Source organism: Equus asinus, chromosome 12 (assembly GCF_041296235.1).
Source record: "Equus asinus isolate D_3611 breed Donkey chromosome 12, EquAss-T2T_v2, whole genome shotgun sequence".
NCBI classification, from domain to species: Eukaryota; Metazoa; Chordata; class Mammalia; order Perissodactyla; family Equidae; genus Equus; species Equus asinus.
The window spans coordinates 76,641,452-76,749,217 of NC_091801.1; the positions used below are offsets into that span (position 1 = coordinate 76,641,452).

At 48.9% G+C, this 107,766-nt stretch overlaps 3 long non-coding RNA genes across 12 annotated transcripts; 1 reads left to right on the forward strand and 2 right to left on the reverse strand.

Moving 5' to 3' along the window:
- Nucleotides 1-5,450: 5,450 nt before the first annotated feature.
- Nucleotides 5,451-17,620, reverse strand: LOC139039941 (uncharacterized). Its single transcript, XR_011493384.1, has 3 exons — nucleotides 17,072-17,620; nucleotides 7,959-8,333; nucleotides 5,451-7,603 (listed from the first exon to the last, which is right to left on the reverse strand). It is a non-coding gene; the product is annotated as an uncharacterized lncRNA (long non-coding RNA).
- A 2,909-nt stretch (nucleotides 17,621-20,529) lies between these two features.
- LOC139039942 (uncharacterized) lies at nucleotides 20,530-31,384 on the reverse strand. The gene is made up of 3 exons (XR_011493394.1): nucleotides 31,250-31,384; nucleotides 30,280-30,345; nucleotides 20,530-21,980 (listed from the first exon to the last, which is right to left on the reverse strand). It is a non-coding gene; the product is annotated as an uncharacterized lncRNA (long non-coding RNA).
- On the forward strand, nucleotides 30,366-94,731 carry LOC106824837 (uncharacterized). 10 transcript variants are annotated; one of them, XR_011493388.1, is made up of 8 exons: nucleotides 30,366-31,497; nucleotides 32,197-34,269; nucleotides 35,849-36,229; nucleotides 36,362-36,572; nucleotides 40,180-40,293; nucleotides 40,468-40,513; nucleotides 69,425-69,506; nucleotides 83,683-94,731. It is a non-coding gene; the product is annotated as an uncharacterized lncRNA (long non-coding RNA). The 10 variants fall into 10 exon arrangements; XR_011493392.1 differs by lacking the exon at nucleotides 40,468-40,513; XR_011493386.1 differs by lacking the exon at nucleotides 83,683-94,731 and having other exon boundaries at nucleotides 48,319-76,631.
- Nucleotides 94,732-107,766: the final 13,035 nt, after the last annotated feature.

Sequence of the window (107,766 nt, forward strand, 5' to 3'; positions counted from 1 at the left end):
ATGGCCCGGAGGCCCGTGGGGTCAGCCCCGGGAGGAGGCGACCGGCGCCCACCGAGAGGACGTGGCGGTGCCCAGAACAGCCCGAGTCGGGTGCACCGCAGCGAGAAGGGGCCGATCCCCCTGCTGGCGACTGGGCCGAGCCACCGACTTCCTCTAAGGGCGCGGGACCCGAGGTGGGATTGGGGAGGGGAGGGGAGGAGCGCGGTGCGCTGGGGCGCTGCTGAGGCCCGAACCGGGCCCGGTTCCGAGGCGCAGAGCGGCCCCCGCGGCCCGGCCCCCGCCCGCCGCCGAGTGCCTCCCGGATGCGGAGGCTGCAGCGCGGTCCAGAGCAGGGCGAGCGCTTGGCGCCGGGACCCAGGCAGGGGCCGCCCCCCAGGCGGCCTGAGACTGGGGCTTCGGACCGCGGGACCCCCTTTGGGGGCCAGGTTTGCGGCATTTTTGCCCTTCCTCCTTTATAAGAAAATCGGGGCGGGGGAGACATCTTGCTCGGTGGCAGAATGCCGGTCTTAGAGGCTAAATGCTGGACACAAGGCTTAAGAGGCATTAAAAACAATCTGATTTTACAGCTCTTATCCCCTTATTGGGACTTTTTTGCAACTTTTCTGAGGAATCCTAAAGGGAAGAGGCACAGCTTGGCCTAGGGGTCAGTTAATTCTTCCAGCTTGGAGAAGGCAGCCTTTTGCAATGCAAAGGGAGAGAGCTCCTTGGCCCATCATTCACCAGAAGGATGATGCAGCCTATGCTTCAGGCCAGGGCCACTGGACCAGACTTCCTGGTTCAGATCCTGCACTGCCACTCACTGGATGTGTGAGCTTAGGCTGGTTACTGAATCCCCAAGCTTCCTAGCTCCCGGCCTCAGTTTCCTCACCTGTGAAAATGGGTCTCATTACTGTCCCTTCCCCAAGGTTGTTATGATTAAGTGAATTCCTACATGTCCAACCCTTAAAACTGTACTTGGTAGATAGTAAGTGCCCCATAAAAGTGAGCTAGCTGTGTGGGTGGTGGACCTCTCCAGTGCCGGGACCCTGCCCACAGCACAGGGGAGGATGGGATGGAGGCACTGGGGAGGACTTCTGGGACTTGGGGGAGCAAAGGAGAAATATTCAGAGAAGTAGAAGGGGAGCTAATTAAAAAGGAGGGGGAGGGGAACGAATGAGAAAATTCGCTAAGAGAAGGGGACGGAAAATAGCAGAGAGATGCAAAGAGCAGGAGTCAGGGGAAAAAGCCAAAACAAAACAATAAAACAAAGGGCACATGGATCTGCAAGAATTCTTAAAGGAGCCGTGCCCAGGACAGTGGGGGCCTGCCACCTGGCTAAGAGTCCTGCCCTCCTTGAGTTCGAAAGAAGTTTTGGGTGTTTCATGACCCCCCCTGAGACCTCTTGCCTGACCCTATTGGGTTTTGTTTTGGTTCTAGATGAGGGGTGAGCCCTTCGGCTGCCTGGAAGCATCTCTTGGGCTTTGCTCTGTGATGTGAGTCAGGATGCTCCCTGCACCTTGCAATCCCCAAAATTCTTTAGCAGTGGGAGGAGGGGAGCAGAGAGGTTTCCTGGGAGCATCAAGTTCTCTCCTGCAACAGCATCTTCCAGCCAGGGGAACCTTCCTTCATGGACCCCTCAGACTCAGCCCCTGAAGGGGTCCCTTGGAGCATCATCTGTGCCCAAGTCCTTGTCCTAAATACAAGAGAGGTCATCCTGCTGTCCTCATGGGGACAGCTGCCTGCAGCGTCCTGTTGATCTCCATGACTGTATAGCTGGTGGCTTTTGCCTTCTGGTTTGACAGCTTGCTGTGGACCGGGAATGCATTGCGTTTTGCTCCCTGCTGACTGCAGCGCTCATGTCTCGCCAGGTACACCTTAGATGCTCAATAAAGAGTTCCTGAGTGAATTAATAAAGAAGTGTTGTTTATTGCAAGAATCAAATAGAATAATGTACAGGAAAGCACTTTGGAAAATAGAAAATGCTGTCATAATTAAGACTATACTATGATGTCCTAGTGGAGTCTGGAGAGAGAATCCGATTGGGCAGGTAAAGTGGCCCCAGATCATCCAGCTGTTCTGCTTTGCAGCCAAGAACCGAAGTCAGCTCTCGGTTTCAGCCCTGGCTTCTTGGCAGTTCCCCTACATGACTCCACAGTGAGATGGAAATTTCTTAGGAAGTGACTACGGTGGAACAAGCGTGAATCATCCCTTATCTGTATAAGAAGTTGTACATCGATGCATCATTTCCCAGTCTGATGGGTTAAGATAGCAAGGCTTTCTCTAGCCCCACTTCCTTTCTGTACAATGTATTTCTTACCAGGTAGCAGAGAGGGCCTCTCCCCTCTCCCTATTTTTCTGGAATTGGGGCATTCCATGAAAGCAGCACTTCAGACACCCCTGCACCTTTCTGGGAGCCCAGATCCCAGCTCTGTGTCAGGGACCTGTGTGCGAGCATTCATCGTTGTCACCCTGAGTGTGCGTGCCTGCTGGAGAATGACGGGGAATCATCATTACTGGGCGTGTCTGCACCCTCCAACCCTTGCCCTGACATTGATTTAATGCTTAGCCCCTCCCTGCACATTTTTCGGGCAGAGGCAAAGTTCTCAGTAATAAAGGTTAAGGAAATTGATTCATCCTTTCCCCACCCCCTTTCTTGGTACATCGAAGTGGAAAGATAATAGGTTCTGATGCCATCTGGGTGATTGTGCAAAAAAGAAAGGGGCTGCCTTGCTTGTCAAAGGTGAGTTCAGAGCTGCTGGGCACGTGGTGTTTTGTGTTTGGACAGTGTTGGACTTAGGGCTCTTAGGATTATGAGGGACTGGCCCAACTTTCCTTAGATAAACAGGGGTGATGTGGACATGCAGGTAAGCTGGCAGGAGAAACAGCCTGTCTGTCTGGCTCTGGCTGGCTCTCTCCTACTCTTTCGCCTCCCCTCTCTCGGCTCTGTTCTCTCCCTGCCCATAGGCTTTCTCTGTTAAGCCGTGGGGTCTGCCCCAAAAGCGTTCTGCATGTTTGTGGTCCCAGCCCCTGCACATTGTGGCAAGTGGCAAAACAGTCCTTTCGGCTTCACGTCCCACTGTCCATCCACTCCGGGTGTCAGTTTGTCTGGGAGCAGACTCTGATTGGTAGGCCTCATCAGGTAATGGGTCAACCATCCAGCCGTGAATGGGCCACCCAGGCAGCATGTGCGCACCTCAAGGGTAAACGTGTGGAAGGAGAGCCATGCGGGAGATTTTTCCTCACAGGGAATGTAGGACTCATGACCCTTATGCCCCCTTCCAACCCCGAGAATCTTGGGGGCATGTGAATCAGCAGAACTATTATGTGGAACCATGCACTCTGCAATACATAGATTAGACCATCCATGCTAAGTCAGTGGGTTAGTCTTGGCCAACCATGACCACTCTCATCTCTTTGCCAGAAATTGGCTTTGGAATAAGTAAATTTAGTCCCTATTTGGACCAACAAGATAAAAAGAGAGAGGCCAGCCTGGTGGCATATTGGTTAAGTTTGCGTGCTCCTCTTTGGCAGCCAGGGGTTCACAGTTCAGATCCCAGATGTGGACCTAAACACTGCTCATCAGGCCATGCTGTGGTGGCATCCCACATATAAAATCAAGGAAGAGTGGCACATGTTAGCTCAGGGACAATCTTTCTCAAGCTAAAAGAGGAAGATAGCAATGGATGTTAGCTCAGGGTCAATCTTCTACACCAAAAAAAAAAAAAAATAGAGAGAGAAATAAACTTCGGTCTTCTAGGAAAGAAGTTCTTAAGAGTAAGCCCTAAGAAGCTTCTCTTTGTCTCCAACTGGACATGAGCAAGGAAGTATTTTAAACTCAGCTTCCCTGGAAGACGTCTCGTACCCATGAAGGAAGCCAAGTCAAAACTAACTAGATCTAGAGCCCTGATCACACCATACCTGAAGACTGCATTCTGACTCTCTGTTGTATGAGGCAATACAATTCTTTGGTTTAAGCCACTTTGGGTCATGGTTTTCTCATTTGCAGCCAGACACTTGATAACTGATGCACAACTACAGCCAGATTCATTTTCCTGAATGCCCCTTCCCTTCCTCCTAGTCACTCCCAAGCTCAAAACCCTTAAAACTCAATGGCTCCCATCCCAACTTCTGAGCCTAGTAGTTAGATCCTCCTTGATGTGGTCCCCATGTATGTTTCTTACTTGTTTTCTTCCGGTATTCCTCCTTAGGAAGCCTATATAGCAGACATGACTCACCCCAGAAGCCCTGGTTAAATTACATGTTGTTATGTTCTTAAAATCAACGTGTAAAATCATAGATCTCCATCTTGCTGGACTGGTGATGACTAAAAGACATCATGGGGGCTCCCCAGCCCCTGAGGTTGGGGTCCCGAGGTCTAGGGTGGGGCCTGGTGTGAGGGAACTCTGCTCCTTAGCAGTCCTCACTGGTCTAGGCTGCAGGACCCATCAAGGACCATGGGTCCTAAGCATCCTTGTCACAGAGTCCAGCCTTCCTTAATGTGTCAGTCTCCTAGGGCTGCCAAAACCAACGACCGCAATGCATGTGTGTGTCTGTGTATGTGTCTGTGTGTGTGTCTATGTATGCGTGTCTGTGTGTGTGTGTCTGTATGTGGGTTTCTGTGTGTATGTGTGTCTGTGTGTGTGTGTTCTCCTCCTCTTGTAAGGACACCAGTCATTGGATTTAAGGCCCGCCCTAATCCAGTAGGACCTCGTCTTAATTTATTTAACTAATTACATGTGCAAAGAGCCTAGTTCCAAGTAAGATCACATTCTGAGGTTCCAAGGGGACGTGGGTTTTGGGGGACACGATTGCACCCACTATACAAGGGACGCTCGACGTCCGTGCCCACCCTCCCTGTGTGCCACCCTGCGTGGTGGCTTCTACCCTACATTGCTCCAGCTGACCTCCAACCTCAGACATCCTTTTCATCACTTTCCCTGCTCGGTTCTCAAAGTAGACTCCTCTCTCCTTTGCCTATGTGAAGAGATTTAAGCTTGATTTCAAAGAAGGCTGACTTCTCATTGTCCCTTAGGCAAAAGTCTTTGAAGCAAGAAAACATCCAGGGCCTGATTTTAGCCTTGCAATGGGGACCATGGCCACAGACAGAGGACAAAAACCACAAACCGGTATTATACAGAGTGTCCCACTACACCTGTCGTACCTGTTTTCTGCACACATCTGCGCTGCTTCTAGAAGACCCACCCCCGGCTCTGCATGTGGACTGGCAGTCCCCTGGAAGGCTCTCTGCCAGCCTGCCCGCCTCTCGGGTCGAGCAGAAGGGCTGTCCCCACCTGAAGCCTTTACTGTTAATTCCCTATGAAACCTTCGTGTCCATCCCTTATGAAATCCCACTGTATCTTTCTTAGAATCTGTTATTCCTTTGTACATGTGTAGCTTATTTGCATATTAAGCTACATTTCCAATTAGATGGAAAGGTCCGGAAGAAAAGGTGCAAACATTCATTCATTCAACAAAAATTTATTTAGCACTTACTATGTCCCAGATGCTGTGCTAAGGGCTGGGGACGTGGAGGTCGATGACACAGTGCCCACCCTCTGGGAACCATGGTTGGGCAGGGGACCGAAGGTTGCTGGGCATTATACCACATTTGGGCAGTCCCGTGACGGGCTAACAGGTGGGTGTAGTGAGGTCACTAGGAGGCAGCTTCTGGGGTCAGGCCTCCTGGGATCTCAGGGGAACTGGGTGGGAGAGCAGAGCACGTGGTATGCAGGACGCAGGGGCTTGTCAGGTCACACAGAGCCTGTGAGCCAGGGGTGGGGGGAGTCTGGGCTTCACTCTGGGAGTGCTTGGAAGCGCTTGGAGATTTTGTGTGGTGGGTGGTGGCAATGGGGACAAGTCGACATTTGCATGCTGGCCAGACCACTCAGGGCAGCCTTGTGGAGGCGGGGAGGGGGCGTCCAGACTGGAGGCAATGAGACCTATCGTTCCAGTAATCCCAGAGATGTCAGGGGTCTGAGATGAGGAAGGAGCAGAGGCTGGGCAGAGGCAGGTGAGTTTCAGAGGAGGGTAAATAGAGAGGACACCTCCCTGATTGGTTGGGGCCCTGGGAAGAAGGGAGCACTTCTATTTCTGGGTTGACAACGAATCTGGCAGTGAAGTTGTTAGGTACACTCTCTCCCAATAACCATCTCCTACTTCTTTCTTGCAACAGAATAACACATTAAACACACACACACACACAATGTCTGGAGAGGCAGCAACCATCTTTGATGTCAAGCCCAGCATGAGAATGCAGGGATTAAAAAATAGATCTTTGATCCTCGAAGCATCGTCGAGCAGTGGAGTCAATGCCAGCAGCATCTCACCTCGAGTTTCTTGTTTTGTGAAAGAAAATATGTGACCTTCCCCAGCCTCACTTCTTTCCGGTGGCTTAGTGGGCTTTTGTTATTTGCATCCCTAACCGACACGGGGTGGATGGGGACCATCTCCGCAATATGGCACCTGTCAGGAAGGAGAAAGGCGATGAATGCCATTTCAGATGTCACAGTTCAGGTTTTTGTGGGATGTTCAGTTGCTGCTTGTTCTGGTTACTAATCCCGCATAACAAACCACCCCCAAATTAGAGGCATAAAACAACAAGTATTTCATTAGGATCACAGCTGCAGTGGGTCAGGAATTTTGATGGAACCCAGCAGTGGGGAGCTTGTCCCTACCCCACCATGTGTGAGAAGACCTGGAGCTGAGGGTAACTTGAAAGGCTGAGGGCTGGAGTCATCCAGAAGCTTCTCTACTCATATGTCTGGATCAGGGGTGCACTGACTTGGAGGCTGGACTCAAAGCTCATCTATGTGGCTTGGGCTTCTGGAAGCATGGTGGCTAGATTCTGGGAGGGAGCATCCCGGAGAGCCAGGTAGAAGCCGCATAGCTTTTATGACCAACCTTCTGAAATAACAGAGCATCACTTCCTGGTGCTCTGTTCTTTGAGCTGTCACAAGCCTGTCCAGACACTAGGGAGGGGGTCTAGACCCCGCCTCTTGATGGGAGGAGTGACAAAGAGTTTGCTGCCATGTTTGGGTTGCTGGACAAGATGCTCAGGCAACTGGTGGTGACAGAGACCACGTGTGGTTGAGATCACCTGGGGATGCTGTGGAAAGTGAAAAGAAGGCCGTGGATGGAGCCCTGAGGACATGAGGATTGTCAGTAGATGATTATGGAATGAATCATTCATTCAAGAACGCGACTCTGTAGGTAGCCCCCCAGGTCAGCATTTCTTCAATCTGGCCCCAAGCAGGACAATGATCACAGTTGACTGAGTCTCCATTTACCTCCTGGAGCCAGACAAGGCACCCGTATAGTCGACTTCTCAAACTGCAGTGTGCACAAGGACGACTCCAGGCGGCTCATTCTAAACAGAGACTCCCGGGCCCCACTCCCAGAGATTTCCACCACTGGGATCCAGAAATCTGCCTTTTTAAACAACTTCTTTCTGAACTATGGCTACGGGGCCTGCGTGGACAGCGCAGCACTGAGCTGCTCAGCCGTCCATCCCAATGGGGCTGAGGCCAGAGTCTTTGGTGCTAAGATGTCCGGGCTTCAAGTCCAGCTCTGCTGCTTTGTAGCCTTGTGACTTCTGGAAGTTTTCTTCTGACATCAGTTTTCCTGTCTGTACAATTAAGGGGTTGAGTTAGAGCAACGCTTTCAAACCGTGTTCTACAGGACCTGTGGGCGTTCTGCATTAATCCGTTTAGCAAATATTCATTGAAAGTTTGCTATACGCTGGCCCTGGGCTGGATACTGGGGATATTACAGAATTAATGATCATTATCAAAGGTACTCCCAAAGAGAAGCACACGGCACCGTTGAGAAAGAATAGGAGAGGGAGCCAACAGGAATGCTTTAAATTGTGTGCGTGTCCACTCGGCTTACCATTCGGACAAACTGCTCCCAGGATCGAAACTACTGGCTTAGGTCCTCGCAACAGAAACCTTTTGTTCTAAGATGTTTTTCAATGATCTTACCTCTGAGTAAAGTCAAAACAGGCAGAATGCAATTACTGGATTTGAAATTTGTCCAAGACTCCAAGGTTAACACCTTCATCTTTGGAAAGAAATTGCAGATCTCTTCAGGGATCGAAAACGTTCTGTATCATGGTTTCATGACCTTGAAAAGCCAGCACCTTAACCTGGGAAATGGAGTGAAGGAACAGACAGACAGAAGGAGGACTGAAAGGCAGCTTCTCTCGGGGCTGGAGGACGCCGCAGAGCACAGAGGCGTAGGGCGGGGCCTCTGGACGCGACGTGCCTGGTGGACCAGCTCATCTGATGGATGACTTACATTCCGAGTCTTCCAGCTGTCATCTGCAGAATGGGCATGTGATACTGGCTTCTCAGAGTCTTTTTAAGAAGAAAGACCATATATAAAACATCATTAGCTCTGTGCCAGATAGTAAGCATTCGGTAAATGATGGTCATTATTAATTTAAGTGGCTTTCTTATGCGTATTATATTTGTCAACATTCCTGCAATTGTTTTATAAATGAGAATGGAAAATTACGCAGTTTTGGGAGTTGCCAACTGTCGGGGCTCTGCCAGGCCAACAGCATCTCTCTGGGGAAGAAAGCTCTGTAATTCTCTCTTTTTTGAACTACACGCCCACGGTGGTGGCCTTAAATTTTGAGTTTGCCTGTCCGGCCTCCTCCCGCCACAATCCCAAAGAAGAGCAAGTTATTTTTTTCCAGTTAAAATCCAGCCCACGTATTCAAATTTGGGATATAAGGCCTCCATGTTTCAAAAGAATGAAGATGACATCCGTCTATGTTGTTGAGAAATAAAAAATAGGCTCTTAAATAATTTCTCTGTATTTTTTGCAGTTTCATAGGTTAGCTTTCCTTGAGGCTAAACCTGCGAACATCTTTTTTTCCCCTCTTTTGATAGTTAAAACAATAGAGAGAATGCACAAGTGTGAGCGCCTTGTCACTTAGTGGTCTGTGGGGTGCGGCTGCATGTCTGAACTTGGGCAAAACATTTACCTCCAGCTCCCTTATGTCTAAAACGAGGATAATGATAGGATCGAGCCTCTAGAACTGTGGGGAAAGTCCAATAAGGCGATTATGAAATGGGCCGGGCGCATGGTAAGTGCACAGGAAGTTACTCATCGCTGTTTTTACCCGTATGGACTTACTCAAGATTTTGGTGTTGACATATGTTTGAGAACTGCAAACTCACAAAATAGAAATTGCTGTTGACTTCTCGGATTTAATGATTCTGGAGGCAGCTGAATCTACCTGGAGGTTGTTTTGGGAGCATGGCCTCAGTTTTAAGAGATGTGACATCTGCTACTAATTTGGAGCGTCCATTCGGTAAATTCACGCGAGTCATTAGGGTGCCTCAGGACTGCGTCTATAGCCAGGCATGGGAGACGGTGGAATTCCGTCAGGCAGTACAATAGTTGACTGGAGAAGAATGCTATTGGGGGAGGGGGAATTCAGAATTTTATCTATGCAAATCAGATGATAGTATCTGTAAGGTTAGGATTAGGTTTGGCTATAGAAAACCCCAAATAGCAGTGGCTTAATCAGGTAGATGTTAATTTCTCCCTTTAACAAATCTTAGACAAAGCTGGTGTGGTATTCTACAGTGTCAGGGACCCAGGCTTCATCCTTTTTATTGTTCCATGATAGCGCACGCCATCCATCCTGAAGTTTACTTCCTAGTCCAAGTTGGCTGCTCCAGCTCCAGCCATCAAATCTTTACTCCAAGCATTCAGAAGGAGCTAAGAGGATGCCCTTTACCTTTAAGGACATCTCTTATAGATTGCCCACCCCTCTTCTGCTTACATCTCATTCCCCAGGCCACTCCAAGCTGTGTAGTTGCAAGGGACACTGGTAAATGTAGTCTTTATCCTGGGAACACGTGCTGAGGGAAATGGGCATTTGGGGACAATCAGCAGCCTGTGCTGCTGGGTTAAAAGAGGTTAGATTACCCAACCGAGATCAGGGACGAGAGCGCAGACACTGATCACATGTGCAAAGTGTGGACTTGGTCCTGCTTGTTGCCATAGTAACCAGAAAAAAGACAGACAGTGACACCTGTCATGAAGAAAAGAAATTCTCCTTGCCTTCTCAGACCCTGCGTTCTGGCCAGAAATCTCTGGTTGATAAGCTCATGAGTTTAGGATGGTACTTGCTTGTGGTGTTAAAACAAATTGCTAAGTCTCCTAGCACTAAAGACTTTTTCAGCCTGGAGAAGTTGAGAGTTATGCAGGGCGATGGGAAAGCACATCACGGAGATGACACCTGTGGGGAAATCAGCATGTGCTTGGTACTTGAAATAGGTGGTATAATCACAAAGAGTTTGTGACATATCAGAATACCAATTTAAAATGCAACCGAGTAGTGTTTATTTTAGATTTTAGATTTAGATGATTTTATTTTAGATTGTCAAGTTTCATTGGAAAATTTCAAGACACGATTAGAAATTTACCAGGTCCGATTGTTTAGAAGAATCTGAGCGTTTAAAGACTCTCAGATATAGTTATGCATTTAATAGTTATACGTTTAATTATTTCTTCAGTAGAGGTTTTGAATACTTAGGACGTCTTTTGTCATCATCTCACTGTAAATGTGGGAAGGGAGTCAATGACTGACTTGTTAGCAGGACCCATTGTTAGAAGTTATTTAGGTTTCTTTAAACACGGAATAAGAGGCCCCTTGAAAGTCATTCTTAAAACACAGTCTGTGTTTAAAGAGATCTATAAGTCGCATTCAAAGACTTAAGGAAAAATGGATTTTTAAATGATTTTCATACTAATACATTTAAAATATCAAACTTTAAATATCTGTCTATGTGCAAAAGCTGCCTAATAATAATAATGATAATAATAATAACAAACAGCTCACACTGACAACTTCAACTTTTTGCTATTTTTACTCATTCATATACAAAAAAAGAGGCTCTGGGGTAACTTCTTTTTCTTGCAGGAGTGGAATCTTCTTTGTCTGCTTGTTGCTCCCCATTAAATCTCATGCGGAAGCCGATGTTGGCGTCTGTTTTGAGAAATGACTCTCCTCCGTTCCGAGGAGTCTGGGGAGCTGTCAGTCAAGGGACCTCCCCCTCCTGGGTTACAAGGTGGCAGGTGTCCCAGGCTAGGCCGTCACACACGCCACTTCCCTGAAGAGATGATTCTTTATTTCCCTCTACCTAGAGCGCTGGACTTGACCTTCCCACTTCCTGTTTTTTAGCGCAGTAGTAAAAAGCATGGAGTCAGTCACCAGATTTTGTGTGTTCAAATCGCAGCTCTGATGCCGTCTAGCTGTGTGACCTCGGGTTCATTACTTAACCTCTCTGAGTCTCAGTTTCCTCATCTATAAAATCAGCATCATAATAGCACCCTCTTTAGAATTTAGTATTGATGTAAAGATTAAATAAGTTAATACAGGTAAAGCTCCTGAATAGTGACCGACATATTGTAGGTGCTCAATGTATATTAACTATTATTATTATTACCTAATTGCTGAGTGTTCCTTTCAACAATGAGAAGGAACCCACATCTCTCCATTGAATTCCTTTTGTCCTCTACTTTTTTTTTTTTTGAAGATTGGTACCTGAGTTAACAACTGTTGCCAATTTTTTTTTTTCTTTTCTGCCTTTTCTCCCCAAATCCCTCCAGTACATAGTTGTATGTCTTAGTTGTGGGTCCTCCTGGTTGTGGCATGTGGGGATGCCGCCTCAGTGTGGTCTGATGAGCGGTGCCATGTCCTCACCCAGGAACCGAACCAGTGAAACCCTGGGCCGCCAAAGCGGAGTGCGCAAACTTAACCACTCGGCCACGGGGCCAGCCCCCTGTCCTCCACTTTTTAACTACAGACTATTTCTGCTCCTTGCAACCAATGTTTCCTGGCTGAAACAACCCCCACGTAAAACCCCTTGGATCCCCTTTACCAACTCCAGCAGCTTAAGATCACCGCCTTGGATGGGCCAGCGAGCGACACAGCTTGAAGCCCACAGGATCCAGTCACTCTGGGGGCTGCTCCTTGTTTTTTCTTTCTACGATTTCCTTCTCCACTTACACCTGTGGTCCTGACCATAGGGATCATGTAGTGAACAGCGACCTCAGCTCTGGACAATCATCCAAGGAGGGTCTGTGATGCTCGTAAGAGTCTCTTCTTGTTAAGACAGAGGAATAAACTCATAGTTTTACAATATATTCAACAAGGGTCAACCGAAGAAGGAAAAGGAGGAGGAAGAAGTGGAGGAGGAAGAGGAGGGGGAGGAAGAAAAGGAGAAAGAGGAGGAGAAGGATGAGGAGAAGGAAAAGGAAGAGAAGGAGGAGAAGGCAGAGGAGGAGAATACACTCGCCAGCATCTCAGGACTGTTCACTGAACCATTCAACCCCTTCCTCTACGGGATAAGAGTGACAACTCCTCGCAAGGCTGGCAGACCTTCCTGGACTGCCCCGGCTGTCTCTCCATCCCCAATCCTGCTCCTTCTCTCCTCTTCCCATCACATTTTATGTCCCATAAGTACCAGATTCCCGCTATACCTATTTATTCCATGCTCTCTCATGCCTCCATATTTTTATGTATTTCCGTTCCTCCTTGCCGTCTTGCCCAGCTGGCATGGACCGCTCATCTTCAAGCCTCAGATCACACACTGTCTTCCCTGGAACAGGCCCTGACTTGCCCAGGCGTGTTGCTGAATCACTTGCCCCACTGCCCGTTGCTCCTTATACATAACCCCCTTTTTGCGCTCATCAGACGTGACCTCCTTGTGGGCAGCGTCTGTGTCTCTCCATCATTTTGTGCCCACTGCCAGCCTAGTCCCTGACCCAGAGTTGGTGGTCCTGCATATTTACTGAGCATGGTTTCCCCAGCACCCGCTCTGCCTCTCTGATGGGCTCTCCCTGCCTGTCCCTGGCTGTTAGGACATTATTCCAGTTGGAAACAGGTTGCTGAAGGAAACCAATTTTAGCATCTCCTCTTGAATGATGTTCTATGAGGGCAGAGACTGTCTTCCTTTTTCTTTGCTGGGTTTCCAGTGCCTAACACGAAAGGCTTAAGAAGGTACTCAAATAACTATGTATTAAACGGAATAATAAACCCATACACTTCTCTGTCTGCATATCTGTCAGGCCAAGGCCACCATGCCCTTAAATAAAGTGATCTCTGCCAGACAGACGGTCATGTTCTGTTGGCCCCAGCACGAGGGGCTGTCAAAGCTTCGCAGAGAAGCTGAAGCTCGTTACTTGGACTCTGTAGATGCCAGGGTTTAGTGTAAAGATAAAATGACTCTGATACCCGTGAGCAATGAATCTGGTCCTGTGATACCAAGGTGAAGAGAAAGCCTGTCAATGCCACTCTCTGGGGACAGTGTGACAATGTCAAAATAAACTCACAACAAATGCCATTAGCTTGGACTGAAGGGAAATGTTAAGACTCCTGCAGAAATGAGATCCAAGATGGGGAGACGATATCGTGGGTGCAAGCCTTCCTTCCTCAGCTCCCCCTGTGCTCCCCCTTCATGAGCTTTCAGCCTTGTCCCCCTTGAAACCTACAGAGGAAGTCAAAGACTCTGAATTTCTCTCCTTGCCATTCTTCTGTGAAGATAACAAAAGAAACCATATCCTGTGTATTTTATGCAATAGTTTCCTTAATAAAATATGAAGTGCTTTACGGTAACACACAGACAACATCTTGCAAAAAAACCCCCCAAAACCCAAACCAAACACTCATCTATCCAAAATTGCTGGGAAAGCTGAAGTGGCCACATGGAAACCTGTGCTGGGCATCTGCCGTGTGCCAGATTCAACATATGCTCTGGCAGACAGAGGAACAAACAACAACAAATGAATTCTAATCCAGTTGATATTTTCCCGCTAGAAGGGAAAATTCTGGATCTGCTTCATTCCTTATGCAGACCCTCACATCACAGCACACATATCAATCCATCCCCTCTCACAGGGCTGCCCGGGACCATTGGGCAGTTGTCACCCTTTTTATTATGACCTGTCAAGGACGCAGAAGGACACTCATTCAATAATCTACAAATTGCCAAGAATGCAGCCAGCCCATTATTCACATCTTCTGCACCAAAGCTTGGGTCTCTACAATTAGACATTGTCAGTAGACCCCAGAACAGGACTGTGTCACATGATGGGGCTTTTGAGTCAACCAGATCCAAGTGTGTATTCTCACCCTACAGCTCACTGTGTAACTACGCTCAAGCTATATAACCTCTCTGAGCCTTCCCTTTCTCCTCTGCAAAATACAGGGAACTCACCAGAACCTCATAGAGCTCTTGGGAGGATTAATTATGGCATAATTATATAAACATTAAGTCCATTTATGTAAGATCTTAAGACTATCCCCAACCCACAAAGGTGCTGGATTTCTGTCATGCTCAGGATCTCCTTAGAACACCAAGCGTCAGAACTGGTCGAATACTTGATTATTAATCCAAAGTTTTCATTTAATTGCTAAGAAACTGTGGCCCAGAGAAACTCACTAACTTCCTCGGAGTCCTGCCTAAAAATTCAAGGAGAGTCATTTGTGGATTTGTATGTTCAATAAACACATAGATAACGCTTATAATGCATCAGACTCTGTTCTAGGTATTTTGCAAATATCAGCACATTCACTATTTGCAGAACCCTGTGAGGTAGAAGTCATTATCATCCAACTTACAGATGACGAAACTGAAGGTTAAGTTGCCTGGTGACAGACTTGTGATTAATGGAAGAGGGATGCAAACCCAGGCAGTTGCTCCGAAGTCTATGCACTGAGCTGCTATACTGGTCTCCACTCCTGTATTACTCATCATGCTTCTTGAGTATCCAGCTACAGCCAAGGCCACCTCCTCTCTCTCTCTCTCCCGCTTTCCCTCCCCTGACCCCGTTCCTCCCTTCCACCTGCCTTTTAGCTATCCTAATTAATAATAATAAGGATAGAAATTACTTTTTCTCAGAATCCACTGAGCAGAGGCTGAGGAAAAGTGTGTCATTACTTTACTAGGGAGAACAAACCCAGAGAAGCCGGAGAGACAGTAAAGGGGATCAGGCAAGGAAGGAAGGGACACATGGAGGGTGTCTTACCGAGCTGGCAGCAACTTGGTATCAGATGCGGCTGATTGTTTTTATCACAAGGGACTGTCTTCGAAGAAGTGCGTGAACTCCTGCAGTTGGGCACACGCTTTTGGGGCAGCACTTCCCGAGCCACCGATGGGGGCATGGGTGGGCTCCAGGTATCTCATAGCTCAGCAGCAGCAGAGAGGCCTCTGGAGAGGGTTGTCATAGTGGGACGAGCTGGAGCCCTGCAGAGTTGGGGTGGACCGGAGGCCCAGGGTGCAGAAAGGGAGACTGTGAGGAGCTGGGCCGGGTCCTGGTGGCAGAGAGTGTCTGATCCACCTGCCCGGTGGAGCTGTTGAATCCTCTTGAGCTCCAGATTGAGCCAGGCGGACCCAGTCTACTGTACTCTCTTCATTGCTATTCTATCCTCAGGCTAATCGTCTCTGTAATTTGGGGCAGGCCTCTCAATTCCTATCACTTTTCTGTCTACTAAATGGGATCCTATGAAGATCAGAGAAGCCGATGAACAGAAAAAGGACACATCAGGATTACATAAGGAGTTGGTGGTAGAGTCAAAGGAAATAAGTAGCTTTTCCAGCGACACTCGGATGCTTTTTCTTTTTCTTTTTGGTGAGGAAGATTGGCAACAGGTGTTAGCTCAGGGCCAATCTCTTTTTGCTTATCACTGAGCTAACATCTGTGCCCATCTTCTGCTCTTTTGTATGTGAGACACTGCCACAGCATGGCTTGATGAGCAGTGTGTAGGTCTGCACCCAGGATCCAAACCCATGAACCCCAGGCCACTGAAGTGGAGCATGTGAACTTAACCACTATGCCACCAGGCTGGCTCATGGCATACTTTTTAAGCAGCACTTTAGCAAAAGAAACTTTTAACCATCTCCGCCAACTGTGGAATGGAACCCCCTTTACAGACTTCATGGGGGCAGGCCGTACATGGCTGTGCAGGCCCTCGCATTGCGGCCACACAGCTCGAAACGGAAACTCATGGCCAGTCAAGAAAAAGAGTCCCCTTGTCCCCAAACTTCTGAGTTGTCAAGAAAGGTTTTATTCTCAATTTATAAACGATCCCCCTGCCTCAAGATGGCATCAGGAGCCGATAAATATTTCTTTCTTGATCTTCTTGTGAAATAGATCAATTAAGGATTTAAGATATTTTATAATTTTGATAAACACAACGTAAGAGTAATGAGCCTTTCTGAAGCACCTCTTAGATATCAGAGCCTGTGCTTGGTGCTGTGTATCCGTGAGAATTGTTAACGCACATATGTGCTTCCGATGTTCCCAGCTCTGCTCAATGCAGGGTAACGCAAACAGCTCGTTCAGTCCTCCCACCAGCCCTGGGAGAAGGGAACTGGTGTGAAGATCTCCATTTTATGGATGAGGAAAACGAGGCTCAGAGAAGTTGAGTGACTGATCCCACGTTGCACAGCTAGTGCAAGGTGGAAATAAGATTACTGATCAGGCATTTGGCCTTAGAGTTCATGCTCTCCACTTCTACTCACTACTATTTAAGACTCTCCACGACCCGAATTTGGCCCCTGGACTGCCAGGCTGTGACCTTGCCTGTAGGATAAAGAGCAAACTCTTTGCAGGAAGTGCTACCCAGCTGGCCTCCCCAATCCCGACCTCTTTCCACGTTAGGCCCCCGGGCTGGTGGCAGGAAAATGACATTTTAATCTCATATCTGCTGCATTCTAGCTCTATGGCCTTGAGCAAATCTTCTTCCCCTCTCTGAGCCCCTGTGTCTTTAGCTGCAAAATGAGGGGGAAAAAAATCTTCCTTTACAAGGGTTTTATGAAAAACAACAAAACATTGTGTGGGAAAACGTGCCATGCCAGGGACACAGAGGAATTTAGTGCACGTCCGTCTTCTTTGCTTTCCTCTTCTGAACCGCTCAATTTCAAGACTAGTTTGTAACTTATCTGCCTGCCTCTGAATCGCCCTCCCGCACTTTGCACTGGCCTCAGGAGTGAGCACACCCTGTTATATTTATCACGGAATGTGCCCATCCTCTTCCTGAGTCATTTGAGGGTGAAATTTCTGCACGTACCTCTTTGTAACTGCCCCAGAGCCTCGCACGGTTTCTGACAAATGTAGGAACTTCATAGAGAAATCCTCTTGAATAAACGAGCCAACAATGGAATACAGTATTTTCTGATCCTTCATAGGAGCTCGACGACGGCTTGGTGACTTGGTTGGCGCGGTTTTAGATCTGCGCGTGCCTGGGTTGATCTCCGGGGGAATACAGTGGAGTGGCATTATTTTTTAGCTTTTCCGTGCTCCGTTCCATTCACCAACATTTCATTAACATCCACAGCGAGCTCACAAAGAATGCACGGGCTGCCCTAATTCCTAGGCTCCTCATGCCAGTTCTTCCAAACCCCTGCACAGATTCGCCACTCGAGGAGCATTTGTCATGAATACGCGTATGTCCACATCCTCTGCCCAGACTGACAGCTCAGCAGAAAAAGGAAGTGGACAGGCTCCGAGGTGAAAGAAATTCGAGGTGTTTGCCTTCCACGTTCTCTTTCTCTCCCTCTCTCTCTGTCCCACATGCACACACGCGTACACATACAGGTACACACACGCTGCATTTTCCAGGTTTAGGAGGAAGTGGTCTCATTTCAAGTATCCTAGAAACCGTGGGCCTGGCCCCTGCTTGCAGCTGGGGTTTTTAAATAGCGTTATGACTACTTATTGGAAGTTTGAGATGGAACATGTCACACAACCGGGGGGGACGTGCCCTGTGCACCTGCAATGTGCTCCAGTTGCTTTCGGGTGAGCAGGCTGAGGCCACCGCACAGGGAGAAGTAGGATAACGGTGAGCGCTGTCTGGATGGAGTCCTCCTAATGGTCCAGCAGCCCGCCTGTCGTTCAGCTCCTCGGCTCATGGTGGCATCCACCTCAGTTAGCGTGATGCATGGGAGAAGCAGGGCTGCGCAGGCGGACAGGATGCTGCCATGCCCACTCTGTGGTACCCAGCAGTTTACAGAGATCCCGTCTCATCTAACTGAACATAAGCCACTTTCAGGGAAAGAAGGGGCATTTCCAGGGGACAATCTGAGCTCGTATAGACAAGTGGCAGAGCTGAGCTCCCTCTTCTGTAAACCCGTTAATCATCCCACTCAGAAGTACGGTGAGGATGCCATCAGACAAGGCATGGAAATGGCCTATGGTGGAAAGACGCACTGGAGGGATGCTGCCACTTTTATATGGGGCGACTTATAAAAGGTACACAGATCTTCAGTGTAAGGCTCGATGAATTTTTACATATCTGTGTACAGAAATGCCACCTCCATCAGCCTCTAAGATGTCCCCAGCACCCTGGCACACTCCATTCTAGAGTGCTTCATGTAAATCTCTCTCTCTTTATTGCCCTTCATCCAATGTACATTACCTCTAGCTCCTGACTTAGAGGCATCAAAAACATCTTTGAAATGTGGTGCTGTATTGGAAAACAGAAGGTGACTAGAAAATTATCCCAATTTATAGCTGCTCTTGCTGCTATTTATAAAAAAGTCACTGGGCATGTGTTGAAGACAGTCCTCGGTAGTAGGATGGCCATTTATGACAAATTTGAGAAAGTCCCTATCGCAGGGAACTGGGTTTCCAATAAGTCGTCAAGATGGGGAACCATCCTGCAACCTCATCGCATTCTGTGAAGCGGAGGAAGGAGCCCAGGCCCCAGTTCTCTTTGTCCTCATTCCTGCATTTCAAGAGACATCCTGGGAGGCTGCAGGCTTAGAGGGGAGGCTGCCAAATGTGAGGGTCAGTTCTGCTTCCACCTGAGCCACTAACAAGTTGCATGGACCTGGGCAAGTTGGTCTGCCTCCTGGAGCCTGGGACTCCCCGTCTGGAAAACCCAGGAGCGATATTTGCTTTGTCTTTCTCTGTCTTCAAAGGTGAAAACGCCTCCATCTCCAAGACTGCTCCTGCCTGGCTCCCTCCAAATCCTCAGACAGAGTTGGGGCATTGCCAGCTTAAATGGAATCTATGCAGTTAGGAAAATGTGTACCTGCTGGGCGGGTGCAGCCCCACGACTTGGGGAGTGGGTGGCCCTTTTGTGAGAAGACAAGTCCCACTTGCTTTGGACAGGTGTAGTCCTGCACCAGAGCACACGATTTGCCCAGAAGAGGGTGGGCTGGATTTCAGCCCTTACTCGTCCCCTTTGTGCAGTGCACAACCTGCAGAACTGCGTGCAGTGGTCCTGCACGGGATCTGCTGTTGCCTCAGGACGGCTGCAGGTTTTTGAGCCCTCACTCTGGCTGTGTTATTTAAGATGCACATCAGATGGAACCTTGTTGGTAAAGTCTTTTTGGTTATGCCTGAGAAACTCTGTCAGAGACCTCCCCACGCGCAGGTTCCTCCAGCTTGCCCAGTGCCCGCGCGCACACCTCTCCCAGGCTGCTCTGGAGTCCTGCTGGGTGCCTTCTCATCGTGATTTCACGAGCTCACGAGAAGAGGGAATGGGTCTGGTGCTCCTTCATGTTCTCCTCTGCACCCAACACAGTCCTAGCTCTTGGTCATGCTTAGAAAATATTAGTGAAAGGGACGAAAGGAGGAAGGGAGGAAGGAAGGAAGGGAGACGCCAATGAGCATGTCTGTGGGTCCCTGGCTTCAGGGTGCGCTCAGCAGGCTTCACCTGTGCTCCCTCAATGGCACTTGAACTGTAGCTCGTTGCACACAGACCTGATCTCTGTGGTCTGTCCTCAGCCACCAGTGTGACTTACAGGGTGGGGAGTAGCTCTCCCTGACCTTTCGTTCTTCAGGCACCTGGCACCCTACCGAGCTCAGGAGTGGGGCTCCACCACTGATAATTGAGTGGAGAAGAATTGATTTGAGGAAATGCTCTGCAAAGCACACGCCACATGGCCCAGTTGTCTTCCCCTCACATCCCAGCATATCTACATGGCCTCGGTGTGAGGGCTGCCTCCTGGGTCTCCGCAGCTCTGTGCTCCTGTGCTGACTTGGTCCTGTTTCACTCCTACCTTGGCTGACTTTAGCCTCGGGCGTGCATCCCCGCGCTAGCTGTGCCCACGCCCCCAGGCTGTTGAGAGGACCCCCACCCCCACCCCCCCGACCCCGGCACTTGTGCATTTTCCTTCCTTGGTTTTGACTCTTTGCTTGTTCAATTCAGAAGGTCCGCATGAAAGGAACCTGTTTAGGGCAGTGGTGCTCTGCCAGTTGTGAGCTTTGTGACTCTGGTCAGTTATTTATGCTTTCTAAGCCTCAGTTTCCTTATCTGTAAAATGGGACAGCGATGGGTATCATACTGGTTTATTGGGAAGACTAGACAAGGCCATCCAGCCACACAACTTGACACCATGTGTGCTTGATATGGAGGGGCTGTTCTTAGGATTCTTTTCTAATCTGGGGTCAGCAAACTCTTTCCTAAATTTTTCTTTAAAAATATAAAATTTACCCTTAGTCTGTAAGCCATAAAAAAATATGTGGGTTGTCATTGTGCTAAGTGTCTGAAGAAGTCATACACCTTATAATTTTTTCAGTTATTCTTTATTGAATTTTATGCAGGAAAACATGTTAGCATGTGTGTGTATTTTAAGAATTGGAAGTTTCATGACATTTGTGGGCTGTCTCCCTCAATGACTTACTCTACAATCAAAAAACAAGCTCCCTCTTATTGAGTGTCTGTATATGACAAGCCTAGCATCCAGAATTTTACTAATGTTAGCCAACTTAGTCCCAGAGGTCGGCATCATCCTCTCCCTGTTATAGATGAGACCAAAGAAGCTCAGAGTAGGTGAGTAATCTACCCAATGTCACCCAGCAAATAAGAAGCAGAGCTGGATCAAGTCTCAGTTCTGTTGGACCCTAGAACCCTGGGTTTTCAGCACTGTTCTCTCTGGACCTCTTCCTTCCCCAGCCGACCCCTCGGGTCCCATCCTTGGTCCTGATCTGCCTGCTGGCCCCCTCATTCCCCATCACGGAGAGAGGAGGAAGATTCTGCTTGGTATTATCTACACACGTTCTGAGCCAGGTGCCTCTGCTCTCTGAGCAGTCTGGAAGCCCAGCACAGTTGGGAAAGAAGATCTGAAAGACTCTTAGTCAAGCCCAGAAAATCCTCGAAGAATGGGAGGCAGTAAGCACACAGCCAGGGCTGGATCCTAAAGTCGCCTAGAGAATCAGAGGTGGGACACAGCTATCTTGTCTGCGGCATGAGGACAGGAGCTGAGGCCACCATGGGGACACAGGGGACTTCTGAGGAGAAACGTTCAGATTGTTGCATAAGCTGCACTGTGCTCTAGGGTCAAGGTAAGTCAGATGTTCAAATAAGCCAGTGATGGCAGAAGAAAGAGGGGTGGTGTTACATAATACATGTCAGCAATGAAAACTAGATAAATACACCACCAGAAATGCGATACTGATCTCATTGGGAGGGCAGAACATTTTGTCTTGCCAAAGGTTCTGAGGTCAGCTGTTGGCTGATAAGCAAAGCAGTTTATAAGCTTTTCTGCTCAGATGATATTTTGAAAAGTTTGGACCGGTCTGTGGTTGGATCAGGATGCTGAGTTTAACGATGCTGACTGTTGTTGTTATCTTCATTTCTAATGGTAAAAATTCTTGAAAGTCTGAAATGATACCCCATAGGCAAATGTTTCCCAAACTGTTGTGTGCATACAGATCACCCAGGGGCCTCATTAAAATGCAGATTCTGATTCCTTGGGTCCAGCCTGGGGCCTGAGATTCTGCACAGCTACCAGGCCCTGGGGGAATACAGATGCTGCTGGTCCACAGACCACACTTTGAGTGGCGAGGCAGACACTGCTACCTTTAAATGACCTCTAAGATTCATGGAGGGTCACTTTGTGGATTTGTCTGTGGTTCTGGCAGAAAGAGCCTGAGGCGGGGATCAGGACATGAGAGTCCAAGTCTCGGTCTGTCCTTTGTTGGTAATGCGGCCTTTGGAAAATAGGCTCCTGGAGTCTTCGTTTCCTTACCTGTAAGGTAGAGAAAATAAATACGTATCCCATAGAGCTACTGGGAGGATTAAATGGGATAACACGTGCGAAGACACGCAGCACATTTGTACACGTATTGGAGTCTGAAATTATTCTCAAGGCGAGCCCTCACCTCAAGTGCCCTCAGGGCACCGCTGGAGGCCACAGGCTAGAGCCCAAGGATGCCTGAGTTTTCTTATTTCTCCTAGGTGGGGCGTTGACTCAACGTTTGAGAATTTGGAAAAGCAGTTTCTTTTCCAGCAGTGGTTCTTGTCCCTACCCCAGCCCCGACCCCGTTGTTCTTATCTCTCCTTCCTCTCTCTGTGCCCCCTCCCTCCTCTCCTGTGCTGTCACCGGCTCCCCACATGGTTGCCCCTAGTTTCCTGCCCCCGAGGTTGTGTTTGGAGCTCTGCCTGACTGTCGGGGAGGGGCTTTTCCAAGCCTCTCCTGCTGCACGGCCCCCTCCAGCATCTAGAACTGGGACCCCCCCCCCCAATCCAGCCCAGCAGAGAGGCAGACGCTGCTGCCCCGACTCTCACCTCAGACTGTCTGTGCACACAGCTGCTCTCACTGGCAGCCGGCTGCCTCTAGACCTGGCTCATTTACATAAAGTACAAGCTCCGCCCCTCGGAAGGCTGTGTGTTGTCCAGGAGGCTGCATGGTTTGCTGATAGAGGATCAGGCTTTCAGTGTCAGCCCTGATGACACCAAAAGCATGAGCAACAAAAGAAAACAGAGAAATTGGACTTCCTCAAGATGGAAAACTTTCATGCATCAAAGGACATTATTAAGAAAGAAAAGACAGCCCACAGAACGGGGAGACGATTTGCAAAGCATGCATCTGAAAAGGTTCTAGTACCCAAAATACAGAAAGAGCTTTCACAATGTAACCCAAAGAAAAGACAACCAACGCAATTAGAAGATGCGCCAGGGATCTGAATGGGTAATTCTCCGAAGCAGGTAGCCAAAGGGCGGACAAGCACAAGAAGAGATGCTCAATGGCGTCAGGGATCAGGGGAACGCCAGTCAAAACCACAATGAGATACCACTTCACACTCACTAGGATGAACGTAAGGACTTTAAAAAAGGAAAACAGCAAGTGCTGGCGTGGATGTGGAGAAAGTGGAACCCTTGTGCACTGCAGGTGGGAATGTAAAATGCTCCAGCAACTGTGGAAAAAGTTTGGGGATCCTCAAAATGTTACACCTAGCATTAGCATATGACCCAGCAATGCTACTCCTGGGTGTATACTCCAAATAATTGAAGCAAGCATTCAAACAAATTCTTGTACATGAATGTTCTTGGATGCACTGTTCTCAGCAGCCAAAAAGGAGAAACAACCCAACGTTCATCAATGGATAGATGGATAAACAAATTGTGGTATATCCATACAATGGGATATTAGCCATAAAAAGGAGCGAAATTCTGTCACGTGCTACAGAATGGATAAAGCTCGAAGACACTATGCTAAGTGAAACAAGCCAGTCATAAAGGGCAGACATGACTCTATTTACGTGAAATATCTAGGCGAGGCAACCCCATGGTGAGAGAACACAGATTGACGGTTCCCAGGAATGAGGGGAGCAGGGAATCGAGAATAAATGCTTTCTGGGTAGGAGGTTTTACTTTGAGGTGATGAAGATTTTTGGAACTAGAAAGAGATGGTACTTGCACAACACTGTGAATGTAGTAAATACCGCTGAATTGTACACTTTAAATAAAGCAGTCAACTTTGTATTATGTGACTTTCACCTCAATGGAAAAAAAAAAAGTGTGAGAAGGACGGAAAGATACTAATAAAAGTTCTTTTTTCATTTAAAAAAAAAACGCGGAGAGTGTCTAACTGTGTGACTTTGGACAAGTGCCCTGGTTTCTTGGAGCCCATGTTCTTTATTCCGTAAAATGAGAATGCTCTTTCTTGTCCTCACTGAACTGCTTTGACCGTTGGATGCAAATGCATCTAATATCAGACAATAACAAGAAATATTTTTTTTTCCCCTTTTTCTCCCCAAAGCCCCCCGGTACGTAGTTGTACATTCTCTGCTGTGGGTCCTTCCAGTTGTGGCATGTGGGACGCCGCCTCAGCGTGGTCTGACGAGCAGTGCCATGTCCGCTCCCAGGATTCGAACCAACGAAACACTGGGCCGCCTGCAGCGGAGCGCGCAATCTCAACCACTCGGCCACGGGGCCAGCCCCAACAAGAAATATTTTTAATAAGAAGATAAAAATATGTCAAATGTACGTTTTATGTCAGTCTGAAGTCAGCCCTATACATTTCCTCTTTCTTTCTTTCATAAAATCTGTTTTACTCACTGCCTCATATATAGTCACTTAATGACACCCTCCTTGACATTTGTCCTTTAAGTAACCATCCCCAACTCTAAATCTTAGCTCTTTATCATCAGTCCCATGCAGGGAGAGATCATACCCATGTCCACCCCTCCAAGCTTCTCAGCGCCTGGCCCAGCACCATCCATGTAACACTGATGGCAGCTGCCATTTTGAGGTGCTTCTGGTGAGCTGGCTCCTAGGCTGAGCACGCTGTCCACACAGTGTATGAGTAAATTCTTGCACCAGCTCTGTGAGGTGGGCATTACCATGCCGAGTTTACAGATAAGAAGGCAGATGCACAAGGTGAGTGGCTTCTCTAAGGGCACCCAGCTGGGCAGTGATAGAGCTGGAATCTGTGCAAAGATCTGGTCCAATCCAGAGCCAGAGAGCTCAGTCCCCAGACCACAGCACAAGGACTTTTAGAAGACTTGCTGGGTTGAGTATGGTCTGTTTCCACGATCGGGTGTTAGCTTGGAGAGGATCTCGGCAAGAGGAACCTGTGGGCTGATGTGAGAAGGCACGCATCTGACGGTCGAAAGACCTGCGTCCTTGTCCAAGCTTCGCCATCTTTCTCCCTGGGCCTCAATTTCCCTCTCCGCTCAATGGGAGGCTGGATTGGTCCCTCTATTGCTGTGATGCTGTGGGTGCCTGTAAGAGACTCATTGTACGACAACATGAACTTCAAGCTGGCCTCGTTTTTCTTGGAGCTCATCATTTTTTTTTCAAGAGGAAACCATAGAGAATCATTTCGCTATTTGAGAAATGACCCCACTCTCATGTGGTCACTTAACTGATTGTCAGATAAGACATACGACAAGATCCTCCTGACTCGCAGAGGCAAGGTCTTCACAGTGTGTCCTCCTCTGCGCTCCACCCGGCACCCCTGAGGTGGGCGTGGGGGACTGAGTCATCAGCTGCCCAGGACCCCTCGGGGGGAGACTCGTCGCTTGGCTCTCAGCTGAATCCCTCCCCAGGAATTGCCCTTGGTTGAAGGGATATGCCTCCCCTAAGGTCACACGGCCATCTCCAGGCTGCCTGCATCCAACTACTGGCCTATGTGGGGGCGCAAAGCCAAGCCCCCAGGCCAACTCAGCTCACCCCCGCAGGGCCATCCAGCCCGGTTCCCAAGGGGTCAGCCGAGACCTTCAGGGTGACTGTCTTGCAGTCCAGAACCTCCCTCTGCCCTGTCCTGTTTCTTCCTCCCCCTGGGTGGATGGGGCCACCCCTCAGTGCTCCTTCCGCACCCAAATCTCTTCCTCAGAGTTTGTCTCCTGGGGAGCCCGAGCTAGGACAGTGATGTTATGGTTGTTTCTGTTTTCAGGTGAGAAACAAAGGCCAAGAAGTGATGTGACTTGTACCAAGTCACAGCTAGTAAGTACTCTGTCCCCGAAGGCAGGGCTGCCTCCTAGTTTAGGGGGCGGTGGGTGTTGTGGTCTACCCCTTATCTACCTACCCTCCCCAAACAGTGCAGGCTCCCTCCTCATGGTGCACAGCTCCACCTGTAGCGCTCTTCATGCCTTCTTCTTCAGAATATACACTGGCACTACCCGTTTATGGGACTGTCCCCCAACTGGGAGCTCGTTCTACACAGAAACTAACCCGTGTCCCGGCACATCTGGGTCAACATCCCAGCACCTTCCTGTGATGCAGGGCCACCACGACCTGAGTCTGGAGCCTCTGCAGCATCATCTCTGCCTTAGTCCCTGCACTCCTCATTTCCCCACACTGCGTGACTCCCACTGATGCATCCCACAGCACGTACTTACTGAGCCCCAGTCACAGGTCCACGTGCAGAGGACGCACATGCGTATTGAGTAGAACTGGGTCTCATTGTGGAGCGGCTGGAGGCGGAGGAATAGGCAGACCCATGAAAAGACAATTGCCCCCAACATGGTGACTTCCATGGTCAGAGCAGGCACGGGGTGCTGGGGAAACATAAAGGGGACCCCTCACTCCATATTGTGGGCCATTCCTGCCCTCATAGAACTTATATTCCAGTGGTGGAGCCCACTTATAAACAAGTAGGTCAAAAAAAAAATCACAGAATACACCAAAGGGTACAATCTGAGAATACGCCAGAAGGGAGGTAGGGCAGGAACATGGCGCTGAGCTATGACCCTTGGGCTGAGTGGGCAGCACTCTCTCCAGCCTCCGTGCTTTTGCATCCGCTGTTCCTTCCAGCTGTAACACTCTTCTCCCTCTGACTGGTGAGCTCCTACTTACTTCTCAGGATCCAGTCAAAGTCATCTCCTGCATTGGTCCTTCTCTGACTGCGTCTAGCTCTCTTCTCTGGGCTGTCCTTCATCTCGTTCGAAGGAACCTCTGCGTTAGAGGCCTGGTCACAGGGCTCTGCATCTGCCTGTTTCGTTCTCTCTGATCATCTCCATTTTCCCAGCACTTGATGGTGACCTGTGGCCCAAATCTGGCTTTCCGCCTGTTTTTGCAAATAAACTCTTACTGGAAGAAGTCACACCCATTTGTTTCCTTATTGTTTTGTCTGCTATAAAGGCAGGGTTCATAGCTGTGTCAGTGACCCCACGGCCCGCAAAGCCTAAAATATTTACTCTCTGGCCCTCTATAGAAATAGTTTGCCAACCCCTGCCCCAGCACACTGCAAATGTTCAATTGTTTTAACTAGCTCTCCATGTGATTCTGATGCTGACCACAGTTGGGGAACTATTAGGTTAGCTCTTTGACCTGGATCGTGGGAGATGAGCCTTTGGAGCTTCAGTTTCCTTATTTGTAGGATGGGGTTGATAATCCAGACTTCAGAGGATGAAATGAGGATGTGTGTCTAAAGGGCTTAGAGTATTACAGGGAAAGTCGTCATAACAGCGGCAACATTTAGCGTGTTTCTCTACCAGCACCTCGCCTCAGGCTTCATCTAGATAATCTCACTGAATGCTCCCGCCAATCCTGCATCAGGCACTAAGGACCTCATTTTACAGATGAAGAAATGGAGGTGCAGGGGCCCGGGGGCATGGCCTAGGTCCATCCCACTCTAGGATCCCACTCCCATCTCCCACGGGAGGCGCACACCTGGGTCCACAGGAGAAGGTGAGACTGAGCAATAAGTACAATCCACGGAAGAGTCAGGGTACCGAGTTCCTGGACCGCTGTTTCTCCTTCCTGGTAAGACTGAAAAGCAGAGAACAGGATCCTCTGTTTCTGCCGTTTTGGAGAAAATTCTCCTATGATTTCTAGCCAATAAGGGACATCTTTATAGGGAAGACCAAACAGAGTCTTGCAGCAAGACCCAATGACAGAAGAAAACACAAGTACTAAATAAATAATGAAGTATCCTAAACATACAGAAAATGCACTTGGCGTGAATGTGCGTACAGCCGAAGGAACTTTCACACCCCCACGGAATCAGAAAACAGATCAAGAAACAAATCAGGACCAGCACCCCCAGAAGCTTCCCTGTGACGTCACTTCCACTGACTACTTCGCGACATTATCCAACACCCACTTCCCAGACCATCACCATAGATGGGTTTGTCCTGTTTGTGGACTTTAGGTAACTGGAAGCACGCAGCAGGTGCTCTTGTGTCTGACTTCCTTCGCTCCATGTTACGTCTGTGAGCTTCGTCCCTGCTGATATGTGTAGCAGCGGTGGCTGTGTCCTCAGTGCTGTGTCATATTCCACAGTGGGAAGATTCCACAGTTAATGTACCCATTCAGTCTGCAGTGGATGGGTTTAGGGGATTTCCAGCAAGGAACAGGATTTCTACAGGGATTCTAGCACAGGTCTGGGGTGAACAATATCTAGGAGCAGAATCTCGGGTCAAAGGGCGTGCATGTGGTCAGCTTTTGTAGATGTTGCCAAATGGTTCCAGAGAGCGGTTGCAATTCCACCTGCAGGGACCAAGAGGTCGAGCCACTCCACTCTCTGACCCTTGGTGGCTTTGTCTTTCACGTTTTAGCTGTGCTGGAGGGGGTAGCAGAATTTTTTGACATCAGCATTGACACCGTTATGGGACTGGACATCACGGTTCACAGGTCATTGAAGACCAGAAAACAGAGGGGAGAGGCGGTCGGCAAAGGCAGGCAGGGAGGCACCGAACAGTTAGCGATCCTGAGGTCAGCTGGAGCATCATTATTTCCATTCACAGATGAAGAGAGCAAGGCCCAGAGAGCGGAAGTGCCTTGCCTAAGGCCACATGGCTAGTAGGAGAGAGGAACTGGCTTTGAGCAGATTTGCCTGACTTCTAAGTCCCAGCTGTCCCAGGCCAGACACTCAGCTCCTTTCTTCTATTTCTGGGCACCCTGATGCCTACTGCCCCTGAGTTCCCCTGCGTGCCTTTAAAATCTGGGCTCCGGGCCTCAGTTTTCTGCACAAAAATATCAGTAAAAGCAAGTGGATGGAATGTGGTTTTCTGTTTTGTTCCTATTCTGATCTGCAGATGAGGAGATTGAGGCTCAGAGAGGTGAAGCGACTCCCCCAGGGTCATGCAGCTAACAGGTGACTGCGCGGACTCCTGGCCCCATTAACTGTTCATGGCCCACCTCGCTGCTTCTGCAGCTTCCAGGGCAGTGCTGGCAAAAGGGGAAGATGGATTTCTGTTTTCCTCCCTTGCCACGAAATGGTGCTGTCTTATGCCATAAGGTGAGAACTCTTTCCAAATGGGGCGTGTGTGTGCACACACGTACACACACACTCACACAGGCACACAGAAAGGGCTTTATTAATGACCTTTCTTGAGAATGACTAGTGTAAGCTTTGAAGAATAAAAATACTCATTGCCCAGGGTGCCGTCTGAGATTCCTGGATTGTGAAGAAATGTGTTTAGTCCCAGGTCCTGCATATGGACCAAGAAATAAGGTCCGGCAAAGGGACCAGGCTTGTGATGGGCACATTCATCCATCAAACATTCACAGAACACCTAATATTCCCCAGGTGTTGAGCTGGGTGCTGGGCATGAAGATGAGCCAGACATAGTCCAGGTCTTCACGGAGATTTCGCGAGACTAATGTCAACACAGGTGCTGACCATTCTGTGTGAGAAGTACTCTGACTGTGTCTACTCAAAGAGGATGCTCCACGAAGACAGGGGCCCTGGCTCTCCTGTCCACCACCGGTCCCCTCATACCTGGTATAGTCCCAGGCACATAGTAAGTCCTCGTAAACATGCTACCTGGTGAGCATGAGGGCGGGACTGACTTTACTTAGGGAATCAGGGAGATAGAAGTTAGCTAATGTAAGAAGCTGGGTACCCACGCATTTCCTCATTCATTCGTTCATTCTTCAGTCCCTCAGGTGTTAACTGAGCCATTTGCTCTTGTGATGCTCACAGTATGGCAGGAAGGGAGGATGCGACACAACTTGAACGTGTGCACAAGGGTCAGAGTGGTGTGGGGCCCAGGGGAGGAAGGGCCCAGCAGTGCAAAGGAGGATGTGAGGCTTTCCAGAGCTGGCCTTTAAGGGAAAATGGAAGTTTCCAGAGTCTCGAAGGGAATGGTGTGAGGATGTCAGCGAGAATGTGGGGCCATTAAAAGGGAGCTTCCCAAACGCTGAAGACCCCGATCTTGGTAAAACTGGCAACATATCACAATACGACCGTGTGTATGAACACGCCTTACAAACTGTCAAGCACCCTGTGAGTGACGGATGAGAAGGCTAAGCGTAGTAATAGTCACTTGAATGTCTGCACATGACGCTCTACAAATCCCTGGGAGGGCTGGCTTTGGGTGGACACATCGCCACTCTTGACAGCGCAGTGTTGTGTAGAGCTTGCTGTTGGTCAACAAAGCTCCCAGCTATTGTGCTTGAGAGATGGGGCCCTAGAGACTCTGTGGTCATCGGATTTTGTCTTCACTCACTCTTTTATTCATATATATGTAGCAGTGGGTCTCTTTCTTCATAAGAACTCTTACATGTAACCTCCATATATAAACCAACCAAAGTGCAGTTACTTCGGTGGAAAGAAGAAGGGGGAATCTGTCCAGGACCCCTTCCCCATCACCTACCTGGAGACCCAGTGCAGCCTCCACGGTGCTTCAGGACTTCCAAGGAACATAGATGGAACACTTCACCTGGAATGTGGAAAGTAAGATGCCAAGAGGGCCAGTGACTTGTCCATTAGCTGAACAGAAATCCCAGCTTCCAGTCACCTACAACAAGGATCTTTCCAGGACAGCACCCAGGAAATCCAGCCTCAAACAGGCACGGAGAGCTGAGCTACGAGCCTTCAACCCTGCTCCGGTTCTGTAATAATCACATAAGCCTGGGAAACGTGTTTGCCTCTCTGAGTCTCAGTTTCCTCATCTGTAAAAAAGGAGCATACCGAGAGGACTCAAGGAAACAATGTGTCAAGCATGGAAGCCGTGGCTGGCGCAGAGTGGGTGTTTGATAAACGCTTGTTTCCTTATTCCTCATTGTGCCAAATGTCTTATTAGAGATATTTTCCACTTGACCCTGAAGTTTCAGACTTGTCAAAAAATAATTAGTCACAAGCGTCTCTGTGGCCACAGAGCACATTCTCCTTTCTCAAATCATCAACTCTTTAAAAAGAGTCACCCTTTTAAATGGACCAGAATGGCTCTGTGGCTGCTGTCCTTCCATCTCAGCCTCCTGACTCTATGAAGGGTGGGTTTCTGGATGCTCGGAGCAACCTAGGACAACAAGAATAACCAGAAGGCCCAGGGACAAACTTCAGAAATTTTCCCAGCACACCCCTTGCCCCTTTGGTTGGGACTGCATCCTGGAAGGAAAACACTGCGCCTGGACAACAATACGTTGCCTTTTTCCTGGCAAAGAACTGGTGTGGGAGTGGAAAATTTTAGGGACTCTGATTTAGCAGTTTGGTTTCGTTGTATTCACGACCCACCATGGAGCACTACAAACCCCGGTCTGAACTCAGGGAGTCAGAGCGAGATTAGAGCAATGGTTTCCGGAGAAAACAGAGATCACCTGCTAAGGATGCAGATTCGGACTCACCCCAGAGGCCCAGTGGCAGGGCCTGAGGACCAGGAGGAAGGCCATGCTGAATTCAGAGTCAGGCTGCTGGGTGAGATGGGGAAGGGCAGAGGTGTCACCAGGGAGCGGGTGCCTTGTCTGCAGCCATCAAGAGGCCTGACCAGTCCTCAGAGGAGGCACCTCCCAACCCGCGGCCCAGGGGACGCTCCCTGTGGGGTGATGCCAAGCTGAGTCTTGAAGGGCGAGGAGGAGCTGGCAGGTGAAGAAGGGCGAGCATGTGACGAGGGTGGGCAGAATGTTCTGGGAAGAGGAGGAGAAAGGTGGAGGCGGGAAGCCCCGAGGCCCGGCACTGCTCCGTGTGTGTGTGTGTGTGTGTGTGTGTGTGTGTGGTGGGTGTGTGTGTGTGTGTGTGTGTGTGTGTGTGGTGGGTGTGGTGAGATGGGGCTGGAGATGGAGGGGGTGGTTGGATGATGGGGAGTCTTGGAAGCTCTGCTGGGAGCTGATCCTTGACTCTGTGGGTTTGGGGAGCCATTGGACGGCTGTAATAGGAACGTGATAATATTTCAGAATGGATAACCTTGAGAGAGTGGAGAAGGTGCGTACAGGGGCAAACCAGGGCCAGGGCAGTGGCTGAGGGTGTGTCAGCAAGTCTGTGAGAGTGGAGTGGGGAGCTCTGTCCTCCCAGGGGCAGTGGAAATGGGGCCATGGGGCTGGGCAAGAGTGGGGATTCATTTGATGCGAGTGGAACGAGGTAGGCATGGGGCAGACCCTCAGATCTCTGATGGGGGAGCTGGGGCTGCTCCCCTCTGACAGAGAGAGAAGGTGAGAGCGAGCGCGGGGCGGTGTGTCCCGCCTGGCCTCCTGAGCCCCTGGTGACTTGGATGCAAATGCTGAAATTAAATTCCCGAAAGCTTGCTTTGATGCTTTTCGTCTCTGGAAGGCGGAATAAATTGCATTCCGTGTTGCAGGGTCCGTGATTCAAGTTTTGTGGAGAAACATCAGAGTTGACCCTCAGAGACCATCCTAGTGGAAGAACCGAGGAGTGGGTGTTCATCTGTTGGGATGTTGAATCCTGTCTGACTAGCACCCAAGTCGTCCCTGCCATTTCATTTGCTGTGACGTGGGCTCGCTACTTAATCTCCCCTCCTGTTTCTTCATCTGTAAGATGGAGAGGCTCCCTGAAATCTGCAGGATGGTCACAAAGATTAGATAGGATGGTAAACGCAACAGGTCGAAGACCATAGTAGGCTCCTCTGAGCTCAGAGATATTTCTTCTTCTGATTAGTCATTGCGGAGGGTATTCGATTTCTAGCCCATCCCCTCTCCCCTTTCGGGGAACCCAGAGGGAGAAGAGAGTGACTTTTCAAGGCCAAACAGCCACTTGACAGAAGAGAGAGGCTTCCGTCTCAGGTCGTCCTGCTCCGGGTCCTGAGGGCCCCCCACTCAACTTGGGGCCCCTTGAGTCCCCTTCTCAGTGGCAGTTTCCTTCTTCCGGATCTCAAGGGTCTGAAGGGCTCCAGAGCAGCCCATTGAGAAGTGGAAAATCCCCAAGTGGCTTCCGCAATCTGGTTCCTTTGTGGCATTTCAGAGAAAGTGGATGCAAGCCAACAACATACGCAAGTGGCCCGACCAACGGGCTGATAAGACGAGTGCAAAGTTTGGTTTTCGGAGGCCCTGCTGCAAATGTGGCCGGTCAACAAAATTGAAAAATAGTTTTGACTGCTTGTTGTCTCTACACATTAACAGCCACTTCAACGCATGCTCCCTCGTTAGCTAACAAGCCTCAGGGGTCACATTTGGATTCAGCCAGTATACATAACCAGTGTTTCTTGAGCACCTACTCTGAGCAGATGGTGCGCTCGGTACTTTCCCATCCTTGTCCTCACGGAGGCCTCCCCAACTCCACCTGGGTGGGCTGATGGCCATTTTGCAGGTGAGGAAGAAGAGTTTCAGAATAGTCTCAGAGTTGAAAGAGTGGCATGACCACTTGCTCCCCATAGTGGAAAGCCAGCGGTGTCGGCTCCGTGTCAGGTGTCCTTTCCACCACAGTAAACCCCCCGTCACGAGAGAACTGATTGGCTGTTCAAGCTGTGTTGATTTTCCCCAGCTCGGCAATCCCTTCCATCAACACAGCTCCTCTGTGGTCATTTCCTTGGTAGACGCTGTACCCATTTAGTTGACTTGTGGTCAGTCTGGTTGTGCCTGTGTGGGTGTAGAAATCCTTCCAGCTTCTGGGAGACCTGATGGAAGTCGAGCGTTGCAACGTGAGTCTGGGGCCAAAACTTCCCATGACCCCCGCCTGAACTTTCAGGGATGTGCCAGTTGGGTTCTCTTGAAGGGGAAGAGAGGAAGAAAGAGTCAAGATGAACCAGGATGTATGGTGATGAGTCTTTAGCAGATGCCAAGTCCTGTGGGGGCATGAATGTTCAGCAGATTGAGTGGGACCAAGCTGGGTTAGGATCCCACGTCTGGCACCTTCTAAGTGAGTGAGCTCTGATGTCAGTGTTGGCTTAGTGTCTCCAAGTTTCCATTTCCTCGTCTAAGAATGGAGCTGCTAACAGAAGCTTTCAGGGACTGTGGTGAGAGTTAAAAATAACAGCTCTATTGGAAATTGTATTCACACCGAGCTCTCGACCCTTAGACACTAGGCTCAGGGCTGCATGGTTAAAAGTGTGGCTTCCAGAGCCAGGTGCCTGGGGTCAAGTCCAGGCAGTGACCTTGAAGCAGTTCACTGAATTTAAGTCTCAGGGTCCTAATCTGAAGATACAGCAGCAACAGCACCCACTTCATAGGTCATTAGGAGAACTATATCTACGCAAAACTCAGCTCTTAGCCCCAGAGTGGAAGCTGAGAAAGTTGGTTGAAGGAGGTACAATATGGAGTGGCCCAGAATTTTAAGACAAAGACCAAGTCCTGGTCACCAAAACATCAAAGTCAGGCAGATCTGGGTCCATTTCTGTGCACCGTGTTCTTGTGAGAGCAAGAAGGATCAGTACAGGAGAAAGTGCTTCATAAATTGCCAATTGTCTTCAAATACAAAGGTAAGGGCGGAGCCCACGATTGTGGTCATTGTCACGCTTGTTCTGTCCTGGAGGGCTGGGTCCATGTCTTCTGGCTTCTAAGACCATCCTGGCATATAAGAGAAACCACGTCACCCCCAGGGCCTGGCCCAGTAGGTGGTACGTGGATGGGGTTCCCTGAGTGTTTGCTGAGTTGCTTGCGTGTCTGCCTTGGGGAACCGACTCCCTAAGACTCTGGGCCCCCACCCACCCACTTGCCGCGGAGTGCAACTCCATCACATTTTAGCTACCGCTGCTGGGCCGATGATGTGGGCATGTGGACGGTACTGTGCCAATTCTAGTGCCTCACTGATGTTTGCTAAACTGATCATCTGCCGAGGGAATCCCAAAGGGCATCTACCCTTTCCTAGAAAGGAAAAGAAATGGTTATCTGTTTGTAATATTCTTCACCTAGCATTTTTAATACGCAGCTTTCCACGTTTAGAAAAAGAAATGGAAATTAAACCATCACCGGGAAATTTTCTTTTCCTCCTCTCTAAATTTCCGCATTTGCACAATGTCCTTCAATTAAACTTGAAATCAAATCACGTTCCCCTTGAGTGGTCATTTTAATATCTGCAAGTTTCCTGGGAGGGAAGATTAGAAGGAGCGATTGACTGCCAGGCTTCTCCTGCCTCCACAGAGATGCTCTTGAAGGGCATATACCTTCCGGTTATGGGGCCTGGAGCACTGCATGGGCCACACTCGATCCCTCTCCTGTGCCCTCCTCCCGGGAGCTCTAACCCTGACACAGTCTCTTTCTCTAAATATTTTAGCTGACACAGCTGCTGGTTCCTAGAGGGTATCGGGGGGCCTTTGGTATCTATTCTTGTTCCACGCCATCCCCTCTGCCAGGAACAGTCTCTCCCACACGTCCACCCATGCTCTGTCGCGACTTTGAGCCAGGTGCTTCTTGTCTTCTCTCCCCAGGATCCATCCTCCGTTCTCTGATCAGAGCATCTCGATTTTCCAACAGGGTACCACCTCGCCAGTATGCTCAGCCCCTGCAGCTCCCGCTGCCCTCAGCATAAAAGCTGAAGTCCTTTGATGGTTTCTCCGGTGCTGCATGCTCTCCGCGCCCCACCCTCCCCTGACGTGCCCTTCTCCCCATCGCTCAGTGGGGTCAAGCTAGGGGATATCTGGTGCCCCTCAAAGCTGTCAGGCCTTTTCTTGCCTCACGGCCCCAGAGATGGCTCTTCTCACGGCTGTTTTCCTTTGTACCCCAGTGACTCTCTTGGCTGGGTCCTCAGCATCTTCAGCTTCTGCACAATGTTGTCGCCTCTCCCGGGGACCATCCTCAACAACCCTTTTTAATGTAGCACCCTGCCCCCATTCCTCGGGTTATTTTGCTCCCTATCATTTGTACATACTGCATCTACCCACCTGTGTTGTCCTCATTTGCAAGCTCACCCAGGGCAGGGAGTTCTGTCCTTTCTGTCCTGTGCCGCTTCCTCTCTCAGAGCAGGGCTCGACTCCCAGTGTGGTCCTTAATGAATGTTCTGGAATGAATGCAGTTTGGAAAAGGCTGATGTGTTCCCCTTCCCTGTTCCTCTGATTCCAGAGATGGGCAGACATCCCAAGCCTGCCCAGGCAGCGTCTTCTACCCCTCTGAAGCAGGGACTGGCCCAGGGAGGCACAAGACCCAGGCCACACCAGCGAGAGTCAGCCCAAGAACAACTGGGAAAGAGGTTCTTTTCTTCCCTGGAGTTGCTGAACTGGTAAAGTGTGGGCCGCCAGCTGCAGGAGACCATTTTACCAATACTTAGAGAAATGCACCCAAGGAGGAAGCTTGGTGAGAGCAAAGCAAAGCCAAGAGATGGAAAGAAACTTGCCTCAGGGCCTTTGAATAGACTCTTCTGTCTGCTCACTCATCTGTACCTGAATCTCCACCTCTGATGCATGTTTACTTGGGCCAATGAAATCCTCTTTTGTTTAAGCCAAGGTGAGTGGGGCTTAAGCCCCGTGCAAAAGAAAGAGCTGTGACTAGCGTCATTTAAAATGCTCCCGCTCCAGGGGAGCACTCCTGTGCCTCCGGGAAGACCAGGTGTTCGTTCTCATGTCTCTTGGCCTGCAGGTTACGTATATCTCCTTGACAGCATTCAGCACTGCGTCTTCACGTATCACCGGCCTATCTGGGCTCCCAGCGGCTCAGGCGTTCCTTGAGCCCAGGATCACCTATGAATCATCTTTAGACATTCCGCACTGAAAACAAAGTCAGACGCAGAAATAAATATTCGTGGAGTCAGGAGCTGAATGAATGAAATCAGCTCATCCCGTTCTCCTGGGTAAGTTTCCTGCAGGTGTTCGTGTATGTTCAGACATTTCTGACCCAAACCCCTTTCTTGGCAGCCCTTCCTTGGGGCTCAGCTGACGTCTCCCACACTGAGGTCTTTCCGAGTGTGTGTGACTTGAAGAGCCGACGCAGACCGAGCTGAGCTGGCGGCTTTGTTCTCTGCCACGTGCCAATTCACGTCATTTAGGCAAGTGGCGTTTCCAACAGGTGGAGTTCAGCAAGCTCAGTGCTGCAGTGAATTAGAAATTCCTTTTGATTAAAAAATACCTTTTATTTCCAACTCATAGAGTCAAAGAGTGAGTTTATGTTTTTAATAAGCTGTTCCATATTCTGAATTGGATTTCATTTCTCAAAGTGGAGTGAAAGGAAAACTGGAGGGGGGGAGAATAATTTATTAATATTTGTCCACATGGCCAAAGCGTTCATTGGTGAACTGTGTTCGGAGCGGGGAGGTGGGAGCGAGCGTGGGTGTTGTTTGATGGTTCAGGGGGTGCTTCCAGCCCCTAAATCATAGATCAGTGAGCTAACAGGGCGATGGGAGAGGCTGTCTCGTTTCGAACAACAGAACGCTGGGCAGCTCCTGGCTTGGAAGCCACCTGTTTCTGTCCATCTTCCCATGGCTCCGTGTGCAAATGGCCCCAGTCACTGGCATCTCAGTTCCCAGCGGGCCTAGCAGGGGCCTAAGAATAGCAACAGCCTCCGGTGGAGCTTGAATTAATTCATGCCATTAGCAGATCTCAGAGGGAAAACATCCTCCGCTCCACGTTGGATTATTCCTCTACGGAAAAGGAGCAATAAACACCATCACCTACCCGTTCCCCCATGGGGAGGGAGTGGCCCCCGCCCTCCGCACTCACCTGCCCTGTGCCTAGCAGGTCCAAAGCACTGTTTCTAAGACTTCCAGCACAGACGGCAGGACAGGGGATGGTGCAAGAGCTCCAGGACCCCTGCACTGGGGATCTGGGGACCGGCTCCCAGTTTCCGCTCTACCGCCCAGTTTGCGTGTTCTTGGGAAAGCCATGAGACCTCTTGACTCTGGTCAGGGGGAACGGCCCTGGTGGGGGACCTCTAAGACCCCTCCTGATGTCAGCATCCCCCGTGGGATTTCTTGGCATCATAATTGACCCATATAAAAATAAGGGTCTATGTTTATCCGCAACAGAGAGAGATAATAGATCCTGAATGAGATAAACTTGCAGTGAGAGGAGCTGGCCCGGCCAGCCTGCCTCGGAGAGCACCTGTGACCTGTTCAACTATCAAGGCAGTGAGCCCTGGCCTGGGTATGTCCTCAGTCCCAGGGATTGTGGCCTGACTTGTCCCCATCAACTCCCGGACCTGCTAACCTAATTAGGTCCCTAGCAGCCATCAGTCTCCGGCTGCAAACCCTTCTTGGGCGCTGTGGTTGAAGGCTGGGGTTCCAGCTTTTAGACTTGGTTTACCAGTGCCTTCCCTGGATGGCTGCAGCCTGCCTCCAACCTTGCTTCCTTTCTAGCCACATCTCCCACGTCCCTCTCCTGCACGTGGCATGCCTACTCAGGCTTTTGTACTTAAACACACTGGTCTCTTGGCTTGGGTCACCATTTCTCCTCTTTGTTGGTCAACAAACTCTTACTCATCCTGCAAAAGCCAGTTCAAATATTCCCTTCTCTAGGATGTCCTTTCTGACCTCTCCAGGCACACTGAGTATACTCAGCATATATTTTCACAGTACCTTGTACCAATTGCCACCTGCCTTTCCTCGCTTGCCTCCTCTCTGCACCTCTTCCCATCTCCAAATAGCCCCTAATCTCCCCGATGAATATTTATTGAAAAGAGCTTGGCACTGAGATGGAGAGAGATTCTGCAACAATTGGTCCCCACTCCGAGACCAACAAGCAAAGAGACAGTGACAGCACAGTGTGGCCAGATGAAAGGTGGAGGAAAGCACCAGAATCGGTGGGAACACAGTGCGCCCGATGTGTCCATCTGTGGATGTGTGTTTAATCGTCATCAGGCTTCCTACTAGACTGTGAGCTCCTTGTGGGTCCAGCTAATCCTCTCAGCCCGCAGCTCTCCTTAGCTGGGGGAGAAGGCTGAAAGGCTTGTCCCTTCAGGATGAAGGTGCTCAAGAGCCCACAGAGCAGCGCAGGCAGTCGGAGAGGATGGTTTCTCTCAATAAGTATAGACCTCCTTCTAATTCAGTTACGAGAGATCCTGTTTTTTTTTTTTTAATAGATCTTATTTTCTTTTCAGAGCAGTTTTAGGTTCACAATAAAATTGAGAGGGAGGTACAGAGATTTCCCGTATACCCCCTGCCCCAACCCATGCATAGCTTCCCCCGTTATCAGCATCACTCACCAGAGTGGTACAATTTTTACCAAGGATGAACCTATGTTGACCCATCGTAGTCACCCAAAGTCCATAGTTCCTCTTAGAGTTCACTCTTGGTGTTGCACATTCTATAGGTGCGGACAAATGCATAATGACATATACCCATCACTATAATGTTTTCGCTGCCCTAAAAATTCTCTGTGCTCTGTCCACCTTAGAGTCTTAGCTTTTGGGATTTCCTCCACCCGAATATTCTCTCACTTAGTTGACTAACACCTGTTCATCTTTTGGATTTCATCTCAGACTTCCGTCTTGCAGAGAAACTTTCTCTGTCTTTCTGGACCCTGACACAGTTTTTTGCACAGCATCTGTAGAATTATTCCAGTTGGTCATAGACACTTATTTGTACAATTGGTTGATTAGTGTCATGCTCCCTCCCTATGGGACAGGGGTCGTGTCTGTTTCATTGTTGTTGTTTCTCCACTGTGTCTATCCCAGCGCTTATCGCAGAACCTGGCACATAGTAGGTCTTCCCAAGTATTTACTGTGCCATGAATGAATGGGAGGGTGAGCTTTGGGTTTGGGCCATGGGCTGCCTGCTCTTGTCTTCTGCGTGGGCAGTGGCAGTTTCCCACAGTTCCTCTCTGCTGAGGCACAGAGGTCTGGCATGAGCTGCTGATGGTGAGCCAAATTCCTTCAACTTCCTGACCAATACTTGCACAGCAGACAATGCAGGTGAGAGCGGGGTAGGGTTGAGGTACGGACAGGATGGGAGTTTCACGCTAATTTCCACCTTTCTTAAGGAGATGCGTCCCTGAAACCCCATGCACACAGCTTAGAGTCAAACCATTTGTATCCACACAGTCTAAATATATACAGAGAAATAATGCATATATGCATGTTTGTGTAATTTATTTCTGCTAACTAGACGTGGAGAGTATTTGCATCTACTGAAAATATATAAATTATTTGTTTCCTTAAATTATAGATGGCATAAATATAACCAGCACACATAAATTGTGAGTGCATGTCATTCATATATAATCCCGTCTGCTGGCGTTTGTCAGCCATATGCTGTGTGCCAAGCTCTGTGCTAAGCACTCTACCTTCATTATTTCATTTAATCTTCATCGCTATCCCACAGAGCAGATACGATGCAGTCGTTTCCAACTTGCTTTTTTTTAAACAGAATCTTTTTTTAGAAAGTACAATATTTTATGGAAACTCCAATATTTAGAACAGATGAAAGTTTGGCTATGTGGTTGTAGCCGACCTGGTGACCTTTTCAGCTTTCCTACCTCCCTCGGCAAACCACCGCCTCCCCGCCATGTGAAAGGAGCAGATGCAAGAGGACAAGATTCTCAGGCTGAGAAGGTCGTCATTTGCCAGCTGCGTGATTTGGGGTAAGTCGCTTAAATTTCTGAGTCCCAGTTTTCTCACCTCTAACATCTCCAAAAAGTTAATTATGAAATTAAATGAGATAATGAATTCTTTTTAAAAAACCCCAAAACTTCCTAACAGTGCCTGGCACAGAGTAGATGCTAAATCCTTATGATCTGAATTTGATTCTGTCTTAGGCTGGGTTTGTCGGAAGCTGACCCCGGAGTGATTCAAGTGAACGTGGTATGTTAGGAAAGTGCTTGCGGCAAACATTGGCGTGGTTGTGGGGAAGTGGGTCCGGGGAGGGGAGGAGGCCAAGCAAGACTGTGATGTCAGGCAAAGGCCCACAGAGGGCCACTTAAGCTCAACCCTGCAGGGGGGTGCTGGGGACAGTGCAGGTCATAGTGATGAGCTGTCCTGCCCAGGGGCCAGGGGAGCCTGGGGATTGATTCCCGCACCCATCCACTTAAGGCTGCTCCCAGGGACTTTGATCTCTGCACAGACCAGCAAATTGGGCTCCAGTTGCCTCAGGGCAGCCCTCCAGGGAAACGATGGAGGGACCCAGGTGCTGTTGGGGGTGACGACACGCTGGGCGCCAGGTGCCTTGAAATGGTAAAGTTTCCCTGCGGGATGTGGGCGGAGCCCCACCAGTGTCTGCTACAAAATCCTAATATGTGATGATCTGCGAGAGACCCTGGCACAGTTCAGAAGCGAGCTTTATTCGTCCTTCGTGCCTTTGCTGGACTACATCAAAGGGCAAGGTACAACCAGCCCCTGTCCCACAGGCTCTCCTCTGGGCGTCTGACGCTTCCTTCTCAGAGAGGCCCTCCTGGCAACGAGATAGAAGACCTTGTTTTCCCACAGCCCAGAGTCCCAGCCCTCGGGCACTGGGGATATACCTGCTGTAGCTTAGAACCAAGAGGGAGCACATTTTGAAAGCAGGTGTTTCCAGAGGACAGTGACAGAGCCGCACTTGGGAGCTATGCACATGGAGACCAGACTTTCCCGAGGGCCCCCTCCATGAGCGCGGGAGAACGAGGCTTGGTCCTTTGAGCCTCAGGCCAGCTCTACGAGGCATCTTGCTCTTCTCATTCCCGTTTTCCACATGGAGACCCTGAGGCTCAGAGAGGTTGTATAACTTCCCTGAGGTCTCAGAGCTGGTCCAAGCTAGAATAGGAATTCCAGGACTAATCTTTTGGACTTCAGGTCACCACCTTGCCCTTCAATTAACCTAAGAGATATGGGAGCTGGGAGGGAAAACTCTGACATTGCTGACAGGAAGGAGACCATGTGGATATGACCCAATCTGGAGAATGTGCTGAGATCTGAGCTCTCTAGGAGCCGCCCCTGGACCTTGGCCAGCTGTCCAAAATGGAAGCAAACGAGACTTCAAGGAGGGGTCGTCTCTCTTGTCCACTGAATTAACCTATATCAACTTATTTCCCACATGATTTCAAGCTGCGGCATAGAAGCTCTAATTAACACTTAGAAGCAAGGTTGTGTCCAAGGGGAATGTTCCAAGAACATGTACACATAAGCTTGTCCTCCAAACCCATACCTAATACTAATTAGCCCCACAAATTCTGCAAGGGGCCTGCCTGCTAATTGAGAACCTGGTGACGAGCTCTGTCTGTCTCTGGCCTCGGAGATCAAGGACACGCATGTCTTCATCTCCACTGTTAGCGTCAGGCCAGTGGCCTAAGGGGACCACACAATCGTCTGTGGTGCCCCCTCGCCCGGCGGATCAAGTCCAAGCTCTTCACAAAGCATCCGTGTCCCCTCTGTTCCCCCACATTCAACTCTGACATGATGGGGTTAGTTCTGGGGCCACTGAGACACCACATATGGGCGACACTAGGAAGTGCCCTTGACCTCATGCCCTACTACACTGACCTCAGATGGAAATATATATTCAGGATCCTTGTGCCAAGAGATGAGAGGACTTCACAAGAGTGTGGGGTTGGCAGTTGGGAAACCAAAAATCTCCCAGCAGCATCCCAGTTTTTCGCTGTGGAGTTTGTAGTTACTTCTCCGGACTTCAGTTTCCTTCACTGTGAAATGGGAGCTTAATCCTTACAACAACCTCATCTCATGGGTGGTCGTAAGAACTGAGTCAAAGCGTATAACACACTTGGAAGAGTGCCCGGCACATAGGAAGCATGAGAAGAAAGTAACATTAGCCCTTGGTGTTGGGAGCTCCCCACCTCTGCCTGTGATTTCATCTCCACTGATCTTCCTGTGGGGAGCGTACCTACGTCTACAAGCAGGGCAGGCTCAGAGGCAAAGCTCCCAGACCACAGCAGCGCCCTCCTCAGTAGTCTCCTGTGTCATCTCTCACCTCTCCTATAATCCATTCTCAGCCTGCAGACATTGCAATGCCTTTGAAACATGAATCTAAGAATGTCACTCCTAGTACTTGGGTTTTATCTCAGGTTCTTGTCTATAAGACCTACCTAGACTAACCGTTCTCTTCCATCTCATTTCTACCTACTCTGTCCTTGGTTCGGGCTTCTGCAGTGACCTGTGCTCCTTGCTGATGCTGGAACACATGAGCATGCTGCTGCCTCAGGGCCTTTGCACCTGCCTCCCACACCCCCCTAGAACCTTCTTCACTCAGTTCTTTCAGTCCTCTGTGAAAGCTTACTTCATGAGAGAGGTCAACTGACATGTGTTCATAAGAGAGGACAGAGTGACAAGGAGATTCAAAACCATGGCTTAAAATAACAGCTGAAGAGCAAGGGCAGTTTAACTCAGGGAACTGAGAGCTAAGGGTGGGGGGACAGGATCGAAATTAGAAATGTCACGCTTCTTAGGGGCTGTTATGTGGAAAAAGGAGCAATTTGCTCTGTGAGGCTACTGGGAAAACCAGGATGAAGGACGAGAAACCACAGGGAGACACAGCTTTCGGCTGAGGCTTGGGAGCACCCTCCCCAGTGGGGACCGTCCAGAGCTGGCTGGCAGCCACGGGAGACGTACATGTGGTGGCTAAAGGACCGCTAGGCGCGAGAGTTCAGCCATTTCAAAGGGGAAGTCGTGGTGGTGTCGAATTTGGAAAACTTCCGAACTGAAGCTCCAGGGTTTCCTGCCTTAGTCCCCGGTGCTGTGTCGCTAGAAGTCTCTGGTGGACAGATCGACGACCCTGGGAGGGGGCAAGCTCGTGGGCCCAGGGCGAGACATTTCGTCTTCTCAGGCTGCTGAGACTTGGTGAGTGTGTGACTGCAGGCACTTTTCTTCTCTAAGACACACAGCCCGTCTACACTCGCCAAACTGGAGTAGAAATACTCGATGCAGGGTTTGTCAGAACGTCTCATGAGACAGAACATCTTGGATGTGGGGCCCTGGGTTGACCCTAGCCCCTCTCTGCCACAGGCTCCGGTGACACTTTGTGCGTAGGTCTATCCTGGCAACTGGCACAAGGTATTGAATGATGTCCTGACTCCTCCAAAACATAAGCGTCTTATGTGTAGAGCGCAGGTCTTACTTATTTCTGCATCCCCAGCCGGGTTACGTGTGTGTGTGTCTGCATCTTGAATAAGCAGGAGGTGTGAATGATGATCAAGACGCAGCTTTCAAATGTCAGACCATTGAGGTTACTGTCCCCTGACCTTGTGGGCGACTCTGGTGGGTTCGTCAGCTTTCTGCTCGCAGAGAATAGCAGACGTTCCTGCGTCACTGTAAATCTTGGTTTAGAAATCCCTTGTAATCCTAGTCCCATCTAATTATTACAACTCTCAACCGCCTTCACGTCAGATCTTCTCCCTTCCTATACCCGGGGTCAGCTTCGGGATGAAGCCTGTGGTGGCCAAGGGGAGTGTGGCTGCCTTCTTCTCCATTTCTCTGCCTGGCCCGGCCTCTCCTTTCTGCTTCCACAGCCAGTTTCGGTTGCATGAGAGAAAACAGAAGTAGACAGAAAAGTCCCTAGAATTGTCCTTGTCACAGACGGGCTTTGTCCCTTTAGGGCCTGGCTGTTGCTTAACGCTGTTTCTGTAAGTTGTCCAGAAGGCTCTCCTTGGCCCTCTCGGGCACCCCTCTGACCCAGGCCACGTGTCTCTGTCCTAAGGTGGCCTCTGCATCCCCTCCCCCAGCCGCCTGCTGTTCATCTGCAGCTTCTTGGGCCCGCACCTTCCCACCCCTCCATGAGAAGGATTTAAGACTGTTCTAAGATGTCCACTCCAGCTCATGTTTTGCAGAGTCGCTGTCTGGTCAAAGGGCACATTCGTGCCTGCTTTGCTCCTACGTGATCAGACCTATTCCAGTAGAGCAGTGCACCCGTGGCCCTCCGCCAGAGCCCTCCGTCACCTTCTCTAATTGTGTAGACAGAAGTCAGACCTAGTTTATCTTGCCCCGGCTACCGATAGCACAGAGCAGCTCCTCTCCAGTCGCCTCGAAGCCCCCCTCTTTGGCGTCGGGGGTGGAAGGTGGCATCCAGCCCAGGTCAGAAGGACATGACCTCTTGCGGACTCAGGTCACTCCTGCCAAAGAGGTTTCCTCCCCAATCTCTTCTTATCTTCTTTCTTCCCTTGATCCTTCCAACTGAGGAATTCGAGGGGCAGTAGGACAGGCTTGTCTTCATTCCTCTTGCAAATTGTGTGTTTGCATGTCTTCCTGTGGGCCTTTCCCATGCTTGCTTCCGTGTCCTGAATCCCATTGTAATATCCTCCTGAGGGTATAACCTGCTGTGTGCTAGGTGCTGGGTAACGAACAGGGCTGCAAAGGGGAAGGAGGCAAAGCTTATGCTTTAGAGTTGCACCTAGTCTGGGGGGAAAGAGAGAGGGAGAGAGAGAGAAAGAGCGAGAGAGAGAGGGAGAGAGGCAGCATTCTTTCAGCCAATGTCTCTGAGTGTCCACAAGATGTCAAGCATGATGCTAGGTTCCCTAAAGGAAGAGAGAATAGACATGGTCCCTGACATTAGGGATGACATCTGTGGGTCCAGAGAGAGTGCAGGGGAAAGTAGTAAAGCTGAGGTCCTAGAGGTAGGGGGTAGGGAGCAGATCACTTATGCCCCTACAAGTGATCGTAAGGACTTTGGCTTTCGCTCTGGCAGGCAGCTGTTGGAGGGTTTGAACATGTAATGTCATCTGATTTATATTTCAAAAGGGTCACTCTGGCTGCTGTGCTGTAGGGGCACAGGGCAGAAGCAGAGGGACCAGTTGGTGGCTATCGAAATGATGCAGAGGGACGGTGTGTGTGATGGAGACGGTGAGAAGTGGCTAGGTTCAGGATAGATCTGAAGGTAGAGCCAATATTTGCTGGTAAATTTGATGTGAAGGGTGACTTCTGGGCTTTGGGGTGAGGTCCAAAAAGAATAAAATTACCATTAAGTGATGGGGGGGACAACTGTGGGAGGAGAAAGTTGGGAGAGGGGCTGGAAATCAGGAATCTGGGGACAAGTAAAGTTTGAGATGTCGATTAGGCATCCCAGTGGAGATGTCTGAGTTCAGGATAGAGGTCAGATCTCTTTACAGTAAAACTTGAGGAGTCATCAAGGAATGGATGGCGTTTAAGCCGTAAGTCTGGAGCTACCGACCTAGCTGAGGCATGTAGAAAGAGACGAGCTCCGAGGAGTAAGCCGCGGGCCACTCCCATGTTTGTTGGTGGTCGTCATGGGGAAGGATTGCAAAGGAGAAGCAGAGGTCAGTGGGGGAGCAGGACAGACAAGGGTGGTGCTGTGGTCTGAATGTTTGTGCCCCGCCCCCCACCAAATTCATATGTTGAAATCCTAACTCCCAAAGTTAATGGTTGAAGGAGATGGGGCCTTTGGAGGTACTCGGGTCACAAGCGTGAAGCCCTCATGAATGGGGTCAGTGCCCTTGTGAAAGAGGCCCCAGAAATCCCTAGTGCCTTCTACCACGTGAGGACACAGTGAGAAGGTGCTGGCAGCTGTGAGCCAGGAAGAGGGCCCTGACCCAACACGACCGTGCTGGCATCTTGATCTTGGACTTTACAGCTTCCAGAACTGTGAGAAATAAATTTCCGTTGTTTATAAGCTAGCCAGTCTGTCGTATTTTGTCACAGCAGCCCAAACGGACTAAGACAAGTGGTGTCCTAGAAGCCAACTGGAGAAAGGGTTTCACCAAGCGGGCAGCGGCTCACTTATCAAATGCAGTTGATACACTAAAATACAACATGACCAAGGAATGGCCGTTAGGTATAGCAATGTGCAGGCCATTGGTGTCCTTGATAACGATTCTTTCAGTGGACTGGTAAGGATGACATTCTGACAGATTTGAGTTAAACAGAGAATGGGCAAAAGATGAATATAGACAATTCTTTCTAAGAGGGAGAACGGAACATGTGGTGAAAGGAGAATATATGACAGATCGAATACAATAGATATACTTACCTGCTGCTTAAAATGATCTCACAGAAAGAGAAAAGTTGATGATACAAGAGAGAAAGATGAGAATGCGGGAAAGGGATGGGATGGAGAAGGAGGAAAGCCTTAGAAAGGAATACAGACAATGAATCAGCAGTAATAGGGAGAAGAGCAGGTGCAAAGGGGAGGTGGGAGTGCGTGAAATTTCTCTTCTAATTGCTTCATTTTTCTCAGCAAGGTAGCAAACTGATGGTAAGAATGGAGAGGACTTTTGGAAGTGTGAGGAGAGAGGGGTAGACGTCATCTAGGAAAGTGGGAGGCTGGATTGAGGCAGGAAGGGTAGCCGGGTTCCTGGGCGGCCATGAAGGCTCACCTGAGGCTGATGGTCATTAACAGAGAATCAGCTTTGCTTTGGGTTTCCCTCCAGTGAAAGATAGTTGCTTGGGTTCAGGAGGAGAGTGGCAGCGATGAGGCTTTAACCAGGATCGGGTTTTTTCCAGGTAAGTACAACGACAGGAAAAAAGGAGTTGAGGAGATAAAGGTGCATGAAAGAGATGATTGGAAGTCTACGCTAGGCTGGAGGGTAGTGGGGCATGAGCGGGGTCTGGGCCAATAAACACATGATAGGATCAATGGCTTATAGGTTGTGTTGAGGCCAAAGAATTGTTGGAATTAGTGTATTAAAGCGAGTGGACTGGGAGTAAACGAAGTGGTGGTCCAAGCAGGGTGTGTGAGGGTGGGATTCTGATGGGCTGCAGTCAGAGGTCATGGCAGCATCTAGGAGTCTGCAGCTGAGGTGGGAGAGGAAGTCACGTTTGGAGGCCATGGCCATTGCCCAGGGAGGGTTGATGGTGGCTTGGACTGGAATGGTGAAGTAGGGGGAGGAACATGCCTATGTCACCTGCGTTCCACTCCTGGTCCCAATATTTACCAGCTATGCAATCTTGGGCAAAGTATCTCCAAATGCGCTATGAGTTCGTAATAGCACCCGCCTCATGCCCTTGTGATAAGGATTAAATGAATTTCTACAGGTAAAGCATACGGCGGAGAGCAGAACGTCAATAACTGTTAGTATTGTGTAACGCCTTGGACCCCCCAGAGAGTTCACATCCTAAGAACCACTGGGAGCCACTGAAGGGTTTTAAGCAAGAAAATGGCACGATAGATGTAGGTTTTTAAAAAATTATTCCACTCACTGTAGGGAGAACGGTTTTTCTGGAATTTCAAATAACATTAAATAAACGCTTGACATTTGGTATTTACGAAGTGGAGCAAGCATTGTAAAATGCATAGAAACCAAGTCCTCCAGGAGGGTGAAGGTGCTCCTGGCCATGGAACTCAGGGCCTTTCAAGATTGGCCCCTTTTCCTGGGAGCTGAACCTCTGGCCACTGCCCCTGCTCAGCTTCGTGTGCAAAATTCCCCGAGCTAGACTCCCTACCTTGGCTCACAGGGTCCCTTTCTTTAGGGCTGTGTTCCCCAGCCCCCCATCTCAATCCTTTCATTGGCCATATTCCTTGTTATCCTTCTAAAGTCAGTCACAGCCCATCTGCGAAGATTTCTGTAGTGTCCTTTGTGATTCCCAGTGGCCCGCTTCATTAGCACCTCGGAATGGGTTAAGGGATTCTTGTATTTATAGAGGAATGTGTCATAAGATCTAAATTAAGATTGGTTTTTTTCTTTTTTTGGTGATAAAGCTGAACTTTAAAACTCACTAGCCACTTTGCTTTCTAGACGTGGAGGAGTCGGGTGGCCATCTCGTGTAGGGAAGGACCCATTGGTCGGCTCTTTTTGGTGCCCATGCTCAACAGCCTTTCGGAGACAATGGGGGGAAGGAGCACAAGGACCTTCTGCGAGGCCAGCCTTCAAGACTCTGGCTTCTTTCTGTCTCTAGGACATTGAGGACAGTCAGTGGGACAATGATGGAGCCCCTCTGTCTGGAAGCCACTCTCATTTTCCCCACAGAGCCCCGAGGCCCTGATTCTCAGGTTTAATGATTTTTTCCCTCTGATGAGTAAAGTTGGAAATAATGAATTGTGATTGTTGCCCATTGTTCTCACTATGAATACTTTTTCTCCAGAAGGAAAAAAAATCACATTTTTTCAACAAAGGAAACATACAGAGCTGATGAAGATTCCGGGAGGTTTTCAGTGAAATCTTGTGCCAACTTACTATTTATGTCTCCGAGGGAGGAAGCGGGAGCTAGCCGTGCTCCCTCCCCTCCGTGAAGCAGACTGGGTGGGACGGGGCTTCTCTGGGTCCCTGCCCCTCAAGCCACTTGGAAACAGATGCCCAAAAGTCGGCAAGATCCTCAGGGACTTTCCTTCCTTACAGCAGAGGCCCTCGTGGGTGTAGGTTCCTGGGGCTTTAGAAACCAAAGAACTCCCCTAAACAGAGGCCTGGAATCTGTGGGTGACAACTGGGTGCTATTTGGAGAGTGAATAAAAGGGCCACAGGACTACCTTCTGGTGATTCCCCAAGGCTTTTTCTTCTTCACTCTTTTTTCACCCCCATTAAAAAAAATTTTAATTGTGTTAAAATACACATAACATCAAGTTTACCATCTTAACCATTTTCCAGTGTCCGATCCAGTGGTGTTACGTATACTCACATTGTTACGCAGCTTCACCATCATCCTCCTCTAGAACTCTTCCCATCTTCCCAAACTGAAACTCCGTCCCCATCAGACAGCGACTCCCCATCCCGTCCCCCAGCCCCTGGCACCCACCATTCTACGTTCTGTCTCTATGAATTTAACCAGTCTCTGCGCCTCATGTCAGTGGAATTATACACTTTGTCCTTTGGGACTGGTGTATTTCACTTAGCACAATGTCCTCAAGGTTCATCCACGTTGTAGCAGGTGTCAGAATTTCCTTCTTTTCAGTGCTGAGTAATACTCCACTGTGTGTGCATCCTGCATTTTGTCTACGCAGTCACCAGTTGATGAACACTTGGGTTGCTTCTGCCTTGTGACTATTGTGAGTAATGCTGCTGTGGACATGGGTGTCCTTCATTCTTTATTTTAAAAAAAACAACGAATAAGCCTTGTTCCTAGTGGGGGACACTCTGACTTTGGCGGGTATCTGAAACTGACCCCGAGGACTCCCCAGGCAGGGTTGGGGGTGGTTCTGAGTTGGCATATGGCTCATCCTGGGGCCTTCCTCACTCAGTGGGCCTTGTGTGTTTGGGTTGGCAGATAGTTCTAGAGAGCTGGACCCCTGGGGGTACTGTGAGAGGTCCATGACAGAGCACAGCAGCTGGGAGAGAGGAATCTTCTCCCTCTGTGTCCAGAGGAATGGCTCCCACCTCAGGACACCCGTGGGCTGAGAATTCCAGAGGCCTCTTGGAGGCTCTGTGCTCTGAGCAGAGAAGGGTGCCTGTGGTGGCCTGAGCAGGTGTCTGACTGAAGATGGTGGGGAGCCAGACAGCCTGCATTGATGTCTACCACATGCCACCTCCAGGACAGCTGCTCTTTATCTAAGCATCAGTTTTCTTATTGGTAAAACAGTGATGACGATCCAAGTAGCCAACTCAAGGGGTGGTTGTTAGGATGAAACATGGCAACAAAGGTAACGTAATCACCATGGTGCCGTGTGGTCCAGAGGACCATCTCAATAAAGACTCACCATGGTTGTCATTGTTGTTTCCTGCTCCTCTGAGACCAGAGAAGCCAGAGTTGACTGAGTCCTTTGGACAGGTTAATCACCCTGGGTTGTTAGATATATCCTAGGAGGTTGGGGAGGAGAAAGTGTGTGTGTTTGTGTGTTTTTTCACTAACAGTTTGGAATTATTGAATGGCTAAGTGGACCTCCTACTGCGAGGCAGTGAAGAGAACCCATCTTTGTCTCTCCTCCTTGACAGTGGCCCTTGAGGGCAGGAGTTGGCTCTCGTTCACCTTGCATCCTGACTGCCTGGATGGAGCTGGCCACAGAAGGGACGCCAGCTGAGCACACGTGAAGGGCTCTGGGCCTGGTGCCTCCCGCTTCCTGCTGGTCCTGCTCTCACCTTGACTTTGAACTTGCTGGAAGGACAGGCAGGCCCCAGTCATAATCAGCGGGGCTTTTTCCTGAGAGAAACACCTCGGCTTCAGGCCGCTCTCGGGGCTAAGGAAGATGGTTCAATGGGTTGGAAAGTTGGGGCCAGAGGGATGATTTTGTAAAGTTGCTGAAATTTTCTGCGGATCGAGTCATCTGATGATGATTCTTGGTGACAGGAACACCTGGAGTGGGGCCTGGATCCTGACATCCCATGAGGGAGGAGCCGCTCACACACCTGTCCTGTGTCTGAGCCCAGGGATTTCCATGTCTCCGAGTTGAGAAGCAGGGCCAGCCTTGGCTGCTCCCCAGCGAGGCCACTCCTGACAACTGCTGTGTTTCTTGAGCAGTGGGGATTGACAATTTTTATTCTTTGGCAAGCATAGATGGGTACCTCGGGAAGGTCAGGCGGTCCTGCCGCCCAGCTCACTCCCCAGTGCTGTTTCCCAGCCCTGCCCACCAAGCCAGGCTCGGTAGGGAGCACACCTGCCTTAGAGGGGAACCAAGCTGGGATTCAGCCCCAGCTTTACTTTCATTACAAGTCCATTAGCCTCTCTAGGCCTTACTCCTCATCTGAAAAACAGAGGCTGCCAAGGGCCTCACGGGGCTGCTGTGAGGACCAGATGGGAAAAGATGTTGGAAGCATAGGTCCCCAGGTCTAGATGGAGCAAGGACTCGGACAATGGCTGTTCCTGTCTCTTTTCTCCCAGGACTGAGAAATGTGCCCCAATTCACCAGCTGCTCTTGTGTTTCTCTTCCTTGACTCAGGCTGCCCTGGGGCCCGCATGCTTTTCCATCTCCCCTAGGAGGAACCTCCCCAAGTAGCTCCCATCCCCTCTGTGAGGTCTTCCTACCTGCCCAGCTCGGGCAGAAATAAGCTCCCTTCTTTGTGGTCCTAGGTGCATTTATAAATCCAAGGGAGGAGCATTTCTCTGGAATGCCCAGGACCTGGCATTTTCTCTCTTACTAGTATTTCTAGAGTTTAGGCATTTTTAACAGCAGTGAAATCCAATAGTAATGAAACATTCTTTAGCACATTAAATAGATATTTGCACACTCATGTGTGTGTACAAATGCAATTCAACATTTTAAGCCATTATTACCAACACACATCTTATAAATGGCAAACCTTCACCACTCCTACTTACAAGAGATCACTAGAAACATCGCTGCTATGGAGTTCTCCCGTCCCCATCCTCTGTAGGAATCACAGGCCTGGGCCTCTGTGACATCATGGACCATTGTTTGTAGCTTAGCAGAACACACTATCATGTGCCACTTATCAAAGCAAATTTCCTGTCTACTTTTTCCCTGATATCACTGAAATGTGATTTTTAGTAACAAAAGAAGTTTTCTCCTGTTGCCTCAGAATTTGGATGAAACCCCCGAGTTGAGGACAAAGGATGATCAGGACCCCCACCTTCAAAGCAGAAGCACAAGCCTCATTCATGGAAGGCAGATGGACCTGCTCAGTGACCTAGGGATTTATGCGGAGGGTGAGTGGGTGAGAGGTTTTGAGAACTCTCTGCAAGAGAACGGTCTGCAGAGATGGCAGTGGGGAGCATGTAAGAAGAGGAGAGAGGCAGCCCCCCATCTAGACAGATGCTTGTGAAGCTGCATAATGGTAGCTGTTAGAGCATGGAGTGCTAGAGAACCTGACACACTTCCCAGGTTGTTGGGGCAAACTTGAGACAAAGGTAGATGCAGCCTGTCACCTGGAGAAGCTGGAAGGCGGAAGACAGACCGAAGCAGTGAGGAGAGAAGGGGAGGCATCATGTGAGCTGCACAAGGCAAGAATAGATGAGTTTCTGTGGGGGATGTTAGCAGGACATGAGGGATCCACTCAAGAGAGCAGCCTGTTTGCTGTGGGGAACCCAGAAGAAAGTGGCTGCAGGGGTACTGGCCAGAAAGGAGCTGAATGTGGGTCCTCCAATATTAGGACACTGTTTGATGCAGGACTGCTCGTGGGGGTCCCTAAAGACACAGTTCAAGAGTCCAGAATTAAAATGCCTGGAGACAAAACCTAATCAAGATGAAATAGAGAATTTGAATAGGCCTATCACCAGTAGGGAGATGGAAACAGTAGTCAAAAATCTCCTCAAAATAAAAGTCCAGGACCAGACAGCTTCCCTGACGAATTCTACCAAATATTCAAAGATGACTCAATACCTATCATTCTCAAACTCTTCCAAAAAATTGAAAAAGAGAGGAAGCTTCCTAACTCATTCTATGAGGCCAACATTACTCTGATACCAAAACCAGACAAGGACAACACAAAAAAAGAAAATTATAGGCTAATATCACTGATGAACATTGATGCAAAAATCCTCAACAAAAATACTAGCAAATCCAACACAAAAATACATTAAAAACATCATACATCGTGATCAAGTGGGTTTCATTCCAGGGATGCAGGGATGGTTCAACCTCCACAAGTCAATCAATGTGATACACCACGTTAACAAAATCAAGAATAAAAATCACACAATCATCTCAATAGATGCAGAGAAAACATTTGACAAGATCCAGCATCCATTTATGGTAAAAACTCTGAATAAAATGGGTATAGAAGGAAAGTACCTCAACATAACAAAGGCCATATATGATAAACCTGCAGCTAATATCATTCTCAACGGAGAAAAACTGAAGGCTATCCCTCTAAGAACAGGAACCAGACAAGGATGCCCATTTTCTCCACTCTTGTTTAACATAGTATTGGAAGTCCTAACCAGAGCAATCAAGCAAGAAAAAGAAATAAAAGCGATCCAAATTGGAAAAGAAGAAGTGAAACTGTCATTATTTACAGACGACATGATTTTATATACAGAAAACCCTAAAGAATCCACCAAAAAACTTTTAGAACTAATAAATGAATACAGTAAAGTTGCAGGATACAAAGTCAACATACAAAAATCAGTTGTGTTTCTACACTAGCAACAAAGTAGCAGAAAGAGAAACTAAGAATACAATCCCATTTACAATTTCAACAAAAAGAATAAAATACCTAGGAATCAATTTAGCCAAGGAGGTGAAAGACCCGTACACTGAAAACTATAAGACATTGTTGAAAGAAATTGAAGATGACACAAAGAAATGGAAAGATATTCCATGCTCTTGGATTGGAACAATTAACATACTTAAAATGTCCATGCTTCCTAAAGCAATCTACAGATTCAATGTAATCCTTATCAAAGTTCCAATGACATTTTCACAGAAATAGAGCAAAGAATCTTAAAATTCATATGGAACAACAAAAGACCCTGAATAGCCAAAGGAATCCTGAGAAAAAAGAACAAAGCTGGAGGTATCACACTCCCTGATTTCAAAATATACTACAAAGCCATAGTAACCAAAACAGCACGGTATTGGCACAAAAACAGACACACACATCAATGGAACAGAATCAAGAGTCCAGATATAAACCCACACATCTATGGACAGCTAATTTTTGACAAAGGAGCCAAGAACATACAATGGAGAAAAGAAAGTCTCTTCAATAAATGGTGTTGGGAAAACTGGACAGCCACATGCCAAAGAATGAAAGTAGACCATTATCTTACACCGTACACAAAAATGAACTCAAATTGGATTAAAGACTTGAATGTAAGACCTGAAACCATAAAGCTTCTAGAAGAAAACATAGGCAGTACACTCTTTGACATTGGTCTTTGCAGCATATTTTCAAATACCATATCTACTCAGGCAAGGGAAGCAAAAGAAAAAATAAACAAATGGGACTACATCAAGCTAAAAAGCTTCTGCACAGCAAAGGAAACCATCAACAAAGCAAAAAGACAACTTAACAATCGGGAAAGATATTTGCAAAGCATATATCTGATAAGGGGTTAATATCCAAAACATATAAAGAGCTCATACATCTCAACAAAAAAACCAACAACCCAATTAAAAAATGGGCAAAAGATCTGAACAGAGATTTCTCCAAAGAAGATATACAGATAGCCAACAGGCACATGAAATGATGCTCAACATCACTAATTACTAGGGAAATGCACATCAACACTACAGTGAGATATCACCTCACTCCTGTCACAATGGCTACAATTAACAAGATAAGAAATAACGAGTGTTGGGGAGGATGTGGAGAGAAGGGAACTCTCACACACTGCTGGTGGGAATGCGAGCCGGTGCAGCCACTGTGGAAAACAGTATGGAGATTTCTCAAAAAATTAAGAATAGAACCACTATATGATCCAGCTATTCCACTGCTGGGTATTTATCCAAAGAACATGAAAACATAAGTGTGTAAAGATACATGCACCCCTATGTTCATTGCAGCATTATTTACAATAACCAAGACTTGGAAGCAACCTAAATGTCCATCAAGGGATGAATGGATAAAGAAGATGTGGTATACATACACAATGGAATACTATACAGCTAGAAAAAAGTTGAAACCTTGACATTTGTGACAATGTGGATGGACCTTGAGGGTATTATGCTAAGTGAAATAAGTCAGAGGAAGAAAGTCAAATACCATGCAATCTCACTCATAAATAGAAGATTAAAGCAGTGACACACAAACACATAGCAAGAGAGATAGGATTGGTGGTTACCAGAGAGGAAGACGGGAGGGAGGACGGCTAAAGAGGTGACAGGGCATCTGCGTGTGTTGAAGGATGGTAATTAGTCTTCGGGTGGTGAACATGATGTAGTCTACACAGAAATCGAAATATAAAGATGTACACCTGAAATGTGTATAATGTTATAAACCAACGTTAGCTCAATAAAAAATAAAATGCCTGGAGAGCAGAGATACACATACAGAACCAGCTAAGGATGAAGACTTGTGCCTCTCCTTCTTTCGTCCTCCCTGCTCTTCGCTGCTGACCCCGGAGGGTCCAGAAGCAGCAGAGTGACTGGGGGACATGGCTTGGAGAGTGCAAGAACTCACCAGTTCCCTTTTCTTACTGCTGGTTCCCAAGTCAGAGGGCAGCCTGACTGACTGGATTGGTGTGGGATGGAAGTTTAAATGTGACTCTGGGACCATATTTATTCCCGAAAGTGGCCTTAAAGCTTATGGTATCTACCTGAGATGTCATTCAGGGGTGGGGAAGGGAGAGCTGACAGCTTGTGTCTCAGGCAGGCCATTTTGTAATTACACTCTACCAAATTTAGTCATTCGATAAATAGAGTAATTACCAAAAAAAGTGACAATTATAAAAGCACCCGCCCAGAGTGATTCTACTGTTTGTGTGCTTCCAGTTTTAGACTCTGGGTTAATCAATCTTCTGGCATACTTCTATTACAGCGTGCATCATTTTGCAAAGTATGTCTTTTTCACTCCTTCCTGTGCCATGACTTCAGTGCTCACTGTCTCTAAGTGCTGCGTCAGGCACTGGGGGATGTGGAGATGAAAGGGGCACGTCTGTCCTAGGGAGCTCAGGCCAGCGAGGGAGACGTGCAATCCCCCAGCAGCAGGAGCACCTGGACACCTGTAAGGGTAGGATGCCTCTGAGTCACAGAGAATGGTCGTAAACCAAACCTGGGGTGGTCAGGAGAGGCTTCTTGGAAGAGGAGTATTTTTCTACACCGATTCTTCTTCAAGAAGTACGAATTGTTAGGGAAGACAGCAGAGCAGGTGCACAGACCTGGAGGTGCGAAACCGGGAGTTTTTGGGGAACTGTGCCATCTGACTGGAATGGGGCGCGTTAGGGGAAAGAAGTGAAAGGAGCAGGAGCAGTGAGCTGTGGGCAGAAGCTGTGTCTGCTCTTAGGCCTTGCTCAGATTCCCTTCTCATGGAGGCAGCTGAGTCTCTTCTATTATAGACAGAAAGACGAAGTGTTTGGCATGGTCAGATGGCGTTGCTGAAAGAACGCCCCAGCAGTAGCTTGGAGAATAGACGGTGTGGGCTGGGGAGGGGAGCAGGGATGCGCATTCTAGAGGCTGGGAAGCAAGATCGGCAGCCGCTGCATTAATCCAGAACTGGAGAACAGGCCTGAGCTAGGAGGTGGTAACGGGCGTGAAATAGATGAGGTTCTGAAGCAGGCACAACTCATCCCATTTACGGAGGGGAAAAGTGGTTTTCAGAGAGACTGGGAAACTAACTCATGGTCCCCAAATTAAATTAGATCATTTTATTCTGATTCCTGTGGTCTTTGGAGAGGAGGAGGTGGAGAAAAAGGACCAAAGAGGAAGAAAAGAATAGAACTGAAAGGAAAACTTAATAACATCATCAACATGAGCGTCGATTCTTCACTGAACCCACACCTTTAGTGAGAATCTTCTGTGCGTGTAATAATGAAATGGGGGAGACCCCTGCACGTAAAACTGGACCCCGTCTTTGGTTATTCCCCTCTATGAGTCAACCTTTCCAATGCCCCAAGACCTGAGTGTTGGTTTCATGTTACCAGATTTCTGTCCTTGTCAAGAGCCGCAAAATGGCGTTCGTAGTCTTCAGGTAAATGCGTTTCCCTGCTTACACAGACAATCCTCCTCCCCAGTGGCCTTCAAATGATGCTGGATTGTGAAATCTTAATGCTGTTCCCTTGACCCCAGAAATGCTGTTTTATTTTTTTCCACAGAGAGTTAGGTATTTGAAAATGAGCTCCAGGAGCAGGAAGCTGGGTGTCGAGAGGGGAAATCTACTGCTCTCTTTGCTAGTCATTCTTCTTTAATCTCAGTGTACTTGCACTTCTAATTGGCGTCATAAAATGTCTCTGGAGAGAAAGAAGCCCAAAACACTTAATAGCTATAATGGTCCTGGATAAAAATAATGAGCTGAAAAACACTTGGAGTTTAAAAAATATGCTTTTCCTTAAATGGTAAAACGCATGAAAATAAATGGAAAGGAGCTCATATTCGGTGCACACCTTTTGTGGGCCAAATGCATTGCTTATACCACTCTCAAAATAATTCTCAAAACAGGATCCTAAGGTAGATAAGATGGCCCCCATTTGAAAGAGGGGGAAAGTGACACTCAAGAGATTTTAGTGACATTCCCAGGGTCAAGCTGCTGTAAAGCAGACGTAGGTGACTCCACAGCTAATGCTCTTCCCATGACGCTAGAGTGACTCCAGAGCAGGGCCACTGCCACTCGACAGGTTGTTGATTTATGGGTTTAGTTGCATTGGAGAAATTTAGGTTGGATGCAAGGAAAAACTTCCTGATCATCAAATGGTGGAATGGCTAGGTAAATTATAGATGACTTTTACTTATTATTTTGATTATGACTGTAGGCGTTTGCCTGAACCATTTCCTTGCAAAATGGTTTGCACCATTGTATTATGTATTATGCTCCACCATTATAATAATTACTAATTATGTGATAGGCATTGTCATATTATATGTTTTCAAAGATGATCTCTTTCTATCCTTACAAACTCCATGAAGTAGGTGTTATAATTTCCATTTATGTAATAAGAATCTTGAATCCCAGAGACACCAATGGACTTTCTCAAGATGACACCACTTGAATACAACTCTGTCTGCCCTGAGAATGTGCATCCTTTGCAATGTCAAGAGGGTCTGAATAGGCACGTTCTCCCATGATGGCAGGAGGACGGATGAGATGACCCCGTTAGTTGTCCATCAAGCCTTTGTCTTCTAAAAGCAAGATGGTGGCAATTCAAGCACAGTTTCCAAATAATAAAATGATGTCAGAAGATTAGACATGAACCTGTTCACCAGGGCAGAACCTGGGTGAGATACTGGTGTTGAGACTGAGGGTTCAAGGAAGCAACTTCTGACTTTTCTGCACCCAGTGACACCTGCAGCCTTCTCATTGGGAAGTCTCCCCTTCTTCTGCAGGTCAGAGGGTCTCCACGTTCCTTGGTCCTGGCCCACGGTGGGTGCTCAACAGAAGCCCCCCTCTCTACCTCCTGGAGTCACCAGTCTATCAAATCCAAGTTGATATGACTCCTCTTCTCCATCCCCTGCTTCAGTCTCATCTCCATCCTCCCTGGTCCTCTGCCTCCAGGATCCCTCCACTGGAAGCAATCCTTCACTTTGCTGCCAGGCTAATCTTTTAATTTTTTTAAATAGAATATTTTGTTTAGTTTCTTATTCAAGAATACATACTCATTCTAGAAAGCTAAAAGATACACACAAAAAAATCATTCCAGAGAAAAAGCAAAATTAGGTTTTGTACTATTTCCTTCCAATTTTATGATGTGAACATCTTTATGATAGCTGGAATTAAATATCAGCTGTTAATAGAGTGGCAGGGACCCTGGAGGCCAAAGGGATATAACATCAGGGGAGAGAGCCAAATGGAAGGACCAAGTTATCTTTCCCCTCCCCCACCTGGAGGGACTCAGGACCCAGGACATTAAAGTTCAATGCTTTCCTGCATGTCCAGCCAGAGAGTCCCTAAGGCCAGGTGGAGAACCTCCCAGTGAAAGGCTATTATTTATTCAAATTATTTTCTTGAATTCATCCATGCAAGAAAATGATACTTCCCACTGATAGAAGGTTTGGCCACGTGATTTGTTTTAACCCATTAATGTCAGTGGAAGTGATGTGCACCAACTCTGTCAACTGTTTTAAGGTGTGTCCCTACCTCTCTTCGCCCTCTGTCATAAGTCAGGTTTGTCCTGGATGTGGGCTGCTCCTTAGTCCCAGAAAGAAGAGGTGTGGAGCAGAGAGGGAGCCTACTTGCAACTTGAGGTGACCACTACTGTGAGCAAGAAATAAACCTTTGTTGTTGTAATCCATCAAGATATTTTTTGGCGTGGTGGTGGTGGGGGGTGCCATTTGTTCCTGCAGCATAAGCCTGAGCTGACCCATACACTTCTGTTATGTCATGCAAGATGGACACCTGTACCCTGGGCAGATCTAAAAGCTGGAGACCAGGAAAATGATAATGAAACATTTGAATTATGTAGTTCAAAGACACGTGGTGGTGTGGGGATGCCAGAGTAGAGCATGCTAAGAGAGAACACATTCTTGTTAAAGTGAAAGTTAATCTAAGAGAGGAACCAAGCAGGTGAGACACACATTGACGGTGTGAGCCATCACTTATCTAGGGCATCCTGTGGGCCGTGGCCCTGCTGAGTGAGACTGCAAGCCTTATGCACTGGATCTTCTCCCAAGATCTGGAAGGCAGATGCCCGTTATTAGCAACATTTTAAAGATCAGGACATTGAAGTTAGGGAAGTTAGTGACTGACACACTCACATTGCTCGTACACGATCCAGCAGTAATCCAGATGCAGAACTCCCCTACTCCAGCACTGGCCCGCTCTAACTCAGAAGGGTGGATTCCTGTCCAGGGTACCTGCAGGGCTGCCAATCAAAAGGCAGCTCCTGGCCAGCACTGCATGGGGGGGGAGGGGCTGGTGGCAAGATTCCTTAGAGCCATCACTGCACTGGCAGACCCAGAGAGCATTGCTCTTTGCTCCTTCGTTCTGAGGGAGACCTCTTGAAGCAAAGTTTGGAGGGTTTGTCACAGTTTCAGGGCGACAGATCTAAAATTAGAGTGAGGCTGGAGTGCACAGAAATTTAAATTATATACATGCATATGTTCAGGATTTTTTTCTGATTGTAAAAGCAAATCAACTCCTATTAATTATAATTGTTGGAGTGCAAGTGGAAGGGCTCCCACCAGAGCTAGCTTACACAAGAGGGAGAATTACTGGGAAGAGACTGGGGTTGTTCTCGGAACCAGGGGACAGGAATACAGCCCGGCCCGGGGACGTGGGAAGCCCGAGCCTGAAACGCAGCAGGATTCTCTCTGGCCTGCTCTTGGCTCTGCTTCTGTTTGGAAAACAGTTCTTTCTCCTCTATTCCAATTTCATCCGGCTGCCATCAACTTTGAAGAGAGGTGGTCAGTTTCATGTACAAAAATCTGCGGAAAGGTTTTGATTTGGAGCATTTTATTCGCGTGTCCACACCTAAGCAGTCACCTGCAGCCTGCAGTGTGGTCATGTGGCACACACACATGGCAGCTCTTGTGTTCCCAGGTCAATGAGGCGGCAGGTTCCAAAAGAAGTGCTGAGGGCAGGGCCAGCCATTCTATAAAACTTCCACGCACGTGTGCACCAGAGAACATTTGGACAAAACAAAAATCATTAAGAACAAAAGTGGAGAACACAACCGACGCTGCTCCCAGAGGCAACCAACTAGAATATTCTAGTATATTTCTTCACTGAATTTTCCAAATGCGTGTTGTACTACATGGTTGAAACCACATCACAGATACTCAGTTAAGGTCCGGCTAACAGAAACAAATGCTAGGTCTCAGACGGAAGATGACATGAAGAGGGGTTTACTGTCAGATAATATTCAGACCAAGGGGTTCGTTAGTTTTTCCAACTGAAAACCAAACCCTAAGCAAAACACAAAAATTCAGGGCAGTGGTTATGAATTTAAAAGGTGTGGGGCATGAACTTATACAAAGGGATCTCTTGAACACACGACACTTCATACGCCATGCCCCTGGTTAACTCTCTGCTGCCTCTTGAATAAAACCCAAACCTTTTGACTCAGCAAACATGGCCTTGTGTCAATGGGCCCCCCGGCCTTTTGCCTCGCTTCCATCTGAAACTCTAGGCAAATTCAACTGTTTGAAGTTCGCTCACTGATTCATTTATTTAGTTGCTCATTCATTCCACGTTTACTCAGACAGGCATCAGAGATACAGAAATGAGTAAGACACCTTCGCCTTGCTCAGGGAGCTCCCAGCCTAGCAGGGGGAGAAAATGAGCAATTAGGAGATACCAAAGGATAGTGAATGCCATGATGGTGGGAAGCCCCCTGTTCTGGGGGCGTGCCAAACCTTAACGACCTGATAGAGTTCTATAGGGGAGAGGTGGGGAAGGCCAGTTGTAACTTGATTTGGCTCATAGAGCCAAGAGCTGGTAAATCTCATCGTCTTTCTGTTCCAATTTTTCTAGGAAGTTGGCACTTAAAACTTTAGGACCACCTCCCCTGGGCTCTCCGCTCCTCTTTGCTGTCCATTTCTTTAGCCTCCTCCAGCTCCCCAGAGAGGAAGTGACACGGGAGAGGGGGCCGTGTCTCTGCCTCCTGCCCACTCCAGCCCCTGCCCTCCTGTGCCTGTTCCACATCATGGTGTCCCCATCTCCATTTCCTCCGGCCCCATCCGTTCCGTTTTCAGCTCCCACCAACATCACCCGAGCTAATGAGTTAGGCCTGTCTGTGATGCGTCTGGGCCATTATGCCATTCTCAAAATCGACATTGCACTTTTCCAGTCTTTGAGTTGCCTTCTGCGTGTGTAATTGCAAAGAGGATCTTTTTCCTTTTGGGTCCACTGCTTATTTCATAATGGAGCCACAATAGGAAAATGTGTCTAGTCGGTGAAATTGATTGTGGAGAGCGCTTGATGCCTCTGCTGAGGTGACTGCACCCAGGTCGTTCTGACTGTAGCAGAGAAAAGATGCTCCTGACCCTCAGAAGAACAAGGGTCTGGGTGATCAGCTGAGGAGTCAGGCATGGCCCTGGACTCTGACGTGAGATGGGAACGCGTGTGTACGTATGCATGCACGTGTGTGCACGCCCATCTTTGGATGTGTGCTCCTCTGTGTGTCCATGCGTGTGTGCAGATGTGTTTACACAGATACCTGTGGGCCTGAGGAGGTGCTGGCATGAAGGTGATTGTGCATCCCAGATGTTGTAGGAAGGCCAGCATTCATTCACTCATACATTATTCACCAACAGCAAAGATGATTGGATTCCGACTCTGTGCCAGGTTCTGAGCTAACAGTGGGGATTAAAAAATGAACTAGTTGAGATTTTTACCCTGAAGCAATACACACAGTCAAAAGCATGGTTTCTTGACTTCCACGTGATTGACATTTTGGACCAGTTCATTCTTTGGGCGGGGGGCCAGGGCTGTCTTGGATATTGTCAGATGTTGAGTAGCATCCCTGGCCTCTATCCATGAGATGCTAGTAGAACCCCCCCCCCCAGTTGTGACAATCAAAGATATCCCCCAGACAATGCCAAATGCCAACTAGGGGGCAGAATCACTTCCAGTTGAGAAGTGCTGTTCTCAAAAATGTTCAAGCAAGTAATTTTTGATGGCGTCAAGGATGACCTTTGATAGAGACTTGTAGTGATGCTCTGGGAGCAGAGGACAGGGTGAGGTGCTCCATCCTTGACTGTGAAAGGGGGCAGGGAAGGGCGAGGAGGTTTGAAGGGGCAGGTGATATTACCCCAGGCCACTTTAACCGACACTTCCCTGGAAGGCAGTGCTGGATGGTGCAGGTGTGGAGGGCCTGAGTACAAACCCGGCTCCCAGCCAGCTCACTACCTGGTGCAGGGTGGGGGAGCATCTCCTGGGGACTCACAGAGCCGGTGCTCCCCATCCAGGATGGACGTAGGTGGGCACAGGGGGAAATAACATCACTGGGGCTGTGGGAGAGGGAAGGAGGGAGGAAGGTCAGAGAGGGGAAGAGCCCTGGTATCCTTCTGGAATGGACTCTGGATGTGGGTGGCTTCCTGGGCAAGGGGAGGGCCACTTTAGGCCATCACCTGGGCAAGAGTTTCAGATAGCGGACTATACCTGCACGCCCTCCCATCTATTACAGACAAGTGAAAAGCACGTGGCTCCTAGGAGGTGGCCATTTAATCAGAGGAGGGGCAGCGCACACTCCAGGTCTCCCAGTCTGCATCTGCTGGAGGCTTTCTGCTTCCTCCATGAACTGGTAGAAAAAGTTGCAATGACCGAGGCCTGGAGACTAGCCATCTGCCTTCCGTACATCCATGCTCTTCCTGTGGCCACAGAAGCTTCCATTTCAGGCTCTCTGTCTGCCTCAATTCCTGTTTCCACTGTTCAGGCTCGGGGCAGCCCTCGCCCCTGCTCTGGTGATTCCTGCTTTCCAAACGCTCTGGCCATAACATCACACTGGGGAAGCTTTGCTCTCTGGTCTGTGAGGGGCAAGGTCACCAACTAGGGGCAGGGGTCAGGTGTCACCTGTCAGTTGGTGAGGAAAGCATGGCTCCTCAGGAAGGAAGCTCCCAGGGAGAAAGGACTGGGCTTTCTCTGTTTTAATTTTCCTTTTTTGGATACAGGGATGATGTCTGGGATTACAAAAGGAGAGTGAAGTGGGGCTCACCCCCTGTGGCCCCTGTTGTGAATGGACTACCTCCCCCCACCATCTAATTGAAATACCACTTTGGATTTTATATATAGTAGATGGATGGGGCGGGTGAAAGTGGATTCTTCAAGGAGAGCCCCACAGGCTTGGAGGAGAGATTCCCATTTATTAAGGTCCCTGTGCCCTGGTGGGGGCCCCAAGGGCAGGCTCTGGTGGGCAGTCAGCCCTTGTGGGGAAACGGCCTCCTTCGGAGCTGCTGAGATCTGTACAGTTCATTCAGCCCCGAGCACACAAGGGGGACCCACAGGCCTGGGAGAGACCTGGTCTGTGTCTGGTGAGACCACACGGCTTCATGTCTGTGCCCTCCAGGGACCAAAGCCCTGCCTGGCACACAGCAGGTGCTCAGTTAACGCTGCAGTAAATGGGACAGACTCATCTAGTCTGATCCACACCACTACATCCCTTCGTGATCTCGGGAATGCCTCCCTGCTCTCATCTGCAAAGTGGGAATCTTTATTTGATCTTGCAGAGTTTTTAAGATTAAAACTTTAGATGGATACACAAATGAAAGAACCAAAGGTTAGAAAGTTGCCTCTCTGTTGCTCCTTCTCGAATATTCCAAATGTGAATGTAGAGGCTAAAAGCGGGCATTTTCCCACAGGCATTGTTGAATTCTAATAGTTTTCTGTGCTGTACAAACATACATTATCCCCCTGGGGCTCGGAGAGCTATTTGCATCTTGAACAACAACAACAAAAATACAGATCCTGAATATTTTAATTTTTCCGGAACCGACTTTTGTGTCAATCAAGTTGTTCAGAACATCCTAGGGTGTCATCACCTGGAGATAGTTTTTGTAAAGAGAGCTAGCTGGTGGTGGAGGGAGCGGATTTTTGTCCTTTGTAAGTCAGACCGGTTACCTCCCGTTTTCTCCCCCAGTTGTTGGTGAGGGTGTCCCAGCTGTGCTGGAGGGAAATAGGCTGGAGGGTCCAGGGCTCCTCCTGAGGCGGGCGGGTGTCCAGGTGGCGAAGGTAGGGGTGAGAGGGTACATTCCAGTTTCCCAGGGCTGCTGTAACAAATTATGCAAACTTGCAAATGTATCCTTGTACAGTTCTGTAGGTGAAAAGTCTAAAACCCAGTGTGGGCAGGGTTGCATTCCTGCTGGGGGCACTAGAGGAAAATCCGGTTCCTTCTGCATTCCTTGGCTCCTGGCCCCATCACGCTGACCTCTGCTTCTGTCGTCAAATCCCCTTCTGACTCTGAGCCTGCTGCTTCCCTCCTGTAAGAACCCTGCAATTACCATGGATTCACCTAGATGGTATAGGATAATCTGTGTGTCTCAAGATCCTTAACGTAATTGCACTTGCAAAGTCCCTTTTCCCACATATTTACAGGTTCCAGGGACCAGGACGTGGACATTTTTGTGGGGGGGGCCTTGTCTCAGCCTACCAGGGAGGGTCATTTCCAGAGAGCCTGGGGCAGAGGTTGGCTCAGGTGGCCTGGCCGGGAGGGCCGTCTCTCAGTTTTGAAGCTCAGGGCTCCCGGGCTGGTCGGTACTAATGGAGGCAGCATTTCCAGACACAGCTCTCCATCCCTGCCTCCGTGTCTCTGGGGACAGGCTTTGGGGACCAGGCCTCTCTCATTCCACCCACCTGGTGGGAGTCGTGCACACGCTGTGGGATGAACCTTCTGAGATCTCTGATGTGGAGTCTTGGGACAGGCTACTCTCATTCTCGAACCCCACCTCGCCCTTGGCAGTTCTTCATTTACTCATGTATTCATGTGTTCATTCACTGCGTATTTATTAGGTACCTATTCTGTACCAGGCACTGTTCTAGGGGGTAGGGATACGTCAGAGAAGAAAACAGGTGGATGATAAATATCTGTGTAATGAGTGCACAGATTGTTGACAGACCACGCTTTGAGGTTCTTCATTCCCCGTCATCTCCCTCCAACTGGGGCCACTGACCCTCTCCCGTGCCAATCCACCACCCTCCCTTCCAGCCCGCCCATCCTCCACAGAGCAGCAGAGAGCTCCTTGTAGACCACAGACCCAACCCTGCCAGGCGTTACTTTGCGCGGTTCAGAGGTTCACACACGGAGGACGATATAGAGTCTGCATTCCTAGGCATGCTGCCCAAGGTCAACCGCGATTTGGTCTCTGCCTCCCTACCCGTGGTCTCCTCAGTCCTGGTTCCTACCTCTGCATGCCTGTGGCATCTCATACGTGTCTCTGTTACTGGGTCCGTCTTCCTAAGGCATCACTAGGACTCCCAACCCAGCTGCTGGACTGTGGCAGGTGTGCCTGACCCATGTACTGGGGTCCTGGTGCTGCATCACAGGCTGGGTTTGCTGGTGAGAAGTAACTGATGCGGTGGGTTTTGCAGGCAGCATGATCTAATACATAGACCAGATTCCATCGCCAGCTAGCTCTGGTGTGACCATGGACTTCACCTCTTCCCCCTGGGAAAACGGGCTAACGATCCCCACCTGGAATGAACTTCAGGGACACTAGATTCAACTGCTTTTCCAGTTGCGTGGTTGTCTTTTGGTATTCTGCAAACTCTGAGCAAAGGTGTGGATTTCCTTCCCTGGCTGCATCTAAACCACCACATGGTACCCAGAATTTGCCCCACCTGTGCTCATTAAGGGACCATATTCATTCTCAAGTTCCATTTTGACTTCAATTCAGCTGCAAATTCAGGTCTTGCATTCACTCATAGACCCCTCCAGGGCTCCTGGCTCTCCGGTGGACTTTGCATGCCATACGGGTTTAATGGTCATGACTGCCTACAGGTCAGATGTTATTGTCATCGTCTGATGGGGCAGGAAGTGGGGCCACGGAGAGATGCTCCTTCCACCAGACCGTGGCCTTAGAGAGGAGGGCGGCAGACTCGAGTTGTGGGAGAGTGCAGCCAGGGGTGGCTGGACATAGCCCCTTCCCCTGACCTTGGGCCAGAAGCCAGGAACACATGGAAGGCTGGACGGGGAGCCAGCATGAGCATATTTTCTGGGTGGGAATTTTGAGTCTCCTCATTTCTGTCACTGAATGAAATGCATTTGTTGCCTTGCCCTGGTGACCATGGTTTTCATTCCTTCTTTGAAAATGCTTCTGGAACAATAGCTATTTGAGAAGATTTATTGCTGAAGTGAAAGCTCTAAGAAGTTGAAATTAGGAAATTTCTGCTGGGGTAGAATATAGTTTCTCGTGCTGGAGCAGGCCTGCTCCTTGGAGAATGGGGCGTTTGGTAGGGGAGGATGAGGAAGGGGGCACAGTGGAGCCCCAATTGTAATCACCACTGTTATTGGCAGAGCCCTCGGTCCCCTTTGGGCCCCTGACACTGCCCCCCAACATACATATTAAGAAGGTGACGTATTTTCCAAACCTCCATTCTCAAGCTTGTGTTTTGAGGGATAATGGGAGACTATAGTTGCCCAAAGATACCAGCTGTCTTGAGATGGATGTACTCTATAATCCTGAGAAGAGGAACAGTGGTTGGCCTTTCGGAGAAGGGAAGAGGCATGAGCAGAGGGAAGCTTCTGGAAAGTGGGTGGGTGGATAGATAAACAGAAAACAAGGATGCATGATGTGGTCCTGGGGTGAAGGGCACAGGCTTGGGAGGCAGACTGCCAGATGTGAGTCCTGCATCACTCCTCCCCAGCGACATGGCCTCAGGAAAGGTACTTGCCTTGCTGTGCCTCAGTTGATTTATCTGTAAAGTGGGGAAGTGGTAAAACACCAACTTACCAAGTTATTATGGGGACCCAATAAGAGGGTGTTTAGAAAATGTAACCTGTTGGAACAATGCCTGGCAAATAACAAGTGGTCAAAAAATGTCCACTCTTGTTATAAGTGAATTAAAATATCTAGGGCCAGCCCTGGTGGCCTAGTGGTTAAGTCCGGCACACTCTACTTCGGCAGCCTGGTTTTGGTTCCCATGTGTGGACCTACATCACTCATCTGTCAGTGGCTGTGCTGTGGTAGTGGCTTACACACAAAAAAGGGAAGATTAGCAGTAGATGTTAGCTCAGGGCAAATCATCCTCAGCAAAAAAAAAAAAAAAAAAATCAATCTAAGCACGGTTGACGAGTTAAAAACACTTAAGCCCAGAATGATGTGTTGTTTGCATACGAGATAATTGCGTATCTCAAATTCTGGGAGGTCACAGGAGAATGTAAGAGGGAAGACTCGTATCTGTTTGAAAGGAGAGATCAATCACACTGTCGGAGGGGAGGGTATAGTGTTATATTTTTTGAAAGTACCCTGAACTGACACAAAATGCCACATCGTAGCATTCAGTAAAAGGGTGTCATTTAACAAGGGGCAGAAGGGACCCCTGCCAGGCTTTCATCTAACCTCTCCCCTGTTTTCCGTTTTGCATGGATCAAACAGCCTCAGAGACAGAAAGTGATTGTGTAGACGGAAAGCCAGAGGGGTCCAGACAGGACAGGCCCTTGGCATCTCGCCTCCCAGAGCACAAGGTGTTTGGAAAGTAGGTAATCACCCCCCAACTGTGAGTATCAGGGAAACGAAAGTGTAGCACCAGCTGGAAACCATGACTAAACCCATTTTCCTGCTGTCTCTTGCCCCTGGGTTATTAGCACGTGCCCTCAGGTCTTGAACAAGAGAGAGACAGACACACAGCCTCTTTCTTCCTCAGTGAAGGTCCCTTCCCCTCCAACCCTTGAATTCGTTCCTGAATCACCAGCAGGGGATTCTGAGGGTGGGTGTTTCCGTGCGCAAGTAGGAGGGAGATGGCCCAAGGGTGCGGGGAGGTGGCCCTGCCTGGCCCCAGGGAGGTGAGGGGATACATGTCTGGAGCAGATTCTAGGGAGGCGTCCTGGGGCTGAACCCCCCTCCGCCCAAGCAGGACCTTGCATTCTGCCCCTCCCCCTACAGCCGGCCCCACAGCCTCTGTGGCCCAGGCATCAGTGTGTGCAGATGGGCCACCTGCTCGAGCCCTCGCACCAAGTTCCTGGTGAGCTGCACGGTGAGGATTAGAGCTACCTCAAAGGACACTCTGCGTCCCCTTGACTGTCCTGGAGCCTCGTGGCCCCACGAGGCTGCTGCGCTCTTGCAGCTTCCTCATGCGCCGCCCGAGGGGAGCTGGGACAGCAGCTGCTCACCACCTCTCAGCAGCCCCTTTGCTGTCCTGGTCTGACACTGACCTTCTGGGCTATTTAATCTTTGATTCCCTGCTCTCTCTTTCGGTCTTTGTTTTGCTCTTCAGAAATGATGCTCCACAATATTAGGACTGTGCAACTGGATTTCTGCGACGGAAAATGTGGTGATGTTTTCCAAACATCAAGGAAGGAGTCATAAAGTGACTCAAAGAGGAAAATGGGGCATTATAGAGCAGGGGACTTCACTGGAAAAAAACACAACCAGCCTAGGACGGCGGAAGGCCTTGAGTAAGAAGATGAGTGTCTTGATATACAAATTAAATTAAATTAATCAAATAAATTTAAGATACATATATACAACTGAAACATATCTAAGTATTTAAAAATACACATACCTATATTGCTGCGATATTAACAAGATAATAAAGACCAGACCACAAGTAGCCAAAATGTCAATGATATTTATTATAGCTGAAAATAGCCAAAAATCAATCATAGAGTTCACACCCATTTAGCACCCCTTGCGCCCTGGGAACAGCTCAAGCGTTTTCCTCTTCTCCAGCCTAGAGGAGGTGTTCGAAATTGTGTTTTATAGCAGTCAGCATTCTTCAGCAATTATTTCCAGCTCTCTGCCCTCTGGTAAGGTTGCATTCCTAACTTCTTTAGGTGTGGCCACGCGACTGGGCCTGGTCAATGACATGTGAGCAGAATTGACAACGTTACGTCTGGGTGGAAGCTGTACGTGCCGGTGAGCAATTCCCCATGTTTCCTTCCCGCTGTCAGTCACCGACCATGAGTCAGACGGTGGCTGCTCCGTCTGCCTGCCCTGGAGTGAAGACGTTGTGGAGTGGAGCCCCCGGCCCACCCTCCAGGGACACCTAGCGTAAGAGAGAAGCAAAGCTCTGTGGTTTCAAGCCGCTAAGATTTTGCATTGTTACACAACATGACCTAGTCTATTCTGATACAGCGCATTGTATTTTTTTTGCAGACACCTGGCTTCTATTTTGTGTGTCTGGCTCTTGACCACATGTTTATTGACCTTTATGATTTCTCACCTCCCCTAACTCTCAGGGAGCAATCACAGCTCATGGCCTGAAGGTGCTTTAAGCACATTTTCCTTCTGTCCCCATTCCAGAAGCTGAGGGGAAGCAGACCCTAAGCTTGAGGGTGCTTTGGATCATTTCCTCCCCAAGCTGTCCTGCCAAAAATCTCTCCTCTCACCCTGCCAGCCCAGACCTCAATCTCTTCATTGTTCTTGCTGTCAGTAAATTTTATAAGTATTATAAGTCTATTCTCGTCAATATACTTGAGCTCCAGTATTGCTGGAAACAGAGAAGTAAAGAAGGATGTATTATAATCTCCCCAATGGGAGCTTGAGTTTGTAAAGGGATTGCTGTGGTTTCTTAATTCCCTGAAGACATGAATCTCCCAGGGGCGTGTCGTGTTTCCATTGCTATTGTCAGTGCCGTTGAGTCGATTCTGACTCCAGGACCCTGTGGACAGCAGAGCGGAACCCTGCCGGTCTTTTTACGCCATCCTCTCACCTTCCAGTGCTGTATCAGACGTGCTCCACTGCTGTTCACAGGGTTTTCATGACCAATTTTTTTGGAAGAGGGTGGCCAGGTCCTTCTTCCTGGTCTGTCTGAAATCCGTCCACCATGGGTGACCCTGTTGGTATTTGAAATACCAGTGGCATAGCTTTCAGCATCACAGCAACACACCGTCGTCACAATATGTCAACAGACAGACGGGCAGTGTGGCTCCCCGACGGGGAAACGAACCCGGGCCACTGTGGTGAGAGTGTGGAATCTTCACCACTGGACCACCAGGGATGTGTTTCCACAGTCAAGTTGATCAATGTGTCTTTTCCACCATCAGGCTTGTTCTGGTTGACTCTGGAGTAGTTGGTACCAACAGTTCAGTAAGAGTTGAGCCAACCTTGGGGACCTTTAGTGAGAGGCCCCGTTAGTTGTAGAGATATTTCCTAGCTAGGATGCCCCTGGAAGCCGAAGGAGCTGAAATGAGGAGCTGTATTTACATGGTTTATATGGACAGTCATCTCAAAGGGCAGGAGTGAGGAAGCTGGGTGAGTGGACCTGGGAAGAAGGAAAAGCCCTTATAAGGGGTGTCACAGGGCGGCTGCTGAGGGCACTGGGGGCTCCGTTCCTCCAGGACCGTCTGAGAAACAGGATGCTGCCCAGAACCATCAGTAGGAGGGCAAGAGGTTCCCATCCCCCTTCCTGGAGCGTACCCCTGAGTTGCTCACAACCCCCACGTCTGAGCTATCCCTCAGTGTCACTGCGGGAACAGTGCACCCACAAAGTGTGGACACTGTGCATACTCATGGCCAGACTCTGCTGGCACAAAGGGAGCTGAAGACCCCAGAAACGTCCACACCGGCTACAGATGAAATCTGAGCCAAGGCTGAGAAGGTGAGTCAGAGGGACAGTCACGTCCGCTTCTGATGCAAGGCTCTGATGCAATTTGTAATAAAAATATATGTGCCGGGTATTTTTACACAGCACGGTCTTCCTGGAAAGGCCAGCTGATCAACAGCCCTGACCCTGACGTGGGGGAACGTGGGTAAGGCGGGGAAGTGCATGTTCTCTAGAAGGTGGCACACCCACCTTACACTGGCTTCCATTGTCAGATCCTGGCTGTCCTCTCTGACTGGGGAAACTGAGGCGACGCAGCTGACTTTCCGGGCACTATATTCTTGGCATTTTTCTAACTCTTCACTCCAGCCCCCTCAGGCCAATGTCCATGTCTGGTTCCACCTGGGCTTGGATCCCCTGTCCACTGGTCACACCTGCAGACAGCACTGTCGCTCAGCGCAAACTGTACCTGAGACCCAGGCAGGCGGGCTGACTGGAGACGCTCTGGCGCAGAAGCGATGGGCGCCCTGAGATGTGCGTGCTCTCCTGCGTGATGTGTCTCAGCCACGCGGAGACGAGTGATCAGGATTGCCGCTGGCAGGGCTGCTGTATTCTCGTTTCGTTTTGCAATATACCATCTGTAGGAGAGAAATGGATTTTTAAAATAAATGAGCTTTGTGTAACATGTTTACATATGTATGGTGCCATTATTAGGCTTTGCAAATGCCTTTCTTCCCCGAAGAGCTGTCAGAGCCAGGGCTTCTCTGCGGCTGAGATGTAGGGCTCATGACTGGGGTTCCACAGGAGGGATGTGGCAGGAGGCCTGCCAAGCCCCTCTTGAACCCTCCGAACTCCTCTGCCTCGGGGAGTCCTGGCCCTGGGGGACCATCCTCTTTGGAAAGCCTTCAGGGGGGTTTTCCCAGGCAAAGAGAGAGCTGTGGATGCTTTTCTGCTCTTGGACGAAGACAGATATAACATTAGACACGCATGTTGAAATGTACACCTGAGGCACAAACAGCAAGAGTACTGGGACCCATGGGGGTCTTGGTTAACACAACCACAAGATGGATCATTGGTATGAGAGAGCTGCTCACAAAAATGGAGCAGACAGAATTCTAAGATGACTTCTGTGATGGTTAGTTTTCTGTGTCCGCTCTGCTGGGAGAAAGGACCTGCTGTGAGGATGTTTGGTAGATGTGACTAGCATCGTTCCTCAGTTGACTGTAAGTACAGGGGATGATCCTTGGTAGTGTAAGTGGGCCTCATCCAATCAGGTGAAGGCTCTAGGGGAAGGACAGGTTTCCCAAGAAGAAGAAAGTCTGCCTCAAGACTTCAGCATCGGTTCCTGCCTCCGTCTCCAGCCTGCTGGCCTGCCCTACAGATTTCAGACTTGCCAGCCTCTGCAACCGTGTGAGCAATTGCTTAAGATAAATCTCTTAACGTCTATATATGTTTATCAATATGTCTGTGTCTGTGTCTTACTGTCTCTCTCTATATCTATATAACCTCTTGGTTCTTTGCTCTGGAGAACCTTGACCGGTACACCCCCAATAACACTTGCCCCTGTGTATTGTCTTCCCCTTGAGTTTGGGTGGAACCTGTGACTATGTGACATGTCACTCTTGCAGTTATGGCACTAGGACTTTACAGGTGTAATTAGGGTTCCACGTTAGTCGACTTTAACCTAGGGAGATTATCTGGGTGTGCCTGACCTAATCCCATGACCTCTTTAAATCTCGGTCTGAAAGTCAGACCCAGGAAGTCAGAAATTTGGGAAGGATTTGATGGGCCATTGCTGGCTTGAAGAAGGAGGGGTCACGTGGTAAGGAACATGAGTGGCCTCTTGGAGTTGAGAGTGACTCTTGGCTGACAGCTGGCAAGGAAGTGGGACCTTAGTCCTACAATTGCAAGATACTGGATCCGCCCACAAGACTGAATTTAGAAGCAGATTCCTCACCAGGGTCTGCGGACAAGAATTCGGTCTGACCACACCTTCCTTTCAGCCTCGCGGTGCCCTGAGCGGACAACCCAGACATAAACTCTGCCTGACCTGTGACTTACAGAGCTGTGAGCTCATAAATGGGGGTTCTTCTAAGCTCTAAGGCCGTAGCTATTTTTCTCACAACAATAGAAATCTGATACAAAAGCAAATACAATCTTAGGTTGCATTAATAGAAGTAGGGTTGAGGAGAGACTCCTGGGGAACTTGGTTTCACCTCTGGGAGCCACGTTTCTGGAGGGCCATGTCCAGATTAGAGAGTGAGGGAACGGGGTAGGGTTGGAACGCATGTTCTGGGCAGGACTGACGGAGGAGCAGCGACTGTTAATGGCGGAGAGGAGGGACCTGGGGTGTGCTCACTGGCTCCGTACACCTGGAGAACTAAGTGCAGAGGTCAGCCCAGCATGTGCGCCTGGACAAATGGTCACCGGGAGGCAGATGTCTGTGGGCCAGAGAGTAACGTACAGAGTTTCTTCACGCCTGACCCAAATGCGCTACTTGATTATGCAGGCCCATAGCCCCTATAAAGTGGCCCCAAGTGCTTCTGGAAGCTTCTGGCTCTTTTGACATTTGCTCACAGGTCTTGACTCCTTGGAACTCGGGTGAACTTAGGCCAATGGGAAACCACTCTCGGTGCAAACGTGAGGCTTGCTCAGAGTTGTTCCCTCGGGTGACCAAGGCTGTCTTGCCAGTTCAGCTCCTTGGGCCTGTCTCCATCTTCTTCAGGAGTTCTCCCCAAGATGAGTCTTCAGACCTTCAGGGAAAAGCATTCCTGGGAGCTTCCAGACAAGGCTGAACCCAATTTTGAGTTCCAACTGGGACGCTTGTAATCATACCTTGCAGGTAACCAAGTGTCTCCCTCCAGAACTGCGTTGGATGTCATGCTGATGTCCCATCACAGATGAGGATGGGGAGGCCACTACGAGAGGGGAGGTGACTTGCCTGAACAACGCAGCTATTCAGGGCCAACGCTCAGCCTAAACCACTCACGTCAGGCTCTTAACCGAATGCTTCTGCACACTCTGTGGCCTCATGCTCACCAATGACTGCCTTCATCCCTGCCATCCTTAGGCCAGGGCAGCCAGATCTGATGCCGTGTGCCTCACCCCTCCCCGCAAGAATGAGGACTCCCTGAGCCCAAAAGAGGTGCCCATGTAGAGTGTGCGTTCCACCTTCTAGAACATGATCTGGATGCTCAGGGTGTAGAATTCCCAAAGTCTGATTTAGGGTCGTGCAGTCCTCTACCCATGTATGACTTCCCACGGGCAACCAGTGCAGCTAGTATGCTCACCTTTAGGCCCCGGGGTCAACGAAGGTGCTGCCTAGGGCGGGGTGTCTGGCTTTGGGCGATCACATGCATGAACTCAGGGCCCTTTGAGATATGGGATGGGAAGATGGGAGGTGGTGGGAAGAAAAGGGAGAAGCAGGCTGCAGGCCAGGAGCCTCCATTTATATCCCAGGCTCCAGGCTCTTCAAATGTCTGAGACAGGCTGGACTGTCTATCTATCTTTATCTGTCTATCCATCTATCTATCTATCTATCTATCTATCATCTATCATCTATCTCTCTTTCTCTCTCTCTGTCTAATCTATCATCTATCTATCTATCTATCCATCCAACCATCTATTCATCTATCTATCATCTTTCTCTCTCTCTATCTACCTATCATCTATCCATCCATCTATCTATCATCTCTCTCTCTCTAATCCATCTTTCTATCTATCTATCTATCTATCTATCTATCTATCTATCTATCTTCTCCTTCCTTCTTTCTCTCCATCTCCCCCTTCCTTCCTCCTTCTTCCTTCCTTCTTCATCTACATATTCCCCTTGGAAAGAGGCAGGTCACTCGGGATGCAGGAGGAGAACTGACTCCTGGCCTCTTGACATCTTTCATCAGGGCTCTGAGGGGTGGCCCAGAGCCCATGCCTCCAGCAGCCCACAGTGGAAGCAACCCAGGACAGGGACAGGTGGAGCTTCTGGTCAGGGCCTGGCCGCGGTGCAGGGAAAGCCCGGGAGGCTCAGGAGGCTGGCCTGGGGGCAGGAAAGAGTCTTACAGGCAGAGTAGGGGGGCAGGAGCCACCAGGTCTGTCCCAGGCCCTTCTGTTCATCCTCTCAGGACCACCCCCCAACCCTCACCCACACTCATGACTTCAAATCACCTTTCCTTGAATATTTATTTCCAGTCCAGAAATCTCCCTAATGCTCTAGACCAGGGGCTGGCACTTGCTTTGTAAGTAAAAATCTATTGGAACACAGCCATACCGGTTCCTCTGCATGGCATCTGTGACCTCTTTCCAGCTATAACTGCAGAGTGAATTGAGGTAGCAGAGACTGTATGACCGAAAGGCCAAAAATATTTACTACCTGGTCATTTATAGAACGGTTTGCTGACTCCTGCTCTGGACCCAAACATCTGACTTCTCTACACAGTTTCTTTGGCCTTCCCATGAGACCCCACACCCACACTGGCCAAATGACTGTCTCATCCTTCTGTTTCAGAGGCCCCTCCCTCCATCCATGTGTCTAGACCAGAAACTCCGGAGTCATCTGTGACTTTCCCTGCTTCTCCCTCTAACCAGCCATCCACTCCCTCTTCCAGTGCCACAAATCCAGTGTCTAATGAGCTCCTACAGGGCTCGCCCAGTGCCCTGACACCCACCAGAGGTCCCCTTGAGCTGTGTGCAACAGCTTCCTCAGCATCTCCTTGCTCTAGCCTGGTCCTCTCTCTATCCTGCCATCAGAGGACCTTCCTAAAGCGGAACGTCATTACGAGAGACTTCATCGACTAGTAGTTTCTCTCAGGAGAGCCTAGCTTGTCGTGAGCTCTCTGAGGCCACCCCTGCCCAGGCTCTTGCCTCCCAATGCCCAGCCTCGGCCATCGATTCTCCGTTTCTGGAATCTGCCATGCTCCCGCTGGACTCTGGGCTTTTGCACATCCTGCATCCTCCATCTGCCCTGCTCTCCAGTCCTTCCTTTGCTGGTTGACTCCAGGGAACGTCAGCGTCTCCTGCGACATTGCTTTCTCTGGAGAACTTCCCACGGTCCCACTGGCCTCAGGCCTTTACACGCCACACTTGCCCACCTGCGTTTCCACTATGCCAGCAGTTCCACCAGGGTGCGTCCCTCTGTCTGCTCACAGCGTTTTGCATAAATGAAGGGGTGGGGAGCCAAGGACTGGCCATAGTCAGCCTTCAGGAAGCAGAGGTAAGCACAGCGCCCGAGTCACATAGAGAAGCTCTGGTGGTGTGCAGGGGAGGGGTTGTAGAGCCATAGAGAAGTAGACAGTTGTGAGGCTGCCCTCCCCAGGGAGAGGCCCAGGTAAGACGTGGGAACCCCCTCACTCCCTCCCACTCCCAGGACGTTCTGGTGCAGTGGCCATTCTTTCTGTCCAACTGATGATCCCTTTGCCTCCCTTCTCTCCCCTTATCTTCATTCATTCCTCTTTCTTCCTCTTCCTCACCTCTTCTCCTCCCCTCTTCTTTCCCTCTCCCTCCCCTCTCTTCCCCCCTCCCTTCCCTCCCCCTCCTCGCTCTCCCCCTCTTGCCTCCCCTCTCCTCTCCCTTCTCCTCCTCCTCCTTCCCATATTCCCTCCACCCTTCCCTCTTCTCCTCTTTGACTCTCCCCTCCCTCCCCAATCTTTCCTCTCTTCCTCTCTCTCTCCTACAGGTGGGCAGCATTGAAATATGTTGTCCCAATGCCATGTGACCTTAGCAAATTTTGTCTGCCTTAAGAAATCAATACACTTTCATCAAGCACACACTGAGCCCCGGGCTGCCACTGTTGAGCTTCATGTGTATTACGCAGGTGCTAAGGGGTTGATGTGCGCTGTCTGATCACGTGTATCAGGCGTGCACTAAGGGGTTGATGTGCGCTGTCTGATCACGTGTATCAGGCGTGCACTAAGGGGTTGACATGCACTGTCTGATCACGTGTAGCAGGCGTGCACTAAGGGGTTGACATGCACTGTCTGATCACGTGTATCAGGCGTGCACTAAGGGGTTGATGTGCGCTGTCTGATCACGTGTATCAGGCGTGCACTAAGGGGTTGACGGGCACTGTCTGATCACGTGTATCAGGCGTGCACTAAGGGGTTGACATGCACTGTCTGATCACGTGTATCAGGCGTGCACTAAGGGGTTGACGGGCACTGTCTGATCACGTGTATCAGGCGTGCACTAAGGGGTTGACGGGCACTGTCTGATCACGTGTATCAGGCGTGCACTAAGGGGTTGACGGGCACTGTCTGATCACGTGTATCAGGCGTGCACTAAGGGGTTGACGGGCACTGTCTGATCACGTGTATCAGGCGTGCACTAAGGGGTTGACGGGCACTGTCTGATCACGTGTATCAGGCGTGCACTAAGGGGTTGACGGGCACTGTCTGATCACGTGTATCAGGCGTGCACTAAGGGGTTGACGGGCACTGTCTGATCACGTGTATCAGGCGTGCACTAAGGGGTTGACGGGCACTGTCTGATCACGTGTATCAGGCGTGCACTAAGGGGTTGACATGCACTGTCTGATCACGTGTATCAGGCGTGCACTAAGGGGTTGACGTGTGCTGTCTGATCACGTGTATCAGGCGTGCACTAAGGGGTTGACGGGCGCTGTCTGATCACGTGTATCAGGCGTGCACTAAGGGGTTGACGGGCACTGTCTGATCACGTGTATCAGGCGTGCACTAAGGGGTTGACGGGCGCTGTCTGATCACGTGTATCAGGCGTGCACTAAGGGGTTGACGGGCGCTGTCTGATCACGTGTATCAGGCGTGCACTAAGGGGTTGACGGGCGCTGTCTGATCACGTGTATCAGGCGTGCACTAAGGGGTTGACGTGTGCTGTCTGATCACGTGTATCAGGCGTGCACTAAGGGGTTGACGGGCACTGTCTGATCACGTGTATCAGGCGTGCACTAAGGGGTTGACGTGTGCTGTCTGATCACGTGTATCAGGCGTGCACTAAGGGGTTGACGGGCGCTGTCTGATCACGTGTAGCAGGCGTGCACTAAGGGGTTGACATGCACTGTCTGATCACGTGTATCAGGCGTGCACTAAGGGGTTGACGGGCACTGTCTGATCACGTGTATCAGGCGTGCACTAAGGGGTTGACATGCACTGTCTTATCACGTGTATCAGGCGTGCACTAAGGGGTTGACGTGTGCTGTCTGATCACGTGTATCAGGCGTGCACTAAGGGGTTGACGGGCACTGTCTGATCACGTGTATCAGGCGTGCACTAAGGGGTTGACATGCACTGTCTGATCACGTGTATCAGGCGTGCACTAAGGGGTTGACGGGCGCTGTCTGATCACGTGTATCAGGCGTGCACTAAGGGGTTGACGGGCGCTGTCTGATCACGTGTAGCAGGCGTGCACTAAGGGGTTGACGGGCGCTGTCTGATCACGTGTATCAGGCGTGCACTAAGGGGTTAACGTGTGCTGTCTGATCACGTGTATCAGGCGTGCACTAAGGGGTTGACGGGCGCTGTCTGATCACGTGTATCAGGCGTGCACTAAGGGGTTGACGGGCACTGTCTGATCACATGTATCAGGCGTGCACTAAGGGGTTGACGGGCACTGTCTGATCACGTGTATCAGGCGTGCACTAAGGGGTTGACGGGCGCTGTCTGATCACGTGTATCAGGCGTGCACTAAGGGGTTGACGGGCACTGTCTGATCACGTGTATCAGGCGTGCACTAAGGGGTTGACGGGCACTGTCTGATCACGTGTATCAGGCGTGCACTAAGGGGTTGACATGCACTGTCTGATCACGTGTATCAGGCGTGCACTAAGGGGTTGACGGGCACTGTCTGATCACGTGTATCAGGCGTGCACTAAGGGGTTGACGTGTGCTGTCTGATCACGTGTATCAGGCGTGCACTAAGGGGTTGACGGGCACTGTCTTATCACGTGTATCAGGCGTGCACTAAGGGGTTGACGTGTGCTGTCTGATCACGTGTATCAGGCGTGCACTAAGGGGTTGACGGGCACTGTCTGATCACGTGTATCAGGCGTGCACTAAGGGGTTGACATGCACTGTCTGATCACGTGTATCAGGCGTGCACTAAGGGGTTGACGGGCACTGTCTGATCACGTGTATCAGGCGTGCACTAAGGGGTTGACGGGCGCTGTCTGGTCACGTGTATCAGGCGTGCACTAAGGGGTTGACGGGCACTGTCTGATCACGTGTATCAGGCGTGCACTAAGGGGTTTACGGGCGCTGTCTGGTCACGTGTATCAGGCGTGCACTAAGGGGTTGACGGGCACTGTCTGATCACGTGTATCAGGCGTGCACTAAGGGGTTGACGGGCGCTGTCTGATCACGTGTATCAGGCGTGCACTAAGGGGTTGACGTGTGCTGTCTGATCACGTGTATCAGGCGTGCACTAAGGGGTTGACGGGCACTGTCTGATCACGTGTATCAGGCGTGCACTAAGGGGTTGACGTGTGCTGTCTGATCACGTGTATCAGGCGTGCACTAAGGGGTTGACGGGCACTGTCTGATCACGTGTATCAGGCGTGCACTAAGGGGTTGACGTGTGCTGTCTGATCACGTGTATCAGGCGTGCACTAAGGGGTTGACGGGCACTGTCTGATCACGTGTATCAGGCGTGCACTAAGGGGTTGACGGGCACTGTCTGATCACGTGTATCAGGCGTGCACTAAGGGGTTGACATGCACTGTCTGATCACGTGTATCAGGCGTGCACTAAGGGGTTGACATGCACTGTCTGATCACGTGTATCAGGCGTGCACTAAGGGGTTGACGGGCACTGTCTGATCACGTGTATCAGGCGTGCACTAAGGGGTTGACGGGCGCTGTCTGATCACGTGTAGCAGGCGTGCACTAAGGGGTTGACGGGCACTGTCTGATCACGTGTAGCAGGCGTGCACTAAGGGGTTGACGGGCACTGTCTGATCACGTGTATCAGGCGTGCACTAAGGGGTTGACATGCACTGTCTGATCACGTGTATCAGGCGTGCACTAAGGGGTTGACGTGTGCTGTCTGATCACGTGTATCAGGCGTGCACTAAGGGGTTGACGGGCACTGTCTGATCACGTGTATCAGGCGTGCACTAAGGGGTTGACATGCACTGTCTGATCACGTGTATCAGGCGTGCACTAAGGGGTTGACGGGCACTGTCTGATCACGTGTATCAGGCGTGCACTAAGGGGTTGACGGGCGCTGTCTGATCACGTGTAGCAGGCGTGCACTAAGGGGTTGACGGGCGCTGTCTGATCACGTGTATCAGGCGTGCACTAAGGGGTTGACGGGCGCTGTCTGATCACGTGTATCAGGCGTGCACTAAGGGGTTGACGGGCGCTGTCTGATCACGTGTATCAGGCGTGCACTAAGGGGTTGACGGGCGCTGTCTGATCACGTGTATCAGGCGTGCACTAAGGGGTTGACGTGTGCTGTCTGATCACGTGTATCAGGCGTGCACTAAGGGGTTGACGGGCACTGTCTGATCACGTGTATCAGGCGTGCACTAAGGGGTTGACATGCACTGTCTGATCACGTGTATCAGGCGTGCACTAAGGGGTTGACGGGCACTGTCTGATCACGTGTATCAGGCGTGCACTAAGGGGTTGACGGGCACTGTCTGATCACGTGTATCAGGCGTGCACTAAGGGGTTGACATGCACTGTCTGATCACGTGTATCAGGCGTGCACTAAGGGGTTGACGGGCGCTGTCTGATCACGTGTATCAGGCGTGCACTAAGGGGTTGACGGGCGCTGTCTGATCACGTGTATCAGGTGTGCACTAAGGGGTTGACGGGCACTTTCTGATCACATGTATCAGGCGTGCACTAAGGGGTTAACGTGTGCTGTCTGATCACGTGTATCAGGCGTGCACTAAGGGGTTGACGGGCGCTGTCTGATCACGTGTATCAGGCGTGCACTAAGGGGTTGACGGGCACTGTCTGATCACATGTATCAGGCGTGCACTAAGGGGTTGACGGGCACTGTCTGATCACGTGTATCAGGCGTGCACTAAGGGGTTGACGGGCGCTGTCTGATCACGTGTATCAGGCGTGCACTAAGGGGTTGACGGGCACTGTCTGATCACGTGTATCAGGCGTGCACTAAGGGGTTGACGGGCACTGTCTGATCACATGTATCAGGCGTGCACTAAGGGGTTGACATGCACTGTCTGATCACGTGTATCAGGCGTGCACTAAGGGGTTGACGGGCACTGTCTTATCACGTGTATCAGGCGTGCACTAAGGGGTTGACGTGTGCTGTCTGATCACGTGTATCAGGCGTGCACTAAGGGGTTGACGTGTGCTGTCTGATCACGTGTATCAGGCGTGCACTAAGGGGTTGACGGGCACTGTCTGATCACGTGTATCAGGCGTGCACTAAGGGGTTGACATGCACTGTCTGATCACGTGTAGCAGGCGTGCACTAAGGGGTTGACGGGCGCTGTCTGATCACGTGTATCAGGCGTGCACTAAGGGGTTGACGGGCACTGTCTGATCACGTGTATCAGGCGTGCACTAAGGGGTTGACGGGCGCTGTCTGATCACGTGTATCAGGCGTGCACTAAGGGGTTGACGGGCACTGTCTGATCACGTGTATCAGGCGTGCACTAAGGGGTTGACGGGCACTGTCTTATCACGTGTATCAGGCGTGCACTAAGGGGTTGACGTGTGCTGTCTGATCACGTGTATCAGGCGTGCACTAAGGGGTTGACGGGCACTGTCTGATCACGTGTATCAGGCGTGCACTAAGGGGTTGACATGCACTGTCTGATCACGTGTATCAGGCGTGCACTAAGGGGTTGACGGGCACTGTCTGATCACGTGTATCAGGCGTGCACTAAGGGGTTGACGGGCACTGTCTGATCACGTGTATCAGGCGTGCACTAAGGGGTTGACATGCACTGTCTGATCACGTGTATCAGGCGTGCACTAAGGGGTTGACATGCACTGTCTGATCACATGTATCAGGCGTGCACTAAGGGGTTGACGTGTGCTGTCTGATCACGTGTATCAGGCGTGCACTAAGGGGTTGACGGGCGCTGTCTGATCACGTGTATCAGGTGTGCACTAAGGGGTTGACGGGCGCTGTCTGATCACGTGTAGCAGGCGTGCACTAAGGGGTTGACGGGCGCTGTCTGATCACGTGTATCAGGCGTGCACTAAGGGGTTGACGGGCACTGTCTGATCACGTGTATCAGGCGTGCACTAAGGGGTTGACGGGCACTGTCTGATCACGTGTATCAGGCGTGCACTAAGGGGTTGACGGGCACTGTCTGATCACATGTATCAGGCGTGCACTAAGGGGTTGACATGCACTGTCTGATCACGTGTATCAGGCGTGCACTAAGGGGTTGACGGGCACTGTCTGATCACGTGTATCAGGCGTGCACTAAGGGGTTGACATGCACTGTCTGATCACGTGTAGCAGGTGTGCACTAAGCAATTGTCATGCGCTCTCTGATCAGATTCACAAGATTCCTTTGAAATGGGAATTGTCATTTATAAATGAGCATTGAGTCACATGTTATTTGGTGTGTGCAAGGTGCTGTGGAGAACGAAAAGAGCAATTTAATACATGCTCTACTGCTCTCAAAAGCACATAACCCAACAGAGGTTTAAAAAACATCCAGAAGTGTAAAAGGCAGACTGTTTAAGGATGGGGACATGCCTTAAGCCTGCTTCCTGCTGTCCCCTCTCCCACTCCATTTCCTGTTTGGTTTTCCCTTATGGACATCGTGGATCTTGCAACTTTGCTAGATGCTCAGCAGAAATATCTAGCATTCACCTCCACACAGATACTCTTCGGAATGCAACTGGTTTTCTCTCCAGTTTGATTGAGTCTCCATAAGGCATCTCAATTCCTTTTGGAATGAAGGGGTCTACAGAAATTAATAAATGATTAAAACAACCATCTGGGCATCCAGGTGCCAAGCGTGGTGCCCGACCCGTAAGAAGTACTCAGTGCAGCGAAAAAAGCTGTTCCGTGGCTGCCACTTCTCGAGGTGTAAACTTAACAAGTCATTTCACTACTTTTTATAAAATGTGCCGAGACTCCTTCCCAGCAGATGGGAGGTTAAAGACGCGGGAAAGTGCCCAGCGCTGTCTGAAATGCGATCAGTTCTCAGTTAACGTCTCTGCCCTCTTTAATGACCATTTTGTTACCACTTTTCACTGAGCCTTCTTCTGCGGGAAAATCTCAGTGAATCAAATGGAAACGTTAAGTTAATGAAATCATGAGCGTATTGTAATATTTCCCCCCTTTCCAGGCAAACACCCTACTAAGGGCAAGCTGACTCTGGGCTGTGCTGGAGAAAAAAAGCAGCCTCAGTCCCTGTGCCGTGGACTCCTGGTCGACAGCAGACAGACAGACTAACTTAGCAATTAGCATTGGACACCTCCGCCCTGCTGAGGATGGCTTTCAATTAGCAGGCAGCTGCTGGCCTCCCATTAGTTAATGTCACCGTTCCTGCATTTCTGCTGAATGATAATTGCAGTATGTACCAATGCATATTTTTAACTGTTCCTTTTTTTAATACAGAAAGAATGTCATTCTCTTTCTACAGAAGCTCAGCTGCAGCGCTGTTGCCCCTGCGAAGAAAACAACAACAACCTGCCACAGGTCTCCCTCACGAGTGATCACATGAAACCCCAGGCTCTCGGCCTGAAGAGAGGATGCTGTTATACGTTTAGAACCAGTTTTAGCAGCTGCAGCGTGTGCGTGTGTGTGTAGGGGATGATGTTTGTGAGGTTGCAAACACTCCAAGAATGATAGCAATAGGTGCGTAGAATGAAGAGTGGAGCCCAAATATCCTTCTGGACCCCTCCATCTGGGGATACTGAAGCTATAATGGAATATTGATGAAACAGGAAGCTTAGGTTTAGGAAACTGGTTGGTTTTTATTTTTATTTTATTTAAACTTCTAATTTTGGAATATTTTTAGATTTACAGAAAAGTTGCAAAGATACTACAGTAAGTTCCTTTGTACTCAGGTTCCACTAAGGTATATGTATAACTATGGTTATAAATAACTATAGTATATGCCCCTATGGTACATACAACTATGGTATATATCCTTATGGTACATATAACTATGGTATATTTAACTATATATATGCAATTATCAAAACTAAGTAATTAATATTGGCACAGTCCTCTTAACGAAAGACTTCATGTGGATGCTCCCTATTTTCCACTCGTGTCCTTTTCCTGTTCTGGGATCCATTCCAGAATCTCACATTGCGTTTAGTTGTCATCTCTCTTTAGTCTTTTCTGATCTGAGACAGTTTCTTAATCTTTCTTTTTCTTTCATACCCTGAGTGGTTTTGAAGAACACCAGTCAGGCCTTTTGTAGAATGTCCCTCCATTTGAAGTCATCTGAGTCAATTGGGGTTAAGGATTTTTGAGAAGACATCACAGAGGTGAAGTGTCCTCGTGGTTGCACGGTATTAGAGGGTATGTGACATCAACAGAAGTTATCTTGGTGACGGGAACTTTGATCACTTGATCGAAGTGGTGTCTGCTGGCTTTCTCCAACAGAAAGGCACCATTTCTCCCTTTCTTTATCTTATTCTTTGGAAATAAGTCACTAAGTCTAGCCCACAATCAAGAGGAGAGGAATTAAGCTCGGCCACATGGTGGGGGGTCTGCGGTACATTATTTGGGATTCTTCTGGAGGGAAGATTTGGGGGTCCTGGCTCTAACAGTAGACCTGTCACTATGTGATTTGGGGCCAGTAGGTCAATCTCTGTCAGCCTCAGGTTTTCCTTCTATAAAATGAGAGGTTGTGTAAGACGTGTCCCATAGCCTGTCCAGCTTGAACGCCCAGGGTTTGTTCTGTAGTCAGGGGGACAGACTTTGCAATTAGAAAGATGAGGGCTGGGCTTCCAGCTCCACCACTTGCTCCCAGTATGGCCTTAGACAAGCTTCTTAAACTCCACAACCTTCAGTCTCCTTGGCTATGAAGGGGAATGGTAGTGATGCCGAGGTGACGCCTGTAAGGCGTGTAGCACAGAGCTTGTGTACAGGGACACACAAGAAGTTTCAGCTATTATTTTGACCAAATGGAAGCTCAGTAATAGGGTAGTCAAAGTCACTACCCTATCAAATACCAATACCAAAGGTATTGAAAGAATTCATAGATTCTTTCTCTGCCTACGTTCTTGAAAAATATTTCAGATCCTTTCCAGCTTTGTTGAAACTTGATACCTATAATGGTAGCACAAGAACACTGCGCACGTCCAGCTTAGCCACTGAATTGTGCAGAATTATAATTTTGGTGAAGAAGAGAGAATTGAATTTTCTCATCGAATCTCAGGTGGAAAACAGCTCTGGGTCAGCTCTCCCACTGAGTAGCAGATGCTCTGCCAGTCAGTACTCAGTTGTCGTATCTGTTAGACAAGTATGACCATTGCAACTCCTCACCCAGTGACCACCACGTGGCGAACTTTCAATTTCTGAGTTAAACAGCTGGCTTTCCCACCATAAACTGCTTATTGCAAAAGAAGAGATGGGCACACAGCCATAAACTCTTCAAAGGCATTTGCACCCAATATCCAAAGTGGGAAGCTGAGATGCTTTGATTTCAGATGATCTAGCTGGTATCCATACCAGAAATAGTTGGTGGAAGTTCTGAAGGGTGATTAGCATTTGCCTAAAAAAATTAAATAGACGTACAAATGCAAATACCATTAGATAAAGCTCCTTATGCAGATATATATTAATCATTTGGCGTTGGTAAAGCGGTGGTAAACTGGGCGCTTTTCCATGCTGATATGTTGCAAATGGCTAAGCTCTGCTTAGGAAAAATGCGTACATAAGTGCAGACAGCAAGTCCCAAGACTATTGATATACTTTGATCCAGTGAACCCACCCATGGGGCCCAAACCTAAAGAAATAGCTTAATTGAAGGAAATAGCAATATGTGTGGAGATATTTCTTCTAACTTTATATATATTATGAAAAAAAGGGAAGTGATCTAATGGGAATGGTTAAGAACCTCGATTCCATAAATTATTCAGTGAGGAGAAGCTAATTATAAGAAGTGCAACATATGAAGTACTTACGATAGATTGTTTATGAAAATAGTAGTAAGAAAATGACACATACGTCATGCCTGGAACTATGAAAATACAGGAGCATGTGGACAGCTTCTAGAAGGGAATGTGCAGAAGTGAAAAGAAGGTAATTAGGTAAAAGTTAAGCAAACGTTCTTTTATTTTAAGCATCCAAACAAATCTTTCAAGTTAAGAAGAACAGATGTCAATGTGGTTGGGATTTCTCAGTGCTTTGGAGTAAATATCGAAGGGCCCCAGGAACACCTTCTGCTCCACGTAAATATTCTCCAGCTTCCCTCTTCCCTTACGTGCCCCTCAAAGCTCCCATACAGAAAGAATACAGTCAACAGAACCGTTTTTAAAGGACGAGGAGAAACAATCTCAGGACCTCGTATAAGGAGGGAGAGAAAGAGTTTTTCTTTTCATTCTTCGGCAGCTCCTTGGAGCCTCAGAGTCTGTGTTATTGAAACTGGAGGGCGACAAGCATTAAGGTGACCCTCTTGCTGAGGCTGGCTGGGTCTTTAATGAGCACATTGATCAGAGAAGAGACGCAGGAAAGCACAGTCCGGTGACATCTGAATGAATATAAATTTCGCCCCATTGAAGATCTTCCACAGTGGGCCTGGTCCCTGCTGACAGTATCAGCGAGAGGAGAGAGAAGCAATTTTGGTCTTCAGTCTTGATTCTCTTCACGCTGTCGGCGGTATTTAAGAAGAACCAGTTATGACTATTCTACCTCTAAAAGCCACTCCCTGGAAGGTTCCCTCCCTGGAAGGGACGATCGAGAATGAGTCTACTCAGGACTGATTTTGAATCTGACATCAACCTGTTTGCCTGGAGGAGGAAGTACTTTCATTCAAACCACGGGCACGTCCAGAAATTGGACAGGCTGCCTCATCAGGGAGTGAGCGCCCCGTCACGGGAAGAGTGCTAATGGGAGCATGTTAGCAAAATGCTTCAGGGAGGCTCAAGCATGAAAAAGAGACCTGGGGAGAGGTGGCGGGCTCGGTACTGGGTCACCTTTCAGATAATTCCAATATTGGCCCTCTATCATTCTAGAAAACCAGACAGTGGAATGACAAGGATCACAGGGTTTGGGAACCAGACAGATGGAGTTTGGGAGTCTTACATCGCTATTTATTGTGTGACGTCGGACAACCTGCTGTCCTGATATGTATGTACCACAGTCACTTTATTACTCAAATGGAGATCAGAGCACTACCTAACTCATGGGTTTGTCACGAGCATTGAAATTAGATGGCGTGCAGGTGTCAAATGCTCATCACAGTGGCCAGAGGATAACTTGTTCTCAGCACATGTTCCATGATTCTGGTTATTCAATGACTTTTCTTTTTATTTAACTACTGTCCATTCAGGCCTTCTTAGGTGCTTAGATTTTCAACCAAAACATCTCACTTAAACTTCTTATAGGGTCTGAGTCGTGTCCCCCCAAAATGATATGTTGAAACCCTAACCTCCAGGACCTCAGAATGTGACTACATTTGGAGATGGGACCTTTAAAGAGACAATTAAGGTAAAAGGATGCCATACGGGTGAGACCGAATCCAATATGACTGTTGTCCTTGTAAGAAGAGGAGATGAGGACACGGATAGGTACAGAGAGGAGACTACGTGAGGACACGGGGAGAAGACTGCCGTCTACAAGCCCAGGAGAGAGGCCTCAGGAGGACCCAACCTGCCAACACCTTGATCTCAGACTTCTCACCTCTAGAATCGTGAGAAAATGAATTTCTGCTGTTTAAGCCACGCAGTGTGTGGGACTTTGTCCTGCCGGCCCTAGCAAACAAATATTCTCCTGAATCACCTTGGGAGGTATGGATGACTACCTTCACTTTCCAGAAGAAGACACTGAGGTTCAGAGTGGGGCAGTGACATCTTCAAGGCCACACAGCTCCCCCCAGGAACTGTTGTTTTCACTGAATATCACACACAGAGTGCCAAATACAGTATTTAGCACGTAGCAGAAGTTTAATAAAAGCGAGATCCTCGCTGGTGACAGAGCCAGGACACACACTCCGCTCAGCATCCGTGACTCAGCCCCTTTCCACCATGGGCCTCCTCTTCCATCCGTCTCTGAAATGCTACTTGCTCACCTGCTTCCCCTTCATGACAAGGCTGCTGACTCTTCTCTCTTCCTCCCTTTTCTTTCCCTGCAGACTTGGGCACATCAGCACCTTTTCATTTCTGCAGGCTCTTCGGGAGGATTTTTTGACACAAACACTAGTCCTGGTTTTTGCCTTTTCAAGGGGCATCGGCCCAATCTGAGCAGAGACTGGTGACTCATTTTGATCATCGCCTTAAAGCAATTCCTTCTGTGAGCCCAGACCTGATAGGCCTCATCGTGCCGTGAAATCTAACACTATTTTTATGCCTTTTAATCTATCTTTTAACAGCCTCCTTGTTTAGAAAGCACATTTTCCAGAGGGGTGAGGACAAACTTGGCCTGTCTTAATCAAAGGCTCGGGGAGCACCAGTCTGGGGTCCTTATCCAATCCCCAACTTTTCTAACGCTTGACTCCACTGCTTCTTTTTATAATGGCCTCTGCGGGAACTCTGCGGCTCCTTGACAGGGCTGCTGGCTGCTTTCTTCCATCTTAATAACTGCCGAGCTCTCCAAAGCGGGAGGCTGTCAAAATGTTTCTAAAGGGCAGGAGTCGCTCAACTGAGTCACTGTTATTGGAAGGTCGTTATGAAAATGACATTCCAGGGTGAATGTGAGGGGAAGGGTCAGTCACTTCCTCGGAGAGCTTCCCCGTTGCCTGGCCAGCAGAGCCATTGGCGTCTTCCTCAGGTTCTTTTTTTTTTTTTTTTTTTTCGGATGTATATCATATTTCAAATTCTGGATACATTACATCATGTTCACCACCCGATCACTAATTATAGTGCATCCCCTCACATGTGACCCTAATCACCCCTTTTGCCCTCCCCCCTCCCCCCTTCCCCAATGGTAACCACCAGTCCAATCTCCAATGCTGTGTGTTTGTTTGTTGTTGTTTTTATCTTCTACTTATGAGTGAGATCATATGGTATTTGACTTTCTCCCTCTGACTTAGTTCACTCAGCATAATACCCTCAAGGTCCATCCATGTTGTCATAAATGGCCGGATTTCGTCGTTTCTTATGGCTGAGTAGTAGTCCATCATGTATAAATACCACGTCTTCTTTATCCATTTGTCCCTTGATGGGCACCTAGGTTGCTTCCAAGTCTTGGCTATTGTGTATAATGCCGCAGTGAACATAGGGCTGCGTGTATCTTTATGCCTTTGTGTTTTCAAGTTCTTTGGATAAATATCCAGCAGTGGAATAGCTGGATCATATGGTAGATCCATCCTTAATTTTCTGAGGATACTCCATACTGCTTTCCATAGTGGCTGCACCAGTTTGCACTGCCACCAGTAGTGAACAAGGGTTCCTTCTCTCCACATCCTCTCCAACAATTGTTGTTTCCTGTCTTGTTAATTATAGCCATTCTGACGGGAGTGAGGTGATACCTCATTGTAGTTTTGATTTGCATTTCCCTGATAGCTAATGATGTTGAGCATCTTTTCATATGCCTGTTGGCCATCCGTATATCTTCTTCGGAGAAATCTCTGTTCAGATCTTTTGCTCATTTTCTAATTGGATTGTTGGTTTTTTTGTTGTTGAGCTGTATGAGTTCTTTGTATATTTTGGATATTAACCCCTTATGTGATATATGGTTTGCAAATATCCTCTCCCAATTGTTAGGTTGTCTTTTCATTTTGTTGATGGTTTCCTTTGCTGTGCAGAAATTATTTAGTTTGATGTAGTCCCATTTGTTCATTTTTTCCTTTGTTTCCCTTGCCCGGTCAGACATGGGACTTGAAAATATGCTGCTCAGACCAATGTCATAGAGTGTACTGCCTATGTTTTCTTCTAGAAGTCTCATGGTTTCGGGTCTTACACTCCCCGGCTTCTTTAAGAGCATGGTGCCTTTCTTTGTGCTCCTGTTCCGTTTAATGTAATAAGCACCCGTGCAGGATATACAAGCAGCATGCTGTTGCATTCACTTCGATGTCTTTCTTTTGGATCATGCAATGAGTTCCTTTGTCCTGTTAGGGGTTAAAGTGGAGACACAGTCCCTTGATCTTAAGGCTCACTTCTCCTGCCCTCTGGAGATGCAGACCAAGAGAACTCACACACAACAATGATAGCCAAATGGGAAATGAGTCAGTTTGATCGTAGAATAGCCAGGTGAGCCACTGGTACCCTCTACTGCCGGATCACTGGGAAAGCTGAGTTGGAGAACGGGATGGGGATTTGCGTCCCCTGTGGATGCTCTGACTTCCTCCAGTCCCCTACCCTGGGACCCCTATGCTTTGGCCAGACCCCAAGAGGGCCCCTGAGACCCTTAGCAGCACCAGCAGAGTGGAAGAAGGTCAAAGAAGACCCCATGAATAAGCCCTGTCCCAAATGGCTTACTGCATGGGGGCCAAGTGAAAGAGAGAGCAGCCCTGGGCCTAAGGTCGGATGGACTTGAGGCCATGGCCTATCAGCTGGGCCTCAACTCCTCTCAACGATTCGGGAGCTTGTCAAAAAAATCCCCTTTTCCCGATGGGAAGAATGGGAAGAAATATTTCCTCTTCCCAAACACACCAGGAGCGAGGGAAACTTAAGCTGAGAAAGTAGAAGAGCTCAAAACCCATCACAAACGTTACAGCTGGATGGAGCCTCCAAGAGCATTGGGTCCAAGTCACCATTGCTCAGTTGGGAAAACACAAGAGGCCTGCTAGAGGTCACACGGTCATTCATGGGCAGAGGAGTGGGTTGAGCATGAGTGTCCTGCCCTTCTAGCTCTTCCATCCCGGAAGCCCACTGATTTGGGGATGTTCCTTTTCTGGCCATTATGGTCCAGCCACTTTGTAGCTCACTCTGCAGTGGCTTATGATCTGTGATCCACCTGAGCTCCTTCCTCTCCCTTTGACTTTCCAATTAAAAAGTGTCTTTGAGGAAAAGGAGGGCTCTGAGTTCCGTGGAGGAGGCTTCTTCCTTAGCAAACCTTCCCATCTCAACCATGAGGTTACTGCTAACGAATTTGCTTTCTCACAACGTCTCAAAGTGTTGTATTTCCCTTCTCTCCACTGGTTCTATCTTTACGGCCCAGAAGTCAAACCAAGGAGTGCAGGGGAATGTTGCCTTCCAGCCAAACAGGCAGAGAGACAGCAGATGAGTTTAATGTGGTGAGTTCACTTTGGGGATGCGATTCCAGGCGAGGAGTCCCTCTGATTGCAGTGGTAGGACGTGATGGAAAAGGACAGGCCAGTTCCTGCCATGAGATTTCCCCATTTCCGCAGCTGAGGGAGTTGAGACTTGAGGGGGCAAGATCTGGCTCAAAAAGAGAAATTGGGCATTGCAACTCAAGTCTGCCCCAAAGCAAGACACATAGAGTTAGGGCTATAACCTCAGGTCCCAACACTTGGAGACCAAGTTCTTCATCCACAGAGGGATGAGGCCCAAACAGTGCCATGCATGACCCTTCACATTTCCCAAGGTCTCTGCCAACTGCTCAGTTGACCAATGAACACCAGTCTCTGGCCAATATGCTTAGAAACCCTTTTCTGTCCTATGGGAGGGGTCATAGGCAGAGGTTGGGAGAAGCTACAGGTGAACTGGTTCTTGAAGGACAGGCAGAGTTCAGGCTCACTAGCGCAGAGGAAAGTTCTTTCAGAGCAGAGGGAGGAGCATAGGCAAGGCACAAAGATGCAAATTGCTGTGGCGAATTTGGGAGCTCTAAATGATAATGTGTAGCTGGAGAGCATGGTGGGGGTGAAAGGGGAGAGGAGAGGAGTTTGCAAGGATAATGAGAGACAAGTTCATCCAGGTGCTTGTATGTCACTCCAAGTTGTTGCAAGTTTTTTTTCTGAGGGCAATTGGAAGCTACCAACTGTTTTAAATAAGGGGAGGAACTTCCACTTCCAGCCATGATGGAGTCACAGGCATCCGACTTATTCTTCCACTTTAAACAACAAGACAACTGCACCAAATAAATGAGAGCAGTTTTCAGACATTGGAAAACAAGCAGTCCAGGACAGCAATCCCCAAGAAAAGTGGAGCAAATGAAGTAAGCTCTGCAAACACTTTGGCACAATGTCCGGGGAGAGTTTTCAGACTGTAGTTCAGAGAAAGGGAACCCAAACTCAGTCCAGTGGTCCCCCTGAGTTTAGGAGACAGATTTGAGACTCTGTGGGGGCCAAGGTGGCTAGAATTCTCTGGGAGGTGTTCCAGACAGGAGACCACGCCACAGAAAGAGAGCTCTGCAGCTCTGCAGAGGGCTCCTTTTGAGTCTTTAGCTGAGTTCTGATCAGCACAGGCAGCAGAGGAAACTACCTGAGGCCAGGGAAAAACACGTGAAAAGAATAGAAGGCAAAGAATTCCTGGAGCCACACAGGACTGGGGATAATTCATGTTCCTAACAGACACTGTAAAAGACCTCATAACAGGCAGAGCCTCACTGCATACTCAATAATTGAGTATTGTCTCATTGATGGACAAAATTAATCTGAGCCTACGTAACAAAGCTTAGAGGCAAGGCTTGAGATCAATCTGCTCCCAGTACCTTAACTATACCTAAGGACAAGTCTCAAGAATATTTATAGCAATACAGAAAAAAATTTAACTCCCAGTAAAGTCACAATGTCTAGCATCCTATCAAATATTACTAGATATCCAAGAAGAAGGGAAGTAAGACCTACAATGAGAATTAAAAATATCAATCAATAGAAACAGACATAGATGAAATGACGTAGATGATAGAATTAGTAGAAAGGAAAGTAAAACAGCTACTATACATGTACTCCATATGTTCAAGGAGATAGAAAAAGACAGGAACTTGTTAAGTAGAGATGTAGAAAATATAAAAAAAGACTCAAATCAAACTTCCAGAGATGAAAAATTGTCTGAGATGTAAAATACACTACCAGATTAGATGCTACAGTAGAAAAAATTAGTAAACTTGAAGAGGAAGTAATAGAAATTATCCAAAATGAAACAGGGAAAAAAGACTGAAAATAAAATGAACAGACCATCAGTGAGCTGCAGGACAATTTCACAAAGATTACTGTATATATAATTGGAGTCCTAGAAGAAAAGGAGAGAGGGCAAAAAAATGAAACATGGCCAAAATTTTTTCTAAATTTGATTTAAAAAATCTATTAACTTTCAGACACAAGGAACTCAGAGAACTTCAAGTAGAAGAAACTTGAAGAAAATTACACCAGTCAACGTCATAATCAATGTGCTTAAAACCAGTGATAAAGTGAATATCATAGAAGTACCCAGAGGGAAAAAAACGCATGTGTACAGGCAAACAAAGATACTTGTTGAGAACAGTGCAACCAAGAACATAATGGAGCAACAATTTTAAAGTACTGAAAGAAAAAAATACCAATCTAGAAATCCATACATAGCAAAAGTATCTTTCAAAGAAAAGGTGAAACAAAGAGGATGGATTTGTTTGGATACATATTTTAGACAGGTCACCCCTCTGGCAATCTGATGGATAGACTGGCAGGAGAAGTTCAAGCCAGGAGAATATTTTAATAACCCAGATAAGACGATAAGCCTAAATTAGGACAGTTATTGTAGGAATAAAGAAAGAGATGCGTTGGAGGGATATTGGGTCTCAGCTGCTTATCAAATGTCTGCTAACTCTTCAAAGCCTATTTTTTTTTTTGAGGAAGATTAGCCCTGAGCTAACATCTGCTGCCAATCTTCCTCTTTTTTTGCTGAAGAAGACTGGCCCTGAGCTCACATCTGTGCCCATCTTCCTCTAGTTTATATTTGGAATGCCTGCCACAGCACAGCTTGCCAAGCAGTGCCACATCTGTGCCCTGGATCTGAACCAGCGAACCTCAGGCTGCCGAAGCAGAACATGTGAACTTAACCGCTGCGCCACTGGGCCGACCCCTAAAGCCCATTTTTGAAGAGCAGAAATTGTGTCTTCCCCATCTCTGATTCCTCAGGACACAGGGAAAGCACATCAATGGCTCTTAGAAAACATTTTTTCAGGGGCCGGCTCCATGGCCGAGAGGTTAAGTTTGTGCGCTCCGCTGCGGCGGCCCAGGGTTCAGATCCTGGGCACGGACATGGCACCGCTCGTCAGGCCACAACTAGAAGGACCTGCAACTAAGATATACAACTACGTACAGAGGGATTTGAGGAGATAAAGCAGAAAAAAAAAAAAGATTGGCAACAGTTGTTAGCCCAGGTGCCAATCCTTAAAAAAAAAAAAAAGCAAGATTGGCAACAGTTGTGAGCCTAGGTGCAAATCTTAAGGAAAAAAAAAAATGAAAAAAAAAGATAATATTTTTTCAATTCTAGTCACTATCTTTGGTGTTGACTCTTTTCCACAGTACTCAATTTTACTAGATATTTGTTTCTTTTTGAAATTATATATATTTATATAGTATATTTATATATATTTATTACATATTTATAATAATTATTATATATTTATAAATCACTATTAGCACGACTGAAATCATTCATTTTGAAATGCTATAGTTTGTTTTGTAGCCTTACCCTTGTAGTATATACATAATGAAATAAACTTACTAATTTTCTATCCTAGTCTCTGTTTTTTTCTTCAAGATAACCTGAATTGTAAAAAAAAAAAACCCAAACTAATGACACTGAATAATAGTGTTGAAAATAAGCAAGATTCTAAAATCTAAATTAGTTTTCACATTGTATTTAATATTTAAAAATGAAATAAATCCATGCTTTTTAAATAATAGAAACTCCTAGGATGCCAGCCTGGTGGCATAGTGGTTAAGTTCGTGCACTCCACCTTGGTGGCCCAGGGTTCACAGGTTTGGATCCTGGACGAGGATCCAGCACTGCTTGTCAATCCACACTGTGGCAGCAACCCACATAAAGCTGAGGAAGACTGGCACAGATGTCAGCTCAGTGACAATCTTCCTCAAGCAAAAAGAGGAAGATTGGGAACAGTGTTAGCTCAGGGCCAATCTTCCTCACACACAAAGAAACAAACAGACAACCCCCTCCCCCCAAAGAACCCTGCTAGGATTACATGACATACACAACACAACTGGATTAAAGTCATTATATCTCCAATTTGAATTATTCTTCTAGGACCAAGGTGGTTTATTAGTCAGTGCATGAATTTACTTACTCAGCAAAAAGACTGTTTGGAAGTATTACCAGTAATCTTCTACTTATTCTTTCAGATCATACTCAAATGCTGCCGAAGCTTTCCCAGATCCCTCCAGATGGAGAGGAAGCCCTCGTCCTGTTGTTGCTTTTATACTGTGTACGCAGGCTTTTCCTCAGCCTTGAACTCTCTTTCTTATGCTCTTGGTTAGCTACCAGTTATTTTTTTAGTTTAGAAGTCCCTTCTTCCAAGAAGCCTTTCCTGAGTTCCCACGCCTGGGCTTGATGTTCCTTCTTTGTGCTCTCATTGACCCGGACATTTCCCCTCATCCAGGCTTTACTGAGCTTTATAATTCCCACTCTATGTATCTGCCACCTCTCCCCACACTGTAAACACGATGAGTGAGGAGACTGTGTCTCTTACGGTCACATGGATCCCCAGGGCCTATTAGAATTCTTGGTACATAATAGGTGCCTAATAAATATTTTTTTTTTTTTAGTGAACAAATGAGTCTAAATCAGATCTCCAATTCTTAACATGCACAGTACTTGGCACACAATAGTTGCTCAACAAATAAGCATTGGTTAAACTGAACTGAAGCAAGGTCCTTGTCCATACAATCTGGCGGGCAACCTGGATACATAATACATGTAATCACCTTAATACAACAAAGAATGTGCCAAACAATGAAGAAATGATTAATTCTAATTGGAAGTCTTAGAAGATAACAAAAGATTACAATTTTTAACGAGTGGACATGATGATTAAAAAGGGAACTCTAGGCAGACCAAACGCCGTGACACAGCAGTGTGACTGATGGTAGAAAGAGCTGTGAGGACCGGTGAGCAGTTCTCTGATTACAGCAGAGAATGCAAGGGTGCCTGGGGACGGGGCTGGATGAGAGCGCTGGGAGAGCTAGAACCGTGTGAGAAAAGTCCCTGGAGTAGGTACTGTTTTACCGCTTTCTCTTGCATAAGAGTTGTCTGGGTTCACGAGGAAGAAAAAAAATTGGAAACTAATACATACATTCAATGTCGTCAGGTGTATGGGGCTTTTTGTACATCGTTTCCTTTAATCCAGCAATCTTATGAGACAGGATCCATTTTACAGAGGGAAAAACTGAGGCCCATTAAGCTTAAATAAGGTGCTCAGGTTGACCCAGTTAGGTGGTGGTAGAGCCAGGACTGGAGCCAGGCTTGTCTGAATGAGGAACCACACACTCTTTCTCACACGATAGCTCCCTTGCCTTCCTCTCCCTGCTCATATCCTTTAATGAGATCTGCACACAGTTTCCGGTTAAACCAATAAATAATATTTGCAGAATTATGAATGTGTAAATATTGGTCCCTGCCAGGCAAAGTAGTGTGCAATCATATAGACTTTTTCCTATAACTTTTTGTTTTACCTGGAGTTAATAATTGCTTTGATTTTCTATTGTTTATTTTCTATGTGCTTATTCCTATCTTTTTCAGTGTTCTCATCTTCTCTCATGTGCCTGTCAATACTCAAACACAGTTATACGCCCTCAGATTTATTTTTACTTTTACTGGAAACCTGCCTCCTCTATGACTACAGCTGTTTCTTTCAATCTGAATAGATCGCTTTCTCATCCTGGTACACAATGGCCTTCCTGGGACTTGTGTTTCATAATCTTACTCTCCTTGGTTGGATTCTCTGTCTCTTGAATCCTGGGCTCTATTCCATTCTTTCATTTTACTAAGTGCCTCCTCCAGGGCTGTCCTAGGAAAGGGCATGTAGAAAAACATTTTAATTTATTTTTATTATTATTTTATTTTTAGTTTTGGGAAAAGCCTGAAATTTTCATTTTCTTTCAAAGTTGATTGATAATATATTTCTAGAATGGGAAACGTACTGTGGATTGGCCCACCCAACAGCCACTTCATCCTCCTTTTGCTATGCTTCCCTGTAATTCAGAGTCTGGAAAATTAAAAATGTGTTTCACAGGCTTCCAGCCATGATGCACTAACTGATACTATATTATTCCTCTTGCCATAAACAAACACAAAACTGGCAAAATGCTTTTAGGCAGTGGACAACAGGTAATGAAAAACTGCACTCCCTAACAGTAGGGAAATTCACGAAGTGAATTCCATGGTCATCCAGCCCTGTGCCGGGGAATGTCTTGACACAGAGAGCTGGAGACCAAATAGAGAACGTGGTCCCATGGAGCTGAGGAAATAGAGATCAAAGTTCAGGGCTGAAGTCAGATGGAACCCTCAGGGTGGGGCATTGGGGAGGGGGAACCTGTGAGAACGGGAGCCCCATGAGTTGATGTGGGAGCCCTCGAAAGCCTGTGACTGAGGTTTACCCGGATGTGCACAGGGCAAGACAATTAAGGCTTATCAAACAGCAGTTGTTATGGCGCTGAGACCAGAAGAGATACTAGAGGTCAAGCAGTGGGGAGGTTGGAGTTCTTGCCCTGCCAGCATGGAGAAATCTCCTTACACCCCCAGCATCTAGGGGAGACACAAGAAAGACTCCATCTTAAGAGTAAGTACCATGCTATGGATCTGCCAAGTTTGAGTCCACCGAGTTAGAGGGGCCTGGGAAATCTCTTGAGCTTTCCATGCATCTGAACCAAGTGGGAAACCAAGCCGTTGCAAGTTCAAGTGATTAACCAGTAATTGAACAGCTTGCTAATTTCAGAGGATGATAGCTAAAGCCAGAGTCAGCACACTGTCCTTTCCACAGTGCCCAGTATTCAATAAAAATTTCATCAGACATAAAAAACAAAGAAAAATGTGATCCGTATTAAAAAAAAGCATTTAATAAAAACCCAATCCAAGATGTGCACATGCTGCACTTAGCAAAGACCTTAAAAAACTCTTGTAAATATGTTCACATAAAGGAAAATATGATTTTAACGAGTGAGCAGATAGAACGTTTGAACAGGAAAACGTAAACTATAAAGAATTAAATGGAAATTCTAGAATGGGAAAAAATGAACAGAAATGAAAAGTTCTCTAGATAGGTGTAATAGCAGATTAAAGATGGAGGAAGAAAGAGTCAGTGAACTTGAAGATAGATCAACAGAAAGTGCCCAGGTGGGGGAAGGAGAGAGAACAAAGATCTGGGAGCTTAAGCCTCCAGTCTCCTGTGTGTGATGTGTGTGTGTGCAGCTGTGTGGTTCTGCGGGGCTGGGTAGGGCATTGGTGGGTGGGTACCAACTTCTGTATACAGATATCCAGCCCGTCCGCATTTCCAGCCTCGCTCTTACTTCGTAAGCAGCTGGTGCTCTGTCTGTGGTGCCTTTTGGAGATTCTGCATGGCAATTTGACTCATTTCTCATTGTTCTGCTCCACTGCTGGTGTATCTGGCTTTCTACTTTTGATCTCACTCTCTCCTCTATAACCTGCCGTTAACAACAATCTTACTTCACAGGAATCCTGAAAGAATTGAACGAGGTAAAGCTGGTCAGGAGCCTGGTGTCGTCCTTGGCACACAGACTGTCGATGAGAAATGGGGTCTATTTTCATTCCCGCCCCTCTCCCTGCCCTCCCCTCTGCCTTTCTTCCGTCTTTTCCTCCTTCTCCCCTTTCCTCCTCCCAAACATTATGCATTCATATATTTCAACCACCTCAGGCTGCTCGCAGGACAGCGGTTTGTAATTACTGCGGCCTGCCGTATAACGTCTGCGGCAAATTTATTTCCTCTCATATTTCTTGTAAGTGTTGCCGATGCAGAATGAATGCCTTACATCACTCAGAGGGAAGCAAAGGAGACAGAAAACCTGCTGGTAATAAGGCTGGGCAGGGAGGCATGGATATTTTTTTTTAAAACGGTTCTCTTCTTTGTCTTAAACTGCGTGGCCATCAGAGGCTTGTCCGGGGAGATAACCATCCAGCCCTCTCCTATAGGCCGGTTTCCTGGTCAACAGCCCTGGCTCTGAGCAGAGAGGGAGGATGTGGGTTTAGAGCCTGACCTTTGTCAACGGCCTCCGTCCCCAGCGTGTGTCAGAAATAGAACGGAGTCTGGAGATGATCCAGTCCAGACCACGGGGTGGAGTTCTCTCAAGGCCAAACTTGTTAGTGGCTGGGTCTGGATCAGAATCCGGGGCTCACCTTGGCCCAGGTTTCTTTCCAGCCCACCACGTTCAAGAAATAGCCATTCTTATTCCTCCCATTCTTGATTGTCTGGTCCATGATTGTCCCTTGCACCCAGCCACTTGATTCTGATTCCGTTTTTGTTTTTAATTATTAATTCAGCAAATACTTAGGGTGCGCTTCATGGTGGCAGGCATCATTCCAGACCCTATGAGTAAGGCTCTATCTCTCCCCTCGGGGTGCTCACAGGTGGTCCAGGAGACTGACATGGAACTGGCTCTTTCAGTTTTACGTGGCTGGTGGCAGAACGCAGGGCAGTCTGGGGACAACAGAGAAAAGCACCGGAAGCCTGCCTGGGGGCCTCCGAGGGTTTCTGGGTGAGGGGCTGCTTGAACTGAATTTTAAGGAGAGAGAAAAACAGAGCTTGTCAACGAAGAATCAGGAACGAGCAGACAGAAGCTGCGAGTCCAGATGGGAGAGGAACTGAGTGTGATGGTAAAGCCAGGATTCGAACTCAGGTCTGCTTGGGTCCAAAGGCCAAGCTCTCTCCACTTGGCCACACAGCCTCTGGGGCAAAAAGCCATGCTGGTGTGAGGCAGTATTCCCCCTCGGGGCAGGACTGAGGTTGGAAGACACACACTTCAAGCCCAAAATGCCTTCGCCTTAAGGAGTGCCTGGACCCCAAGACCTGGCCCTTCCCTCCCCAAACGCAGAGCCACGTGACCCTCGCCACAGCCTTATGGACTCAGTCCCGGAGCAGCTCATCCGGGGCCCAAGACCCAAGCGTCTCGCCTTCCTCCTGCTCAGTTTCCCCGGGGAGACCAGGCCAGGGTGGTAACAAGGCAACAACATCCAGACCTGCAGGGCTTCCAGAGCTGGCAAAGGACTTTCCCACCACTAGAATCCTCTCCAGGAAATTGTACGTAGCATGACAACCACCTGTTGCTGGGCACTTGCCCAGGGCCGGGTAACGTGGGACGTCTTTTATATCCCATGTTTTCATTCATGGAATCCTCACGGCATTCAACAAGTAGATCTCACTGTCTCCATCTTTAAGCTGAGGAAATTGAGGTTCAGAGAGTTTAAGAAACCTTCCCAAGGTCACACAGCTAGTAAACAGACACTCAGATGCACAGCCAGGTCTGTCTGACTCCGGAGTCCTCGCTCCTACCCCTACGGCAGGTAGCGCGATGGCAGGGAGCAGGGCATTCTCTTCAGAGAGCTCAAATCATTTCTCTGGCATCCATAGACGGCTCCAGGGAAAAGAAAGCAAACAAACTCCAGCAACAAAAACGTTCCCAGGATTTCACAGGGATCAGTGCAAAACCTCAGATTCAGGCTTGAAAAATCCATTGCCGTTGAAATAGATGGCAGAGGCCCGGCTTAGAGACGGATCACGCGCCCCCGTATCGGAGCCTGGTTTGCCACATGCTGGTGGGACCCACATCTCCGGAGGCTTTGGTGGGTGGGTGGCCGTCAAGGGAATGAGAATTGCGCTGTGCTGCGCTTACTCAGGCCCCACCCGTGGATGCTGCAGCTTTCTCTCTGGATGGAACAGGCTGCCGGTGAGCAAGCGAGTCGCCTGTCCCCGGGAGCGTGCAAGCACAGGCAGAAAGGACGCTTCAGGGGGAAACTGTAGAGGTGATTGCTGTCCTGGACAGGGAGTAGCTGGGCAGGTGGGGTGAAGCCCAGAGAGAGGAAGGGACTGTCCGGAGGCCCCGCAGTGCTCTGCGGGCGGGACCAGGATGAGGTCTGTGCCTGCAGTCCCACTGGCAGAAGGAACTTGGAGGGAAGGGGACATGCAGGACACTGAGAGCCTGAAGGGCACAAAGCACAGACACCACTCAGATGAAGAACCCTCCATATTGCACCCCGTGTTTCTCAGTCCAGGCCAAGGCCCAGGATTTAGGAAGCGCGAGGGGACATTGTTGGGATGGGCTGGGGGTTGGGATGTCCTTCCACACGGTGGGCTGCGTGAGCCTCAAGCATTTGTCCCAGAAACCCTGGATCTACAGGGACAATGAGCCCCGAGCTTAGAAACGAATGGACGCACCGCCCCATCCACCTCTCCTCTGGGATCACCCGAGACTCTGGCTGTTGCATGAAACCTCCGCTGCCGTCAGCCACTGATAGACGGGGCAGCGATAAGAGCACATTCCAGGGACGAAGGAATGCGCTTGGCCCGGCGGGCGTGGACGGAGGGCCTTGCTGCAAGGGGGCTCGGATATGAAACAGACCCCGCAGAGGAAGACGCAGCAGATGTGCGAACAAAGGCACCTCCGTGTCCAGGTTGGGAGGGAGGCAAAGGTGAGCTGCACCCAGCTCTGGGGAGGGGAACTGGAAGGGTCAGGAATTAGGACCAAGTTTCTCCTCTTTACTGTAGAATGTTTTGTGCTTGACTGTCACTTTGGCTAACAGCAAACTTAATTCCTTTTTGGAAAACACCTCCCCATTTGGGGGACGGTACCTTAAGATGCCTGCCAGCCCCTAGCAAAGGCTGGGCTCGTGCCTGAAACGACACCTTTTAGGTAATCGCTCAGGGTCTGCGTCTTAAAGACTAAGACGGGAGCAAAGGCGGCAAGAAGAAGATGACCAGCATCAGTGGGTCTTGTCCACTTTAGAAACCTTCCTCTGCCACCTGGAAGCCTCTTTGGACCGTGAGAAACAGAAAATGCAACTTTCACCCGACTTGAAATATAAGAAGTGTGTTGACAAGAAAAACTGAAAAGTCCGACACAGATCTTGATTTGGGATTTGGCTTGAGCAAGGCTTGAGCCAAATTAATTAAGAATCTGGGATTTTCATCTTTTACACTAGCAACCCCTACATTTCATGCATCCATGTCACTCATTCCATTCTCCCTCTCTCCCACCACTCGCCGTCTCTGTCTGGCACACACGCACCATCCCCGGTACCCACGGTTCCCGGGGCTCCGACTCCAGCCAGCAGGAATTCATCAAACTCCGACAAAGCGGGAGGCACTCCAGCTGGAATTCCATTCTGAGGTCCATTTCCTTGGGAATTTCAGACAGCATCTGAGAGTGTTGCAGACATCGTTGATGCTGTGAGAACCCAGATTCTGGCCTGGATGAAGGCTCGACATCTTCTCAGGAAAGTCTGTGGCTCTGGGCTTCTGCCTGGAGGTGGTTGGGAGGTTTCCAGGGAGGCAGGAAAGAAAGAATACCCTGCGGTGGGCAGCTCTGCTCCAGTCCTGCTCTGGGATGCCCTACCTCGTTTACAAGGTGTGGAGCAAAGCCGGAGAAGCTAGCCTCTTGCCTATTCACTAAATACTTGTCAAGTGCCAGATATATTGTAGTCATTGTCCCAGGCCCCTGGGGGTAGGAGGTGGACAAAGCAGATAAAATCACTACCCACAGGGGCATATTTGCTACCTCCTTCTCTCCTTGGTCATATTCTGCTCACCCTTTGAGACGCACCTTGGAAAGCACATCCTTCACGCATGCAGCGTGCTCATATTCACAGATTCCATCAACGTTTCTCAAATACCTACCGTCAAGACCCCGGACTTGGAAGGGGCACCGGAGATGTCCTTTTTCCCAAGAAGCTCATCGTGCAGAAGAAGAGAGGCAGCGGGTAGGCAGGCTGTGACCACGGGGCTGCAGGGGCAATTCGAGAAGCAGAAAAGAGTACAGTGGGAGCCCAGACAGGCTCCTAACCCAGCCTGGGGTGGAGGCACGGTCAGAGGAGGTCTTTCTGGGGGAAGAATGGGGAGGCCCCCCGGCTTGGGGCAGGGTGTGCCTCTCCCCTGCTACTCTGTGGCAGCCACCTCTGTCCTTGTCTGGCTCCCCTTCCCTGCTGTCAGCTCCTCACTCTGAGACTACGTCTCTGTTCTGATGTCTGGAATAGATAGGCGCTCTCCACATATTTGTTTCATGATTGAATGAAGGGCGAGGATGCAAACACATCTGGCGAAGATTCTCTGCCACAGCCCTCCTCTGACGTCACTAAAGTACAGTCTCCTCCGGGACAGGGCTGTCTCTGGGACTCTAGACCTTGGTTTGGAGCTTGGACTTAAGTAGGAGCTCAATATAGGGTTTTGAACTATGGAATCAATGGGCAAGAATTAATAAAGTAAAGAGAGAGGAATATGTAAACGAATCTTGTTGCCCTCTTCCCCTCCAATTGCTGATTCAATCCTCCTCCACGGCTCTCACTCTTATCTCTGTGGAGGAAACTCTTCCATCCAGGGCTGCCATGTACAGTTATTCAGGCTGTGCACTGCACAAGGTTGCCAGCTCTAAAGGGGCACCATTCACATTGTATCCATGTAATAAGTTACATGAGTGTATGGGCCGAGGTAGAGATTGTGGATCTCACCACTGAGTCCTGGAGTGATGGAGAGGAGAGGCCTTTCATACGCAGCTATGTACACCCTTGGGCCACACCCTACTATGACTATGCTATGGGTTCCCCCTGAGGTCCCTGCTCTCACCCTCTTGGTCTTGAAGGCTTATGTCTCCCCCTTGCCTGACACTGGCACTGACAGGGTGGCCTCCTCAGGGAGGCAGTGGGAGATGCAGAACACGTGTTTTACTAGTGGCCTGTGCCTCGGCTTTGGAGTGGGTGTGAGCTGGTGTGTTTGCTGTAGCCAAGTCTGCAGCCTCCAAAGGCGTCTGGACATCCCCACCAGTGCAGGGCTGGGCTGAGGCCGGAGGAGTCTTTTCTGCTGATAAAAGCCCTGAGCTAACCCTGCCCAGCCCCCACCTCACCCCTACAGCCCCTTCCCCTTATAAGTGAGTTGTCTTCGGGGTTACCCAACAAGGCCATAAGGGGCGTCCACTCACATCCCCGCTTTGCCCCAGGCCGGTTTGAACCATAATATGCTAACTTTCCAAAATGTGTTTAATTAAGAAAGAGATGCCTTTAGAAAACATTTCCCAAAAGTTGGGTGCCCACCTTGAGCGGATTTCTGTCCCTCACAGGGGGCGGATCTGAACGTCTGCATCCCCTCTCCGAAATCCCGCGAGGAGTCGGGAAGGACTGTGTGGAGCACCTGTTGGGGCCGGCAGCGTCCCGGGGTAGGAGTGTGGCCCTGCTCTGCACAGACTGCGCCCTGGGAGGGTGGTGACGGCCGAGGCCAGTGAGACCCGGCCTGCCAGCCGCCCCCGAGGCAATGATGATCACAGATTGACTGCAAAATGGCTCCCCATGGCCTCCCGCTTGGAAGGAAACGGCTGCCGCAGAGCCCTTCGGCCCCAAACATCGACCCATCCTTCCTCTTTGGGAGTCGCCCAACTGCTGCTTGCCCTGTGCAGCCCAATGTGCCCCGGACCCACTGGAAAGTCTGCCCACCTCCAAAACCCCACTGCAGAGGATGCTTGCCGGCGGGGTTGTCTGGGTCCTTCCTCCTTTTCCTCTATAGAACTGGCTCCTTTCTGGCACCTCCGACTCCTGTGGGACCCGGGGTGACCACAGACGGTCCCCTGCTCAGGTTGATGAATAAACAGCTCCCGTTCATCTCTTCTCCGACTCAGGTGTGTCCGGCACTAGGGAGCGTATAATGGAAGACTCTGGATGATTCTAGCAATGAGAAGGACTAACTTACTGAGGATTTACGATGTGGTGAACACTGCTCTCGGGACTTTATACGTGTTCATTGATTTATTCAATCCACATAACTGTCCTGTGAAGTGGGTACTAACATCTCCAACATCTCCAGCATCTCAGACGTAAATGAACTGAGGGAGGGAGAGGATAAGAGACTTGTCCAAAGTCACACAGCTGCCAGCGATGGAGCTGGGATTAGAGCCCAGGCACCTGCCTCCAGATTCTGCCCTCTTACCCACCATGCTTTGTGGCTCTGATTCCAAGGAGAGGTCTTTGCTCCCATTTCTGAGAGCGAGAGGCATTTTTCGAGTGGGGAAAGGACGTGCTGGAAATTCTACCTTTGACGGGTTTCTTTAGCATTCCTGAGGGAGACGATGGGGTCAGGGTGAGGGGGTTGAGGGGGTCCGTCCAGCCACTGAGCCCAGGCAGGCGTCCCTGAGCCGGGGCGGTGGCGGCCAGGATGGAGGCAAGCGTTCGCCTTGAGACACGTCATCTGGCATGCTGTCACCTCTCCTGGCTTGAGTCTTTAATTTCAGCCTTGAAGGCAGGTGGGCCAGGTTACCTTTTATGGAAGATGAAGACATAAAGGGAAGAAGAGTCACCTGCCTGACGTCAGTCAGCAAACCTGTGGCAGAACCAGCTCCGGAGATGGGCTGGGTGGTGCTTGGTGTGCACACGGAGGGGAGGTGCAAACCGGGGCCTCACAGGAGGGGTCCGAGGACCTGCCCCTCCTGCCTGTGAAGTGTTAGAATGACCGGCCGTGTTCTGTCCTGCCTGTGGCTCCTGACCACAGGCCCTGAGAAGGTCGTCCTCCTCAGAGGCTGAGAGGCACATTCATGAACAGCATCCCTTTGTCCTCGGGACAAATGCAAGCCCGGGGTTGTTGTCTCCATTTTGCCCCTGTGGTTTGGAGGTTAGGTGTGACAAATAGAAATGGCAAGCAATAGGATATTGGAGTATATGAGGAAGCCATTTGGTGTGAACCTAATTCGGCCTGACCTTGTCTTTCCAAAAGGGCCTGACCGAGGCTGTTGAGCACACATTGTATATCTGCTTTAGAGATTCCCTATGGCAAGAGCAAAGGCCCTTGAGATAAAGGTGCAACTCCCCTCCCCCTCCCAACTTTGGCATTTCCTTAAGGATTAAGCATCTTTCCTTAGGCTAGAAACTGCTTGTGGGGCTCACCTGTGACCACCCAGCTTGAGACAACAGACTTGCCTCCTGCTACGCCCTCCGGGATAGCAGACCCACTACCTGCTGTGTCCATCAAGTGCTGTGCCGACAGGGCAATCTTGTGACTATTGTGGGAGGGACATTTCAATCATGTGTGAAACACCCTCTTTGAGGGTATAGAACCATCCTGTACACCCCCACTTCTTTGGAGTGCTCTGTTCCTTTGTGGAAGGACCCTCCTGGGCCATGGTCCTCACATTCTAGCTCAGAATTTCCCAAATTTTCATTTATAGATTGGTTATGGATTATTTTCGTTGACAGGTGGATCACCCAAGGGGACGCGGCTGGTAGAAGGAGAGGCTGGTTCTTGGCCTCTGAGGCTGGAGTGGATTGGGTGCACAAGCTGCTTCCATCATCCACTCTCCTCCTTAAGAATCCAGGTGAGACAGTGAAATCGACCTGACGCAGCTGTGCGTTTTCTTTAAAAAACATTTTTTTAAGGGATAAGATTGAAGTCACAATGTTCTGGAAAGCAGAATTGAGCTCCCACCATGGCCTTTCTGATGTTCTGAGCGGTCACTTAAAGCTGGTCCTGTCGGCTTCCAGGCTCTGTGAGTGCCAGGCTCGGCTGGCCGGCTTCCCCCAGAGCTGATAACGATGAGGGATCTTGAGATCTGAGGTCAGACCTCCACCACCGCTGGGCAGATTGGAATCTGAAATGGGTGGGAAATGCTTTTTCTCTTTGGAGAGGGTGACGTCTCCTGGGAGTGCCTCAGGCCCTAGAGGATGTTATCTACCAAGAAGAGAAGAAACCACACATACCAGGTTATCAGTCTCCAGGTGAGTTCTCAGAAGGGTGTCCCCACCTCCCTTGATGGCAGCCAGGGGGTGGAATGAATCACCCAGACTGAGGGAAAGGCCACTTTACCAAAGATACAGAAGTGCAGGGAAATGCAGTGTTACTAAACTGTGTGTGTGTGCATGTGTGCATTTGTGGGTGTGCACATGTGTGTTTGTGCATGCACATTGATGTACACACATATGCATCTCCAGCACTACTGGGGCTAAAGGAGGAGCAGATCAAGACAGGTTCTTAGAAACAGCTACCTTCAGGGACTTACAGAAGTGGCCTTCCTCTGGAAGCTCTGAGCGTTGGGTGTGGAGCAAAGTGTGATATTACAGCCCTAGGAAGACATGGGGAATGATGGAAGGAAAACTGATCTAGGAAGCAAGGCACTTAAACCTGGCTCTGCCCCCGCCTGCTGTGTGACATCAGGAAACTCATTGCCCTCTCTGAACCTCACTTTCTACACACATAAAGCTGTAAAACCCAAACTCCTTGCCACGGCCTGTAGTGGATGCTGTGGCATGTGACTCTCCTGCAGGACTGAGCCACTAGTCTCCCAGCTGCTGGGGGCACTGGCTCTCCAGAAATGAAGAGAGCCCCCTCCCCCGTGGTCACACACCCCTCCTGGGATCAGCTGGCTGCTGGTGACTGGTTGATGTAGGGTATCAGGCCTGGTCCGCTGGCTTTCAGACAGGACAACTCTGCAGGACCGTCTGGGCTCCAGAGCTCCCTGTGGGGTCAGCTGAGTTCTCTTGTCACTGCGCTGCTGCCTAGCTTCTCTCTCCTAAAA